The sequence below is a fragment of the Paramormyrops kingsleyae genome, chromosome 6 (assembly GCF_048594095.1).
Source record: "Paramormyrops kingsleyae isolate MSU_618 chromosome 6, PKINGS_0.4, whole genome shotgun sequence".
Lineage (NCBI taxonomy): Eukaryota > Metazoa > Chordata > Actinopteri > Osteoglossiformes > Mormyridae > Paramormyrops > Paramormyrops kingsleyae.
This window is the reverse complement of record NC_132802.1, coordinates 19284166-19391632: the sequence shown is the minus strand read 5'-3', so window position 1 is coordinate 19391632 and position 107467 is coordinate 19284166. Positions and strand designations below refer to the sequence as shown.

At 42.6% G+C, this 107467-nt stretch overlaps 3 protein-coding genes across 7 annotated transcripts; 2 read left to right on the top strand and 1 right to left on the bottom strand.

The window, feature by feature from the left end:
• The first annotated feature begins 41365 nt into the window (after positions 1 to 41365).
• LOC111840372 (solute carrier family 41 member 1-like) lies at positions 41366 to 66154 on the top strand. 4 transcript variants are annotated; one of them, XM_023805122.2, is made up of 11 exons: positions 41366 to 41480; positions 42939 to 43256; positions 55848 to 55955; positions 56292 to 56363; positions 56703 to 56850; positions 58233 to 58379; positions 60078 to 60222; positions 60895 to 60968; positions 62974 to 63108; positions 64002 to 64150; positions 64517 to 66154. In XM_023805122.2, the coding sequence occupies exons 2-11, from the start codon at positions 42957 to 42959 to the stop codon at positions 64688 to 64690; spliced, it is 1452 nt and encodes a 483-aa protein (XP_023660890.1). In that variant the 5' UTR covers positions 41366 to 41480; positions 42939 to 42956; the 3' UTR covers positions 64691 to 66154. The 4 variants fall into 4 exon arrangements, with proteins under 4 accessions (XP_023660890.1, XP_023660889.1, XP_023660892.1 ...); XM_023805121.2 differs by lacking the exon at positions 41366 to 41480 and adding an exon at positions 41812 to 42096; XM_023805124.2 differs by lacking the exons at positions 41366 to 41480; positions 42939 to 43256 and adding an exon at positions 52203 to 53073.
• A 188-nt stretch (positions 66155 to 66342) lies between these two features.
• On the bottom strand, positions 66343 to 84957 carry LOC111840382 (carbohydrate sulfotransferase 11-like). 2 transcript variants are annotated; one of them, XM_023805139.2, is made up of 4 exons: positions 84830 to 84950; positions 84402 to 84613; positions 69679 to 69755; positions 66343 to 68829 (listed from the first exon to the last, which is right to left on the bottom strand). In XM_023805139.2, the coding sequence occupies exons 2-4, from the start codon at positions 84499 to 84501 to the stop codon at positions 67984 to 67986; spliced, it is 1023 nt and encodes a 340-aa protein (XP_023660907.1). In that variant the 5' UTR covers positions 84502 to 84613; positions 84830 to 84950; the 3' UTR covers positions 66343 to 67983. The 2 variants fall into 2 exon arrangements, with proteins under 2 accessions (XP_023660907.1, XP_023660906.1); XM_023805138.2 differs by having other exon boundaries at positions 84402 to 84957.
• A 10148-nt stretch (positions 84958 to 95105) lies between these two features.
• On the top strand, positions 95106 to 107094 carry LOC111840346 (citrate synthase, mitochondrial). The gene is made up of 11 exons (XM_023805071.2): positions 95106 to 95319; positions 98400 to 98447; positions 98709 to 98816; positions 99965 to 100030; positions 101125 to 101256; positions 101860 to 102048; positions 102139 to 102338; positions 103013 to 103142; positions 103460 to 103561; positions 104502 to 104711; positions 104917 to 107094. Exons 1-11 carry the CDS (start codon positions 95269 to 95271, stop codon positions 105085 to 105087), a joined length of 1407 nt encoding a protein of 468 aa, XP_023660839.2. The 5' UTR covers positions 95106 to 95268; the 3' UTR covers positions 105088 to 107094.
• The last annotated feature ends 373 nt before the right edge of the window (positions 107095 to 107467 follow it).

Genomic DNA, 107467 nt, shown 5'->3' with positions numbered 1-107467 from the left:
TTGTGTAAGTAAAACTCCCACGAGCCGAGCGTGCAGACAAGTTTTCAAAATCAGAGGTGGAGATCCTCTCCTTTTACCATTGAGTCTCCTCATTGTGCTAAACCTCTTCTCTCATGGCTCTGGATGTACCTCTGCACTGAGGCCCTGCTGTACGGCTGTGCTACGGGTGCCTGAGGAGCTCCTGTTTCTGGTCAGGCTGTTAAGAGCAGTTTTGCTGAATCCTGTGATTGTTCCCTTTACACCTGACAAACTAAAAACAAAGTGTTCTGGCTGCATTTCCGCTGCCGTGTAAAGTCCCCCTCCTGGAAATCCTCTGTAAATAGCTGACAGCTTCCTTACATAGAAAGAAAAGCTAAGCTAATTCAATTAGCAGATGCAAAAAAAGTTCAAACTATTGAATACATTCTTAGCTGAAACGTAGATCTCTCAGTACACAGGGTAAAGTCTCTCAAGGAAGTGGTTATATTTTTGTCTATGGCTACTGTACTTTTTAAAAACTTTCAATCGTTTTGTTGTTGTCACTGCCAACCAAGGACATTCGATTGAACATCATTTGAGGTCAAAATTCTCTGATTTCTATAGATGCAGTGGGAGGAAGGAAAGGAGGCCAGCAAAAGTGAGGCTGTACAAAAAGTATCAACGTGGAGGAGAATATCTGGACGGGGCCTGCAGGGGAAAGAGACCTTCAGCTGTGGATGCAGTAACTGTATATTAGCATGGCTGCCTGGAAGCACTGCCTGCTTTCCATGAAGTGATGGACAATAATGTTCTCTGGTTACATAACAGGCAAATGCTTGGGACTGGGGAAACAAGAGGGGTCTATTCCAGCAGGGTTCCATGAATGCCAGCAAGATCCATGCCTTCAGTTACACACCATTTACCAGGAGATAACACACATAAACACACTTCTGTTCTGCTCTACTGAATGCTGAAAGAGGTCTTCCAGTTAATTGCTGTAATTGCTCATCAGGAGTGGTCAAACTCAGCATACAGTGGATGGTTTGGCTTTATAGATAATGTTTGTATAAAACACAGGTTTGGAAGGCAGACTTCCAGGGATGAAAAAGAGCAAGATCTCCCTCAGCTTTGTGCACTAAGCAATGAAGCACAGGTACAGTATATCTCTGCTTTTTGTCTAGCTTCATTAAAGCAGTTAAATTTACACACCTGGATAATCATATATATTTTATCAGAGTATAATATGAAAATTCCCCCAAACATATTTGCAGTTTTTGCAATTTGAGTTCCGGATGTGGACGAGTGCAGTGTTTCCACTGACAGACAACTTCCCCTCACTGTATCACTGCACTGTCCTGCCCCTTTCCACTGACGCTGTGACAATAGCACAGTTACGGGCCTCAGCGTATTCACACCCCAGAACCGGCTCCCAGTTTTCCTGCACTTGTGTTTGCGGCAGCGAGAAACAGTGGGCCCCATTGAGCTGGACTCTCCAGGAGGCAAGCGGAGGAGTGGGAGGGGTGGGGGGGGGTGGGGCATGGGTCTGGTTAATGCACACCATCTGGCCCCATTGCTCTTACATAATGCAAAAATAGCATAAACTTCACAAGAAAAAGTGCCCTGCGTTGCAATCTGTTGCATCCTGCAGTACACACGCTCACAGCACACACAGGCAGACGCCATCTGCGAGCTCAAACGAATCAGTTACATGGAAAATGAGCCATATACGCCAGACATCTAGCCGGTGGATGGCCGGACGGCAAATGTATCAAATGTAAATATAATGTGCAAATGTAATATGATCAGTTTGCAGAGTTACACATTTCAGTCAAGGGTACAAGAGAAGAATCCTAATCAGATATTTGGCTGGTCTCACTACCAATCCCTACCCTGCTTCCCTTAATATAATCTTGTCTCTGGGCACTATAACATATTGCTTCTTTTTTAAGGCGTCTGGGGGGGCAGGGGGTAATGGAGTTGGTGGGAGAGGGAGGGAAGTGAAGCCTGTACCCAACTTTGGCCTCTAAGAAAGGGGGTTTATTCTGAGGAGAGAGACAGCTTCAAGGACGTAGTCTGTGACCATGTGTAACAGGAGACATCTTATGGTAGATAGCAATTTGCACCATAGAAACCTGCTTTGGATACTTTTAGGGAAAATAATGGTAAAAAGATTAATATGCAATAAAACTGCACAATGACTGTGGTTTGAAGAGCAGTAATACTATCAGCATAAGTGCATAAATATCGAAATGCTGTTCAAGTTTGTATCATCCTGTGAGCTCATGCTCTAGACCAGTGTTTCCCAATCTGGTACATAGGGACCCACAAACGATCCACATTTCTGCTCCCTCCCAGCTCCCTGTCAGACAGTCCACATTTCTGTTCCCTCCCAGCTCCCTGTCAGACAGTCCACATTTCTGCTCCCTCCCAGCTCCCTGTTAGACAGTCCACGTTTCTGCTCCCTCCCAGCTCCCTGTTAGACAGTCCACGTTTCTGCTCCCTCCCAGCTCCCTGTCAGACAGTCCACATTTCTGCTCCCTCCCAGCTCCCTGTCAGACAGTCCACATTTCTGCTCCCTCCCAGCTCCCTGTCAGACAGTCCACATTTCTGCTCCCTCCCAGCTCCCTGTCAGACAGTCCACATTTCTGCTCCCTCCCAGCTCCCTGTTAGACAGTCCACATTTCTGCTCCCTCCCAGCTCCCTGTCAGACAGTGTGCACTGTCTGTGGGTCCCCGAGGACCGGATTGGGAAACACTGACCTAGACCTAATGCTAGCTGGGGATGATTTCCAAGTTGCTGATTTTGCTGACTGTGGCCCGTTAACCCCTGCGCCACTCAGTGTGTGGGTGGGTGGGGGGGGGGGGGGGGAGTCAAGGGAGGTCATGCCGGTCTGACAGAGCAGGTGACTGCATGCCAGACCTCAGCTGATGGTGCCAGATTGTGTCGATACACATGACTGGGTCAGTCCTGCACTGCGCCAACTCCACGGGTAGCTTTTAGGAATATCGTTTCAAGAATGAAAAATAAATTAATTACTGACCTATAGAATACCATCACTCTACAAAATGCAAATCATTATTCCAGTACAGAGAGGGTTTATGACCTAAAACATCTCCTGTTGCATAATTTTGTTTATTCTTTAAATATTTATTAATTGAACATTTCCAAGACTCACCCAGTATTTGCAGTTACCATCCTTTATACCCATGTATTTGTTGACTAGCAAAACTACTTCCTTGAGTTATGTAAGTAAATTAAATGAGCTGGCAGTGAAATTTAAGAAATATATGGAATGACTGGGGTACCCCTGAGGAGAGGATTTTTGGAACCAAGCCATCCAACACAATATTAGTGACTCTTCGGAGAATAAAAGTTCTATTTCTGTTCATTTGCATATATATTTTAAAGTATGCTCATTCATTGTATGTCTGTTAACTTAAACATGTTAATGATAAATTGTTACATTTTTGCTTTTTAACAGAAAGCAATATTGGCTCTATCAGTTATGTTGAATTAAGGGTGCAGTAGCTCAACGCTGCAGCACAGGGATGAACTTGCAAACTCTTGGTCACATGCGTAACCTGACTGGTGAACTTCCGTACCGCAGCTGCCTGAGGTCCTTGCAGCAGCCTTACATGGTAGCAATGCCAGGTTTCCCAGGGACAACGACAAGTAAAGAAGACGAGAAAGTGCTGAGGAGTCGTTTCAGTGCTGCTGTACGACACTTTGGCCCCGTTTACACTGTCTGTTAAATGCGACCTAATTCCGATTTTTTGCTCATATGTGACACAGATCGGATCTGTTCTGTGACAGTGTAAATGGGAAAAAAAACGCATGCATTCGGATATTTCGAGATCGGTTTCAGGCCTCATTCATATGTGGAAATAAATCAGATATAAATCAGATATGGGCCAATGCGACTGTAATGTAAACAGGCAGATCGGATTTTCTGAGGCATTGCGTTCTATACGTCATTAAACTGCGTACGTGAAGCGTACGTGAAAAGTACGTGGGAAGTACGTGTGGAAGCGTAACATTCAAGAAACACACGAAACATGGAGGAGGAAAGTGTAGGGCAGTGGTCGGCGCCTGAAATAGCCTACCTTCTCACCCTGTGGGGAGAAGAATCCGTTCAGGATAAAATTAAAGGTTCCTACAGAAACAAATCTGTTTTCGAGGATATTTCGGCTGCAATGATGGCCCTTTTCCTTCTCCTTCGCCTCAAAATCGTGATGTTGTTCGGCGAACTTCGCATACATCGCAAAGCTATCATAAAACAAATTTCGCGTTCGTCCGTCTTGGCTACGGTGTCGTGCAAAACCCCCCGCTGAGCATGCGTGAAATTATAGCAAGTGTAAACACACGAATCGGATATGGGTCACAATTAAAAAGACCGTGTAAACAGACGGTCCAAAAAATCGGATATAGGCAACAAATCGGAATTAGGCATCAAGACCTGCAGTGTAAACGGGGCCTTTGTTGCCATCACCCAGACCTCGTTGTGCTTCTAATCCTGCAACTTGTTTCGGGATATTTGGAGGGTAGCGCACAACAGTGCGGGGTTGTCTGAGGTTAACAGAAGGATCACTGACAGCAGACACTGACGCACGTGTTTGACGGGGCTAGGTAGGGTTTGACTCCTTCTTTGGTAGACTTTTTGGTTTAGCACTATACGTCTGTTCAAGTGTCACTCATAAAGTCATTGTTGTTTCAATAGTAATAACAATCACTTTGGTTCCCAAATCTCTCTTCAGCAGCATCCCAGTTGTATTTGTTAAATTTCACCACCAGATCACTTAATTAATAAGCTTGATTAGTCAAATAACTTGACATGGTATGGCAACTGCAAATGCTGTGGGGACGTTTGAAGAGGTTATGACACGGCAAAGCCAACGCAGGTATAAAATCATCGTGCACAGCAACATAACGGTGATTTAAACATCATTTTCTTTGGCAACCGAAGACCTTTGCACAGCACTGTGCTTGTTTTTATGACGTCATAACATACCTTAGGCATAACTTTCATAAACAAACCTTTACTGAAAAGCACTAAATCACTTATACAGCATGTTTGTACTTTGTTTAATCTTGCGTAGTTTTTTGTGTTTGGTATTTTGGAGGGTTGTAACAGTATATAGTTAAAATCTGGGGTGGACCAGCATAACTCTGATACGTAGCTGAGTCAAAGATAATGACACCAAAACACTGATATTGTCTGTATTGTCTACTGACGATACCAGTGTTTTGGTGTCATTGGTGTCATTGAACTGAATAATTAGAAGATCTATAATCTGGACTGGCCTTGTCAGTGCTCCAATTTAAACCCTATATCAAGACCTAAAATTAACAAATGTCTCTATGGCTACGTTCACACTGCCATGCTGAAGTGACTCAAATCGGATTTTTTGCCTTAATGTGACACAGATATGATCTTTTCAGGGCTGTGTGGACACGCAAATCTGATCTTTTCAAATCGGATTTGTGCCACTTTCATATGTGGTACTAAATCGGATACGTATCCGATTCATGGCCATGCGACCTGAATGTGACGCTCAGATCGGAATTCATGTGACTTTTTGCTTATACGCATGCGCTGACATCATCAGCCTGCACCGGCAGCGCGGGAAGGTAAAGATGGAGGAGAGTCAGTGGAAGGATGGAGATGGTGGAGATTTAATTGATATTTGGGGAAATGAATCTGTTCAAGCTAAACTGGAAGGAACCTATCGTAATAGAGTAGTATTTCAAATAATTTCCAAAGAAATGGCGCAGCGCGGACACGAACGTGGCTACAATGACAAAGAAAAATAAAGAGCCTGAAGTCAAAGTTTAAAGAGGCAAAAGACTCGAATCAGCGCAGAGGTCATTTACCCGTGTTAAAACGTATCAATGTGCACATGCGTGACGTTTCGGAGGACCGATGCGTTCACATTACAGTCAGATACAGGTACTTATGAATGTGAACCGTCAAGATAGACAAATCCGATCTGAGCAAGAAATCGGAATTGAACGATGTGGCTGGCAGTGTGAACGTAGCCTATGTTTAAATAAAGAGTGGGCCAGAATTAAGCCCGAGAGACCTACCAACAACCACAGCAACTGAGTGTTGCACTCACTGATACTAAAGATACTTTAAACACTTATTGAGTACAAGGGGCCAGATACTTTTTGCACAGAGGGATTGCATAACTTTTGTTTATTGCTAAATGCATTGCATAAGTATAGACATGATCTTTATCTAATATTATATTTTGAACTGAAGGCCTGTCAACACTGTGTACCAAAAATCTGCAAACATTTGGAAAATGAGATATGGAGCCAATTTGTTTATTTTGTACTGTGCATTTCTGCAAACATTTAACAATTAGTGCATAAAACGAAAACATAGCTGAGTGATTGTGGCGTCAGCACTGGATTGGTAATCCTCTGAGGTAGGTCAGGTGTCTGTCTGCCTGGAGGTATCTGCAGCTTGGCAGCGGGATCTTGGTGGTACAAAGACGGGGGACTGAAGCCCCTGAACACTCTGTGTGCTCTTTGGCCTCGAAGGGATAGCTGGAGTTTGCGAGGCACCAGCTGGGAGCAGGATGACCTTGACCAGGCCTTCAGGAAGTCACAGGTACCCTGTGTATCTCTGTTTGTCCTGTACACAGTGTTGGGGAAGTTACTCACAAAAGTAATTCATTACAGACAAGTTCAGGTCCAGAAAGCATAAATCCAGACCAAGATTTTGTTTCAACCAACCAGTTGAGTATAAAGAGTCACAGTCACAGAGTACTCAACTGGTTGGTTGAAACAAAACCTTGGTCCGGATTTGTACTGTCTGCACCTGAACTTGTCTGTAATTAATTACTTTTGTGAGTAACTTCCCCAACACTGCCTGTACATGCTACATCAATATAGCTTGGGACCTGATATACTATTATTCTATCATTATTTGGAATGTCATATTGTTGCTTGTATACAATTACTACCCGGATGAATAATACTTGCATATATTAATTAGACATCTGACATTTTTCTGGCCAATTTTTGAAAAATATCCAGAGAGGACATTTCACATGAAACCGTAGCAGACCATTTATGACGGGGCCCATAGCATTATATCATTCATCACCAGACAACTGTACAGGATACCTACTGTAGGAAACTGCTCATTCCCCCAACATGCACTGATGGCCATTGGCCAGTGGGAGCGGAGATTAGACGTCTCTTTGGTGTGAGCCCTGGATGGAAAGCCCACCAGTCCCCCCAGCAAGGAGAGAAGAGCCCACAATTTTGCAAAGAAAGAAAGAGTCAAAATCATTGGTGCTTATTCACGACCACATATTTCAAGCCTCCCAGAGCAAAGCTGCCTGCCAAAGAGTTTCTAATAATAACCCCGGTAAAATTTAATCTGCCCTTAAGGCCACGGTACAGTTTTGGCAAGTGTAAACAGTGATTCCACTATTATTATTGCTGTTATGATAATTCTATGATTACACATCTACATTGGAAAGTAAGCTTTCTGAACAGCTGTCAACAGGATAAAGACACATGAGGATCGTTATATCCGAGCTCTTGTGGTTTGTCCTCCCCCTCTTCGCTTCCACTGAAGAAGACTTAAGGTGCTATTTTCTATGTGCAAAAGCCCACTTGGATGATGCTGTAGTACAGACCACCTTGGAAGGAGTGATACATGAACTAAAACACCTAATATGTATCTTCACTGGCTGTCAAGACTACTGGAGTCGTACATTTAAAAAAGATGGGATAGGGGCTCACTAGGTTGTGCTCTCAAATATTCACAATTCCAATTTAGATGTCGGGCAGCCGGTTACGCTGAGTTGGGTCTGTCAAGCCTGTGAGCACATGACGTCACGCCGGGATACTGATTCATTTATGTGCATGGGGTGCCAGTCAGGGACAACAGGGACAACAGGGATTCTCTGTGGGAGTGGAGCACGGGGAGAGAAAGCCAGCGGCTGGAGTTAAGTTGAACTTCAGAATGCACTACGGATCCACGCCGACGCTGCCAGGGCAGTGCCGCCCTGGTGTGCCACGTGCCAAATGAAGAGTAGTCTCCATTCTTCAGTTGCGGATATTTTTCCAGAGGAGATGGTTTTGATACGTTCTCTGTATTCTTTTTCAAGCCGCAGATTATTTTAACTCTGACTGTTTCTCCCACTGAGACTGGAAGAGTAATAAAACAAAAACAAATTGCAATCAGTACTGCTTTGTTTTGCCAAGAAAAAAAAACACTGAAATACAAGATGCTGTTGCAAATTGTACTTATATCCAGTTTGAGGGGGATTTATTAAATCCATACTCTTTGACCAGGTATCTTGCATTTAAGGGCAGTGTTGACCTTTGAGTCTGTCAGTTTCCATTGTGTCCCATTACTCATATCATTAAGGTAATTTTCTGGATAAATAACATTACCTGGCTTTTACTGCTATCTGGCCACTAGACCAATTGTGTATTATCCACACGCATAGAGGCCAGCTTGTAATTTTCTATTCAAACAGTAACTATCTTTCATGAGCCAAGTGCTGGAACAACACAAAACTCCCCACGGCCCTCGTATGTCATGACCCCCCCTCCCCCCCCCCAAGAAAGATGAAGAAATAGTAAGTTTCACTCTTCTCCACCACTAAGTAAGAGCATCTGGATCAAGTGTCTAGATCAAGCAAATGTATTCACATCTCTCTCTCTCTCTCTCTCTTTCTCTCTCTCTCTTTCTCTGTTGGCCCATCCATCAACGCTGATTGCTGCACTGAAGCCACGTTGCATAAGTTATGTGACACTGTAGCTCCATCTCGAGTTAAATGCAAATAGACAATCAGCTATTTATCTCACTAATTTGGAATTAATGGTTTTGTGTGTTGCTGAAATAGCACTCTAGCACTATAGTGTGGGACTTCAATAAAAACATGACCTTGTCTCCTTTCAAAAAGGATAAAGACACCTTAAGTATTTTCTCTTTTTCTCTGCATGAGGCAGATGAAAGCGAGAGAGACTGGCAATGACATGTAAACATTTCTGTGTTGTGATCTGAATATTATTGGAAGCTCTTCATTTGAAGTTCACAGAACAAGTAAAGTTGTATCACAAGGAAAGAAAATAAAGCAAAATTAGTGTGCCATTTAAACCAAAGTGAGCTGCTGAAGAAAGTACTGCTCTGTATGAACTACACTGTGATTATGAGAAACCTTTAATAAGGTTCTACAAGCAGGAAGCTTTAATGTCTTGAAATCAGATGCTGTTGAGTTCATTCATATGGAAACATGTTGCATTGTGGGATGTCTGTGAGACTACAGCACTACTTTGGCAGCAAATTCTTATCACGCTCTCTCTTCTGTTGCTCTGCTACTTACCAGAAAAACCTCTGAGAAATCAGTCACTAGCCTCTAACTCCTGTTTCAGGGCCTCTTTGGTCCCGGCCCAACATAAAAGTGTCACGGAAACTGCTAATGAGAAACAAAGTCAGCTGGGGAATGAGAAAGGAGGCAGACCATTCAACCTGACTTCTGCATTGTGTGTGAGCTGAAGCACATATCTGGCTAATCACTGTGCCGGCCCTAGATTTTTTTTTTTTCAGAGGACCAAAATGTTTTGCTTTATACTGTGTGAATCTGATTTGCAAGGTCAAGCCTTACTTCAGACTGCTTTCGCCCCAAATGTAATGTCTTTCACATTCTCTGGCACAGAACACCTTTACTCAGATCAATGTCGGGTGTTTTCATTCATTTTATGTGGATATCTCTTTCTCTGTATCTGACCAGTTATCTGCAGAGATGTTCTTAAACACACCACTTACAGAGACTCAAGCAAACAATCTCCAAAGAAACTTTAGGTAACATTTAATTTTATTTATAAATATAATTTATAAACACATTCATAACAAATAATAATTTGCAAGGCATTATAAACATGGCTACACATACTTATCAAACGGCATAGCACATTATAGACATGTGTATTATGCATTATGAATGCTTTATGAAGCTCTCATCTATAATGCGCTATAGATACCTTTATAATACATTTGAATGGTCGGTGTATAAAGGGTATAAAGGATGCTTTGTACTGCATTATAAAGGTATCTACAGTGCATTATAGATAAACGTGGCTATAGTGTATTATGCCTTTTTATAAATATTTATAGCCATGTTTATAATGCTTTATGAATGCATTATAGTTCATTATGAATGAGTTTATAAATTACTAAAAACATGGCTTGAAGTAGTGTTACTAAACTTTAAAACTTAAGTATCATACTGAATCAATTGCTACAGTGAATATGATCATTACAGAGTAACAGTGCCTGTCATCCTGTACACAGAAAGCTGATAAAATATGCTGATAAAAAGAACAAATTAATGATTCCCATTACTCAGCCACTGTCGTACTGTTCGTATAACATACTCTCTTTGCAAGACAAGTGTGAGGAAGTGGAAGTGAAGTATATAGCAGTAATAATGGTGAATCTTTTCCAGTAAGCAGGTGATGATGCAGATAACTGAACATTGACAATATTACTCACATTTTTTGTGTATCACTTGGCTGGAGTCATCCTTAAACATCTTTAATACAAATTTACTGGTTTCATAGCAAAAATCCATTGACAAGCAATGTTTAACATATCTGCACATATCTTCCACACAGACATTTTCTTTTTATTAAGTGTGATAATTGTTTTGACCGACTGATTCATTTGTGTTCTTGCCATTTTGCCATTAATTGCAATTCTACTCCTTTGCTCCCAGAGGAATACTAAACATCAATGCAAAGGTGTTACTAATGAAAAAGCAGCCAATCAGACTGCTTGTCAATGACCTTTTTAACACAGGGCAGCTCTTTTTGAACTATAATTTGGGTTTCAATTAATCACTACTTGAAATTATCATTTTTTACTTAGAATTACTGGTTGTTTCTAATCTGATATACGTTTTTTGGAAACAAATGAATAAAGTAATGAATAATTGATAATATATTTACTGAATTAAGCAAGCAGCCCAAGGTTTATGTGAACACTGCAGATTAGACCTATTTGTATGAAATAGGGCAGAAAATATCTCAGCAAAGTATCAAGGGAGGAGCTTTCTTACTATTGATTTGTGCATCACTGGTCAAAATAGTGAGGAATCTTTTTCCCCCCCCCCAACTGCCATGGAAATTTATCGGGATGAGGCTGGTTTGTGACTTTGGGATGCATTACAACGAAATCTAAAGGTGCCAAGAACTGCAGGTAATGAGATGAGAAAAGGAGAAATGAAAAGGCAGAGAAGACTCTTTGGCACAAAGGCAACAGTAAAATGTCTCACTCTAACTGCAGAAGCCGGCGTGGTCTCCGGGGAAGAAGGCAAAACGAGACTCACACATACATGCACGTATTTAGAGGGTGGTTCACTCTCACTGTGTAATTTGTGGCGGAATCTCAGAATTGGGCCTCTTAACCGGCTTGGTTTCAGACAGACGGTAAACAGACTCTGCAGTACAGGCTGCGGTCAATGCGGAAAGCGAGAAATGAAGAGATGAGAGGGGAAGAGAAACATCTCAGGAACTCGTAGCAGGATTCTTTAGTTTCATCATGGGATCGTGGTCATTTTGCCACAGGGGAAATGCATTAGAACACGACTGTCAAAATAAGCCCATGAAAACTGCTAAGGAGAGAGAGAATTGCCTAAATAAACATTTCATCACATTGTGTTTTATGCAAGGACAACACTGCTAGATGTACTGCATAGTCATAAATAATATACTTATCAGGTATGTAACAGTCTTTTCTTTTATTTCGTTAATTTTGATATCACAATGGGAGAACAGTGTGATGTCACCTTTCCCCTCTCAGACGATGTGCACTCTGCAATGTTTGGCTATGTTTGTTACCTCCTCAGGAGTTGGCACCTGGTGCCATAGGTGGCTGCCAGTGTTGCCTACTGGGTAGACATATTGGTTCACTTTAACGTATTTGTTAACTTATATTTGCTAGCGTCATTAATATAGCCTTTAAATGCAAGGATTGTGGAATATATGCAAAAACTAACAAGTTTTGAAATAACATCTAATTTTGCAGTGTGAACTCAATTTGTTTTTTTTTTATGTTTGGGGCATAATACCATTGAAAGCACCATGTTTGGATGAAACCCAACCACATCATTGCAAAAGCACAAAATGACCATGTTGTATGAAAGGCTTGTTGGTAATGTTGCTTTGGCCCCCTGAGAACACAGCTAGAAGTTTCCACAAAACTACTGCCTTATACAACCACTTCTCATTTAGTGACTCCCTTGGTTAGAGGCTATTTGCAAATATGATGGTAATAAAAAAATCATTTTCAGACCAATATGAGCGTTTATGACCATACGCTTGACAACAATGCATGGTGGAGCGGAAGAGGTTTTTAAAGCAGAATGTACAAGATGTTGATGAAAATGTCTACTTCACGAATGATAAAAGAAATTGAGTATGGAAGGCAGAAGCGGAGTCGCAAGCACAGCCACTACTACGGAGATTTTTACTTAGCGACCATTTTGATTAACAATCAGGTTGTTGGAACGCAACAAGTTGTGGTTGAAGTGTTCAGGTAGAGATGTTCAGGCCATTTCTGCTATGTGAAACATGCCATGACCAATCTAGCATCAGTCTGCAATACTGCTGCATGATCTAAGGAAATAAATTGTTTATTAGGCTACCCTGGTATATCATTTAAATGTATTATTAAATACAATATCTTCTTCAAATGTGAACCTGTATTGTGGTGCAGGGTGAATAATTAGTGTTGAGTAAGACACAGGCTCAGCTGGTGGCTTGTGAGGTCCAATCTCTTCTATCAGCTGGTGGCTTGTGGGGTCCAGCTGCTGGAACCTGGGAGGACACCACCCACACTGCAACTGACCGTCAGCTGCTGAAACCTGGGAGGACACCATCCACACTGCAACTGACCATCAGCTGCTGCATCCTGGGAGGACACCATCCACACTGCAACTGACCGTCAGCTGCTGAAACCTGGGAGGACACCACCCACACTGCAACTGACCGTCAGCTGCTGAAACCTGGGAGGACACCATCCACACTGCAACTGACCGTCAGCTGCAGCAACCTGGGAGGACACCACCCACACTGCAACTGACCGTCAGCTGCTGAAACCTGGGAGGACACCACCCACACTGCAACTGACCGTCAGCTGCTGAAACCTGGGAGGACACCATCCACACTGCAACTGACCATCAGCTGCTGCATCCTGGGAGGACACCATCAACACTGCAACTGACCGTCAGCTGCTGAAACCTGGGAGGACACCATCCACACTGCAACTGACCGTCAGCTGCTGGAACCTGGGAGGACACCACCCACACTGCAACTGACCGTCAGCTGCTGGAACCTGGGAGGACACCATCCACACTGCAACTGACCGTCAGCTGCTGCATCCTGGGAGGACACCACCCACACTGCAACTGACCGTCAGCTGCTGGAACCTGGGAGGACACCACCCACACTGCAACTGACCGTCAGCTGCTGAAACCTGGTCGTTCCGCCCACATGGAACCAGAGGACACGTTACCGCTTTTCCTGAGACTCAGCCGCCACTGCATTGCTTTTGCTCTGGTGTCTCTGAAGAAACCCTTAAAAAGATCTTGGAAAGACACTGAGTTTTTCTCATCATCAATCAGTCGAATCCCTTCAGGACATTATTAGCACGGCAAATAATCACCCATACTGAGATCTTAATCTCTTGGCTGTTTAAGTTGGGACAGCATGTTTATAATAATGTCAGCCTCATCTCTCAAGAGTTCCCATTTCATTCCTTTGTTTAATAAACAGTGCAACACCTGCATTTATGGTCGAAAACAAGGAATGGAGGGTGGAAAATCAGGAAAACTGGCCGTACGGTGCATAACTAAGGAAAGACACATGGAAAGTTTTATCATTTAGCATTGTATTATTGGTTATATTATTTCATAAGCTCCAGTGAAACGCTAATCTATAATGTACTATCGATTCCTTCATAATGCATTATAATGGTTAACATAAGACAATGTACTGCATTATGAAGGTACCTAGACTGCATTATAGATGAAAGCTTCATAAAGCATCCATAATGCTTAATTAACATGGCTATAAAGTGTTATGCATTTTTATGTAATGCATGTTTATAATGCTTTATGAATACATTGTAATGTGTTATGAATGTGTTACCAGATTCATACAGTATCTACAATACATTCATAGTCTTACCATTTTAGCCTTGATTTGCATGTAGCATACAGTACACAGTTGATCCTGATGTTCAGACTTCTGCCTTGACTTACATTTGCCATACTGGAAGAAGAATTTTTCGTCCTGCAAATTATTTACTGGAAGATTCTCAAGATGGTTCCGAGCTGCTCTCCATGGCTTAACTCATGTTGTTTTTCTCTCTCTCTCATCCTCCTGTAGCTAATTACCTTATGAAAAGCATTAGCTGGGAATTTAGGATCTAATTTTCCTGTTTACCTTTTTTTGCCTTAAATTTCAGTGGTGACACACAGCCAGGAATTAGGGGGTCGAGGGAGGGGTGGAATTGTTTTCTGGGAATAGGCCAGACCAAAGTATACCCGAGTGGTTGTAAAGTATTGCCATACTGAGCTTGTGAAAACGTAGAATGCAAAGAGATGTATGCAGTAAAAGTAACGTCCTCCTTCTGGACTGTGGCAGTTTTCCTACTCTCTGCCTTAGCAACTGAATGGCTGATGATAACAAATCGCTTCTCAGTTTTTTATAACTACAGCTGTATACCCACAACCCTGTACTTAAAAAACAAATGGAATATCTTTTTGGTGTGAGTGCCTCAGACCTGCATTATTTCTTCTTTGTTTGTTTAATCTGTTCCGGGATTTTTGTTTTTTTCTTGTTATTTTTTGCAGATTCTTCCCAGTTATATAGTAAGCCTGACACTACTCGTCAGTCACATGTGGACAGTACTGTAGTACTGTATGGTGGATTCCGATGAAGTCGGAAAATGTTCCTCATTGATCCAACATATCACACAATGTGAATGACCACCCTCATTTAACCTGGTCTCAGCAAGTCAACATGAATCGTTTAGACTTTCCTTGGCCTAAGAATACATACCCAATCATCTGCTAAAGAATAGAGGGATGCACAAAAGGAGTGGTACTTCATGGTTGGAGGGGTTTCTCCTGGTTGAGAGCACCTACAGAGCTCTCTCTCTCAGAGAAACTCTGGAACGTTGTGTCTGTTTTGTGATTTTAGACTAGTCCCCTTTTTCTAATTTCTTATAGCTCTGAACTCAAACATTCAGAAGCACAGTGCACAAATGTGTTCAATAAAAGGGACAGTTCTTGTTGATATGCGTTTAAAGATGATTCTACAGCGAATGCAACATAACCAGCACATGTGAGAATGATGCAGACAGGCCAGTAGCTACTAAGGTGAAGACTTATCACAAACAAATGTCTTTTCAGAAGAAAAATTTGATTTTATTCTAATCCACTAACCCTGGTGTTGTGGTTGGCATGAGCAGAGTCATATTGCTGTACAGATAGGGCACCTCAAGGTAGGTTTCTATTCCAGGGGACATGTATCCATGTCCACCTTCAGTTCTATTAAGCTACCAAACGTGTGGTGGTATCTCCTAAAACTCCACTGACTGAAGCCTTGTGATTGACAGAGCCAATCAGACCCATTACTGGAAAAGTATGCAATGTCTGTGGTACTTTAAAAATAGCTCCCGCAGTGTTCCCTACAAAGGGCACTAGCAGGCTGCTTTGAGTGGCAAATGTTTGAATGAGTTCATGTCCTGGATTATGAAACGTAACCTTGGTTGTGACACTTAGGAAACAGAGGGCCATTAAGAGCCACACAACCGCACAATTGCAGCTACACTACACATTCAGATACATGAAGGGTCAGGCGTAGATAAAAACAAGAAAACATTTGATTAACTTTCCTCCTTTATGCACTTAAAAATGTTCTGCAGCTGAAAAAATTGCCATGATATTTCGATAAAGACTGTGGGGGAGTTAGTAAAAGTGAGTGAAAGTGAAGTTACCTGGTTGTTCTTATGCTTGAATGAGAGACAGCTGTTGGTTCCTGACCTCTTACCAGTGCACACCTGGATTCACACCTGGATTCACACCTGGATTCACCCGGCAGCCAGCCATTGCAGACTCGCAACTTTTAGCCATGTTCCTTAAGAGCACCACTCCATCTTTTGGGTTTTTATCTTCACCAGCATCTGGATTCCCAGTGTGTGTGTGACAGTTTGACGGCCTCAGTCTTTGCTTTAGACCATTGTGAGTTATGTAATCCAGTGGTGGCCCCTGTTGGCCCATCGAAACCGCGGGCAGTTTATTTACAGCTGCACGAGCCTCCAGCACGCTCTCCCTTGGCGACAGGAACATTCCTGAAACGGCCCAGAGGGCTTCCTGTTTTTTGGTGAGCACCACATCTGCCCAGGCTGCAGGTGACCGCCGTGCAGTGCGAGGGAGCATGCTGGGAGGGCATCAGCGGCAGCGGAGTGCCATGGCACCAAGGGGCTTTGTTAAGGGGAAGGGGTGGCAGGAAGTGAAAGTATACAGTGTTCCTGCCTTGCTTGGGGCGGAACTAGGCAGAGTGAGCTGGGGGCCCCCCAGGCAGAGCAGTAAGTGTTGATGGGACCCAGATGTGAATAAGAGCAAGCTGCCTTGGAGTGGAGTTGGAGCTCGCTGGAGCTCTGGATTTCATTGTTTGGTGCTGAGGGCTGTGAAGATTGCAGAACTGACTGAAACGAATTGAACTGCTTGGAATACAGGCCACAAGCTCGCCAGCATTAGAAAGGCATGATTTGTTTTCTTTTCTTTTTTTTCAGAACCCAAGACAGATGTTGCTCGCTGTCTTGAAACATATGGACACACGAGGACTGAGGCAAATACACACATACACATAGATGCATGCAGCTACTTGCAGGCACATGCATGCACACGTACACCACGTGCGATGCACATCTGGGACTTGCGGACACATACAGGCATGCATTCAAAAACTTGCATGCCTATTTAATATACAAACGTTGCTTGACCAGCTTATGTAACATGCCTAACAGTTAAATCTGTGTTGAATGGTACATCATTCTTTTGTCTAAATTCTCTCCTTTCATGCAGTTCAAGACAGCGGCCTGTATTTCCAAATTACAACCATATCACATTTTAGTGTAATGCTGAGGAGAGAAAATGAAAGGAGGGAACCTCATGCAGACATTACCTGAGGCCTGCCATGATGTCAGCAGATGATGTCAGAAGGCAGGCAAATCAGGGTTGCCAGGCGCTCTGGTTTATAGGCTCTGGTTTGAGACACAAGGTGTGATGCGCCTGGTGAAAGGAGCCATTTGTTTCTTTTATTTTTTTTCTTACTAATGTCTATGTTGTCTGCCGTCCACCATTTACAAAGAGGCAGTTGCGTGTGAATGATCTATCGTTACTGCTCCTCCCAGGATCATTGAAGTTTGTACTATGGAACCGTCAGTTTCTTTTATACATGTTTTTTATAGATCCACCAGAGGGCAGCACTGAGCCACCAGGAGCCGTAGCTGTCTGAGTACTAATAGTTCTAGACTCCTCCCTAGAAAGTCACCTGCTGACTGTTACCTGCTCATAAAGTATTTAAATTGGCTGGTTTTCTCAGACTGTACCCAGTCTTTAAAGCCATATACTGTATTATGGAGTGTTTGAGACTCCTGTCCACTATGGTGTGGCCATCGCTCGCTAGTTTGTCATCTATGTTGTGTCAAAAGGAGGTGGTCGGTCTGGTTATATCCATTTTCTGGAGTTAGTTTTTGTGTTTCAGCTAAAGAACTTAAATGTATTTGTTTGGTGTGCTTTCGGCACATGTGCTCAGAAGACCCTTGTGACAGTGTGACTGAGCCACGCAAGACCATCGTACTGACTTACAAAGGAGCCATGTTTCAGAAAGAGCAGAGCCAGCTCTGCCGATTAAGCAAGTCAATATCCCAACTGGTGGATGCACCAGGAACCTATGTGCTTGCACACTGGTAGTACCTCAGTCTCCATCTCCAGTACTATCTTTAACCACTCTAATGGTCACTGGTGAAGAGATTTTCTTGGCCACCTAACTGTTCAGAAAAGCACCTAATTTATTCATATAAGACAATTCCCAATCCAGTTTTCGGGAACCCACAGTCCACCGAGAGCTGGGAGGGAGCAAAAATGTGGACTGTCTGGCAGGGAGTTGGGAGGGAGCAAAAATGTGGATCGGCTGTGGGTCCCCAAGAACCAGATTGGGAACCACTGATCTAAGAGACATTTTTACCCATCCAACCAGGAGGTACCCAGAGTCTTGATGTCTCTGGAGCAGTACTTGACTTGTGACATCTGAAAATCCCTCATGAAGTCAATCATTGATATGGGCTGAGATTGCAGCTAATCACCTAGTCTGATTCAATATTGGCACGTTTTTTCCAAGGTTCCATTTTGCTGCTATATCCGAGGTGTGGACTTGCTATCGAAAAGTTTGCGAAATTTCCCAGTGGGTGGATCTTGTGAAGGCCAGTCTTTCTTCCCCATATATACATACCAGGGGTGTCCAACCCATCTTAGCGGGTTTCGCAGGAGAGCATTAATGAGTAATTCTTTATTTAAATGATCATGATTAACAAAGTGCATTGTAATAACTGACAGACCCAGGCATCGCGACCGCAGGAATGAAACAGACGAGACGGTTTTAAAGAGAACATGCTCTTTAATTATAGCCCTTAGAAAAACTAACACAAATAGCAACCACTTCTCCAACACACATAACGGAGAAACACAGGGAGGTATGACACTGGATGGAACAGGACACACAGGTAAATATGTACAGAGGGCATGGAAACACGCAAATAACTGGCACAGATCAGGGCACACACACTTACATAAAGCAAGGACACAGCACAATTATTTACAATAACAATTATACAAGGGGCTATTTACATGGTTTGCGAACATGCCAAGAAATGCTAATGGACTTCGCTATGTAGAGCCATCTCACTGACACTACAGTATCAAGGGGACCCACCCCCCAAAGCTGGCTGTAAAATATACCCAGCCCCCACAACCCGACCCAAAATCCCAAGTAGCTTTTTGTTGCCAGTCCACCCCTGTTACAGTTGTGGCCAAAAATTTTGAGAATGACAAGAGTATTGGTTTTCAAAGTTTGCTGCTTCTGTGTTTGTAGATCTTTTTGTCATATGTTTCTAGGGTATACTGAAGTATAATTCCAAGCATTTCTTAAGTGTCAACAGCTTTTATTGACAGTTACATTAATTTTATCAACCTCTGGGTCAAATCCTAATTAATGGTAGCCCATTGTTGCATAATCAATGCTTGGAGTTTGTCAGAATTTGTGGGTTTTTGTTTGTCCACCCACCTCTTAAGGATTGACCACAAGTTCTCAGTGGGATTAAGGTCTGGAGAGTTTCCTGGGTATGGACCCAAAATGTCAATGTTTTGTTCCCCGAGCCACTTAGTTATCACTTTTGCCTTATGTCACAGTGCTCCATCATGCTGGAAAAGGCATTGCTCGTCACCAAACTGTTCTTGGATGGTTGGGAAAAGTTGCTTGCGGAGGATATTTTGGTACCATTCTTTATTCATGGCTGTGTTCTTAGGCAAAATTGTGAGTGAGCTCACTCCCTTGGCTGAGAAGCAACCCCACACATGGATGGTCTCAGGATGCTCTAATGCTGGCATGACACAGGACTGATAGTAGTGCTCACCTTTTCTTCTCTGGACAATCTTTTTTCTGGATGCCCCAAACAATCGGACAGGGGATTCATCAGAGAAAATGACTTTACCCCAGTCCTCAGCAGTCCAATCTCTGTACCTTTTGCAGAACATCAGTCTGTCCCTCATGTTTTTCTTGGAGATAAGTGGCTTCTTTGCTGCCCTTCTTGACACCAGGCCATCCTTCAAAATCTTTGCCTCACTTTGCTTACAGATGCACTCACACCTGCCTGCTGCCATTCCTAAGCAAGCTCTGCACTGGTGGTGCCCCAATCAACTGAATCAACTTTAGGAGACGGTCCTGGCACTTGCTGGATTTTCTTGGCTGTCCTGAAATCTTCATAACAATTGAACCTCTCTCCTTGAAGTTCTTGATGATCTAATAAATGGTTGATTTAGGTGCCATCTTACTATCAGCAATATAGGGCTGGACAATAATTCGATATCAATATATATCGCGATATTTTTTTTTTCGATAACGGTGATACGATTTTTAAACACATTTCCGATATTTCGATATACATTTACATGTATCACAAGTGCTAAACAGCGCGTATTCAAATCGCATTTGCATGGTAATTTGCTGAACAACGCAGCTGTGAAACGTGATCCAGGTAAAACTTTTTTAGACAGCATAAATAATATTGAAGCATTTGTTTAAGCAGACTGTTAAAAGCAAAAGCAACAAAGCATTTTAGACTTTGTAAAGAAACCATAGTAACCACGTGTATGATACTTTTCAGAGCTGCGTCAGAGGGAAATGACTCGTGAATTTAATTTTGACACTGGTTAGCTTTTTGTGAAAACAAACTACAGTACACCCCGCAGGTTTTTTGTGATTTTGTGAGCGATCTTTGTGTTTTCAATGTTGGAGAATATAATTAAAGGTTTGTATCAAGAAACGACGGTGGTTTTTATTGTATACTGGTAAATCTCTGCTGTTAGTTGGTGGTATGCCTTTTGTTAGCCAACATGTATGTCGGGGCCGGCTCTACGCTGGGGCAACGCCCCCTTAAGCAAACGTCCTGCCCCCTTAAATCAAACTTTTAGAAGTTGAGGAAGAAAATAATAATTACCCACAAACTGAATATGGACAAGATTTACTACAGTAGCTGAAAAATCCACTGAAAAAGGCACAAACGAGATGATAAGTTTCACTTCTTGTTCGCTCTTTCCCTCCGCGTTCTGTTTGTGCGCGGGCTCACGCAGCACTCGGCAGATCCCCCACTCACCCTCCCCCCAGCTAAACATCCAATCACTGTTAGTATGCAAATGAGCCAGTTTCTCAGTAGGCAGGGCAAAGCGAAATGAGCTGCGTGATTGCGGAAGGTTTGGAGGAAACAGCAATCTCTCTCGTCAAAATCATAGTGATTAGTGAGATCATGGTTCGAATTATTTTTGTCTGTTTGGGGGGGGTCTTGATCGGGGGGTACTGTACCCCCCAGTACCCCCCGATCAAGACCCCCCCCAAATAGACAAAAATAGCAGTTTGGGGGGGGGGTATTAACATTTTTCTTGTTTTTTTTTTTTTTAAGAAAGAACCTCACCTTGTAGGAAAATTTTATGTAAAACGATTTTAGACACCCCTAGTGTGGATCGTACCATTTGAACCACCTTGGCGCTAGAAGCAGCTTAGCCAGTCGGTTACGTCATTCATTCTCATTGAGCGACTTGTTCGTTGTGATTTCAAGATTCTTTATTCGTCACATACATAGTTATAACAAGTACAACATGTAGTGAAATGAACCCTGACCGATCCTATTTTTCAGTTTTATATTTCAAGACTCGGTGAATTGATTTTTTCTTTTTCATAACTTAGCCTACCCTTTTTAGTTTTGGTAATATTGGCAATAGTGAAAAGTGTTTTGTTGGGTTCAAATATGTTTGATATAGGCCATCCAATTAAGGTAAATGTCTTGTTTTTAATCTGATGAGGAATATTTTATTTTATTTTTTGTTTTACTTTTCAGTTTTCCCCCTGAGGGATTGCCACCTTACTGTGGTCAGGGGCTTTGCGTGCCTCAGTGACCCTAAGAGCTACACCAGCAGAAGCTTAGCCTTCAGGTGGGACACCCAAGTTGGACAGGTCTTAGGGCAGAGGCCTGACAAAGTGCAAACCAATTACATGACAAAAACAGTTATCCAGAGCACCACCCCACCCCTTTCCCGCCTTTGTCGCCACCATGTGCCCCCTTCACATTTCTGTCTGCCCCCTCATATATGCATGTCTAGAACCGGCCCCGATGTATGTACATATTTATAGCATGCCGATCGCGTAAAACAAATCGCGGCAATGCCAAAAACCCATGTATGTACATTCTCAGTTATTAACGCACATAAATACATTTCAAGCACATGCTAATATATTGCTGCCATATTGGTTTTCGGTTATCTCGATCATCGGTTATCTCGACGCTTTTTGGCAACCCCCTAGGCCGGCGACATAACCGGGTTCGACTGTATATGAATAATCAGCCTGTTCTAGTTTAAATGGAAATATATTATTGTTAATAAGCTGAGTCTGAGAGTTTTATTTATTTGATAGTTTATTTCACATTTCTTGTTTGTAAAGGCTAAATACAAAAAAAAAGTGAACCTTTTTTTTTTTGTACTGTTTTTATTTAAAAAAAAAATTATATAATTTTAATAGGAGGAGCCTGGAGGTATTATAGACTTTGCAAATTCAGTTTGCAGACAACCATTGTGCGTGTCCTCGGCAGTTTTTTCCTGAGGCTTTTTAATATTACCCATATCGATATCGGAATTATATCGTATCGACCAAAATTAAGAAATATATCGTGATATAAATTTTTGCCATATCGTCCAGGCCTACAGCAATATCCTTGCCTGTGAAGCCCTTTTTCTGCAAAGCAATGATGACTTCACATGTTTCCTTGCAGGTAACCATGATTAACAGAGAATGAACAATGATTTCAAGCAAAAACAACATGCTAACCGGGGACCTGTATTGCGAAATTGGTTCAATGACATGACGCTTTGAAGATAAGTTCCAGCTTAACGAAACCAAACAAATGCAATCTGAGACTAACGATATCACAATGTCAAGCCAGGTTTTCTTACATAAACCAAGATTAGTTCCCAAGCGTGTGCCCATAAAAGCATGCTGTGTGCAGCAATCAGCCAATCACCTAAGCATTGAGCACAACAGGACTACGTATTTCAATGCAGCGGAACAGAGAATTATGGGAAATTCTAAAGTACAGTAACCAAAAGGTTAGCTGCAGCAGATGCATATATACAGTTTAATTATCGTTAAGATAACTGTCTAAACTTCCAAACATGTGCTCCGTGGTTTTCATAATTTTTATTCATGTTCATAATCTCATTTTTATTATTCAATATTAATTAAACTAATCACTCTTCAAAATCCATTCAATAGTCCTTCATCATTCATATACACATGCACAGCCCGCATATTCATATCTTAATGGGGATTCTCCATTCATTTCTATGGTCAAAACTCTAATCCCAAAAATGACAACCTTAACCCCTACCCAGCCCTAAACTTAACAATATTTAACTAAACAAAATGTAAGACATTTGGCATTTTCTGTTTTTTGATTACAGTCACAGATTTTTATTAAATTGTGGGTATCCTTGTGGGGATTGGAAAAATGTCTCCAGTAAGTGTAAAAAGTTATAGGTGTTTTTTTTTTCATCACATCGTGGGGAAATCTGGTCCCCACAATTTAATAATTACAGAAAAGTGCACGTGCATGCACACACACATACACACTGGTTTGTAGTCATATCTTTGTGGGGACTCTCCATTCATTTCTATGGGGAAAACTCTAATCATAACATGATGACCTTAACCCCCACCCAGCTAATCTTTCTGGGGACATGGAAAATGGTCCCCAAAATGTCACAAAGACAGGTTTTCATTACATTGTGGAGGACATTTGCCCCCCCTCCCACAATGTAATATAAACCTAATCCACAGAGAGAGAGAGCTTGCATATGTTGCCAGGGAAGAACATTTTAGGAGAGTGACATGCATGTTCATTTATAATTACACCATTCAAAGCTGAAAGGGCAGAATAAATGGGCTAATGACATGTCATAGTGAGCAGGTATGACCAGGATCTGAACATACTGTGCCTGCTCACAGTGACATGATCATTAGGATGATATTTAAACTGCCTTTTTTTTAGATTCTACTCAGTCATCAAGTAGACTCTTGAGTGACTCTACTGACTAACGCAGTATCATGTTGAATAATTTACCTGTTATCTTGGAAAGTGCTGCTGTGTAACACCTCTACACTTAATCTGAGATTTCATTAAGAGTGCCACATACCAATGTGCAGCTTCCTTGGGTTAGGATGCTATGACTGTGAGTAGATGCTCACCAGAGCAGTGTTACCATTGGCCCTTTGAACAAGGCCCTTAACCCACAATTGCAACTGCTGTTGTCTGGCCCTGCTTTTTCAAAAACTATACATCACTTTGGATAAAATCATCTGATAAATAATTGAAATGCAAAGCTATGTTGTGAGTGATTGAGACCACTTATGACTGAAATGCAAAGCCATGTTGTGAGTGACTGAGACCACTATGACTGAAATGCAAAGCTATGTTGTGAGTGACTGAGACCACTATGACTGAAATGCAAAGCTATGTTGTGAGTGATTGAGACCACTATGAACCTTCTGTGCAGATTAACTTGCCAGTTGTTCTTTCTGTTAGATCTTGGGCTCTCAAGGACTTCTTAAACTGAATGGTCTTTTATTGAAAGACTTGTTTCAGTTAAGGGACTGACCTGTTTATATCCACTTGGTGGAGTTTCTTTGAGCCCCTTATTAAAGGTTGCGAATTCGCTTAGCGGTTGGGTGGCCGTCTGCATGCGTGCGTCCCATATAACGGCATGCTAGCCCAGCTTCTGTCTTTCTTCATTGATGGTAATGGCTCCAACCACTTATTTGCGTCACAGCAGGGATATGATTCGATAGGATATCCAACCATTTCCTTAATCACCTAATAGAGTGACTCTGGATCCTTTTCCAGGAAACACAGAGTACAAGGAAGGGCGTGCTGATTTATTGCAGGGAACATGCTGACAGACACACAGCAGTTTAGGAACTCCACCGTGCAAACAAACTGACAAACAAAAAATCTGCACCCATCGGTGACTTACTCTTCTCATGAGTTATATTTAATTTAAACAGAGAGTGCACAGTTTAAGGCTCTACCTTGCAGAGACTTAACACAAATATTTTGCATCATTCTCACATACCCCATCCCCAACCAACCTTATATGTAACGGGGCATTTCTGAACAATTCTCATGTTGTATTCCCACATACTACCAGCAAACCCCTGTCCTTGACTTTCGTAATGGGTTCACCAATTTCCTTCCTTAAATACACAAATAACTACAGAAAACTATAAAGCTTCATCTGTCATTAAACAAAAAATCAATAATGTTTTCCATCAGATTGAGAGATAGTAAACATTTCCACAAGTCATACAGCTGTTCTAAACGGACAAATAAACATGCATAACCATACGAGTTACCTTCACTATTTGCAAGCATAACGAGAGAGAGATAGACAGAGAGAGACAGCGAGAGAGAGAAATAGGTATATATCACAATGCCTTGTACGTATCATATGGCAGCTTAAAATGCTAAAATATATTAGCTAAAAACCTAAAATGCTCTGGCCTGTAAAATAGCTCGAAACATGATTGTTGTCTTTTAATTTTCTTGAAGTTTCACCATGATCGCCAGGATGAGCAGGATATCTGCCGGAAAATAGAGGAAACACGAACTCCACCCACACAGATGGCGGCCCCTGTTTCATTCATTTTCCGGATCATTCAGCCACATTGATTACAATAGCTAAACCAGGCCTGTTGGTTTTAGCTCACTGTGCCCAGCTTTCTGGAAAAGTAACACTGCTCCCTCTCTCTGCTTTAAGGTTACCAGATGTGCTTGAGTCAGTAAATCCCACTGGAGTTCACTGTGTTGTCGCAATGTGCTGAAACACTCATAATATACACTGCGGCTTCCAGTGGCACCTTTTTCCAGTGAGCGATGTAAGGTTGAGGAACGTCATGCACTACGTGAACCGCAGTGTGACTCTAATGCATCCCAAGGTGAGGTATAATGCTTGTTGTATTTTACAGATCATTAGCCTTTTATGTGATAAACTGATTCTTCTGAGACTGGATGCACCATTGTATAACATCCATGTGTTAGCTTAAGTTTGATCATGATAGGCAAGTTTAAGTAAATAAACATATTTTTACTGAAATGAGCTCAAATTCACATTAAGACAAAAAGGCTGGAACTTAGATTAAAATAGATTTCATTTATAATCAAAGCCAAGCAAAGACATGATCAGCTCGTTGTTGAGAACAGAACTGTTGTTATTTGCAATTTGTATTTATTTATTGAGTGAGTGTGTATGTGAATATTGTTTTCGAGGCTGCATAAGCAAATTTCTTTATACAGACCTACTGTAGAATGACAATTAAAGTTTATCTATCTATCTATCTATCTATCTGATAGATCACTGAATACTGCCACCAGTTATTTTGTAGCACTAAGTTCCCCACATGACAATGCTTCCATACAATCAGCTAGGAACCATAAACCCCCGTTTTCTCCTGAACTACATGAACACAAAGGAAATACCATGACAGGAGGTACACTTTTGGATTGTGGCAGGGCTGCCAGCTCTCACGCATCTGACGTGACCCTCACGCTTTCAGACTCTCACGCTCACACAAGAAATGTTACAGCAAATCTATATTATTCCATTATAAACTAAAAATAGCTACATCAAAAGCATTGGGGTAATTTGCAAACCATATGGACAATTTACGAGGTAATAAAACTCTTACATACATGTGAATGCGTATGCAGACTTGTCTCAAATTGAAAATCTCACTACAGCCAGCTGACCAAAGTTGACAATCGTGTTATGGGTTCGATCATGGGCTGCAGGTAAGGAAGAAGACTCACACTGCAACGTCTTTGAAAAGGAATGTAAAAGTGAGACCTGAAAATCCCGCCAGGATGGTGTAGCAAAGAGAATGTGACAAGGAACAAGTAATATATGCTTTCAATTACTCCCATTACATGTATTACCCAACTACAGTAAGTTTGAGCAATTATCTAGCGCTACCCTGCAAAGGAGAAAACTGCTTAATTGTATTGCATGTGATGTACAGTGTGAGCAGGCATACAGTCGCGTGCACATGCGGCCTGCAGACACACAGACGCACCGGCAAACAGCATATACGCACTCACGTCCACTCACATGCTAGCTGCTCTCTCACAAAGCCAACTCTGTGGGACCCCCTGGGCCGTCTGCAGCACGGCAGCCAAAGTCCACAACCACCCTTAGGTTCAGTTTTCCACAGAAACATCATGTTCCCCTGCTGTTTGCCAACCAGTGAGAAGGGGGGAAAACACTTTGTCCTGGGCAGATACCACACCATGACAGAGCTACAGAGGGACTCTGTATGCCTGCACTCAGCCACGATCTTCAGACCGAAACAAGTACATATTCTTCTGCTCCAGTCCTGACTGCTGAAGCTGCACACGACACAGGCCTGCTGTGAAGCACATACACCATGCATAGTAAGGAGGACCAGAAGAATATGTAAATGTCAACAAGTAGGCCATCATCGATACGGGGCACAAAGGAGGCGGCTCTAATATTTGCAGTGAAGTCAGTATGGTAGCTCTGAACAGGGTTACCGTATGTCCGCGTTTCCCTGGACTTGTCCTCATTTTGGGTTCCCATCCCGGCGTTAGAAAATCGGCTGCAACCCGTATGACCCAACACTGCCAGTGAGTCTCAAGTGAAGGAAAAGGCACCAGTTTAATATATATGGCAGCTACTCAGTATCATCACAGCATTTGCAAGGCTCATGCACACAGTTACTTTAAAAATTAAACAATAAACACATCATTACGTGTCTCGCTGCTCACGGGTGACTTCAACTTGCGACATCGACGAGAGACGTGAGCGAGAGAGCGTCCTCTTTTTCATCTCAACAAATACGGTAACCCCAGCTGTAAACAGTCATAAAATCTAACTATGTTCCCTTCCTCCTTTTTCCATTTCCAGTCAATCTCTGGTAGGGTTTTGAGCTCATAAGCTACTGAAGTGGCTAACAAATGGGTGAGTTTAGCAGGCAGAGAGCAATCAGGTGAAGCAGTGCGGGCACTGGATGTAAAATACTGTCTAAATTCCATTTACAGATTGGCATTCCAAGGTACAGTTCTTTGTCTGGGCGAGCTGTCTTCTTCAGCAACATTTCTCATAATAAGGACAAATGTGACCTGACATGTGATTCAAACAGTTGCATATACAGCTCTGGAAAAAATTAAAAGACCACAGTTCTCAATTTATGGGTGTGTCTCTGTGAATTATATATACAGTATATATATTGCAAACTGTAGCCTGCTTATTTCCAGCTTCTCATTGATGAAGGGCTTCTTCTGTGTTGTATGGGTCTCTAGTAGACCTAGCAGCCCTAACTATCCTAACAGGGCACTTCACGCCACTTAACGTTCCCCATTCTTTTTGAAAGTCACTTGAGGTCATCCTCCAATTTGTGAGGCATCGCCAGATAAGTCATCTCTGACATCACATAAATCATCTCTGGCATTAGAAAGTCGCTTCCGCCCTTTACCTGGCTGGTTCTGGTCACTCCCAGTGTCTCCTGCTTTAAATTGTTCTTATGTACTGCTGTCTTAGAATCTTTGAGCCTGGAAGCAGCCTGCTGCTCAGCATAGCCTTCTGCCAGCAGAACCAGGATTAAACCAGGATTAAAAAATGCTGATTCATTAAAAAATATAGAGTGGTCTCTTAATTTTTTTTCAGAGCTATATCAGTGCAAATCCTCCGTCTTTTGTATGGCAGGGGTCACCATCTGAGGTACAATACGTGTCATTCTTTGTGGTGTACTTTTTTATACAGATACTAATTCCATTAATAAAGCAAACATCGTCTTACGCCAGCATGATGGAACATGATGCACTGCGGTATAAAAAAATCGTAATAAAATACTACAAGGCATCCGCAAAAATGATGACAGTAGGTCTTTTGAAATTTATCTGGAATGATATTCGACTTGGCGGCTTGTTCTGTGGTCACAGAACGAATGTCTAACATTACGGTAAGCTGGTTTAGCAATGGATTAGGGCTCCCTCCTCTGAGGCCCTTAAGTAAGCATTCTCTGCGGGAAACTTTTGTCTGCTTAATACACGGTCTTCTGTACTACATAGAGACCAACGCTGACATTCCTGAGCTCACGGAGCAGGAGTCGGCTGCCACGATACGTATACAGCACATGTATGTGGGCTTGTGTGCTTATTTGTGCCCTTGTGAAAGCAAGGCCACCACACCGCAGGGGGTAGGGGGGAACGACGGGGGTTCAAATGTAGGCTGAGAGATGACTGAATCTAAAAAGCCCTCAAAGAACTGGCAGCCATTGCTTATTCGGCTTGAAGTCTGCGCCTGAAAACATGGAGGGATCCAAAGAGGGGGAGACACCCGCAGCAAGGGGTCACTGGTAAATGACAGCGTGGAAGAGCTCTTGGGTTCATTTTCCAGCATCTCAATTCTAAGTGTTGCTGGAGTCTTGTGTGGCTCCGTGGGTTGGGCTTCAAAACCCGTAATGAGAAAGGCGTCGGTTCAAATTCTGTGTCCGGCAGAGGCCCTTGAGCGAGGCGCTTAATGCCGATTGCTTCACACGCTATCTGCGGCGGCTTTCGCAATTGTATGGTGCTAAATAAATGGTCGAAAGTATCTGCCGAAAGGAAGAAATGGGGTAAAAAGGGGCTTTTTACAGCAAACTAAGAACAGCAGCGTAATACTACATCCGGCATTTATAGTTATATAGGTGGGAAGCTGCCCAGAAAAGGAAAGAGGCACTGGTTAGCAGGCAAACTGGTTAGCAGGCAGACTGGTTAGCAGGCAAACTGGTTAGCAGGCAAACTGGTTAGCAGGCAGACTGGTTAGCAGGCAAACTGGTTAGCAGGCAGACTGGGTAGCAGACTGGTTAGCAGGCAGACTGGGTAGCAGGCAGACTGGGCACAGCAGCCATGTTTACTTTTACTGATCTGGGTCTATAACTCAAAATCTGAGTATCCCTTTATTTTTTGTGTCACAGACTTCTGAACCTATGAGAACGAACTGTGCAAGGAAATTATCGTAACCGTTACCACCACCCCCCAGCAGCTATGCACACACCCCACCCAAAGTGTTCCCCTTAGTCACTCATTGGCTAATAAAAAAGACCCTTTACTGCACTGCCAGACGTATAAGACTGTGACTGTGTAAGAAGATAAATGCAGGTAGGAGTGGAAGACCTGTTTAACACACACTACTTTGTTGGGTTCAGTAGTCCACACCCTTCTGGTGCCTACAGGTCCAAATTACATGGACAAACAAATTTGCACTGTGGTTAAACTTTAATTCAGCTATTATGCATTTAAGTCTGTAATCATCTGAACTTAAACCCTATTTCAGTGACTTTGCAGTTATATTACAGCAGGATTATGATAAATGGAAACGGAAACATAAATGTCAGATCTGTCCTAAAGTCAGGCACAGCTCCAGAAGGATCTAGGTGCATGTCAGGGATACACAAAGTTATCATTTAGTTCCTAAAGTCGACCAGCAGGAATCCAAACTGCCCCTGTAGTTAGTGCTATGGAGGCAGCCTACTCAGCGTTGAGCGTTAATGGGCGGGGAAGTTGGCCATGCTGGCAACTTCACCACGACGTATGAGGGATGACCTACAGCAGGTTCTTGAAATCTGCCTTGCCCCAGCTCACTATGAAAGCTGACTCCGGGAAAGGTGAGAAACGTGGGAGAGAAGAGCTGCAGCCACACATCTGTGCATTCCAAGGGTGACATGTGCAAATGTGTCACCTCCGTGACCCTGCGGGCATTAAGCTGTGGGTAACTTCACTATGCACCCTTTAGCAAAGGATTCTCCTTAAATCTTATTGCTACATTTTTCTAAAGATACCCAGAACAATGAATCAATGTTAATCAAATACATGGGTTGAGGTTAAAGGTGATTTCACACTCTGTTGAAGTGCCAATTTCTTTTTGAGTTAAATCTGAACAGAGATGGCCATTCTGAAGAAGGTTCCAGTTGGTTCCAGCATGTAGAAGGTTTCCAGCTCTCCCATCATAATAATAGTACGGAGATATGGGGGCATATATGAGCCAAATTAGCAAGTTTATCAAGGACTCAACTGCGGCTGCAACCAATAAACCTTAGCAGACCTTGACTGGACTTTTTGTCCTTTTGAGGATGAGCATTGATAACTGTTGATATGTGATTGCCTTAGTAGAAGTTTTAAATATATTAAAACATACACTAGTGGCCAAAATTGTGGAAACAATTTTTAGAAATTGCAGAACTTTATTTCAGTTACTCCAGTTACTTATTTAATTGTCCAGTACATTATGTTTGTAACAGTCTTTGTTTGTCTATAAACATTACCACCAATGTTCGTCTAATAAAGCGTGATGCCATAAATGCTAGGTGTTTCCGTAATTTTGGCCACTAGTGTACCTTTTAATTGATTTGACCCTTTTGTATTATTTTTAATATTACAACCTGATAGTCCTCCCTCCTGGAAGGACTCACTGGAGAAGAGCCTAATGCTGGGAAAGATTGAGGGCAAAAGAAGAAGGGGACGACAGAGAAGGAGGTGGCTGGATGGAGTCACTGAAGCAGTCGGTGCTTCAATGGACTCCGGGGGATGGTGGAGGACAGGAAGGCCTGGAGGAACGTGGTCCTTGGGGTCCCGATGGGTCGGACACGACTTCACAACTAACAACAACAGCTACAGCCCACCCTCCTGTTTTGTAGAAGAGCTCCATTGCACATATAAATAAAATATACATGAACACACCCACACACACTGGTGAGCCAAAACATAACTGTTTTAACATGACCAAAGTTGACATTTTCTACCTACACTCTTCAAGACAATGATTTTAAAAGTGCTCAAAACTCAGTGGAGATGGTCATTATTATTATTTTTTTCCACTCCCCATGTGCTGCCAGAACCAATGAATAACAGAACTGTATCGCTCCTGAGATGTGCACAACAACCCTGCTAACTGACAGGACACAAAGGTCAGAGGTCTCTTCAGTGTGGCTTCAGAAGCATGCAGCTGCCATCTGCTGTGCCACTTTGGGCAGTTTTGAATGATTTCTTCCACTTTGCAGCCTGTAAGTCGATAGTGCTTGTTATTTAACATGTGTTTCTGTAAACCGGAAGCTCCCACGGAAGAGCAGCTTACTGCACCCCTGCATTGGCCTGCCTTACCACTGGCCTGCCTTACCACTGGCCTGCCTTACCACTGGCATACGTTTTCAGATGCAGCTGTCTGCAATTATCTGGTTCGACAAGACGATCCTATTAGAATTAATGTGTTGGTCCCGGGCTCCATATTGTCTCAGTGTCTTCGATGGTCTTCTCTTCATGTCAAAAATTACAATATCTGTTCCATCTGCATAGAGACACACTCCCTCATCTTGGTGCATTGGGATCTCAAAAGCTCGTTCTCGAACACCTCTTTAAAATAAACCCAGAATCTCATAATGAACCTCTGTTCTGTTTGTTATTTGTGGCCAGAGATGGGTGGGCGGGGGGGAGGGAGGGGGGTTGACAAACAACGGCAATGTGTTTTTGAGAGGGAAAGAATGACATCAGCACAGGCAGGCAATTACCGACGTGAGACTTTAACGGGCCATTCAGTGCTGCCTTATGTAACATTGTTATTCTCCTAGAAGAGCATGGCAGGCCAGTGTGGCGGAGGGTTGGTTTTTGCACATCCTGTCATGAACAGGCAGCGAGGGAGACTGAGCTGTGCCCAGAGACAGAGGTGCATCCCCCAGAGGCCGTCAGCTGGGACAGCAAAGAGTACCCATTACGTGGAGCTTTGAGGTTCCTCAGCGTCTCAAAGTTACATAAGGTAGCAGGTCAGGTACAGTACACAGTCTTACATCCTTGTCCAGGAGGCTGGTGGTCCAGGTTCAGGGAGGAGCACTTTGCTGGCCTGTTAACCTGAATTGTTCTAGTAGGATTTTCAGCTGTCCAAATAGCTAAAACCTTTAGATGCTTGGGATACAAAAATCTGATAAGCATCTATGTTGTGTTGCTAGTGGGCAGTTGTGGCCTACTGTAATAGTTAGGGAAACGTGCTTGTCATTGAAAGGTTGTTGGTTCAAATCCCCCATCAGCAAGGTGTCTCACATGAGATACTGCTCCCTGGGTGCTAAATAAGACTCATTTTGCTGTTGTACACTGTGTGCTGTGGCGTGTCAACCATGACAATTAATCACTTTCACAATGGTATGGTGAGGAGGAACAGGCAGCCTGTAGGACTGGACACTCTCTTTCGCTTTACCTGAGTGCACAGAAACACAGAGGAGTTTGATTCCTTGACTTTGTCGTTTTTATGTCATTAGGTCTGAAAGTCCTCTCGGGGAAGTCACCGCTATCTAAGTCCACATGGGTGCATTTCTAAGTCCGCATGGGTGCATTTCTAAGTCCGCATGGGTGCATTTCTAAGTCCGCATGGGTGCATTTCTAAGTCCGCATGGGTGCATTTCTAAGTCCACATGGGTGCATTTCTAAGTCCACATGGGTGCATTTCTAAGTCCACATGGGTGCATTTCTAAGTCCGCATGGGTGCATTTCTAAGTCCACATGGGTGAATTTCTGCTCATAGCCAGCACAGTTACTCTTGGCCCTGGGAAGCCCGTAAAAACCGCATAGCCAAAGCAGATGTGCTTCTTAGAGTGCAACTGGAACAACAGCAGGAGTGAGTTCAGCGGCAATTACACAAGACGGCATCTCCGAACTCATTTAAGGTCCCCCAGCTTGCCTGCAGGAGGATCTGGTAATCTGTGTGCTACCCGGATCAGCCCAGATTCTCCCTCCGGCCTTCCCTTAGTTGGTGTTCCAGCTCAACACGATTCAGCCGGTGGATGGCGCAGAGCTGCCTTCACGGAAGCCACCAGAGGCTGCCTAATCAGGCCTCATAATGTTGTTGCAAGCGGAGGGAGAGACGGTGCAGGCCTTAGTTGTTAGGTGATTAGGTGGTAATCTGAATTGCAAGCATGAATGCAAGAATATGAACAAATCTCTGATATGCTCAGTGAACTGCTCAGTGCTTTGCCAAAATAAGGTTGGGTTATAATTGAACCCAACCCAAAGCAGGCTCAGTTACCTGACTAATTAATCAGAGGCAAGTGTAACAAACAATCATGCATGATATTGGACTGAACAAAAGTGAGCAAGTGAGTGAGAATCAAGGGGGTGTTCAAGCAAACAGGGGTCAAGGAGGTGAGCGATCAAAACCCCCAGGAGGCCTCGTCTGGATGGTAGAGTGTGCGTAAGTCTTCCTTTACGTGATGCTGTGTGCAGAGAATTGACATCTCCACAGCCCTGCACCTCACCCCCTCTCTGCTGCTAATGTTCTCATGCATCCAATGGCCCCAACATGACTTTACTGGGCAAGAATCACTTTATTTTGCCAGGGCAGCCGGGGCATAGAAGAGGGAAACCATAGATGGTGACTGTGAGTCAGTGTGTTTGCTGATCAGGGGAAGCAGGGACATCACTCAGCTTCTAGGAATCAATCTGAAAGAAGTTACATCCAGTCCTGGTCTAAAGGGGAGTAGGGACACACTGCTAGATAATGTTTAATTATACCCAAGGGCAACAAACTGGATACTTAGAGTGATTTCAGAAGGGTATTGACTAATCTTGGACATGCAATCCTGGACAATTTCTCACTGTTTCATTTTAAGATACTTAAAGATTAGTTGAGAACATAAAGAGTGAATTTGACTGCAGCCTGTGCATCAGAATCACTCACTTATGTCGCTTTTAATGTATTTAACGTCATCTGGCCACACAACTTAGACACATAAATATAACTGACAGGATGTAAATTCCGCCGCATAAATAGGGACACTGTTCCTTTTATATGTATCCACACACTGGTCAGCAGACAGACCTGAACCACGGGACAATCTTATCATCTTACATCCCTGGTTTAACATTCCTGTCAACTGCTCTCCTTCATCCTGCACTGTTCTTTCTTCTCTGTCTCACAGTCTTTCACTCTCCTCCTTCACTCTGTCTTCTATCTTCTCTTACAGACACTGTCACAGGGAGCTGTGAAGAACAGGTGTTCCCTCCCTTTATACCTCACTGGTGTCTGTCGTAAAGATGACCATAATATTTTGACAACACCTCCATGTTGCCAACAGTTTCTAGATGAGTCCTTGCCAAGATAAAGTTGTGGGTGGGATATAGAATGAGGTGCTAAAATGCGTAAATACACATGTTACCGAGTCCATTCTACCAGTGACGGCTTTATTTGTGTACTCAGCAAATGTATGTAGAAGAGGCATTAGGTTACATATCAAAGCCTTTCCGTCAACAATTGCTGTTTTGTTTTTAATTATCGAAGCAAAGCCTTCTTTGACTTGTTAGGAAGGCACTGCTAGCTTTTTTACAATAAAATAAATCATTTTTAAGTTGCCAGAGAAGATGTTTGTGTAGTCTGATCAGGACATTAATCTATTTGTGCTCTTTTAAGTGTTTGAACTACACTCTAAAGTGTTGGGTTGTTGTGCCAGGATTCCACAGGCCAACTTCAATGTCACATGGCGCGGTCGGCGAAAGAGGTGAGCTAAGTGGAAGTACCACGTGGATGAAGGCTGTCAATGTGCAGGGGACAGGTGTCCCCTAGACATCCAAGGACGGGGACACGTATTTATAGCCGCTGAGTTTTTACCATGTTGACCATAAAGTCAGTTCCGAAAATACTCTCAGTGCTCCACAGTGACCCAAACAGAGGTGGGCTGGTTTTGCTGTGACTCTTATGGGTTTAGCTGAGTGCCTGACTATATAAAACACATGAAAAACACGGGAAAATGATGTCATATGGAAAGAGCAGAAGACGTGTGCATGTGCCGGATCCTGTTCCGTTACTCTCCTTCCTGTTTGTGCAGACTGAGTGTGTATCTCTTTCAGATGGTCAGCGTGTGCGGCGCTTATTCTCATGTACGCACAGTGGCCTCTGTGTCTCACCCGGTGGGGAGCAGGGCTGTTTTCCACCATCTCAGGTTCACATGCAAGCCTGAAAATGGCACGCGGGCTGTCAGCACATTCTATTGAAAAGGTACTCATCAGAATTCTCCAGTATCCATTCATTCTGTTTTAAGTACTTATTGTCAAACATCCACAGAGAAGAATTTGAACAAGATCTCAGTACACAACCAATGTGGACGTTTTAAAAGTCTCTGAACAGAGATTTGCCCAGTGAACAAATAATAATAATAATACCAGTGAAACATAATATTCCAATCCTCAAGGGATATGCAAAATGAATGTTTGTCGCAAGAATGGTATAGCAATCATAAATCGGACTGTGTAAGCACATATGATAATATCTCAGGACAATAGCATACCATAATAGAATCATTAATTATTTAAAAACATATAAACCAGTAAATGTGCACCTGCCTATTTTCTGTCTAATCTTGGAATCACATAATCAAGAGACATTAAGCACAGTAAACAGTCTGACCTCCATCTGTTATAAGCAGCACTATGTATTTAAATATTTGGCTCGTGGCTGCCCCCATGTGGTAAAATGACAGAATTACAGTTGCAAGGCTGTGTGAATATTAAATATCTATTTGTTTCTGTAACATTGTTCCAGTATTTGTCCTTCCATTTGCCATCCTAATACTGAAGTGCTCATCAGTTAAACTCTCAAGGTCATGCATTATATGCCCTAGGCGGAAGTTTCAGTAGAATTTTCTGCCACGATCACTGTTGGTTTTGTAATTGGTCTCAAATGTTGTTTTGCACTTTTCAAACGATCTGCCTTACTCAGCAAAAAATATAGTGTTTTGAGATAAAGTAGCCTTATAATGTTATACCATATGAAGTTTTTAGTGTTTTCCATAAGCCATCCCTTTTCTTATAAAATTGTTTCATTTTCGTTATTTAGCAGATGGCTTTATCTAAAGCAATATACAGTTGGGAAAGCTGGGTCAGCCATTGTGGGGTTAGGGCCTTGCCCAGGAGCCCAATTGTGAACTCACTCTGCAAACTATGGGCTTGGATTGGCGACCTTCCAATCTCGTGCATAGTGGCCTGACCTCCCGAAGCTCCCAGCATCCCGTGGACGATTCACACGTTACGCAGTCACTGTGTCTCCTTGCCAGCTGGTGCCCTCTTACCAGGTCCAGAAAACTTTGACATGTTACCTCAGCTTACAGTAAAAACTGTAAAGGCGCACACAACTAAAATCCCAAGTAAATGAAATGCTTACTTATTATCAACCTTGAAATATTGGTTCTTCAATAATAATCCTGTGGAAAACTGAAGGACTACTAATCTCTTTCGGATTATAAAGCTGGCCAGATTTAATTAGAATCATGGACATGTTTGCAGGTCCTATAAGTTAAATATAAATAAAAGGTTGTGCAAACAAAAAGGCTTATGATGTTTTGGCGTGGCTGTGTAGGTTCGTATGACATTGTGTGATGTTTAACCTACAAAAGTTTTGTCTCTCCCATGCTTATTTAGCATAAAGGTCCCAGTTCCTGTTGCGTGGCGTGAAAGTGACACACAAAAGCAGCCACAGGCTACAAAAGTTCCAGGTCGAGATGGCCCAGGAACTTGCAAACTGGGACCAGGTTCCTGAACTTTGATGCCAAAGGGCGTCAAGATGCAGGAGGCTGTGGGGCATCATGCTGCATTGTCCTGAGCTTGTTCTGCAATTGGACTGGCTAGATGGTGCTAAAGACCCAGGAGAAGTCAAAGAACATGGACCTAACTGTGGTTTCGGCTTGGTCTAGATCAATGGTGCCTCTAGCGTAAAACTCCTGGTGGGGCACAATAAACTCTGTATGGGCAGCATCTGACTCGCCAATGAAACTACACACAATGCACAATAATATTAGTTATGAAGAAAAAATACACATATTACTTGTTACACTGAATTATTGAAGATGTTGTGTGCTGCTCCACACGATATCTAGGGGGGCCAGGCCCCACCGGCCCCTAATGTAGAGACACCCCTGGTCGACGTGGGAGTAGGCTCTGAGAAGCGTGCGGATCAGGGGATTGGCCACCTATGTGTGCCTGGTAGGCAAACTGCAGGGGATCAAGGTACCTCCCTCTCAAAGAGCATCATGTTATGTGAAGAGCAGCTGATCTGAAGAGCAGAAGTACCCTTTCCTTTGATGTCTTCCAGAGCTGGGGCACCTTCTACAGACTCAGGAGGAGGGAGAACAGGTCCTGTAGGAGCCCACAGAGCTGGCTGGTACCTGTTATCAGCAAGGGGCCTTGCTGACCCTGGGGCCTTGCCTGTGCGTCCTTCAATAGGCTCCTTCAGGCTAGTTCATGTTATGGTCCATATGCAGAAATCTGCATGCGTTCTTGTGTACATACTACATTTGTCCATGTACACAGATGGTCATGGTCACAGCATGCATACAGCAATGATGTCCCACCAGACCAGGAGAGTACTGGCTAATGTACTGCAGCAAACAGATATAAGCGGTGCTGTGAAATGAGTAAACCTTTTTGAACAGTTTTACTGTTGTTACAGGTATACAAGTATAATGCAATAAAATGAACTACAACAAATGAACAAGAATGTTGCATACAGATGCACCAAACATTAAAATACATTTTGTACGCAGTGTTCTTCTAGTGCATAACATATGCACTATCTCCGCTCCTCCTCACACAGCTGCTTATTAAAAACATCCATGCTGCCCCCTACCAGAAACACACAGTCCATTTCCTTACACATGCGAAGCAAAAAGTCAACTAAACCCAAAATCCAAGTCACAAAGGTCCGCTAGACCCATAATCCGGGCTGGATGCACACAGTCCGTGAAGACAATCCTGATGACGGAATTTACGTCGTCGTCCTGTGCACAGTCCGTAATGGCTTCCAGAGAAGTATGAACTGACCTTTCCTCACCTGATAAGTGGAGTGGGGTGGGGGGGACAATCGTGCTTAGGCATGGTACAAGGTAACCGGGGCACGTGTGAGTACGCGCTGAGGGGGGAAGTGGAATAGGGAGTGTAAACCTTGGGTCTGGTGTCTTTGATGGGGAAGTGACAGAAATGTGTAAAGGTTGTGGAGGGGGATGGGATCAGTAAGGGGCCTGACACCCCCTCTGCTGGCTGGTGGTATCAGGGGTAAGCTGGACTGACACAAGAGAATGAAGAACAGATTCATCCCATTGGCTCTGTCCATACTGCCTTCCACTGCATTGTTTCCCGCCGGCTTGTAGCCACTGCCGGTCCTGATCTCACTGCATGTATCCTTCCAGCTGTTCCGTTTGTGCACCAGCTTGACCCTAACATAACAAATATATGGTTGGGGGTTAGGGTTATATTATTATCTACTGAATAAAGGGAATTGGTGGAGCCAGTTAATTCACTTATTTGCTTGAGGATATTCTTTCTTGATGGCTCCTTTAGCAGAAAGGTCACATGTGGACTGTTATTCAACAGAACTCTGAGCGGTTTCTGGGGTGAATAAAAGGAATTTGGACGCAGAAGCAGATTGATTATCCCGCTCTTTTTCAGTTAACTCTGTGTGACACAGCAGAAAATCTACACCGGTTGCAGTAAACCTTCTCATTAAGCCTTTAATCAGTGTTTAGTCTCTGCATATTGTCACTAGCAGGGTTTGCCTTACACACGAGAAGGAAGGGAATTATTACGTTTCCCAAGCTTGTGCCAGTTTGGATCTGGTTTATCTCATCAACCTAAGCCAAGATTTCCCAGTTCTGCTGGTGAGGAAACTCTGTATGATCATTTCTGTTCCACACCTTAATCTTAATCAGCCAGACTTCATTGTGCTTTGTTAAAACTCACTGATGCATGGGTATACCTCGACATTTAGAACATTTCTGTCAGACTATTTGGATAAGTACCTAAAATAGTAAAAAAAAATTATGTTTTGCGTTTATGCACAGTAAAATTAACAGTATCGATACATTTAATATTTACTTTATAAAGATTATTTAGCAGTCTCAGCAAAACCTGATTTTAAAAGGCAAGCTACAATCCTGAACATCTGCATGACACTCGACGGTATGTTCTCCCACCATTACCACCCTCTACTCATTTTATGAATAATTACGAATGTGTAAGCTGACAGTGTTGCATTTTGACTTGTGCCATCATTAGAAAACTCTTATTAGGCAATAATTCTAATAGACATTTTTCAAAAACTTTAGTCACAATTAACACAGTTAATGCTTTTCCATAAAATTACCAAAATAAATTTGCATGGAAAAATGGGTCCAACATTAGTTAGGCAGAACTTGTAGACCTATTATATTAAGTTTTATATATTCAGAATGGCATTCTCAGCCTATTGTAATTCCATTTGGTCGTATTGATATGCACCCCTTCTTATTGTGTTCTTTTGGATATTGTCAGTTTGTTACTCTGGGTGACACATTTAAAATGCATACAGTCTGTAAACCTGGGCATCCTTTTTAAAGCAGGTTGCCTAGTTACCTCAATGAGGTAATTCCCAGACACACAAACAGCCTCTGCCACTTGTCTGCATTAACTCTGCCTTTCAGATTTAGTGTGTTGTCATGGCAGCAGGGTTTCCTTTGCGCCTTCACTGTTTCCCTCATGGTCAAGTTCCTGCAAAAGCTACCTGGTACCTGGTTCCTGGAACCTGAATGCCATTGACTTCATATTACTGACAGTATTGATACACTATATGGAAAAAAGTATTGGGGCACCTGGCCATTACACCTACAGGAACTTTTATGGCATCTCATTCTAAATACATGGGCGTCAATATGGAATTGATCTCTCCTTTGCCGCTATACCAGCTGCCACTCATCTGGGAAAGATTTTCACAAGATTTTAGACTGTGTCTGTGGGAATTTTTGCCCATTCATCCAGAAAAGCATTTCTGAGGTCAGGCACTGATGTTGGATGTGAAGATCTGACTTGCAATCTCCGCTCTAGTTCATCCCAAAGGTGTTTGATGGGGTTGAGGTCAGGGCTCTGTGAGGGCCACTCATGTTCTTCCACACCAGACTCTCCCAACCATGTCTTTATGGATCTTCCTTTGTGCACTGGGACACAGTCATGCTGTAACAGAAAAGGGCCTTCCCCAAACTGTTCCCAGAAAGTTGGAAGCATAGTATTGTCCAAAGTGTCATGTGTGAGGATTGGGTTTATATTATATTCTCGGGACCATTTTTCAGGTCCCCACAAAGATTTGTGAATGCAATCAAAAGAGTGAAAATGCCAAAACTCTTATATTTTGTTTGGTTACTTATGCTTAAGTTATGCTGAGTAGGGGTTAAAGTCGTGAGGTCGTCATTTTCGGATTTTGGTTTTTCTCCTAGAAATGAATGGATGGTCTCCACAAAGATATGAGTACAGCTGTCTGTGTGTGTGTGTGTGTGTGTGTGTGTGTGTGTGAAGGGTGGTGTGGTGAACATGGAATGGCAAAGTTGGACACCAGATACTTAAACTATTGCAGAACAGATGAGGCAAGCCAAGAGGCTGTTTGAAATTGCCAACTAGGCTGAAATTTAAGATCGGTCCCCTGTCCCATGTTAGTGAATGCGGGAGGCCTCATGCACCCAGATTAGCTGTTGCCAGTGCCTGCTACATATAGCCACTGACTCTTCACAATATTGGGCATTAGAGCGACTTTCAAGGACATTTTCATTTTTATCAGGTTTGTGTAATGATAATTATTATTATTGTTGTTGTTCTTCTTCTTCTTGTTCTTTTTTTATTATTATATAACGAAAAGCAGATTGCATAATGAAAAAGACTTGAGTGCTTAACATCGTATATCTATTGAAATTTACGATATATGTATTATTATATCATATAATTCACGTTTTGTAGATTACGTGTATCCGCGTAATATTTTTTCATTATTTCAGCGTAAATGTATATTAGTGCCAAGGTAGCAGGGGCCTTTGTGCCCCAGAAATCGCTGCCGGCTCTAGCCAATGAGCGGCGGGGATGCGGTCTCCGTCACCGTCACGCCCCCGCGAGCTCCGCGAGCTGCAGAAATGGCCGCACCTTATCCCGCGCTAGCGCTGATGTATTCCCACTTAGGTGTTTCACTTTCAGTTTTTCTAAGTAAAACGCGTCTCACGGTGTAAAGTATGTTTATAAAAAATCCCGTGAGTTCAGAATAAAAAATAAGCCTGAACATTTAGGCATTTTGTTTTGTCGGTACGCAAAATAGATGGCTTTCAGAAAGTCAGCCGGCTGCGCTCATTCAAACGGGCTGGGGACCGTCGGATAGAAGCTACGTTGAATAACTGGTGGTAGCTGAGGTACGCTGTGGCGCTGGTCATCAAATAACCACTCTCCATGGACCAGAGGCACTTTCCTCATTTCATGGCTCATTCTCATCCCTGCACGCCTTCCATCTTTTGCATGCGTAACTAAATCATTTGTGTTTGGAATACGAAGAGTGCTGCTCAAATGGCCAAACGCATGTGTCTGTTTAAATAAATTCGGCTGTTCAGCGCGCCGTGCCGTCCTGATCAGCAGATATATAAAATCTGACCTGGAATTGGATGATTCTCCGGGGTGCAAGTCCACGAATAAGTGGCGCGTTTTGTTATGTTTCAATCAAACATTGTGCCGTAATGTCTTCTATTACAGTCCATTACATTATGTCTTGTGCTTTTTGCTAACAATATTTTAAACTCACATGCTCCCAATACCGACTATTCAACTCGAACGTCGTATTCATGTCATGTAAAATAGTAACGTTTTTTGGAAAGAATGGTGAATTTTCAGTTTTGAAGGAGGCAGAGTTTCATTTTACTTTCCATGTTTGCCCTGGTTACTCCAGCTACGCCTCAAAACGTTATCAGCCTTGGTGAATTGACTAAATTGGAAATAGTGCTTGACTCACGGTTGAATGTATTTGCTCTGTGATTGTTTTGTGATATAAATGAATCCCGCTTAGCTTCAGATAGCTTATAAATGCCATTTGTGCAAGCAGTACTTAAAGGTAAATGGACTAGTTCAAGTTGTGCACAGCTGCTTGCAGGCATTAGAGCTGGTGTTGAAACCGTCAAATTACTGGTCCACATTTTTGGCGTAAAATATATAGAATTTTACAGCTGCACAGGCTGAAAAATTGTCTGTCTGTTTTTGATTACAGGAAAACTACACAGCAGCCATGCCTGGGGAAGAGGTGCATCAGAGGAAGGGAGGTGGCCGGTCCAAGAAGTCCAGGTCTAAGGCCAAGGGCCGGCCGAGTGGAAGTGCTTGTATGGATGGACAGGATGTGTCCCAGTGTCCCTCGCCACAAGCGCCCCTTGGACTGCTCCAGAGAAAAACCATTGAGGAGAAGGCCAGGACGGCTGTGGCGAAAGTGGACGAGGAATCCTCCATAGCCATCTGCCTCCAGGTGCTGTTCCCTTACCTGCTTGCTGGGATGGGCATGGTGATGGCTGGCATGGTCCTGGACAGTGTTCAGGTAAGGAAGACTCAAGTCTCCCCTGCAGCGTAGTTGTTGTCCATGATGTTGTCCCATTGATATGATGTCATGATGACTTGTAGTCTTGGGTTGTTTAATGCAATAACCATATTGTTTTTTCTGAAGTTGAGGTTGCTATAGGAGTATTTGGAAGATGAAGTACACGAGTGGACAATTTGCTCAAATAATAATGTCCCAAATAGGCTTTATTGCTTTGTGTTGATGGTGCAATGTACACATCAGTAATCAGTCACGAAAACCACTCACGCATGGTTACTGCAGCCCTTAATATTAAAAATGGGTTTTGATCGGACAAACGGGGTTTATTTAGGGATCCGGGCAGACATCAAACATCCAACATGACACTACAATGACGGATCTGGGGAATACTGACTGAGACACGGACTAAATACGAAAGACAGGCTGAACTGAACAAGCAACAGGTGATCACAATCAGGAAGTAACACGAGGTAACGAGGTGGGCGTGGCACACACGAGGATCGGACGAGCCGGGCGTGACAGATCTGTCAAACATTTTTCAGTTCGTCTTGTTCGGTCTTTTAAATGTATCTACCCAGTACAGACATGTGGTAAGGCCAGTGACATGTCATTGACAAAAGGAAATTAATAAATTTGCTGCTCTAGTATAAATAACACAGCAACTGGCTAAGACTGTCCCTTATATTTATTAGAAACTGATTAATGACAGTGGCCCACTTAAGTAGGAAATGGTAGGCAAAGTGGGCCATGGATTCAGATAAAGGAGGACACCTTAGCAAGTTTAATGAGGGCTGTGAAACTATAATTAACTAACTATTATTTACACAATTATCACCACCAGAAGCCTTAACTGTTTAACTGTTATGAAAGAGGGATGGACATATTTAAATATTACTAATGAAAAGCATGTTAAACATTGTTACATCAGTGACATTTATGCCATAGCCCTCCATGGCCATACGGCAAACTCATGTAAATCACTGTATACTAGTGATGCGCGGGTCGGTATTTTTCCAACCCGAGGGTCCCGCTTTTATGAAATTATTTGGCCCGTCCCAGCCCGCCCCGCAAATAAAGTGACAATTTCTTTACCCGCCCCAACCCGACCCGCGGGATACCCGCGGGGTCCGCGGGTTACGAGACGACCCGCGCATCACTACTGTATACACTGTCAAATGCAGCACGGTCTTTAATATAGTATATGTGCAGAAAAACGCTCTTCCTTTTGGAACACTTAACAGGAAGACGCAATTGATTAGTCCAATTGCTGGGCCTGTTGGACTGATGACATTGATAATTTATAGAAATGGTTTGACTGAATATAATCAGCAGGAAATTTAATTACTTGAAATGCTTATGGCTGTGTATCCATATGTTGTTGCTGATAAAATAGTCTTGAATTTGGTTCAAATTTTATTTAGCTAATTGATTTGAGGCAGGGACAAAAACAAATTTAATGAATTGCATTCTTTTGTGGTTTAATTATGTTACATTCAAGGAACTGGGGGAGTTTCCCATGGGAGAAAATGTAACATTATCACCTTCTTCCTTTGAGTTTGGCAAAGATAGGATCATGTAGATAATTGTTTTATGAATAATTTATGAATGAGTCTTGTTTTATAGGATGTCATGATGTCCAACTAAAATGAAATTTGGCTGATATTCAGTGATGTCCTGAGCCTATATAAAAGCTCAGAATTGGGGCTGATCCAGACATTTTTTAATTAATCGATATTGGCTACCACAGCCTGATCCAATCTATTTCATTTACTGCGTACACCTAATTTATTTAAGTTCCGTCAAATACTGCAGTGAGCCTGAAGCACATGGCTTGAAACTACAAACTATCGTGACATCAGCCACGGGGAAAATCTTTAAACTGGAAACTTAAATGTCAGATTAATCTGTAGATTACTCAGTTTGCTGAAACAATCGATGATGAAAGCTCTAGAAGAGATGTATTTAATTGTGATTTAACCGTTCTCCCTTAAGTTGAGGTTTATCATTCTGAAGCGGATAGTGTTGCTAAAATGAAGAAAGCTGCCCAGTAAACAATACTGTATGTTACTGTACTTCACCAGTAAACAATACTGTATGTTACTGCACTTCACCAGTAAACAATACTGTATGCTACTGCAATCAGCTGCTGCTTCAGCTGCCGCTTCAGTCATATTCTGTCATAGGAAACAAAACTGAGCACGGATCGCAGTTTTAATGAATACTCCTTTTAAAGTTTATCTAGCATTGTTCAAAAATCAAAGGGGCGGCATGGTGGTGCAGTGGTTAGCACTGTTGCCTCACACCTCTGGGACCTGGGTTCCAGTCTCCACTTGGGTCACATGTGTGTGGAGTTTGCATGTTCTCCCCATGTTATCGTGGGGTTTCCTCCGGGGACTCCAGTTTCCCCCCACAGTCCAAAGACATGCTGAGGCTAATTGGAGTTGCTAAATTGCCCTTAGGTGTGCATGTGTGAGTGAATGGTGTGTGAGTGTGCCCTGCGATGGGCTGGCCCCCCATCCAGGGTTGTTCCCTGCCTCGTGCCCATTGCTTCTGGGATAGGCTCCAGACCCCCTGCAACCCAGTAGGATAAGCAGGTTGGACAATGGATGGATGGATGTTCAAAAATCAGTTGAAGGTTTATCACCACCACATTTGCATGAGCCCTGAACATCCTCACCAAGCCAATCATAAACAATTTCATTCTTGTTTTTTGTTTTTTGCAGTAACATACAGTATTGTTTACTGGGCAGCTTTCTTCATTTTAGCTCATTTTAGCTTCATTTTAGCTCATAGAAGCTGTGGTGTGTTTGTGAGAAATTTAACAGAGTGAGGAGAAAAAAAAAATCAGAACTATCCATCAAAATACATCAGTGTTCCGTTGTATGGAAATATTTCGGATTCCATAGAGAAGGTGTTAAGAAGAAGTGAGTGATTTGTCAGCACTGCTAGGCAACACCAACATGTAGGTCAACCTTTATTGGTTGATGATAATTTATTTTTGGCTATAGTTTTAGGTTTTTAATTTCATCAGTCAGTGGAGGTGAGCAAATGGAGGAAGTAATAGCTAAACAGTTGAGAAAGCAGGGTATGCATGTTTTTTTCAGATGTTAAGTTTCAGGCATCTGGTACTAATGTACATTGTACACTATTCTTTATACAATTACTATACAGCTAGCTATACCGCCTGAGAAAATTAAAGCAGCATTATGGAGTTTTTGTCTTTAGCAAGCTACAGTACCAAAAAAGCATGCAAAAACCTTGACACCAACAGCATGGTTGGCACTGATAAAAGCTTGCTAACTGGTGTCTTTTGGCCATATATTTAATGATGTCGTGCTTGAAGGCTTTTCTTAAATTTTCGTGGGGCGTTCCGTCCCGGACCACAGAACTACATAGTGCATAGCCTGGAGGGTTAGTTGGAATGGTAGGTCCTGTTGTTTGCCCGTTGTTAAGAAAGTAACATTAGCCTACTGATAAATTACTGTGACGCATATTGGTTAACTTTAGACACACATGTCATGATGGCTTATTTACATGCCTCCATATAATTAGAGCTCTGTTAACTGGAAACTATGACCTGAATGTGCAAATTGTTATATATAGAGATCATACAATTGTGGGAAATGCACTTTAAAATGCACCCCCCCCCCAATGTCTATTACTAAGCTTATAGCCTTTTATAAATTGAAAAAAAATGTGAAATAATTGTGTACCATTTGGTCAAGAATGCGTCTGTTTTTAATTGTAACTTTGTGGTCGTTTTCCACGTATTAAACATCCTTAACTCACTCCTTCCATTGTATGTCTGAGAGATGCTGCTTGCCATCAGAGACATTGCCTTTGGTTATAATTGCTCCAAATTGTTTTTACGTTTGTGGTTTCCGTAATGAGTAATTTCAAAACAAATTTGGTTTTCCCTTGTTGTGCCAAAATTGCACTGATCCATAAACCCAAAACCAAGGTCGGTACCGAATTGAGAATTTTGTGTACAATTACTTGTCTATTCCCGGGCCGTTTTTTAATGATAAAAATCATTTTGCGGGTCATACTGTAAAGAATTGTGTTGTAGACCGGATGCCTTGAGTTTAACATATTTGCTCTGAAGAGTGAAGGGTAATTTTCCAGGCCATGTTTCAGCAGAACACATTCTTTTCACAGCTTTTTTGTTTTGTTCCTCTGCCAACCAAATATTGACAAAACATTTTATTTGGTGAATTATTTGAACAAAAAGCAAGGATATCGGTATATTCATCCATTAATGTATATAAATGCCTGTAAAGACCATTGTAATTAAGCTCTTCTTTATTAAAGAATATGCATAGTCAGGGCTCAGGGTTTTACTGTAACATTGTTTTTTATGTTTTTTTTTTTTAATGAAAAGTAGATTTTAATGAAGCTAGTGGTTAAGTCCTTTTGTCTGAGGATGCTTGTTTTGGAAATTAGCCTAAAAATTAGCCACATCATTTTAGGAAATTAGCCTAAAATATAATTTTCAAAAGCCCTGAGTAATAAAAATGGATGAACTTGATATTGATATGTGTGGTGGGCCTACATGTGTGGTGGGCCTACATGTGTGGTGGGCCTACGTGGGTGGTGGGCCTACGTGGGTAGTGGGCCTACGTGGGTGGTGGGCCTACATGGGTGGTGGGCCTACGTGGGTAGTGGGCCTACATGGGTAGTGGGCCTACATGGGTAGTGGGCCTACATGGGTATACGCTCTGTGATAGGTTAGTGACAGCCTCTGTGCTTTTAGTTCTATTGCAAGTTTTTTGACAGAATGTCCTTAAAAAGTCATGAATTGTTTTCAAATTAGTTCTTGATTAAATGTATCCTTCTCAGTACTTATATTCGTAAATATTTTCAGTACTGTGGTGAAGAGCAAGTTTATAAACTTTTTTCTAACAAAGATCACTGTTCTCAAAGTCATGAAAAAACAGAATTTTGTGTTGATATTTGTTTATACAGGTTGTCTTCATATATCAGTGTTTCCCCTACCATTATATTAGGGGGGCGCCCCACCCCCCTCCCCCGAAGGTCAAGTTAATTTTATTTTCTATATAGCACCAGATCACAACAGAAGTCATTTAAGGTTACCTTTTCTATAGAACAGGTCTATACATTATATTAGCAATCCCCAATTCCAGTGCTGGAAGGACCGAATTGCAGATTTCCCCTTTCAAACACACCTAATAACCTGATAATTAGCTGATTAAGATGTGTTTTTAGCAGGGAAATCAGCAGACTCTGCAGGTTTGGTTGGATGCACCAAACTATGGAAATCCTGTATTATATGCAGTGAAACAAAGATTATGTAGATCCCATTTTGTGCCAGAGGGTAATTCCATTTTAATTTTAATTCAACATCACTTTTGATGAAATTTGAATTGCCCATACCTTCCAGAGCTCAGAAATGTAGCCCAGCCATCCATCCATCACCGTAACCACTTAATCCCAGCTAGGCTCACCGAAGCCTATCCTGGGAACCAGCCCTGGGCAGTCGCCAACACACCACAGGGAACACAGGGCTAATTTAGACTCGCCAATTAACCTTCCCTGCACGCTTTTGGATCATGGGAGGAAACCGGAGCCCCCGGCAGAAACCCACATGAACACGGGGAGAGCGTGCGAACTCCACACGGAAAGGACCCGGGACCGAACACGGGGAGAGCGTGCGAACTCCACACGGAAAGGACCCGGGACCGAACATTGGGAGAGCGTGCGAACTCCACACGGAAAGGACCCGGAACCGTACACGGGGAGAGCGTGTGAACTCCACACAGAAAGGACCCGGGACCGAACCCAGGACCTTCTTGCTGGGAGACAGCAGCACTAACCACTGTGCCACCCCAGAAATGTAGTCATGTAGGTATAATAATAAAAACATTCATAAGAAAGCTCTCAATTATTATTTTTTCCTTGCCATCGTGTACAAAAGGTGCTATACAGTGGTACCTCGGTTCTCGAACTTAATCCGTTCCGGACTCCGGATCGAATCCTAAAAAGTTCGAATTCTGATCGAATTCTTCCCATAAGAAATAATGAAAAACCAATTAACCTACCCCGATCGTCCGCTCCTTCCGTGTGCCACGCCCCCTCGTTAACCTCGCGTAGGATCCCCATGTGATCAGCTGTTTCTGGTTGTTGTCATTAGTCCTCTGTATTAAGTCCGCGTTTCAGTTTGTTTCCCCAGTCCGGTCATTGGGTGCGTTCAACTTGCTTCCAGCGCTGGCTTAAAGCAACGCATTCTGATCCTGACGCAATGCATTACGGTTAGATGCATTGCGACCTCTCACCCAGCTGCACAAACTGGAACCGCCTCCGTGACGACACACCTTTGCCCTTATTGGCTGAAGAGTTACACGCATGACGTTTGTATCCCAGGCAGTTCCGATGCGTAATCTGCTATTTCTCCCGAATTTCACGTAAAGCAGTGAGAACTGGTTTTCAGTTAATTTACCTGGTAAAATAAAGTTTAAATAAATGACATAAATGCTCTAATAGTACACGTAAGTTAGTGGTTTATTTATTGTTAGTTACTATAATGTTGCGCTGCTTTATTTGGTTAATCGTCCAGTCTGTGAAGAAGGCATTCAAGTAAGAATTGCTTTGTAGTATGACTCATTTCCTGGCGTGTACAATTTATATTAGGTCAGCGGTTCACGGTTCGACTTCTGATATTCAGATCGAGTTCTAGGTCAAATTGGTTTGTTAGACTTTTAAGAAATTCGAGTTCAGGTGAGTTCGAGAACCGAGGTACCACTGTATTTCAAAGCTTTAATAAAACATTTCTGAGCTCTGCATGCATCCATCCATCCAGTTTCTGTACCCGCTTGTCCTATTTAGGCTCGCAGGGGGCCTGGAGCCTATCCCAGAGGCTATGGGACCAACCCATCGCAGGACCCATTCATTCACACATTCACACCTTGAAGTCTGGATAGTATGAGTAATTCCCAAGCCAAATTATCAAATGGTGATAGAAAACCTTTTTGGAAATTTGTTAAATTAAAATTGAATGACCAAAATGTGATGTTTCCACAGGCTGCTTGTCCGACCACTGTCATCCTTGTCACCCTTTACAGATCTGACCACTGTCATCCTTGTATATATACCCTTTACAGATCTGACCATTGTCATCCTTGTATATGTACCCTTTACAGATCTGACCACTGTCATCCTTGTATATATACCCTTTACAGATCTGACCATTGTCATCCTTGTATATATACCCTTTACAGATCTGACCACTGTCATCCTTGTATATATACCCTTTACAGATCTGACCACTGTCATCCTTGTATATATACCCTTTACAGATCTGGCCACTGTCATCCTTGTATATATACCCTTTACAGATCTGGCCACTGTCATCCTTGTATATATACCCTTTACAGATCTGACCATTGTCATCCTTGTATATATACCCTTTACAGATCTGACCACTGTCATCCTTGTATATATACCCTTTACAGATCTGACCACTGTCATCCTTGTATATATACCCTTTACAGATCTGACCACTGTCATCCTTGTATATATACCCTTTACAGATCTGACCATTGTCATCCTTGCATATATACCCTTTACAGATCTGACCACTGTCATCCTTGTATATATACCCTTTACAGATCGGGCCTTGCGCTGGCTGGTTGGACCCCATTGTTTACCCCCATCACAACCACAAGGGGAAGCTACAGTGGATGCCTCATTTGTAGTTACACTAATTCCTGCTGACAGTACTTTACTGTCTGGCACATTAAGTACTATTGTATTGTTTGGTTTTTCTTTTTTTTAATTATTATTTTGGCTCGTTGTTTTATTATGATGGGAAAATGCATGTATGAAACATGTGGAATACATGCATTGTGCAGAATTCTAAGGCTGTTCATAATTAATGCTGTCCCAGCACTGTAGCACTCCATAAGGGTTTGGTACACATCATACTGTACATGCTGACAGCTGGTAATGTCATGTGCTTGGAGGTCCCCCAGGAATGCAGGGGGGGGGCATGCTTTATCTCTCTGAAAGGATCGTGTTTCATGCTGGATTCTGTGAGTAAGAATAGAATCGGGACCTGTTTCTGCTTTCAGATTCACTTGGATTTTTCGCCGTCCTGTTTAAGGATGAAATAAGTAATGATGACGCTGATGATTTCTGAACTATGTTGTTATTATTATGCTGTTATATTTTTAATGTCGGGTTAAAAATACTCAGGCGTGTGAAGGAAAGGGAGCCTTGGTAGGATTTGTTGTTTTATATTATTTGTTAAAAGGCAGCTTGTCAATATGTTGTCACTGACGTGATTTAAAAAGAAAATCAGAACCTGCTGTTTTTACTTTGGCATTTGACATTTTATGTACTTTGTGTCAAGGCTGTGTGCTTTCCTGTGTATGTGAGTGTGTACACATCCATATGCATCCGTGTTTGTGTGTGACCCAGGGTGTGTGAGTGAGTCTCGTGGCTTTTAGCCTGCTTTCCGGGCAAAGGAGAAGAGGAGCACATGGCAGTAAGCCAAAGCCCCGGGGTGACCTGGGTCTCTCTCACCATGAATCACAGCTGAATCACAGACTTTCCTGTTTGCTGGCTACTGGCCTGGTGAGTAATGGCCAGCGAGGGCCACTTTGAAACTCACCAGGCATCCAGCTCTCTCTCTCTCTCTCTCTCCCCCTCTCGGGGCCTTCTGGGCACCAGGCATCCAGCTCTCACTGGCTATCTCTTGCTGGCTTGCCCTCTCTCTCTCTCTCTCTCTCTCTCTCTCTCTCTCTGGGCAGCCTCAAGGATCTGTGCCAAGCACTAGCACCCTCTGTCTGCAGCCCTCTGACAGAAAGCAGACTGATAAGGCCTAGAAAGAGAGAGAGATGGAAAGCAGATGCTGGAAGAGAGGGTCAGGATGACGCGTCCTTACATGTGTCTGCAGCACTCAGAGGAGAGGGGTTGGAGAATCGGCCGACCAGCAGAAACCAACAAAACAGGGGGGGGACACTGCCCCCACGGCCCGCATTTGTCTCTGGCACAGTGTGTACCTGCTTCATCCAGCACTCACCAGGGAAACCTCAACAGGCAGCCAGTGAGGCACCATCAGGGGACCACAAGCCTCACTTCTGCGTGGCAGTTTTCTCCTCCATCCCATCCAGTGGTGAACCACCAGAGCCCCCCTCCCCCCCGCGTAGTGACAGCCGTCCACTTCCTGGGCCGGATGCCACACCACGTCACCCAGTCGCCGAGAGCTGGAAAGTACGCCTGACGTCACAGGCAATGTCAGGAAGTCCCAGCGGTGGCAACCCGCACGCAGCGAGAAGATAGCTGGTTTTTTTTATTCCCTGGAAGGTGGTAGGTGGTGCAGCAGAAGAGTTCTGTGAAGTGACACGTTGGGCACAGAACAGCAAAGACCGTGGAGGACCAGCACTCACAGGACAGCTTCCCCTAGGCTGTGGATGTAAAATATTCATCCTACTCACCTTGAGCACAGGTTTGGGGTGTTTTAACCCAACTTCCAGGAAGGAACCAGAAACAGGTTGATATTTTAAAGCCACACCTTGGAGTGGAGAAGATACCCAGTGGCATCACTGAACTGACGTGGCCCCCTACCTCTGGCGAGCTTGGGAGGGGGATGGGCTGAGCAGCCATGGTGGTGACGCAGCTGGAGCTGGAGTTACGCTATCGGGGCCGTAAGCTGCGGGGCTTCACCTGCAAGCTGACGCGCTCTGCCCATGGCGAGCTGCCTGAGGGAGCCTGGCACATCGCCGCCCAGGTGCTGCTGCCCTACCTGCTTGGGGGGCTGGGAGTGGTAGCGGCCGGTCTCCTCATGGACATCGTGCAAGTACGGCCTGCGTGTGTGTCTCTCTGTGCTCTCTGCCCACATGTCCCCACAATGTGATGTACATTTTTTCAGAAAGAAAATCTTTGACTGCAATCAAAAACTAAAAATGCCAAAAATCTTTCATATTGTTTGGTTACTTATGGTTAAAGTTATCGTAGTTATGAATGGAGAGTCCCCACAAAGATATAGATACCTAATATGGGCTAAAAGCTCCCATTCGCTACTTACATAGTTGGAACCATTCAGTTGCAACTCTGTAGGTTGCTTCCATAATTAGCATCTATGCACCCGTGTGTGCGTGCGTGCGTGCGTGCGTGCGTGCGTGTGTGTGTGTGTGTGTGATTTCACCAACCACAATGTGATGAGACATATACACACACACACACAATATATATATATATATATATATATATATATATATATATATATGTGTGTGTGTATATATATATGTGTGTATATGTATATATATATGTGTGTATATGTATATATATATGTGTGTATATGTATATATATATATATGTATATATGTGTGTATGTATATATGTGTGTATATATATATGTGTGTATGTATATATGTGTGTATATATATATATATGTATATATATATATGTATATATATGTATATATATATATGTATATATATATATATGTATATATATATATGTATATATATATGTATATGTATGTATATGTATATATATGTATATATATATATATATATATGTCTATATATATATATGTATATATATATATATATGCATGGGCGACATTAGGGGGGGGCAAGGGGGGGCATGTGCCCCCCCTATATCCCGATCATGGAATTTTAGAATTCACTGTTAAAATACTGTTTCAGAATATGTATTTTATGTGTTGTAGGTCTCCGTGTTGATAGGGGGCGACACAGCAAATTAAGCAATAGGTTGCGTCTTTATTTTTTAAGTTAGTTTGTTGTTGGTATGAAAATTAGAGAAAACTAGACAATCAATCGGGCAAAATGGCTAAGCGTCCCAATACGCTGGATAAGTACTTTTCCAAAAAAACAAAAACAGATAATGCTGATGACAGACAGGTAACGTTAATTGAGCAGAATGAGCACTTAAGTGTCAATCTTTAAGCTCTTCTTAACTGTGTCGATGAACAGCGCATCGCGCGAAAGAAATTTTTCTTGCTTGCGCCGACTGAAAACTTATATGAGAAACACAATGTGCCAGGAAAGACTCTCGGACATTGCAGTACTTAACATTGAACGGACCATTCACGTAGATTTGGATAAGACCGTTAATCGCTTTGATGCCGAGCCTGGTGGACGACGTTTAGCCCTTCACTAAGGTAGGATGTTGTTTTGATACCTACTCGTTAAAATGTTTTTCTTGCCCCCCCTGACTCAAGAGTCAAATGTCGCCCATGTATATATGTATATATATATATATGTATATATGTATATGTGTGTATATATGTATATATATATATGTCAGCATAGACTTTAGTAGGTAGTTATTTTTTTTAAATAAAGGCTTAAAGTTGCCATCTTGTTTCTATTGTGAGTCATCTTCGCATTGCATTTTGTACAATGTCTATATACAAATTGCATTGTCTTGTGGGTGTTTTATAACGCACTTTATAGTAAATCATATTTGCTCTGCAAACCGCTATCTGCACTAAGTGCACTGTTTAGGGAATAGGAAGCAATTTCAAATTGCCCTAGATATTCATTTGTGGTGCAAACTTACCTGTGATCGATTGCTGGTACTTATATGGTATGAATTAAGTAAAACATTCATTCCGATTCCCTGTTCCATTTTGACAATAGTAAAGAAAAACTAATCACAAGGCCATTTCTAGAGGTCTTGAAGAATGCCTTTTTTTTACTGTCTAGGTCCCTCATGAAAATGGGAAATCTTTTTTTTTTTGGTTTTTATTCCAAAATATTATGACGATCAAAACTTTGCAATTTTCTATTTTTTTCTGAAGATATCAGAGTTGGGGTCATTCCAGAATGCATTAATCAATTCTAATCCAAATCAGGAAATGGAACTGGAACTAGAATTGATGAATGCATTCCGGAATGACCCCAACCCTGGAAGATATAATACATGATATAGGCCTACCTAAAATGCAAGATTGACAATCACATTTCCACTAGCTCCTGGGTTCTGTAGCTTCTGAGGAGGTACTGGACACGGGCAGACCCCATGAGTAAAGTGAGAGGAAGTAGGGGACAGGCTTTTTAATGGAGATGTGAGGCCCAAAGAGGGGCAGCTCTGACTGGGCGTCATTGGTGTGCCTTACCCTTCTGGGCTGAGGGAGAGACAGTCCGCCTCTCAGGATGGGGTTAATGGGGGAGATGGCTCAGCGTGGACAAGCCCAGCACTTGGGAGTAGTTAAAAATATCCCCCTTATCTGCGTACATGTGGCTCCCTCATGTCTATTCTCAGACAGGACAGTGTCCACAGAAACATTTCAGACACCTCACTTAAAAAGGTGACATTTTCTCTCAGTGGAAACCGTGGAAGTTTCCATGTATGATGCGCACTGCTGTAGTCAGAATTCCTGCAGTCCACATTTTTGCTGCCTCCCAGGTCTCTGCCTGACGGTCCACATTTTTGCTCCCAAGTACGTGGACTGTCTGGGGTCCCAGAGTACCGGGTTGCGAAGCATTGGCCAGAATGTCTGAAAATGCATGTCTGACCTTGTCCCTAACGTGAGTGAAGAACTCTCCATGGGGTCATCTTCTCCAGTAAGCCTTCCATGTTATGCCGTTGTTTGCTTTCCAGAACTGGGAGGTGTTTAAGAAGATCACGGGGGTGTTCATCTTGGTACCAGCCCTGGTAGGCTTGAAGGGGAATTTGGAGATGACACTGGCCTCCCGACTCTCCACAGCAGTGAGTTATTTTTAAACGCTTGTCATTATGATCTCAAACTCTAATACCCAAGAAAGTGATTGTGATCGCAAAAGTTTCCAAAATCAAACCACCAAGCCCATGAAGGCTTGGTATATGGTGCCCCTCAGTTGTTATGTTACAGTGGGGATTGCCAAGACGCGTCCATCTGAGTGGCACATAGTGAGATCTCCGTCTGTCCTCCTGTTGCCTGTTTAACATGGTCCCTTATATTATGACAGCAAAAATAATGGTCATCACAAACAATAATTGCGTCTCCATGTTGCTGCCAGTGCTTAATGGTGCCCCTCTCATCCCACCATGTTTTGTCACCTTCAGGCAAACACTGGCCAGCTGGACGACCCCAGACAGCAGTGGGTGATGGTGTGCAGTAACCTGGCCCTCATCCAGGTAACCACCTGAGACCCCCTGCAGCTCTGCTGTTTCCATGGCAGCTTGGCGAAAACAAACGCTGCATGCTCAGTGCTTTCGTGGAAGGCAGTGAACGACAAGTAATCCCAGCAGGAAGTGGCTGTGTTTGATTTCTCCGTAGCCCTAAGTAATGCATCATTTCCCCCGGGGTTTGACTCCATCTGCTGTTTGTAGCATGAATGACGCAGGGATAAACACGCTATAGGCTTTAGTATATAAAACAAAAACGGCATACAAACTGTGTGTGAAGACTGCAGCCTCGTAGAAGTCTGCTGTAAATGAATGGCCAATAATTGGAGCCCTTTTGTCCTCCTGCAGGTCCAGGCCACCGTGGTCGGTTTCCTTGCTGCCCTGGCTGCACTGGCTCTGGGGGCTATAGTGTCCCGGGGAGGGGTGGACCTGGACCAGGCGGCCGTGCTGTGTGCTAGCAGCGTGACCACTGCCTTTGTGGCAGCGCTGTTTCTGGGTAAACTGTGCCTTAGCGTGTCTGGTGTGCTGTGCTGTTCGCATCTGGGCAGCGATTGCTGTGTAGTGAGGATGCTGCACTGAGAAGCAGAATTTGCACTCTGGCTGACTTTCTGTGCAGGAATTTATTGAAGATGAAGTAACCTAATAACTACAAATGACTCAATATAATTTTGCTCATTTTGATAGTAAGTGGTTAGAAGGTCGATGGGTTCAAGAAATAATCCTTGTGTAATGACAGAGAAAAATCTTTTTAGAATACTTTTGTGGTTGCTGAGGTCCCCAGACATGCTTACTGTAAAAGTAAAAAAAATGTATCTATCCATCCACTAACCTTATCCTGGTCAGAGACAGGGGTGAGTATGGGACACCTGGGAGTGTGTCTGTGAGATTTTTTGCCCATTGATCCTGAAGAGTATTTGTGAAGTCAGGCACTGATGTTAGATGCATAGAATTGTCCAAATGTCTTGGTATGCTGCGGCATTAAGAGTTCCCTTCACTGGACCTAAGGGAACTAGACCAGCCCCTGAAAAACAACCTCATACCATTATCCCTCCTCCAAACTTTACGGTTGACACAATGCAGTCAGGCAGGTAACGTTCTCCTGGCAACCGCCAAACCCAGACTCATCCATCAGATTGCCAGACAGAGAAGCATGATTAATCACTCCACAGAACACGTTTCCACTGCTCCAGAGTCCAGTGGCAGTGTGTTTTACACCACTGCATCCGACTCCATGCATCCATTCAGCTGCTTGGCCATGGAAGCCCATTGCATGAACTTCCCAGTGCACAGTTTGTATGCTGTGGTTAATGCTGGAGGATGTTTACGTGGCCTGTTTCTGTCGTTCCTAACCACTTTCATTTCGCAATAAAACTTTATCTAGCAGTGAATAAATTTCACAAACTGACTTATTGCAAAGGCAGCATCCTATGACAGCACCACGCTTGAATTCACTGAGCTCTTCAGAACGACCCATTCTTTCACAAATGTTTGTAAGCCTGACTGCATGACTAGGTGCTTGATTTTATACACCTGTGGCTATGGGTCTGAATAAAACACTTGAATTCAATGATTAAAGGTATCTCAATACTTTTATCTATACAATGTAGATCAAAAACATGATTTTTTAATCTAGTATAATAATAAATGTTGATTTGGATTTAACTCTTGGAGCTGTTTAAATTCTGTTGATTTTCAGTCGGTGTTTTCTCTCTTGGACACTACATTTCAAATTTTTAAAGGATGACTTATTTTGGCCAACTTTAGCTTAATTTCCTTCAGCCTCTGTGTGTGTACGAAAGGCAAGTAGCTGGTCATCTGGGTTCTGTGTTTGGCTTGTTCCTTCTAGATACCAACCAGAACCATTTCCCTCCTCTGCAGGTATTGTAATGGTGGGGGTGATTATTGGCTCCAGGAAAGTGGGCATCAACCCGGACAATGTGGCCACTCCTATTGCTGCCAGCCTGGGTGACCTCATCACACTGTCCCTGCTGGCTGGGGTCAGCAGTACTCTCTTCGAATACAGAGGTACGTGCTTTTTCCAATAGTTAATTATAATAATAGTAGTGAAGGCAAGGCAAGTTCATTTATATAGCACAATTCAGACACAAGGCAATTCAAAGTGCTTTACAGAAACAATTTTAATAGTAATTAACTGCTATTTAGAAAATGCTGGTTAGTGTGAGTGTTTGTTTCGGGTTTGGGGTCTCTGGGTAGGAATGTCATGTTTTGGCGTCATTTACAACAACATTGACTAGCTGCTTTTAGATTTTGTAGCTGGGTGATTTGACCAGCAGATGGCAGCAATACTTCAGTAACACATTAGCAGCTGAAACTTGTCAACTTGACAAAATAAATGAGCTCAAAGTGTGCTCAGTGTGCATTGTTATTATGAGATATGTTACTCTGTATCAGGTATCGTATATTGGCAGCTTCAAAAAAGTTCAAGGTGTCGGTTTTCCACTGACATAAAAACTGGTAAAAGTAGGGCTGGAGATACTAATACCAACATCACATATTACGACATGCAGTTTCCACATCGCGTGGATAGCAAAGTCACTTGGTTTGAGAACAGGCTTTTTCATATCTGCATGCTGTACTTACATAATTGCATGGGGGGATTTCACTAAAACATATTTACTTTGCTGTAGGAAATAAAATTTAGCAAGCATTGCATTTTTAATAACTGTTTTAAACATCATCAAGTATATGTTTAAAAATCAAGTTTACTGACACTGCTTTTGCATGAGCTGGGCATCTGCTTTCCAGTCATTTTCATTCTTGTAGTTTAAATCACTCATAGACGTGTTTGTGAGAAATGTATTTTGAACTAATTTTTTGCTTTATAAATATCCCAATATTTATTGCAACAAAGTCACATCAGGATATTTTAATTTTTCCCCCAATATCATGCAGCCTAGTATATTATAGCAAACACTTGTTTAATTCTTGTCATGCCGTCCAGATCTTCTTCTGTTTCTTCCAACCAGATTGCAGTTAAAGCTTGGGTTTCTTCATTCACACATACATTATTGTTACTTTTTTTGTATTGCTTCTGAGGCAGGCTATTTGCATAACCAATCGACAATGGACACGTTTGCAAGTCCCACCTCAAAGTACCAAAAAGTGTCCCAGCTGGTTTGGTACTTGTGGTACTGGAACTTTTGGTACTGGTACTCGACCGGAAGTCAATGGAAAAGGGAAAGTACAGAAAGTACTGTACCAGAAGTACCGTACTTGGTATGGTGAAAAAAACACTCTTTCATATGTCTGTTCTGGTGCCTGTTTTTTTTTTGTTTCTCTAAGGTATTTTGCTTCTTAATAAGCTCATATGTAGGAGAGCCTATTTCTTTGGTTTTTCTTGTTAATTTTAAGAACAAAATCCTTTTTCATTTATAAACCCCTGGTACATTGCATTCTACAATCAGGGTCCAGCAAAATTTAGTAAGGATGCGGCTGAGAATTGATTTATATCAGACAGTTTGCAGAAACTTTATATGCATAAGTTAATAAATGACAACCTACAGCAGTCCGCAGATAGATAGCTGTGATAGCTCAGTAGGCAGAGGAGAAAAACGCATAAGTCAGTTTGCACTAGCTGTAGTGACTGGAAAATGTGACTCCATGTTTTCAATTATTTTCTGAATGGAAACTTGCCCTGTTTGGTTGTAAGTGCGTGTTTTGACTGATTACTCACACACACACTCACACATTTCCCGGCTACAGAGGTGTGGTACCTGTCCCCTCTGGTGTGTGGGCTGTTCCTGCTCCTCATCCCAGTCTGGGTGGTGATTGCCCGCCGCAGCCCACCAATCCGGGAGGTGCTGAAGTCAGGATGGCAGCCGGTCATCGTAGCGATGTCTATCAGCAGGTACCGGAGCGCCTTCCCCATGCAGTTTACTGTATCTAAGTAACAGGCATTCAGTATGAGGCTAAGACACGCTACAAGATGGAGGGTCTCAGTATAAGATGTTCTGTTTCCTAGTATGTGATGCTATGCTACATTATACTGTATATTAGTATGCAGTGTTACACTATGTGCCTCAGTATACAATACTAATCAGGTACTACGACACAATGGGCCTCAGTATACAACGCTAAGCTGCACTACGACACAGTGTGTCTCAGTATACAACGCTAAGCTGCACTACGACACAAAGAGCCTCAGTATACAGTGCTAAGCTGCACTACGACACAATGTGCCTTAGTATACAGCGCTAAGCAGCACTACAAGTGTATGCCTCAGTATATAATACTAAGCTACACTACAAGATAGTGTGCTTCAGTATGCAATACTATGATCCATTATGTCATAGGTCGGTCCTCAATGCTACACCACATTACAATGCACTTTCTCAATGTACATTGTTTCATACAGAAAAGCATCTCAATACGAGACCATATGAATCTTGCCTGGCCCTTTATCAGCATGGATATTTGTGTGAGATACTCTGAGGGTACCTCAGATACCTCTGGCTAATAAAGATGGATTGGATAGTGCTGATGCTGTGTCTGATGCTGATGTTCCACACTCTGTCCATAGCATCGGAGGCCTAATCCTGGACAATACAGTGAGTGACTTTGGATGCATGGCTGTCTTCACACCTATCATCAATGGTGAGTATGGCATAGCTCCCGTTTCCGGCGGGTTTGTGCAGGAGGACCTGTTTGTATAGGGCGGTGTTTCCCAACCCGGTTCTTGGGGACCCGTGGACAGTCCACACATTTGCTCCCTCCCAGTTCCCTACCAGACAATCTTACAGGGAGCTGGGAGGGAACAAAAAGGTGGACCATCTATGGGTCCCCGAGAACTGGGTTGGGAAACACTGGTATGGTGAACTGTGATGTCACTCGCCCTACATGCACAGTGAGGTTGTCAGACACTGATTCCTGTCTTGTCCAACACCAAGCTACTTACATAATCCCAGTGTGCTACTTTGGTTACATTATTAGGTAAAATCCCCCTGCATATTCACTTGTTGTGTTGGGACAAATTCTCTCTAAATATCAGTGTGTGCTGTTGTGCCTTGTATTTCCACTGAATGTTGCACCCTGTATATGGTGAACAGTTGCTCTGATCGCTGACTGTTGGGGCACACAGTCTGTCCCGCTGTGCCACAGGAAACCACACAGTGGTGCAACAGAGACAAATTTTCGCATCTGTTTTAAGATGTGCCTGTGGAATGAGAAATTAATGCATGCATTATAAACAATGAGTGTTTGGTATCTGCACCAGTTCAGACTGAAATATTACCCTCCCTTCCCCTCAACTTCCATGCAGAGAGACCCTTATCAGCTGCTTGCACTAGCCCAGGAATCATTGTGTAATTTTAATAACTGTCAGATGGAATCAGAGTTAGGTTTTATGTTTCATTTATTTTGGTCCAGTGTATTGGTGGAATCTACAATTCAAAACAGTCTCCCAGTCATTTCTCTGGAACTTGTAGAAAACTATGCCGTGCAGTGGGGTTCATGACACTGCAGGGAAACCTACAAAAGAATGAGACCAAGAGTGGTGAAGTTGCTTACAGCAAGGTGATTTTTTTTTTCTTTCCTCCACCTTGTAAAGAGAGGCAGCTCATCCGTACAGGCACAGGAGCTTTCACGCACTGCAGACAAACATCAGCAGACAAACATCAGCAGACAAACATATAAACACGTTGAAAGGGTACCGTGATGGCATTTGCCTTGTTGAATACGTGCAGTCTGTTTTAAATTTCCTTTCTGACCCCTTCACTTCCTCCCCTGCTTGTCTGCCTGAGTTTTAGTAAAACAGCCTGCTCTCAAAGATCCCCAATATCCATAGCTCTGTTGTGCCTTTACAGTTATCTTTTGGGTAAATTTTTATCATGGCTTCTTCACTGCTGGTTGCTTTCTGGCTCCTAGATCTATGTTGTGCGAATGCTACAATATACCCCTGTTTCCATCTAGACATATGCTATAGCCCGATAGAGGCTCGTGGTGAGGCTGTAGCCTATTCCAGGAAGCATGAGGCACAAGGCAGGGGACAACATGGATGGATGCCAGTTGCCTGAGTAATGGGAGGGGATGTGCAATTTACAAAGTAAAAGTCCAGTGCTATCTGTTTTAAAAAAGAAATGTTCAAGTGTACCCTCATCTGCTTATTCCACTGCACCGGTTGTACTGCACCACCACTGCAGCTCCTTGTCATGTCAGAGGTCCACTACCAACTGCCTCGTCTTGCTGATGTTGAGCTGCTGGTTCATCTCGCTGCACCAGAAGACAAAGTCCTGTACTAGTCCTCTGTACTCTGGCTCATCTCCATTGTTGATGTATCCTACAATGGAGGAGTCGTCAGAGGATGTCTGTAGATGGCAAGAGCTATTGGTGAAAGTCCAGCATGTAGAGGGTAAACAGGACAGTTCCCAGAGGTGCCCCAGTGTTGCTCGCCACCATCTCCAACACACAATCTGAAGTCCTTAAGCCAGTGTTTCCAAATCCGGTCCTTGGGGTCCCACAGACAGTCCACATTTTTGCAAAAACATGGACTGGTTATGGGTCCCTAAGGACCGGATTGGGAAACACTGCCTTAAGGGAACTGGAAGACCCATTCTTTGGCATAAAGGCTAAGCTAACATGGATTTTTCATGCTCCCTTCCAGGTGTAGGGGGCAACCTAGTGGCAATCCAGGCCAGTCGCATCTCAACATACTTACACTTCTGGAGTGTCCCGGGGGTCCTGCCCTACAAGATGCGGCAGCACTGGCCCAACCCTTGTGTCACCTTCTTCACCGAAGGTAGCCTTTTTTATTTTTACTTTTTTATTATTTAACAACAGGACGCACTAGAAAAGCCCACAGCCCTGGAGAAACTACTAAATCAGGAGTCACAGCTCTAAGTCTCCCACACTGTTATTTTTATCCGCTTTTGTTTGAATATAATGTAGATTTGATGTTCAACCTGAATTGTTACCAATCTATTTTACATACTTCTCATCCAGTAGGGGAGAGTGTGGTTAGTTGGAATATTTGATAACACTTTACTTAAGGCCATATTTTTAGTAATTTATCAATACATTCATAACAAATAATGTATACATAAAGCATTATGAACATGGCTATAAGTATTTATAAAAAGGCATAACACATTATAGTCACATGAATTATGCGTTATGAATGCTTTATGAAGCTCGTCTATAATGCGCTATAGATACCTTCATTATTCATCATTCTGATGCCAAATGGTTTGACTTTGAATTGTAAGTGGACAAATCAAGAGGAAACACCAGCTGTGGAGTACATTCATTGTTCCCTCCTGTACCAGCTGGTGTTGGTAGCCTGAATACCTCATCTTCTTTCCCTTGAACGGAGATTTCATCACATTTTCCTCCCAAGTGTCAGAAAATATACAAACCTTTCTCCTGTGGCCACATCCCAGAAACAGATGGATGGATATTGTTGTTGCCTACCGCTAGTTGAAAGCATCTCATGAAATGGATCATTACTTTATCTGAAAATTTTAATGTCCCGACAAACCCTGTGTTTCGACTGAATCCGCTCTCCGCTACAGTCACTGTGACGCAGGAAGCACAGAGCAGTGCCCTAAATGGAACGCTGATTGTTGTCTTATTTAAAGGAACCAAGCAGCTTGAACCCAATTCCCCTCGTGTGCTTCTTCCTGGTCCCTCCAGGTGTCAATTCCAAATCAGCCAGGGTGCTGTTCCTGCTGGTAGTGCCCGGCCACCTGGTGTTCCTCTACGCCATCTACCTTCTGCAGGGTTGCCGCACTGTCATCACGCCCACCTTTGGCTGCTTCTACTTGTGTGCTGCTCTGCTTCAGGTACAGTAATGCCATATCCCATGTGCCTTCAGGCTATGGTCACAGGTTAGGCTTCAGGCCACGTCCAGTCAACCGTCAAGACAGGCACTAAGACCACGGAGTGCTGACTTTGCTACAGTTAATGACAGTCACCAAATGTCCTTGTATTGTTATTATTGCAATTATCTAAGTCAGGATATTTCCCTGCCTTTCTGGCTGTTTGGCAACAGATGTAGGACTGCTCTCTATGCATTAATTACATATACTTTACTAAAACGAGTGTTTGGGACTGGAATGTTTTGGGCATGTCCAGGATTCAGAGAACCTGCTTTCATAATGGCTATTTTATGAGGCATGATGAAGTGACAGGTGGTGTCGTGTGTCCAGGTGGGGATCCTCCTCTATGTGGCAGACCTAATCGTGCGTTTCATGTGGCGGCGTGGTCTGGACCCAGACAACTTCTCCATCCCGTACCTGACGGCACTGGGGGACCTTCTGGGCACGGGCCTCCTGGCGCTGTGTTTCCACTCCGTCACACTGCTCAAGGAGGTGGGGCTGTGAGGGGGCACACCACAAGGTTAGCTTGTCCCCAGCTCTGAGGCTCTCAGTGACAACCACCGGATCTGTCCGTGGTAGGGGTTCCGAAGAGATGGGAGAGACACCTTTACCGGCCAAGGTGGTAGATGCCCATCATCTCAAACCAGCTTATGCTGCCTTTACCACCAAGTAAAAAAAATCACCTGTGCAGCTAGAGTCATGTGTTTAAAATTTGTGCTGCCACTTTCTGTGAGGGGGTGGCTTCAGTGTGGGGCCTTTTGTTATTCATTTACGAGTGTTTTTATCTTTAATTTTGTAACCGTCTAACAAGAGAAAGTTGCTTCTTCAATGCCCTTTGTGGAGTTTTTGGACAGTCAGCTCCAGGACCCACTGTAAAGTTCCCTGAATGTTATGTCCTAGTTCCACAAGAAGGACCTTCCTGAAGGCCGTGTGTCTGGTGTATGTTTTATGCTGTGTTATGTTTCACTGAGTTCCTGTAGCATCTACTCACCTGTCTAATGTCAGCCCTGTCTCCAGGATGAGCCACGAGAAAAACACACGACCCAGAAGGACACGATTGATAGAAGGGGGTTTGGACACAACCATGCTGCACTTATCACTGAATATTAGTGTAACATTTGGTACTTAATGCACTAATATACACGAAGGCTTCTCCCAGCAGAAGCTTGTCAGTCATTTAACGATGCTTTTCCGTTTTCATTTATTTATTTTACAGCTGTGTGTTGTATTTATTTTTTAATATCCTTTTAATGGAAATTGCTTAGTCATCAGTACTTCAGCTTAATAGTTATAAGGGCTTTGCCCGTCAAAGCCTTCCTCACACAGAGCTTGCCTGCTCATCTGAAAAGCACAGAAGTACGTCCAGTGGTCATCCAGTGCTGAAATTACCGAGCGTAACTCTGGTCATCCTGCTACTGGATTTGTGATCAGAAAGTTGCTGGGTCAGATCCCAGGGGGGCAGCATTTCATTTAGGAAAAACCCAGCTGTGCAGCTGCCTAACTGCAGATTTGCTTTGGACTGAAGCAGCAGTCCGTGGTTCCCTGGCAGCTGTGTGTGTGTGTGCGGACCTTCCAGCTCTCATTAAATTGCTGACAAACCTCAGTAGAGAGACAGAAATTAAATTATTAATTAGTTCAAATTTAGTGCTTTAGGTCTACAACATAACTGCACATAGAACCATTCTGCCAGGACTTGGTTTAGGGTCACATGAATTGAAATATCTGCTGCAAAGTAATTTAAGTAGATAAGGTGTTTTTTCTACCTCACCTGTCACACTATCATTGTATTTACTAAACATCTCTCTGTGTGCATTGGATTTCTATGAAGAGAGAGTGTGCAGGAGAATTAGCAGTGGACTGTTATTACCTTTTCTAATTTGTCTGAGTAACCTTTAATTTGCATCTGTTGTGATTTGTTTCTGTATTTGTTCATTGGAATAAAGCTTCAGGAGGATACAAGGAAAATACTCTGCAGAGCTGTGTAGTTGCCACTGTCTTGCTGAATGGGGTGGGTGGGGGGTGGCCTGCATCCCATCGGTACATTTTTGCCAAGCGGGGGGGTGGAAGACATCATGATCGACTTGTCGATCAGCCTGTCATTCGCAGTCAACCAGCTGACATTAACAAAGGTTAGTGACATTGAGAAGAACAACAGCTCAGTTCTTCCATTTTATTTCAGAAAAAAAACACAGTGGTGCATTGCACACAGCACACAGTACACAGATACTGCTGCATTCCCTTTGGCAAGTCGGTCACTATGCAAGCTGACCTCTATTCCGGCGTCTCTACAGTCCAGTACCTATTTTGCTTTTCTGCCCAACAAAAGCGAACGTGACATATAAATTATTTTTTTCCTTTTGTTCTCTCTAGTTATTCTCCTGGTCTGGAAATATTTTTGTTCTGTTGGCTAGAGCACATTTCAATTTTAATTCACAGTTTCGTAACATCTCCTATATTGAGCTATCTGAACCATGTGAGATCAGACTGTGGTTAGTTTGACCGAAAGTTCTAAGAGCTACAGAGAAGATGCTGCCCCTGACCACAGTTCTTGCATTTCTGTCCATTATGCTCTTCAAACACCTTTTCACAGACATTGCTGAAACAGTTATAGCTCCAAGAACTCTCTGCTAAAAGTACAAAACACTTTGTGGATGTAGCATGCTATTGTCTGTCTTATGGCAGACAATAAGCTTTGGCTTTTTAGGGCTTCACAAGACATTTTTGCACCCCACAGCCCCAGTAAAATATCAATGAAATAACTGTATTGACGTGCCAAGTGTGTCTCATGACACCCCAAATATCTCTCCTATGAACGGCACTCACCATTGTGGATAAAAAGGGGGTTGCATCTGCCTCTGACAATACTTAGCCTTGAATGTATTAGCATTCTCTCATAAAGGGAAGTGCCATGTAACCCATTAGAAAACTCATACTGACACCTATAAGGATTAGTAGTCTTGTGGAGGAGTATCTGTTTCCCCCCCCCATACTGTAGAATGTAGGTAAAAGAATTTAAGCTCATCTTCATGAAGTTCTTCATTATCTTCTGATAAGTGTGTTAAACATCGTGTTTTGCTTTCTCACACAGAACACAAAGCCTGTATGGGTATGTCCAGATGAGTGAGAACCGCACTCAGTCGTGTGGAGATCCTAAACTTCCCAACACTGGACTCTGATCACACTAAGCTTGAGTGGATAAGTCATTACTGGCAAACTGGGAACCAATGAAAGTAACAACGTATTCACTGAAGATTAGAGTTAATTGTTATGCTGGTCAACTGAAGGCTTTGGAATAATGTTTCAGTATTATAACATTATATTTCACATAATATACACTATATGGCCAAAAGTATGTGGATACCAGCTTCTCCAGCATCTCATTCTGAAACCAAGGGAATTAATATGAGGTTAGTCAGCCCATTGTTGCTATAATAGCCTCTACTCTGAGGGAAAGCTTTCATTAGGTGTTAGGACACTGCTGGTGGGGTATTGATGCTGGGTGATCTGGTCCCTTTCTGTGCCTTTGTGTGACCGACCACTAATGAACTTGCTCCCAAATGTTTTACCTTCACTTCATTTGCAGTTGACCAAGGTAGCTCTACTTGGTGGAAAGTCACTAACCTCTTCTATACAAGCACCCACTCTGCTGCTGATGTTTGTTGTGAGAGATTGTGTGACTGTGTGCTTAATTATACACCTATGGATTAATTAAGCAAATAATTTGAGTATCCACATACTTTTGGCCATACAGTGTATCTCACAGTATAATTATTAAATACAAATTTGCAAGACCATATTCAGATAAACGTCAAGTATGATGGAGTGGTATAGTTGAACAGCAAGAAGTCCATTCTATAGAGGTTGTAAAGCTTTTTCTGATAGAAGGGGCTGATGTTTCGAAAGAACTGGGCTGTCATGTCCTCTGTAGTTCTTGTCTTCTTGCCTTGAGTGGGGAAACGCACCTTGTCTCCTGTGCCAGCCTGCCTCAGCACATAATTTGAGTCCTGCTCCAGTGTCTCATACTTTCCCACCACATCGTAGTGAATGAGGCAGGGATGGCAGAGCGAGTGGATCTGCTCCCAGTGCTCATTGAAGGGTTCCTCTCGCTGGGTACGCGGGTCCACCAGGTAGTACACAAACTCCTCAAAGGAGACATCATCACCACGTTCCAGGGCTTCTGGCTGTGGGTTGGGTCGGTGCCGGCGAATGATTCTGGTACCGTAGCGTTTATGGAAGGCCTTGTTGTAACTGCGGGTGAACTTATTTCGATAGGCAGACACCAGGCGCTCAAAAGGCTCCCGCACAAAGATGAACTTAAGGTAGCTGCGTAGGCGTTTGTTGATCTCATGTATGGGGTATTCAGAAAGCGTCCGCAGATTGCTAGGGATGTGGGCCTCATTGGCAGGAATCTTCAGGGGATCAGTGTAGCGCCCCTCCCCGGTCAGCACCATCAGGACACGCTTCCAGTTGGTGCAGGCGACCTTGGGCACATAGCAATAGAGCAGCTTATGCTGGTCATCCACGATGAGGTGTTTGAGGTCCTCCGGGGTCAGCACACGCCGCTTCTTCGCGTGGGAGCGGCACACCTTTTGCAGCAGCTCTCGGCGCTCACGGTGAGTCTCCTGTTTCGCCAAAGACTTGGGCTACGGGGCACAAATGTGATCAGGGGTTTAGGAGGATCAGTTTTGAAGAACAGCAGCAAGACCAAGAGTGAAGCAGGTGGCAAAGCAAGTTGTAAACAGGAAGAAAGGCATGAGACAGGAGAAAAGAGTGAACAAAATTATCAAGACAAATGTAAAAGAGAAGGTCAGTAAAAAAAGGTACAGGAGGTTAGGGTGTCTGATAAACTCCTTTGAGATAATTTGCCAAGTTTCCTTTTGTAACCATTTCCTGCTTCAAGTGGATCATTTTAGCTTCTTACTCTGATATCAGATATTGAGTGTTTACTCTTTGTTGAATGACTCAGACGAAGCAGCTGATATACTGATCTCACATCTGATAGCAGAAGCTGCTACTGCCCTCTCTGTCACCAGCATAGACAGTTTGCACCACATTATTAAAGCAGTGAGCAAAATGGAGAAGTAACATTTTTAACAAGCAATAAGGAGTATTCAAAGAAACATAGGAGGTACTACAAAAATACTGGAAACCACTTTAATGGGATGAACATGTAAGAAAAGTGGAATGTGTTTTGTACCCTGTCATTTCTCTGAGCTCCACTGGGAAGAGCACAGAGCTGGACGGACGGACGGACAGACGGACTGACACTGACTGACTGTGTGCGTGTGTGCGTGCGTGCGTGCGTGTGTCTGTCTGTCGCGTGCAAGTGTATGCAAGCACCCTTTCATCTCTGGGACACAGGCTTTCGTGGTTTGAGTCCTGAGCCCTGCATCCACCCCCCTGGCTGACCTGCAGGTACTGCAGTTAAGACCAACCAGGATGATGGGCAGTGTGATAAATGTTATTAAGCACGAGTAAAGGACATGACTCACCTGCTCAGTTGTTTTTTTCACGCTCTGCAGCGGGCCTCTTCCAGACACCCCTTGCCTATTTATACTATACTCTGCAGCTGGAAACACACACGACAACAGATTAATGAAACACACTCTCCCAGTTTTTCCCATGAAAAATCTGTCACGTGTTTGCCTGAAGTTTTTTTTAGTTTTTGTTGTGCATTTATGCAGCAATTCACGGGAGCAGTTCAGATTGAGCACCTGTCCCCTTACTATGACGTAAGAGCTCTCAGATACTCGTATGCATCTGACCAGATGAGCCCTGACCGTCAACTAACGCACTCTTTTTTTCCCTTTTTCAATACCTCAGATCTTGTGTCACTAAAAAATAATATCCACTGATTTGTCGCCATTCAGACCTCTGTTCAGACAGGCCTTGAGCCACAGCTGTGTTAATACAATCTGCCCTGCCTTTGTCGTTCAGCAGCTTCTCACTGGGGTGAAATTCACAAGACACCCTTCCAGCATGGCCAAGACAACAGGAAACCCACAATGGTCAGCACTGCATGCATTGCATTAAGCTTTAACTAAACTGCATCACAGAATACTGTCACACTACATTACAACACTGCTGTCAGAAAAAAATAACAACCTTAGTTAAACATATAATTGTTAGTATGTCAATAGATAAAAGCACCTTAATTGAATATTTAACAAGTCAACAAAGCAACATAAATCTATTTAAGAAAGCAGGGTCACCCAGTTCCAGAAGCAATTGGGGGGTCAATGGCTTTACCAAAGGCCCCAACAACGAAATGACTCTGCTGACCCTGGGATTTGAGCCAACGACCCTCTGATCACAGGTACAGCCACACATACACCCACTCAGTATATCATCAGCTGCAATTTCAGTTTTTTTCCCATCCATCTCTAATCCGGTGTTGAGAGAACACAAGATGTTTTTTATCATGCAAAAGACAAGGTGTTGAATGAAAGCCTTAAAAAGATCACTGGAGTACATCGATATTACAGGGCATGCAGTATTGCATGCTAGCGTCACAATACCAAACTTTTTGTTTCGATAACGATACCAAATCATGAATTTCGATTTCAATTATTTTCAGTATTTTTCCTAATAAGGAGGAAAACTCACGAATGTTTTGAATGATATTCAGGTCATTTGCAGGCGGGTCAGTTAAACTTAAATTTGAGCATATTATTCAAAAAAAGCAGGTTGGGTATCACTTTGTCTTTATTAATATTAGTGGTTCAGGTCGTTCATAAAATGGACCCACGTAGCACTGTAAACTATGTACGAATATGTATATTATTGCTCTGGAGAGGGTTTTCAGTCGCTCTGATTTCTTTCATGGACATAAGGGATTGAACTAGTCAGCTATCACCTGTTAGTTTTTGAATTCCTGGCCGGTTTTCAGTGCCGCCTCCCTTTGTGAGACACTAAGACAGTGCTCGCACAGCGGTGCTGATGTGTTTAGGGGCTTCGCCTTTTTCGTACATTTTATAGGTAAAATATCTCGATATTTCATTTCGGACCCCTTTTTGTCAATGAGTTCAAGTGTTACTGAAGTCGCTGCCATCTCTTCTCTGAACCAAATGAAAAGTGCACTGCCCTCTTTGCCATCACTCTTGGATGTTTCCTGTAACGCCACACTCAGCACTAAAGTAATGCCACTGCCGTCAGCACATAGTACAGCGTTTACTACGGAGTCCCTAAAGGGACATAGGTGATTTATATATATATATATTTTTTAGCGTATCTGATGCGCACCAGATACTGTAAAAAAAAAATTAAAAATTATCACCTATGTCCCTTTAGGGGTTCCGTACCGTACAACCATACTGTATGCCATCTCTACCTGTCAGCTACGGTCGGTCACTCCAACCCCAGGTTACTCAGTCTCATAGTTATCATGCACATACAGTTAATCAGCCCATTGTCGCACATGGAAAGCTGACGTATGTATCCTGTTTTCTACACCGTTTTGCTCCATATGGTGAGCCTTTTTTATGCCATGGCTTCAATGCTACAGCTCTCAGCTCTTCCTGGGCAACTCCTGACTGGAGCTGATCAAGCGGACTTTGAGTTTGTTTCCCCTTACAGGCTAAACAGAACAGGGTTGGAGTACTTTAAGGAGTACCAGGCATTATGAGAATTATAATGTCACAGGAACTGTCACAGATTCCACTTTCCCATTTATACACAAATTCATTACTGGTTTTAATATTAGGGAAACATAAAAGTACTCAGTAAGTGACAAATTCATCCAATTTTGTGATAACAGGATTACTGTGTATTACAGAAATACATCATAGGTATTTGTACTATTACCATGCTGATGTTAAGTATTTCGGTAACACTTTACTTGAGGGGGCACAACTAACTTAGTTACTCAATTACTACTCAATAACAAATCATGAACAAATATAGTTTCTGCATGAAATTTATGAACCGTTATAATTGATTAATGATGAATGAATATGGGATCAGTACATAACTAACATTTAGTTTCTGGTTAATTAATAAATTACTACTAGATTATTTGTGCACCATGAAGTAAAGTGTTGCCGGTATTTCAAATGTAAAGAAAGTTTTATGAAAGGTAAATAAAATAATAATAAACTGAATTTTCAGTTATATTACTACACAGTCCTGCTTTGCTACATAACATATATATCAGAGGAAGTTACCCAAGCCGAAAAGAAATTGAGGAAGGGGTTTGTCAGTTTATCATGTAACTTGCCCAGGCCACAGTGACTTGAAATCCAACTGTTATATATCTCCTTTCCTTCCGAATTCAGCAGAGTGAGCTGGGATTGTGAGATAATCTGCTCTCTTTCAGTTACAGGTCAGTTTCTGCAAAAGACCCAAGCAAAGCCAGCCATTGCGTAATATCGGCTCACCCACAAGGGCAGATGTGACCTCAGTGGGTGGAGAGACAAAAATGAGCATTTCAAATAGACTTTTGCAAAGCAATTAAAAACTACAGAAAATATTCCCAATGACCCCAGTGGCAGACCAATGTCCTGAATGGTGATATATCACAAACTCAGAAAAAACGAACTGCAACATCAAACAGCTCATCAACGGAGGAATGAAAATAAGAACCAAAAGTGTTAAACAGCTACATTAGTAAGAATAATGTTTAGGGAACCATATTCCTATATTATTTTGACTTGGATTTCATGATATCTTTACGTTTTTGGGGAACACCCATGACAGGATGCTGGTCTATCTCCGGGCACACACACACAGATTAGTTATCTATATCTTTGTGGGGACTCCCCATTCATTTCTATGGGCACAGAGCTAATCTCCACCAAGACTGATGTATTGTTCAATTTAGTTTTTCTTAAACATAAGGATCCCAAATTTACAGTAGCACCTTTGAAGCTGTGTGTAACTCAGTGTGTTAAGTCTTTGTGCCCAGATCCAGGTTGTGGGTTCGATTCCTGAGGCTGGTACTGTAATCATAGTACTATTGAACCCTTGCACAGGGCCTTTAACCCCAATAACCCCAAAAATGCAGGCTGATCCTGATATATATGCATGTAGGAGTAATATGTCATATGCGAAAATGACCCAATATCTCCACATTGATGAATACAGCACCTTTATTTTTTCTGTTGGATGATATGTCTAAACTTCCAGTTCCCTTAGGGGGTTCATTTAAATACCTGTGAATGAGATGGCATGTTTGCTTTTGTTAATAATAATAATAATAATAATAATAATTATAATTATTATTATTATTATTATTATTATTATTATTATTATTATTATTATTACTACTACTACTACTACTACTACTACTACTACTACAGAGCAAACCCCCAATAAAAATTAGTTTAAAAATTCAAGTTATTACTAGGACAATATTTTTTAAGTTAAAGTTAGAGAGAAAATAAAACTTCAACTGTCCCAGCTAATCGATATCTACCATATATATACCAGAGGTGTTCAAGCTGTGTGCCCCACCCCAACCCACCCCCATGGGGCATAAAGGAATTATGTGGGGGGGAGAGGAAAAAAAGAGACAGAACCGTGTGGGAGGTTTGAGCTGGGGGCAAATCTATTTTGAAACTGTAAACTTCAGAAATATTAAAAATAACGTGCATGCATTATATGCCTGTTTATGACTCCACCAAATTAAAATAATTAAAATTTAGAACATATGACATGCAACACGTATTGATTTCATTTAAATGGTTGTAATTAGTAATGTAATGAAATTTACAGCACGAAAAGTTGCCCAGTTAATACTTACATATTTGGAGGAACCAGAGAAATTTCTAGCTATTAGTGTTAAATATAATGGCAAAGTAACACATAAAACATAAAATGACAATGGATATCTGGAAAATCATTTGATTGTTTGTTTTTTTGTGTGTGTGTGTGTGTGTGTGTGTGTGTGTGTCAGATATACATTACACTGAGAACCACTACGATGCAACGCTACTTCAGTTTTGGGGCAAATCGGTCTCAAAATTTAATCACTTCCAGTTCGTCATTCGTATAATGTGCGATGTTTTGAGTCACTGTTTTCACAAGACGAAGTGTCTTCTACAGCTGCCGTTTCCTGCCTTTGGAAAATGAGTTTGAAGTTTTTTGAAGTGCTTGCAATATGGGTTCATGTGAAATCAGCACTGCATAACAGTTCTAATTAGGCCTAATCACTTGTTTTCTAATCTGCATTCTTCCTTTTGCTCAAGACCAGCATTCTTGATTGAATGTCCAGGTCAGGTCAGGTTGAGGAGCATGCATTGGTACAGCACATTACTGCGCCCACCTCATGATGAACCCCCCCAAAATGCTAATATGTAGATCTCACAATAATCAATAAATAAGACAACTCTGGGAATCGATCTCCAGCTGAGTAACAAAGGTACAGTTCCTTCTCCACACCTTAACTCAAACTTCCTCAGTATGTCTGACATGGTAAAGGACTGAGAATCATTGAGTCATGCTTGAACAAGAGCAGCTCAAAGCAGAAAGGACTTCAAATTGTGTGTACGGTAACTTGACGACCTTTGCTTCCAAGTGGGTTATATATTTTCTCTTTTTTCCCCCTTTCTCACTAGGTCTCTGTCAGAGGCAGGCCTTCTCAAAGCCTCATTCTCCCAAAGGCCATTTTTAGTACCTTTCTTTAATGAGTTCCAGAGGCCGAGGAAAATGCCTCAGATTCGCGTGATCACCAGAATCTGTTCATAAGATCTGCAGGATCTGCATAGACTGAATAGGCAACAGTGGCATTTTCTACAATTTTTAAGAATTTGACCAAGCCAGGAAAGGCAAGATTCAAATGCTATCTAGGACACAAGGATAACAAGCGCTAATAACAAACAAGCGCTAATAACATAATACTCCTCTTGAAATACAGCCTTCTGTGTTTTCAATTGGCATTTACGTTCTAAACATGAGTGAATTTCTTTTAGGTTTGCTTGCCTGCCACACTATCTCCTTCTGTCCCACTTCCATGCTTTTTAAGGACTCCTCTTTTTCACCCCCCCCCCCCAATGCTTGCTTCCCCCACCTCCTGGTACAGCCCAGTGCATTCCTATTGGGAGGAGTACACTGGCTCACTGCGCCTCTTGAATAGAAGAGGGCTGCATCTAAAGAGACCAGGAAAGCAGTGGAGAGGAAGGGAGGGACCCTAGCAGGCAGAAGGAGTAAAGCTGGCCGGCTTCCTGTGTTACCCTTTGTGACTTATTCTGAGCTGCTGAAATGCTGCATGGCTGTGCTACTGAACACAGACCTTCTACCACCCCCCTTCAGAGTGAATGAATTATAACCCAAAAAGTATTTGTTGTATTAAATTCACGTCTGTTGTACTTGATCTGTATCTATGATGGCTGTTCTTACAGGTATGGTTTGTGTTAATAGATGACGCAAGCATAGCAAAGATGCACATCGTCTAGGATGAAACGATTACTTGAATAATTCGGTTCATAAAAAATTCTCTGCCTCAATTATTCCCTTTATGATCCTCTGAACTATTATTGCAGGAGTGCACGGACAATATAACTGGGGAACCAAGAAAGAAGCGTGTTGTGTAGAGGAATGAAGGAAAATTAAAATGGGAAGAGTGAAAGGAAGACAGGAGTCATAGAAACAGCAGAAACTGGGGCCACATAACATATCACTTCTGTATTTTCATCATGATGTGCCCAGGCACAATGATCAAATCGCATTGGTCAACACTGCTTTGTGTCCATTTATGCAACTCAAGACAACATTAACAATTTATTTGATACACTATTGGTAGATAACAACAAGTTCTATTTGACTATAATTTGTTTTGGGGAAATTTCATCTTGATTTTTGTTCTATCACAATATTGCTCACAGAAATTTCACATATCGCAGCTCTAGCAGAAACTATCAAAAGTTTGGGAGCATTTCAAATTTGAGAAAAGAAAATATTGTATAATGCAAACATTGTAAAACCGCATTATGCTAGTTCTCAAGCTGAAATGCTCCCAAACTTTTGAATGTATCTGCCATATTCTACCACTCATCTCTTCCTTTCACTCCATTCAAGTGTTTTATCAAGTTATTAACCTCGATTTTAAAGGCGGCTGGGAGAAGCTGGTACCATTAATTATATCCACCACAGAAAACTGTGTTGTTACAATGCTGTTGTAAACTGCCTAGTTTAATGAAATTAAAATTAACTCATAACATTGAAAGGTGACAAACTGCTCATTCGGCAAAATTTCTTTTTATTCATTAACATAGGTTTGGCAGTAATATAAATATCTTAAAATATTGCCAACACATCAAGACTGTATGACCATATTTTTAAATATATTTTGACAATGTCATTTTTGTACATTCTGGACTGTCGTGTGGACAACAGCGATGCACATAAAATATTACAAATTTTTATTACACGTTTTAATACTACTTTCTAAAAAAAGTTATAGGCTTTAACTGCCTGATTTTAACCCGACCACAGCCAATTTTCTCTATTGGAAGTAAATGTAATAAAATGTAATCTGTTTTTCAGTAAACTGCAGTCTCTTACAGGCAACTTTATGAAGATATTGCTCAACCATGGTCAGCCCTGGCAGCACTTTCAAGATGCTTGTCATCTGCCATCTATGTTGACTTTTTATATTTTGAACTTGTAAGTAGATGTTTACCTTAACAGTAAGTACAGATGCAACAGTGCGGTTAATGCACCGAACAAAAATTTCTTTGTTGATACAATTTCAAGAAGAATTAAAGGTTAAGTTTGTGTCTTTGTGACAAGAAAACATCTATTTCTTTATTCAAAGAGATGCTTGGAATAAACTTTCATTTTTTCCCCTCACAATACAAAATACAAACTAACTTATTTTATGCATTTACTCGATCATAAATATAACCAATAGAATGCTTGATTATAAAAGATAAACCTAGAGTTCAGCCATAATGGCATCATTTTAAAGAATGAGTTATACTTGCAGTTTTCTACATATATTTCCACAGAGATGCTCCGAACACAGGCACATATGCGATTCTTCAAAAATAAAAATGGGGTAGATCTTGGTTTTATTTTGTTTCAGGAACTACTGTCATCTCCTGTCCTTATACATATACCATGAAGTGTAATCCTTTTCTTATTTGCTTAAATCATTTGTTAATTTGGGCTATGACAGCATTGGTAATTTAAAGTTCTCACCTAGTTTTCGTCATTCAGACCTTTCTCACACCTACCTCTGAGCAGGCAGCAGCCGTCAAATTCAAAACGCATGTGTACACTAATATGTTACCCATCCACAGGGTTCATCTCCTTTCATTCACATTTGCTAGCAGTTCCCAGCTGCCGCTGTCAGGGTTTGATGATTTAATGGTCTCCACCCTGGGCCAGGTTCAGCACTAATTTTGACTTGCTTTTTACATAAAAGTCATGAATCTCTGTGGTGGGATGTCCCAGTGCGGGAATGTGCAGAGTCTGATCCTCCGGCTTGCACCCGAGTTTCAGTGTCTGGAGCTCTGTGCCCGCGACTGTCAGCATTAGCGCATGTTGCTCAGTTTGTCTCTCCACTTGTGCTGGTGCGCCCTGGCATTCAGCCTGCATGCTAATGGATGCAGACCCTTCAGCTTTCCCAACCAGAACCTTCGTTTGGTTCCTAATGCTAAGTGCAATTCCAACTGAATGCAGTGCACTGAGGTGCACATGACTGCACAACCTCCAGTCTGGCTGTCTGCTGGGGAGGCTCAGCCAGGGAACGGTCTACTGTGGTGCTTGCAGAGCTATAACCATCCGGCCTGAATGAGTCAGAGCGCGTAGGCACAAGCTCAATGAATTCCAACAAGTAAAAGCTGCTTTCCAGATGAGGTCCAAGCCAGCTGCACCCAGGTAGAATGAACTACACCCTGGTATCCCCCATGTTAGCCAGGCTTGATTCCAAGGAAATGTAAATTAAAAGTAAAAATAAGGAAAGGATCAAGATGCAGAAGTTTATTCTGTTAATTACATATTAAATTACTTATTTTCCTTTCCCTCTTCCATTCAGCAAGGGTGAATTTTATTAATGGATGGTATGCACAGGATTTGTTGCTGAAAAGTCATTCCTCTATCTTGAAGGGACATATTAAGTAGAGTTAAACTGAACTGAATTAACCTTGCTTATTAATGTGGTTTTGATAGCCATGCACTGAACACTGCTAATGGTCATGGAATCATTCTCTGTTTCACAAGCACACAGACACATGAGTCCACAAGCACACACACGTTACAAAGGCACCCCTACCAGTGAAAAGTGTGCACAAGTATGGACACGTACATCCTCGTACACTTAATCGTTATGGGGCACATTTGACAGACAAGAGCCTGAATTCCCAGCAGTCATGGAGCTCCGTCTCAGTCTGGCTACAGAAGAACAACTGTAGAAGAATCCCATAAATATGTATAACATCTAGAACGAATCTCCAGACATAACTTTAGTAAAGCATGACATTTAATTGGATGACCTGCACATACAATGGGCACAACAGTTGCCAAGCTATGGTAGCCTTGAGGGATGTCACTCTGAGAAAGCAGGAGCCAAATGGCCTCATGGTGCAGTGGCTGGCCACTGCACTAACATTCCAGATGAACGCAGAGTGCTTCTAGTGGTGTTCATAATGCACAATATGACTACAAACAAGTACAATCTTATTTGAGTTTGCCTCCCTCTAAATATCAGTTTAATGCCAAAGTCAGTCAATCGACTTTCGTATGACAACATGGTCATTATTAGGGACATATTATCAACAGTAAGTATAAAAGACTATATAACCTAAAGTATCAAAAACTAAGGCACACTCTAAAGGAAGGATGGATTCAATCGATCCCCAACTATGAGTGACTCATGTATTATTAAGAAATCCCCAAGAAAACCCCCTAATTGTCAGCTGTGTGAGTTTTTGTTGTTACATCTACAAAGCTTCCGATCACTTAGGAACATGTGAATGTAAACGAAAGAGACAGCATACGTAGAATGAAGAGATCTCATCTAATTCAAGCCAAGCACAGCACTACAGCATGAGGCTGGGACAGGAAGCTGAAAGGTGACGCAGACAAAGGAAAAAAGCCCACAAATGCATCACCAAAATAGCACTCAACAGCATTTTTGGAGGTGCCTTCTGGGAAAGCTCACAAAGCAAAGGAAACAAATGCCCAAGGGGTGCAGTAAAGAGGTTTCATGAAAACATGCAGTTCTTGGGAACCCAGGGGTTATAGCTCTGAGGGATCGCTGAAAATGCAAGTGAATTTGGGTATCATCGTGATTTAGATGACAGAAACTTGCAGACTTTACTTAATTGTGTATCATCATTCAGGAAACAAATTACACCTGACATTTAAATATCTTCTAATGGAAGATTACCTTCTATCTGGTACAGCAGATGAAATATTTTCTAGACTTTTGCCTGCAAATGCTTGGAGGCCAGACAGTGTGTAATTTGTCCGCAGAGCCAAGGAGCAGATGGTAGCGAAAACTGTGGGGACTGACCCCCCCATGCCACCACACCACACCCCAGCCTGCCCACCCCCTTCTTCAACATGGGCCTTGGAACGGCAGAGTACAAAGGTTTATTTACACACACAGGTGCCAGTCCAACACAGAGGAGAGAGAAGGGAACACATTGGCTGTAAGACTGCCGGGGGCCGTGGAGCAAGAGAGAGGGAGGGCATGAGTAACAGGAAGATTTTAAGTGGAAGGACAAAACAAATTTCATGCCTGGCACTGTTGCTTAATTTCTCAGACAAATCCTTTTGTTTTGCTAATAAAAGTTATTAGCATTAAAAAATTAAACAATCTGGATGGGAGATATATGTCCAGCCGTCACCAATGACAGTTGTTCTGGAACAACTGCCAAATCATGCCATTATAAATGGCCTGACCTGTATCTAATCACTTCCTTATGTCCACCTGGGTGGATATTTCAGCTGCCAAGTGTGCAACAAGGGATCCTTAGAGTAAAGTAAAAGGAAAATTTATTCATTTTCCCCCGTTAGGGCATAAGAAAGCAACAATTTGCACCAGGAATAATTGGGGTAAGACTGACACCACCCAAGCACAAAATCTACAGCGCAAAGTCATCATACATGCGACACTGCAGGGCACCACATGTCTCTGGCATTGCTGTGGTTGTCATTGTTTGAGGATTTCATCCATTTCCAGATGTCTGAGTCTGAAATCCACCAAAGGAAAGTTTCCAGGCAACTGAACCAGTCTAAATGAAAAAATAAATAAATAACAGCTAAATAAGCTAATTTTACAAAGGAGCAGACAGCTAGAGAAACTGAAGAGTTTTGAAGCAGAGGTGGTGGACTGAACTGAGCACTATGTGCTCTCGGAGAAGTGATGTTACCATTGTGAGGAACCATAATTCAATAACCAATAATCATGTGTGACTGTACAGTCATAGTCAAAAGGTCAGTTTCTCTTGCTCCATCCCCCACACCCCCGTCCCCAGACTGAAGTATTGCACAACACTTTCACTACTAATACCTCATTCCTGGTCTTGCTCAGGACATTTTGACCAGGGCAGGCGTTATCTGTGTATAGTGTGGAGAGCACGTGTGTGAGTGTAATTTTATGAGGATGTTACTAGATACACCAAATACAATCCATCTGCCTTTTTCTTTGTATTTTCTTACCACTTCTTTGTTTGGTACATACTGTATACGGGCAGGAGGAATAAACAGCTGAAAAGCACAAGACTGGCTATTAAAAACACCATTGTGTCGGAATTGATCACCCCCCATTCATCATATCTTTGGGGGAGGATCTAGATTATGAGCCAGGTGAGGAGAAATTTGAAAGGTTCTCTCCCTTATTTATACATATGGGATAAATCTTACACAGACAATCAATCCACAGTTGTTTCTAATGTCAACATAGACAGTTTAACACTTGTGAAGCCTGGCTAACAGGGGTGTAAAGAAGTTTCTACTTCCGGGTCACGCACTCATGTACACATGCTGCAGGGAAATGCAGCGCTGGCAGGCAATTTTCCAAAAGGTAATATGGCGGGGGATGGCTCCTTAATTTGCAGTGCTACCTGATGATCTTTGGACTACAACACTTTGGGAAACTCGCCCTTGTCTTATAGTGCAGAACTCTCTCTCTCTAATGGTTAAAATAATACTTGTGCTATGATGCTTTTGGGAAATGCCTCTGTTTAGGCATTGCTACCGTAGCAATGCTCAAGACCCTGAGGTAGCTAACTAGCTAGCTAAGCAAAAAGCAATGTTGATCTTAGAGTTGCATGGCACTTTGATCAAAATGCCGGCACTGGCCTATGTTTTTCTGAACAGTTCGGTGGTTGACAACAGAACAATAAATATTAATACTTTTTTGACTGAAATTTAAAAAAAAAGATTGGAATGTGGGTTATCAAAATAATCAGATAAATCTATTAATGAAATCGAATCAAGATAGAAATGCATTGAATATGATGCATCAAATGGTTCCCTCGATAATCGTAATCAAATCAAATCACCATTAGCCAACAATTTACCTACGTACTGGGTTATATGTTAATACAGGCCTTTTAAGTTGAATAATGAACATGTAACAGTATCAAATAACTGATAAAATACAAGGAGTGCTATCAAGTATGAAAACTAACAAAACCAAAAAAAAATTCACAAATCGGCAGTCTTGGTCAGTGGTGTCTTAATGGTTAGGGAAGCGCACTTGTAATTGAGAGATTGCTGGTTCAAATCCCCGACCAGCAAGGCACCACTGAGGTACCCTGAGCAAGGTACCACCCCCGAGTGCCGAGTTAGCTGCCCTCTGCTTCCTTTTACAGAACAAAGCCAACCAACAAGACAGTAAATTGTTCATTCTACATTTTAAGTTCATGGAACAGAGATCTTGGGTGTTTCTCAATATACATGCTTGACCATACTCGCAGAGCGGCTACACGGGAACACATCATCCTCCATTGCCGAAGCCCAATAATGGAAGCAGAGAGGACAGTAAAAATCCCGGCATGTTGTTCTTGCCCCACCCCTTGACACATCAAGGACACATTGGTTGCATCCTTGCCAAACAAGACCAGTCCTATGATTCATTGCATCAGCAGTTCATTCTTGGGAGGCAAACTAGTAAGACCGGTTCTGCCAAGACTACAAGTACGATCTTTGCATTTTTGATTAAGCAAAACAAAGTAAGAGAATAATGTGCGACAAGACACACTCAAGTCTACAGATTTTCAGAATTTGATATAAATGCACTAAATGTGCCAGTAGATCACATTTCATCAAGGTAGGAACAAACAGATCATGCAAGTCTTGAGAGTCATTTTGACTCATCCAACAGGAGTCAATACCAAATGAAGCAAGTGCTGTTGAAGCGATAGATAGTGTTTTCCCAAAATATACAGATTTAAAAAGAAAATGCAACCTGTAGTACTTCATCAAAGACAAAGAAAAGGCAATCCCTGTTCATATCTGCGATCACCCTTCACAGAGATGATCACTAAGGATTAATCAAGCATTTCCCCATCCACTTCACACATCCATCCATCTTCTGTAACTGCTTGTCGTATTCAAGGTTGCTGGAGTCTGGAGCCAACCCCAGAGGCTACGGGGGCAAGGCAGGGAGTAACTCAGAATGGGCCACCAACCCATCATAGGGCACACTCATGCACTATTCACACGTATGGGCAATTTGGTAACTATAATTCACCTTAGCATGTTCTTGGACTGGGAAGGACATGAAAACTGCACACAAATGGAGCCATGACAGAGACTAGAATCTTGATCTCAGAGGTGTGACACAACACTGAAAACCAGTGCACCACCATGCCACCCCGCTAACATGCTATACACATAATGACAGGCTGTGGATCACAGAGATCGATCATAATGGGGCAAGCATTTAATAAAATCTGATTGCTCGATGGAAAGGGTGTGCGCATCGACAAGGATAAAATGAGTACAAATCTTCAATTTGGCCTCATTTTCATGTATTCTACAGGGTAGAAATAGACTAGGGGTATGGAAGTCTGAAATTCAAGACATTAATACATCACGTCATTAATGGACGGGATTATCAATTTAATATCTATTTATTATTTAAAAATCGCTTACATTTGGCTTGATAGTATAACCGACATGTTTTATTAGGTTATTAATGTATATTAAGCTCCATAGCGATATGTTTCGTTGATTATAACTGTACTTAACTGGATATTTTTTTCACATACTCGTTTTATTTTAAACTTTTAAACAAATATTTACCGAAATAGTAACATGTTTTATTGATTGTAACAGTAAATTTAGTTCCATAGAGATATTTTATGAGGTATTACCTTATGCTTAGCTTGTTCACAACAGTACGTTTGCTTAACAGACATGATATTAATAATTATTACCGTGATGAATCGATATTATTAGGGATTTCGCTGTATACCTGTATGCATTTAATTGCAAACATAATTATATAACAAATTTTCAGGCACAAACTGAAACAGTAACTATACATACTATAATGCTGAACAGTTATATGCGGGAAATTGTTGTGTTATAAAGTTATAACTGTTAGTAAGAAGAGTAGGCACCATTAATGCGAACGATACTATATAATATGCTGCCTATTGAAGAGCGATTTTAATTTTACATGCAACGATATCAAAGCATGGATACTGCGGCTAGATCAATCAAGCTAAAATACATTTAACTACATTAGGGTATATATTCTAACTGTATACAACTGGTGAAAAAGCATCAATGATATATAGGCCAATATAAATAAAAATATTATGCGATGCACACACACATACACACACATTATATTTTATACAATATACAATATATAGGCTATTACTTTTTTCCAGGGTTCTCAACTTTTAAAAGCGGGCTTGTATGAGATTCACGCCAGGTGGGTGAGGGTTGGCAACCCTGTATATTACGATTTAACATCTCATTAGTACTAGACTGCTTCATGGTCATTTGGTAGTATGCGTTAATTAATGACTTTACCATTCATCTAAATTACCGTTGAGCAACTTCCACTCGGAACTGACAGTCAGCTAGACCAACATTTGAAACACAGCCGTTTTATTCTTTCACCACTTTGTTACAATATTTAATTACTAGGCCTATATATAATGGCATAAATAAGCTTAGAAGTTCGTAGAGCAAAGCACACTGCAGCGAAATACGCTGGTTAGAATAACATGAACAACACAGAATGACACTTTATTATATGTCATCCAGCAGCAGAACTTAGTCCACAGTCGAAAGAGTGTACATTTACCTGGTGCCAAGCCTTGAAAGTAGAATATAACGATGAAGATGGATCCGATGGAGGTGGCCAGAAACATCCGCACGCGACCTCTTTTCGTTTTTCTCATCATGACTGTCCGGGGAAGCTCGCGCTGGACTCGCGGCGAACTGTCAGCAAGTCATAAATCCGCCAAAGCTTATGCACTTGCGACTCCGTTTAGTTTCATTTTCTACATCTGTAAACTAGAAAAAACAATAAGTACAACAAATATCTGTACGATGTATTGTTCGTTAACTTCTTCTAGTGACTACTTGTTCAGCTGTTCAGCTCTTGTTTCTCAAAAAACTTTGTCTTCCGCTCCCAGCATCCACATGAGCGGCGTATTTCGGAAAACATCTCGCCACCATTCTTTTCTTCTTTGGTCTATACTGCTTTTATGTCACAGGAGGTTTGCTGACCTTTGCTGAACTCCAAAAACAGAGGGCGATGTGCTCCTTCCTGCCTTATCGTTGCGTAAACCATGACGTCTATCAATCACTCAGAAAGGAGCGTGTTATGATTTCGGCTCATCGGAACAGTGCTGTTCATTGGCAGCTGGCGAAGATTAAATCGGATTTTACTTTATTCTCTTTTACAATTGGAAGTTGCATTCTTAAGGAAGACGTCACTGGGACGGGGTAGATGGAGTTTTTAAGGGCAAACTATGTATTTAATGAGAGGACAACTTTTTCAACGATTTAAATTTCTTTCGCCCATTTAGACTGCTGAACATTTTATATTTTGCTGGGATAATTTGAGCTAAGTGGCAATAGCACGGAACATTACGATATAATATTTGAACAGCAATTTCACGTCTGCATCTCGTTTCTCAGTTTATTAAATACACTGCGCTTGTACAACATTTAGGTGTATTGGACAATCATTTAAGGTCTGAACAATCTAAACAAAATGACAGACAAAATATGCTTTTAAAAATGTTTACAAATAATCAGAGAAAAGCACGCGCCATTATTCACTAAAGGCAAGGATTCGATTCAAACCAGTCAGCTCACTAAAATGAAAACGAAAACAGTTCAAAATTCTACACGCACCAATAGACCCCTCTAGTGGGTGAATAAATAGTACCTAATTTGCCTTCAGAAGGGTAGATCAACCGTACCTACAATGTCTTTCTGCACAATGGTGTAGTACAGTCATGTTGGAACATAAAGCCTTCCCCAAACTGACCCCACAAAGTTGGAAGCATAGAATTGTCCAAAAAGTCTTGGTATGTATGATACAGCGAAAAGCCTGCATCATGTTTGTTTAGTGTGTGGGAAGGGTGAGTCCTCCTGTCGCACATGTGCTGCAGTGAAGGGAGATCTGTCCCTGTGATTTTCTGGGTTAATCCGACCACATGCTGAAGTGACTCTCTGTCCTCACCAGTGCAGTTGCCGAACAACCCTGCTCTGCAGCAGGTTAATATGCTCTCCACAGTGCACTTGTAGAAGCTGTTGAGGATTACTGGTGATATGCCAAACCTGCAGGCAGACTGTGCAGATGAAGTGCACCAATTTTCCTCACTGGATCCCACAGATAGTTGACCAGGCTTTGCTGCCTGGCATGTATTTATTCTTGTGGGCAGGGCCTCTCATGTAAAACCTCAGCCTTCAAAGCCTTGGAGGCCAGCTGGGACAGTGCGTGGCATGTCACCAGTGCCACCCTGGTTAGATAGAGGCCCGGGATTTGGGTCCAGTCTAGGAATGGCCACCGTTGTCTTTTAGCCATCTGCTGAAACACTGTGAGACTGGCTTCAAGGACATCCTCAGCAGTGGGCTTGGTCAGGAGCTGGTAGGCTGCAGGCTGCCTCTTCACTCCATGGGCTGAGATGGATTGGTTGAGTCAGGAGGTCACTCTTAGTCTGGAAGTCATGATTACCGTTGGCATGATTCTGACTGACACCTAGTGGTGTGTGGCGAGTTTGCAACTGGCCATTGCGTCACAACTGCTTGAAGAAGCTATGGTGGAAGCTCTTCAGCAAGGTCCTTGCCTAGTCCAGGTCCAGCATAGAGCACCACTCATCTTACCCGTTGATCAAGGCATCTCTAAGGGAGAGGATAGAGTCAGAGTGACGTGTGTGGACTGTTTTACCAGTGCAGGACTGATCCCAGGCAGCATAGGACACAGGGCTATCCCCACAGCAATGGGCAATGTTAAGATGCCAGCCAGGGCAGCAGGAAGAAACTTGCACCACACTAAGAGAACGTCTGTCAAACTCCATGCACTCAGAACTCAGACAACCAGCCCTGGAGATGTGAGGTAGCAATTCTATTCATTGTATCACTGTATGCCTTCATCAACATGTAATATTGCATTTAAAGTCTGGTAGACAAGAATGTGACCAATCCTCATACCTCATGGTCTTACTGATGCTGTTGTTTTGTTGCTGTAGGTATGGTGGCCCAGAAGGACAAATGTGCTACAAAAGCAGGCCATGCTGAAAACGCATAACACTGTGCACAAAAGCAAAGCACGCTGCAAAAACCTGCCCTACTGCAAGTCAAGGCAAGTTTATTTATGTAGCACATTTTAGATGCAAGGCAGTTCAAAGTGGTTTACAAATAAACAAAGGAATGGGAAACATTAAGTGCAGGTGCGAGGTTCACTGCTAGGACAGTTCATATCAGGCTCCTAGAAGCAGGACTTAAGTCCCATAAAATAAGGAAGAAGCCCGTCATTAATGAGAAACAGGGAAGAGCCAGGGTAGAGTTAGCAAAAAAAATGTATATTTTACACAGGCATGTACCTATAAACTGAGAAATAAGTGAAACTGAAACTTTTCTGTGGTCTCTGTTTTTTCCAGAGCTGTATGAAGAAGGTATTATTCTGCGGATCTTCATGAATATGTCAAAAACCACTGACATCCTTTGCTTTTTCTGTTTTTTAAGATCTATGCAATGTTAATGCATGCTAGTTGAAACAAAAAAAATATCCCTTTGGTGAACAATGAAACTACCGAGAACAATACTGCCATGTGCTTTTGGACAACAAAGCAAAAAAACCAAAGAAAGAAACATTTTATTGTTGGCCCTGTTGTTTCCATTTCTTTCACACCAGACAGGCCTTCTGTTCTGTGGAAGACATGCTTTCATTGGGGAATGTAGATCCAGATTTTCCTTGCATTGAGTGAAAGGACCACAATACCACAGGCCTGGAGACAGGCAAAGCTAACCAGGCTTTTCACAGGGGAGATGGCCACCTGCACATGAAGCGATTCAATTCAATTCAGTTCAATTCAATTCAATTTTATTTGTATAGCACGTTCTCACAACAGTGCATTTGTCTCAAAGCACTTTACAGCATCCCCGCCCAAAGCCCCCAGTGAGCAAGCCAGAGGTGAAAGTGGCAAGGATAAACTCCCTAGAAGGAAGAAACCTTAGGAGGAGCTAGACCGAGACGGGGAGCCCATGATCCTGGGGCTGGCAGGGAAAATCAAAGTCCCAATTCACATTTTCCCAGTCTTAACATTTGAGACACAAAGTGAGGGGCAGGGAGGTGATGACAGGCAAGTGCTGGAGCTGCTTCAGATGACAGGGAGAACAGTAGTACAGCAGCAGGGCATACAAGGAAGACATCACAGACATAAGGGCGAGCAGGCCAGAAGGGCGTCACAGGCAGAAGGGCGTCACAGGCAGAAGGGCGAGCAGGCCGGAAGGGCGTCACAGGAAGAAGGGCGAGCAGGCCGGAAGGGCTTCACAGGAAGAAGGGCAAGCAGGCCAGAAGGGCGACACAGGAAGAAGGGCGAGCAGGCTAGAAGGGCGACACAGGCAGAAGGACGAACAGGCCGGAAGGGTATCACAGGCCGGAAGGGCATCACAGGTAGTGGAGACGTCGCAGGCAGCAGGGTAGGCAGGATTTCTTGATAATTTCTCCAGGCAGCACATCCTAGGGGGAGTAGGGGACATAAAATGTGCAATTAGCAAAAGTAGGGGATACTAGAGGCAGTACAAATGGTTAGGTGAGTGCAGTATGTAAGCTCTGGCAGATAAGGCTGTGGCAGCGTAAGTAGGAGGGACAAGCAGGTGGGAACGCAGGCATGGGGAATCCCTGAAATGTCAGCACTCCAATTCCACAAGGGGGTGTGAAGCTACAATGACAGACTGACAGGTCAGCTCATCCAAAGCCAATGGCACCGATCCTCACTCAGCTCTACACCTCACACTATAGGTCTAACTGGGAGTGAGCAGTTAGCTAGAGCTAAAACTAGTGTCCCTATAAGCTAAACAAAACATGTGTGTTTTTAGTCTAGACTTGTGTGAACCTGAGAGTGAACCTGAATCCCGCACATCCGGTGGAAGACTATTCTGCAGCTGAGGAGCTCTATAAGAGAGAAAGCTCTGCAGCCTGCCATAGCTCTTTCTACCCTGGGTACTAACAGATATCCTGCTCCTTGAAATCCAAGAAAGCGAGGAGGGTTGTATAAGGCCAGCAGTTTACTAAGGTATTCCGGTGCAAGGTCATAGTAATGTGCAAGGCCTGACAATGATTGAGCATTTCATTCTGGTACGGGAACTGCAAGGCTTCGTACCGGAACTATCTGTAGCGGACAGTGAAAGCAGCTGAGAAGGTTATCTGTGTGTCCCTACCTTGCTTGAAAGACATTTCAAGACCCGCTACTGCAAAAGAGCCAGAAACATAGTGAAGGATCACTACCATCCATTACATGGACTCTTAACATCTGGCAAACAGTATCGTAGCTTCCGTTCTGCCTCCACGAGACTGTGTAACAGCTTCGTTTCACAAGCCATCAGGGCTCTGAACATACTTTAAATTTAGATCATAGCTTTTCTGAAATACCTCATACCTGCACTTTCATGGTTACTCTGTACAATATAGTAACCAGTGCAGTAGTACCGTGCAGTATAATATAATTACCATGTGTAATTTCAGTCACTAAGGCTCCCCACTCAAAAATACTGGAGTGTTGTGTAGTGTTGTGTACTGTTCTGTCCTTTTATTGTTTCGTATATTCATTGTAAATTGTTGTGTACTGTAATGTGATAGCACCCTTTGCACTTTATTGTGTTGCCTGTTTGCACCTTTTTGCCCTGTTGTATGTGATGTTCAGTGTTACTAGATGTTGCACCGCAGCCATGGGGAAACGTTGTCTCGTCACACTTTGTACTTGTATAAAGCCGTTGATGACAATAAAGTAACTTTAACCTTAATCTTAACCTTAATCTTAACCTTAATTCATGCTTATGGCCAGTGACCCTTTCTTTCAAACTATTTTTCAAATGGACACCCTGAAGTCTGCAGCTATGCTTTTAACAATGTAACTGCAAGAAGGAAATGAGGTCAAACAGTAAATTGCTAGAAGTACATTGAAAGAAATGAGCAATTCAGGCTGGTAGTTTTGTTATACATTTGATAATTAAGTGAGATGGTGGTGAAATTTAATAAATACATGGAATGGCTGAGGTGCCCCTAGCAAAGGTCTGGAAACCAGAGCAATGTTCTTCTAGCAATCCAAGATATTCATAACTTATTGGAGAACATAATAAATTCTCGTTATTTTTTATTTTGTTCATTTGCATACAGTATATCATGATGTCGAATTCTGTTATATATTAGTGATATACACTTAGTATCAGGATAAATAGCTTTAATCATTTTCTTTCACCACCAAGACATTTTGCACAGTGTTGTATACATACGCATATATAGAAATACAGTTCCTTTGGATCTGGTGCAAAAGTCCCTTACTGCAGGCTGGTCACTGTAACTCACATCGTGGGCTGTGTAACTCCACTATTGGGGTGGAGGACTTCAGTCACCAATAACATTTCAACCAGTATATATAAAAAAAAAAACATTTTTTGATCTGCAAATGCCTGTGAGTTGGTGCTTGCAGAGCAAAGGAGTAAATCCTCCTTCTCCAAGTCAGCATTTACTTCCCCTGTAGAAAAATATGACACAAGAACACACTACGAAATGTCTACAATAGTGTTTTTGACTTTTCAGAAACTGTTGGGCCGAAGAGAGGCGAGAGCAGCTTATGTCATCCAGCTGCTCTGAATGTTAAGCTTAAAAGGAAGCCACCGTCACCAGCCTGGCTTCTTTTCACTGGGTTTTATTCTTCCAGCTACCTCAGTGAAATACATCTTAAGAGAAAATTGTGTAGTGTGCAACCGAACAAAGAGTCAGCAAGGAAGGAGTAGAAGAAGAATAGTTTTGATGAAGGAGGTACAGAGGTACCCGAATATCTAATTTTTCATTTAAAATTTTTTTTAATCAAGGTGATAAAATTCCCTGACCAGTGGGCAGTAATACCATCCAAGCCTAGTAACAGCTTTAATTTATCCATCTCACTACACTACTTGTACTTCTGTTTATTGCAATACATCTGCCCTCTGTTGGTCAAGTGGAGCATCATTTCTTCTTTCAGGTTGAAATTACAGCCTTCATTAAATTTTCAAGGCACACCATCTCTTTCAGTGAAAATACTGACGTGTGCATCTTCGTAAATGCAGAATGTTTTCTTATCGTGCCAGAAAAGGGGATCTTTAGAACACAACTTCAGCTGCTGGTCAAAGGCCTTGGGAGATGGTCGGTATCGTTGGCGCCACGACCAGGTTCTGCAGGCAGATACCATCTGCTCTGGCATCAACAACAGCAAGCGGCAACAACCCTGCAAGTGTACCATCACCTTCGTTCGAGCAGGCGAGAAGCCCCAGTCCCCAAAGAAGACCCAGGGGGGCCTGCTTGCTTCTGCAAGGGACTTGCAACTACTGGTTGACCTGGGGAGACAGTTGAGATCCTCGGATATCATTGCAGTGACAACACTCCAGCCAGACATGGTCTTGATGTCCGGGGCAAGCAAACAGGTGGTGCTACTGGAGCTAACTGTTCCCTGGGAAGAGCGGATGGAGGAAGCTCAAGAACGGAAGAAGGCCAAGTACGCTGACCTGGTGGCTGAGTGGCGGAGGAATGGGTGGAAGGCCCGCTGTGAGCCCATAGAAGTGGGCTGCAGGGGCTTCGCTGGCCAGTCTCCACACCGGGTCCTGGGACTCCTAGGGATCTGCGGACTGCACAGGCGAAGAGCCATGAAGAACGTCATGGAAGCTGCGGGAAAGGCTTCTGGTTGAGGAAGGATGCGTGCTGTAGTGCGCTACCTGGACACAAGTCGGGGATGATCACCCCCGGCTGGGTCACCTGGGTGAGGGTGTAAGACCCGAAACACCCCGTGACCCCGGTTACATCACTAAAGATGTGTCCAGGTTGCACCACAAGGTGTCTTTCAGTACTGAGTGCATCTGAAAATGACCCACAAACTGCCACAAAATACTGTACTCAAATGTATATAGAGGCTATATTTAATCTCAAGTAGAAGTCAATATTAAAATGGTTCAAAATCACTAATTAAGTGTTGTTACAAAAAAGAATAGGTTAGTTACAATAGCAAGGCTAATATAAGTCTATAACACTAGTTTAACCTACCCAAATCAGTTAATTTTCTATTTGCATGTTATTATTTGTAATTACAGTAATAAAGTAACCTAAATTCATGAAAGTCAAAAAAAACTTTGCTTATCAAAATTTTTAACATGGGACATGGGTCACTAGACCACAGATGGTTAACCTCACAATCACTTAAAACAAAATGAGGTGGAATAGTACGTTATGTATGTTACCAGTTCTTTTTGTCATACATGTTTTAATTTGTATTTACTAGATTTTAAAATATTAATAATATATAAAGTATAAATATGCTTATATTATATATACACATTTCTTATATTAAAATATTAAAGTAAAAAGAGACCTTGTATTGGAATTGGTATTGGCAGTTGTGTATCAGAATCGGATCAGAACTGAAAAAATGGATCGGCCCATCCCTAACATTTTATCCTTTGAGCTGTCTGGCAATTCTTTAAAAACAAAATGAACCAAGTACATGAACCAAATTAAATTGTTTCCTCTCCTTTCTCCACCATCTGAGACACAAACTGAGTGGTTTGATTTTAGCTGTGAATTCTGGGATTTTTTGCAACATCACAATGGAAGATCTTGTGTTGTTTACAAACACAATTCTATAGGTATCTTTGCTCATACTATTTTCCTATTTGAGTGTCAAAATACCACATGCAATAACACAGTCAACGATTCAGTAACACATTATGACTTAAAAATTAGCGGCAGCACATTAACTTTGCATCCATCAATCCATCTCTTATATCTGCTTGTCCTCTGCAGGGTTGTGGGGGACTGGAACCTTTCGTGTGCTTTATTTCATGAAATAGTTGAATAAGGCATTCCATGTTAGGACAAAATTACACATGAAACCAGGCCTGCTCCCACAGCACACCGTTAGAAACCCTCTGATTTAGATATATCCTTTCAAAGTACATATAAAACTTGGACATATTTATGTTACTAATGACAAATGGATTAATACAAGTTTTAAGTGCTCCATTTTTCGTTCAACTTTTATGAACAGTTCAGTATAATGTAGATATTTTAACTTGTTACACTACACAAGGAAAAAGTCACTGTAGCTATCGAGCTATTTCCCAAAAGCTTTATAACTTACATAGCTGGAACTGTTCAGTTGCATGGTTCCAAATATGTAAGTTGCTAACATTGTTAACATAACCCTGGTTAGTAGCTAATATTATGCAGTGATCATAAACTACTTAAATGTCACTTTATGCAGTGTTAATGTGGTATTTGCAATGACAAATGATCTAACTAAGATTGGTTATACAATTAGTAGTCTTTGTAGATCTGTTTCTCAGGCATTCATAGTAATCAGACAGCTGTACTGGTGACAAATAAACTATAAATTGGATAGATATATAAGTATATTCCCATTCCCCCTATCCCCTCCTCCATCTAATCCCTATTCCTTCCACACCCCAAAACCTGTACAATATCCCTCCATGATAAATGACATTGACCTGCTCGTGGATTGTCATCATCCATAATAATTTTCAGCATATATTACTGATACATTTCGCTGAGCAGGAATAGGGTCCCCCATAAAAGTTTAGCTGACATGTCATAGATTGCTACCAATATAATTCCAATATAATTTTCATGATTGGCTTATGGATTATTACCAATACTTTTCACAAGCAGCGGTAAGGCTCCCCACGATGAGTTTTGCCAACCTGTTCATGGATAGTTATTAATACATTTCATGGTGGGGTGAGGGGGCAGGACACAATAAGTTCTGCCAAACAGCTTGTGGAGGGGGAAGTCTCCCACAATACATCTTGCTGACTGACTTTGGTGATATGTCTCAGAATGTAACATTACCAGAACATCACCCATACAATGCGTCTACAGTCTGGAAAAGATGGGACAAAAACTTTTTTCACTTTTTCAAAACCTGTGCAATGTTTCTGCAAAGTTTTAAAAAGATCCATAAAATAATTTTTAAGTTATTCTGCTAACAAGAAAGTGTGTACAGCTGCGGCAGACAAGTCTCAAAACCATATGCATTCCTTGTCTGTTTAATGCATTAACTACATAAGGTTGCATAGTGGCTTAGTGGAAAACTGAATTCTACTTCTGTGCCTTTGGAGTTTGCATATCATAAATATATTTAATAGAAAAAAGACTCACTGTGGCCCTGTACTACAGAAGCAGTAGGAAAGATGGATGGACAGAACATCAAATTTTGCAATCCAGTCATTATACATAGGAGCTAATGTTAATTTGTGAAAGCCTGCAAGAGTGAAGACAATTATAAGTTATCAACATCTTACAATTAAATGTTTTTTTAAAAAAAACAATAGCAGCATTACACAATACATACATCAGGTGGTCTGTGGCTTAGCAAATTAAGGTTCTGTGTTTATGAGCAGAAAGTTGTTGGTTTGACTCCCAGCCTTAGTAGAACACTGTAGTTACATCTGTAGGAGGTAGAAAGTAAAAATCCAAATCAAGATATTGTTTCAACCAACTAGTTGAGTACTCTGTGATTCTTTATACTCAATGCATTCATTGAGACAAAATCTTGGTCTGGTGTTTTGTTTTCTGGACCTAAACTATCCATTTCTGCATTTCCGAAATTCCGTTAGATCCTTAACCTCTCGAAATTCTCCTGGGATGCCAGATAAACGGCCTTACCCTTTGCTTTGCTTTCAACTGTATACATGTGTGTATGTGTGAAAGGAGGGCAAAACGGGATACGTATAATATTATGTAAGAAGACCCCCCCGTCTCCCGCAAATTGACAGCAGCTCTCCGACACCGCCGAAGGATGTTCAATGTCCCGAAAAACTGTTCACAGAGAAAAACGATCTAACGTCATTACGTTATTCAGCAGAAGAATAAACAACTTCGACGCCCCCAGCAGACTCAGCAACAACCCCCCCCTCCTCACGTTCTCCTTCATCCACCAATGATTGCGCCTAAGATGGGATGTGGAATCTGAAGATGGATGAGATGGAAATTATTATTAATCACTTCAAAAACTCATGATTACCTTCCATATTTTTTGTGATGTTAACGTTACAAGTAAAATGTCTTCTTTTTCAAAAATGCGTACATTTGTTTAATTTCATATAGTTTACTTTAAGTCAGGCAGCCAGAGGGCCTCCAATAAAGAAGCACATTGGAACGTTAGGACCCTTGAGTAACCAATACTTTTCTAGGTCACTGGTGATTATATCCAATCAAAATTGTTAGCAGAGGTTGGTCGCGAATAACACGTAATGTTGTCGTCATCTCCTTATTAGGACCCGTCCAATCCAGATAGCTTCTACTTGCGGCCCCTAAGTCTCTCTTTCAACCTTCACTACCGCTACCGAAACAGGAGGGGCACCTTCAGCGAGCTCTGCTGTGTGCTGACAGTGGCTTAAGATCAGTATAAAATACATATAAATTTCCATATCCTAACCCAGTCATCATGTCTCTTCTCACTGTCAGTAGGTTAGCGTCTAGACTCCTGAATTCAAAGGTAAGGCAAAGGAAATAAGTCTGTCGCTTTGTTGTGTTAATCTGCAGTCGTGTGCAATTGAATTCGCTCAAATTAACCGAACCGGCTTCGCGTCTTAGGCAGAATTGTTGTACTGTTTTGCCAAAGATGTTTTAGCCGCTTGAATAATTTTTTTTGGTCGATTTTTTTATTCGCAGCAAATCGCGGCAATAGTATCTGGCATCCAGTAATCATGTTCTCCTTAACGTGTAATATTGCCTGATATCATACTTGACAGTACACCAAGCTATTTTATTTGTAGATTCGTATTGGTCACTTTCTGTTACGTCTATATGAATATTAATGACGATGGCGCTTTTGCTTAGGTCTTTACTACTGTTCAGTGTTATGGGCATCAATTTTTGTTCCGAGGTTGTTTAAAATGGTCCAATTAACAGTGCAGATGGTCCGTTTTGTGGCCTTTTCGCCATGAGATTCTTTGCCAGGTTATTATTTTTGTTTGCCGGGTGGGTAGCTATTATTCTGAGTGCTTGAAAGCAAGCCACCTATTTGTTTGACTGTTTGCCACCAGATGGATGTTTAAATAAGGCTCGCTGTTATGTTAGTTGAACTATTCCGTTTCTTACCTTTTTGACCATGCTAGCGTTAAGTTTCACCTCAGTGGCCAAATATCCTGTCTAGCAAATTATTATCCTTTGTCAGAAATAGAATGATATGTCTACTTGGTGACGAACTAATATCTCTAGTTTCCTTTTAAATTGAATTACAGAGGTCTTCATCATGTACTCTCATACTCTATAACATTACTGTCCAAGTGAGATTATCGCTATGATCCACTGACCTGTCTGTGACGTGAATGCATGGTGCTTGTCTTTAGAGGTTGGAGTAATAGGGGGTTGTTGCTGCTGTGAAGATGTCTTTGGGCTTAAACGTTATGTTAATGAGGCTACGTTTAGTTTTATTTTGAAGAATATTGGTTCACCCTTTCCATCAAAGTTTCTACTTCAAGGTCAGAGTCACCGGGCCATTTAAGGAACTGAGCCCTCAGCACCCTGTCAATACTGAGTGGTTTATTTTGCTAGTTGAATATAAACTTTTGATTTTATAGCCATGTTTTCACTCCTCCCTTTAGAACGAGTAATTTTCTGCAGTTTATTCTGGATTCAACAGCCATGTTGGGCTGCAGTGCCTTTTTTGCCATATGTGTGTATGTACAGGAATCCTTTAGTTTTTGCATATCCCATCTTATTTTCCTATGAGGCACACTTACGCACATACCATGCACATTTAAACTCGGGGCTAGGGCCCAGGGTCAGGCATTCATCCAGCACCCCAGAGCAATTCCAGGGATGTTATAATGACACAAGACTGGTGACATTCCGATCATGGACATCGAGTCATAAGCCATAGGCAGACGCATCCTTTCTTAATCGCATTGCTGTATTTTAAACGGTCTAATCTGTGAAAGAGAATGGAGAGCAGCCAGGTCTAAATTCACCACTATTTATCTGTCAATATCTTGCTAAATGATGACAGGAACTCCTGCTGTATTTTTTCCCACCTTGCCTTTTTATTCTTTTGTTTCTGCTAGCAGCCATTTTAGAGCTTTGTAAAGTTGACAGCCCTAAGCTTGATCCCCTTCAGAGTTAGATAGGTGCAGCATGCCGATCAGGTGAAAGGCGCCGATCTCCCTCACCTGACCGGCTGAATGCCTTGGCCATCGCCTCGATTGTCTGTGTATCTGCTCTCCTGTGACCTGGCTGATTGTGCTTTTGGTAATTCTGCATAGTCCAGGCTCATTATTTTCATTGATGATCTCAGCCGTTCCCCAAATCAGTTTGTTCTTTTTGCTGTATTTAAAGTAGTGTTATATCTTTGTTCAAGCTGCTCTAGACCATTACATTCTTTAGTTCTGGCTGTTGGCTTGTTGTTCAAGTTGCATAATATTTATTGTTGTATCTTTAGTGGAAATTTAATGCTGTGGTAATTTTTAGGGGTCCCTGATCCACTTGCTTGGTACCCCAATCTGATCAGATCCATTCAATATTTATATCTAGCGGTTCCGAGTCCCGAGCTGATATTTTAGTAAGTATGTTAGTATACAAACCCATATGGTAGGCGTCGGTCCATTCTTCGTCTGAGTGAGCCTTGCGTTCTCGCAGTACTCTTCTTTATGATGTTTCTGCAAGTGCCTAATTACATAGGTTGTATTAAGTGAGACTCGGTTGCTACCCCTCTCATGAGGGGATACCATTGCAAATGTTGCAGGTGGCTGTTGGGCCACTATGAGTTTACAATTTCAAAAATATCTCCACAGTTGATGTCACAATAGTTTGTAGTTTCAAGCCTCAGTCTTAATGCCGCATTTGATGGAACCTTTACAATCTGCTCAACTGACAGGAGGATGAAAGGAATTAAATATATCAGGCTGTGGTGGCTGATGCCAGTCAATTAAAAATGCTTGAATCGGCCTCAATTCCGATCTTTGACATCAGCTCGGGTCGTCACTTAAGTCTTCCTGATATTTTTTCATTGATATGCTTTTTAAGTGCAGAATAGAGGACAAGTTGATGAGGTTTTCACTCATCTGCCAAGTGTTGTCATAATCCAGTGAGGGTCGCCTTTGTATAGTATGTGTCCTGCCTCCTAATCTATTCATTCTTCTATTTCTAGCCTAGTGAGGGCATGGCCTGTAAGTTTTTGGGGTTCTGTGACTTACTTGGTGTCCTGTGGCTCATTGATGCTTTCTGAAGGAATCTTACTCAGTAGTTTTATTTCTCGCTCGCTTGTTTTCTCCCATCACAAAACACTCTACGTTACGTTTGAAGCCTCTTGCAATTTCTGAAGGCATAAGAGCTTTTTGAAGTTCTATCCAGGCAGCGTTTCCCTGGAGTTCAGAGAACAAGACATGGTCTTTATCTGCACAGCTTGCCGTGATGATTAGTGTACAGGGTCAGGTGCAGGATGCAGTGGTGCAGGTGACGGGTCCCCCATCAAACACTGTCACCCTGGATCACTGCAGGCTGATTGCTTGTCCAGAAAACCTGCTCACGCTCCTGCCAGCATTTGCTCACAGCTTCATCTGGCACTTTCTCTTTCAGAACGCAGCTTGTATCGTCGTGGCCTCCAGGCATGCAAGCTCATCGGTTGTGAGTATCTGCTGTACAACGTGGCCTTCGTCTCTTATATGTCTGGCCACTCAGGACTGTGTCATTTATCCTTTTGGGCTTCCTGTCATTCTCTATCATCTTATTGCTTTTACACTTGTCTGTATTGTCATATACTTATCGAGCATGATCTTTAAAGTGAGCAGTTCTTATTTTACATTGACCTGAATGGGTCCTGTCTTTCGAAAGTGTCATTTTCTTCCCCTCTCCTTACGGTTCAGTGTGGATTATGTGTCATTGTAGAGCCTGAAGGATGTGCTGGCTGACCTGATACCCAAGGAGCAGAGTCGAATCAAGAACTTCAAACAGAATTATGGAAAAACCACTATTGGCCAGATCACTGTGGACATGGTGAGACTACAACATGCCCAGCTTTGTAGCAGGTGCCAAATTATGGCAGTGAAATCAATTTGAGTTCCGAAGGGTTGACTTGTGGAGCGATGCTGCTCTGGACTTGGCAGACGGTGAAGGTCGCAGTTCTCTCGGGTGGCAACATCCCTCCCTTTTAGCTGTGTCACTGTGCCCATTGCACCTAATTGTGACGGACTTATATGGCCTTGTGTCGGTGCCAAATAAGTTGTCATGTTGAGGTATGTTACCATCAGTATTGGGGGTAAGAGGTAAGTTTTAAAAGTAAGAAAGATGTTTGTTTTACTTTGTCTGACAGCATGGCGACATTTTGTAGAAGCATTGCTGTGTGGTAACACCTCTGCTAAGAGTTAAGTTTGTCCTTGGCCATGTTTCTATAGAAATTGATGCTGCAAAACCTGCTTTGGCAGAATATTGTGCAGTATGGATGCAGGTTCTGGGGCTGGTCTTGGCAACACCTCCCACTTCAAAGGACCATGCTCCCTTTCAGACCTACTCTGATGGGCAGTCTTCCCCATGGTGTGTATAGGATGTGGTGTTTGAGTGTCATTTTGCCGGTTGGCTTCTTGATGGAAACGCACCACCATACTCACACAGATTAGCTGGCCATTTGGCATCAGTAGAGCTCCATGCATTCGATGTGCTCCCTCTTTTTTTTTGTCTATGCAAAGAAATGGTGGAGTTTAACATGCCGGGCATGCACAGCCAGCCTTTGTCATTCTGCCATTTTGCGATCAGGCTGCCCTACTTTTGATAGTGTTATCAGGTGCTTCATGTTACTGGTATCTGCCTGGAGATTAATCTGTTTTGGACCTGCCAGATATATCCACCTGGTTTTCTGCACATTGTTAAAATGTTGTTTTAAACTAGGGGTGGTGGCGGTAATTAGTCCCTTACGTCCTGTTAATGTTTAGTGATCTTTTAGCACTAAATACAGGTGAATCTCAATGAATCCCTTTATCTGGACAATCTGTATTCTTAAACCTTTTTAAGAGCTCTTACGCGCTCATCTCCACATGGATCCCTGGTTCAAAGTAACGTCATACTAGCTGAATAAAGAGTGTTTTTCCTGCTCAGACAGGCAGCCATTGATGAGTCTGGTGGGAAACGTGTTGTGCGTGTGTTTGCAGGTGTACGGTGGAATGCGAGGCATGAAGGGCCTGGTGTACGAGACCTCTGTCTTGGATCCTGATGAGGTGAGCATTTAACTAGCGCCCACGTTTCTAGTCATCTTTTGGAGCTAGTAGGTGAAGTTCTAAAACAGAGCATAGACATTTCTCAGGTGAAACTGAAGATGAAGACATTTTCTGTTCATTTATATCCAGACCTCTGTGTAGTGGAAATGGTTTTGTCTTCTCTTTTGAAGATTGTAGTGTAGTACGTATATCTTTAAAAAATTGATTCCCTTTATTTCCTCATTTTGGTTTTGCTCTGCTGGTTTGCACTCGCCTTTAAGAAAACTGTGACATGATTCATGTCCTGTTAGGCCCTTTGACGGAAACCAGAAACTTGCTTTTGTCATGTTTACAATTAGGCATAGCAGATTGAAAGTGAAGCCAAAGCTCAGCTGTAAGCATTGTACACAGACACATTTTAACTAGGCTTTTTTTTGTTTTTCTATAGGAAGAGAAGATATTGTATGCTATAGACCTTGATAATACAAAGGCCAGTTGACTTATGAAAATGAACTAATAATGAGTCTAGATTTTTCACTTTAAGGTCTGAATTACCCCATTTGTCGTCCCAAGTCCAGCAGTCTTGCCATCAAGGCTTATGCTTAACTCATTTGCAAGATGTCTTGGATACGAAAAATAACAGAATTTGCAAGTCCTGTAATGAAACCATACTCAACAAGCTGGGTGTATTGATTTTCAAGCTCAGAATTATTGGTGCATCTTCACAATGTGATGAAGTATTTTATGTTGTTGCAGCAATAATAACTCAGAAGTTGAGTAGTTGCTGCTGAATGTTGATTAGACAAGTCCCATATTCATGTCTGCACAGTCACTGGCAGACCAGTATGCGTTCATTGTGCGACATTAAAAAGGAAGGAGAATAATGCAGGCTGCATTCCCACCACCTTCTGCCATCTTACAAGCATAGAGATCATGTGACACACAATATGTGTGTCAGAGGTCAGGTGCCATAAACTCTCAGTATCTAAAATGGGACAGGATTTTAATGAACTGAAGGGAGGGATGTTTTTGGTGGCATTAGGCAACCCATCTGGGTGAGTTGTCAGCTGAGTCACAGGCTTCAACTGTCGGTCAAACTACATTGTGTCTCCTAGGGAATCCGTTTCCGTGGATACAGCATTCCAGAATGCCAGAAGCTGTTGCCCAAGGCTCCTGGGGGCCAGGAGCCCCTACCTGAGGGCCTGTTTTGGCTCTTGGTTACTGGTCAGGTGCCCACACAGGAGCAGGTGAGAGTGCTGTCCAGCTTACAGGTTCCCCTGGTTGAAGCCGCTCTTTTCTTAGGACTTGTTAGTCTTAATGAGTTTTTTTTTTTTTCCCCCCCACCAGTCATATTGCTTTCTAATTTCACAGTGCAATGCAGCAATCTAATGAGGGTGTAGATTTCAGGTCTGGCTGTAAAGCTGAAGTTCCCAATAAAAGTTTATATTTACAAGTATAAAACATTGCTTAAGGCAACGTCAGTCATTGAGAAACGTCCAGATCAGGTCCAAAGCTCAGCCAGGTGATGTTGTCGACCTCCTGCCTGCTTTAGCGTGGAGTCTGACATTACCTGCGTCAGAGAGAATGGCTGCTTTAAAAGCCGGCATAGGACTACTTTTCTGGTAATCTGCAGCACGTGTCTTCGGAGGCTGGGCTGCTGTGGAGGGCTGACTTACTGTCTAAGGTTTCGCCCACTGACACTGACTGTTGGACTGGATGTCTGGGCAAAACCTGTACATTAACGGGGGTGTATTTGCAGATCACTGTATTAGAGTGGAGACAGAGACTTAAACACTTTAAATGAATGCCTAAAGTCCAACCCCCCCCCCCCACTTCCCACTTCACCTCAGGTTAACTGGGTGTCGAAGGAGTGGGCCAAGCGGGCAGCCCTCCCCTCACATGTGGTCACCATGCTGGACAACTTCCCCACGAACCTGCACCCCATGTCCCAGTTCAGTGCAGCCATCACGGCTCTCAACAGCGAGAGCAGTTTTGCCCGCGCCTACTCCGAGGGCGTTAACAAGGCCAAGTACTGGGAGGTGAGCGCACCGTTGAGTTCTGCGGGGGTCTGTGCAGATCGGGCCGAAATGTGTCCTTAAGCGCTAAACTGTCTCGCATGTCATTCCCAGTTCATCTACGAGGACTCCATGGACTTGATTGCCAAGCTGCCATGTGTGGCAGCGAAGATCTACCGCAACCTCTACCGTGAAGCGAGCAGCATCGGCGCCATCGACTCCCAGCTGGACTGGTCCCACAACTTCACTAACATGCTGGGCTACAGCGACCCGCAGTTCACTGAGCTCATGCGACTTTATCTCACCATTCACAGGTAAGGGGGGGGGGGTCTGGCCCTCTCGCAGGGTACAGATCCGTCTGAGTTTCTGTGCGTTTCAGCTGTAATCATCCCACAAGGACCATGTCACTATAGCTTGCCTGATTTTTCTCACTGATGCAAAAGGGAGTATATTTTTAGTATATTTTTAGTATCACTTTACAATTAAGGCTCCCTTTCGCCACTTATAACTGGCAGTGACTCATTAATAGAGAAAAGTGTTACAACCTAAGTTAATAACCTGCTCATAAGCCATTCATGAACCCTTTATAAGGGTAGTCTTATTGTAAAGTGGTTCCATATTTTTTATGCCATTATGAAGCAGATGGAGGTCTCAGACTGCTCGCTTTCACAGGCTTTGGAGCTCCGCAGTTGTTCTTGGAACACTTTTTAAAATGTGTCTGTGTACAATGCTTACAGCTGAGCTTTGGTTCCACTTTTATTTACCAAAAACTTGTTTGATAGAGATGCAGGATCCTCTCCCTGATGAAAGTCTTCATGTACTTTAAGGTATTTAGATTGGCTGGGTCTGTTCTCATGTGATGACATTATGGAAAATCATTGTCTAGCTATATTCACTGCTTTTTTGTAGTAATAAAAATGCTACGCGATCTAAAACTTGTTACCATTACACTATCATGACTTTTATTCTGAATCCTCTTCTTTTACAGTGACCATGAAGGTGGCAATGTCAGCGCTCACACCAGTCACCTCGTGGGCAGTGCCCTGTCCGACCCCTACCTCTCTTTCAGTGCTGCCATGAATGGCTTGGCTGGACCATTGCACGGACTGGCCAATCAGGTGTGTGTCTCTGTCTGTGTCTCTGTCTGTGTCTCTGTCTGTGTCTCTGTCTGTGTCTCTGTCTGTGTCTCTGTCTGTGTCTCTGTCTGTGTCTCTGTCTGTGTCTCTGTCTGTGTCTCTGTCTGTGTCTCTGTCTGTGTCTCTGTCTGTGTCTCTGTCTGTGTCTCTGTCTGTGTCTCTGTCTGTGTCTCTGTCTGTGTCTTCATTGCTGGTAGACTCACTATATTCTTGTGAGCCTGCTCTTGCTGCGTCTGTTGTAACGCTTGCTTCCCAGTGTTCGTCGTCCAGGCCATTGTAAACGCCAGTGTTCGTTGCAGGAGGTGCTGGTGTGGCTGACAGCCCTGCAGAAGGAGCTGGGTGGGGAGGTTTCTGACGAGCAGCTGAGGGACTACATCTGGAACACCCTCAAGTCTGGCAGGGTAAGATGGCCGGGCTGCGTAGCTGCTGTCCGATGTTTTCAGATAGTGTTGAGTTTTTACATTGTGATATTGATGCAGGTGTTCGTAATTAGACTGTTTACTGAGAATTGCCTTAGGGTGGTGTTTCCCAGTCTGGTCTTTGGGGACCCCCATACAGCCTGTCTTTGCTTCCTCCCATTTTTGTTTTCAGGGAGCTGGGAGGGAGCAAAACCAGGGACCGACTGTGTCTCTGAGGACCAGATTTGGAAATACTGCCTTAGGGTGTTTTCACTCCTGTACCTTTTAGTCCGGTTAAATCGAATTCTGGTTCGTTTTCCCCCTTGATGCGATTCTCTTGGGCTCGTGTGAACATGGTAATTGGACTCAGGTTCGGACCAAAACAACTGCACCAAGACCCTTGAGAGGAGGTGTTCTCAGTAAAGTGCCAGATGAACTCTGGAGTAGTTTGTTTTGAGGTGGAAGCTAGCATGCTGTAGACTTTCAATAGAGACATACCCTTGAAGTGAATTCTCATTCTGCTGGTATAGTGCAGACTTGCCAGATAATTACCACGGCTACTAACACATGCCATCTGTGACGTTGCTCCATGTTAAGCTGCATAGAAATATGCAATAGTTCAGAACACAGGACCTTCTTCCTGTATTTGTCTTGCTTCTGCCACAGACACATCTGACCAATAAGCGGAGTAAACGTTCTGGTGTAGTTTGTAATGGTGCATTATGGTTTGCTTGGATTTTTCCAAAGGTGGAAAATGCTACAACTCATCAACTTTCAAACCAGAGCAAATGAACTATGTGTGAAAAGGCCTTTAAATGCCTGAACAACATTTGACCCCCAGCACCCTATGTAATTAATGTCCATCTTCAGACCAGAAGTATTCCAGAGGCTGGAAACGTGAAGGTGATGTGATAGACAGGAGCTTCCCCCTCTCTTCTCTCAGGTGGTCCCAGGATACGGGCACGCTGTCCTGAGGAAGACCGACCCCCGGTACACCTGCCAACGCGAGTTTGCGCTGAAGCACCTGCCAAACGACCCCATGTTCAAGCTGGTGTCCCAGCTGTACAAGATCGTGCCCAACGTGCTGCTGGAGCAGGGCAAGGCCAAGAACCCCTGGCCCAACGTAGACGCTCACAGTGGGGTTCTGCTGCAGGTAGGAGCTGACAGAGGAGCATAGGACCACATGTAGATTTAGCTGCTGTTATTCTTGCGCTGCAGTTTGGTGCCCAGTTTCTTAGCATCTGCAGATTGAGGTTAAACTTTTGAGTGATCGGTTTGGTTCTGTTGGCTCTGCATTTGCTCATGTGAGGGTGACTCATCTGCAGCCTGATCACACTCCTCCCTTATTCCCCCCGCAGTACTACGGCATGACGGAGATGAACTACTACACCGTGCTGTTCGGCGTGTCCCGGGCCCTGGGCGTCCTGGCCCAGATGGTGTGGAGCAGGGCCCTGGGCTTCCCGCTGGAGCGCCCCAAGTCCATGAGCACCGATGGGCTGATGACCCTGGTGGGGGCCAAGTTGGGGTAGAGGGGGGGCTCAAAGGGGCCGACCTTCAGAACTACGCCTTTGGGAGGGAGATTCAAAGAGACAGTAAGCTTTTAAAGTTAAGTACAGACCTTTACAGTAAACTGTTGGTTTACCCAAAGGCACTTCAGATAAAATTTCAGTTTAAGGGGGGGGGGAGGACACACACCTTATTTATGTCCCTTTTATCCCTTGTAGGCCTGACATTGCATAACTGACACCCCCTCCCCCACAATCACCTGAATTAGCCACCTATGATGTGAAGTTTCATGCTATGCTAGTGGTTTTTCTTATTGCATAATGGGTTTGTGAAATTGGTGAGACTGTGCATCGTGGGTGTGGATGGCTCACTGCAGTGCTGACCCAGCAACCACCAACTGGAAACAGTGGAATGCTGTTCTTTCCTGGGGCAGGTTTTGGACCTCACCCCCCCCCCCACCCCACCCCACAGACATGCTGCTGGGCAGCTTTTCAAGAAGATAAGAGGCTTGCAGAAACTGCCTGAAGGCTTCACTAAACCAATGACAGAAACCCAACTCTACCCCTGCTGCATGCGTTAGAGTAATCCTTGCATTTCTCCATAGCTTTGCTCGTTAGGGTCTGCCTTTATAAAATAACACTCCATGGTACATTGGATGCTTATCAGTACGTGAAAAATTCACATCGGGGTACTAATCCAACAGTTTACTGTTAGGTCAGCTAAAAAGCTACTGTCCCTTTAAATCAGTTACTCTTCCACTGTTGACTTCAGTTATCCCCTCCTTTCTCAGTTCACATCAAATTTTTGACCCCTCATCAGTCAGAGTAACCTTTTAGATCAGTTTTTCTCAATCCGGTCCACGGGGACCCACAGACAGTCCATGTTTCTGGGAGGGAGCAAAAACATGCGCACTCTCTGGTAGGGAGTTTGGAGGGAGCAAAAACGTGGACCGACTGTCGATCCCCGAGGACCAGATTGGGAAACACTGCATTACATTTTTAGTGGGGGGAGGTGGTTATGCAGAAAGTGGTTAGGATGGATGGGATTTGTATTTGTTTTAATAGGTTCTGTTGCATGTTGGGTGGCCCATAGTCTTGTGTTTTTTGTTTTTTTTTCTCCTTTTCCCAAGAGCAGCTTTCATATTTGAAACTCGCAGCCAGGTGAATGTCTGTTGGACACCTACCTTGTTTAAACAGTGTTTGCCTGTGTTGCCCACACCATGATAGACCACTCAAGTTTTGTTACTCCACAATGAGCACTTGTAGTATCACTAGAAAACCCTTTGTTTCCCTTCAAACCTGACATGACCCGATGTAAGATCATCTTTTATAAGTTATGTTTAAATTTAAAGCTGTAGGTGTGTTGACACTTTTATTTGTATCTCCCGCCATCTTAAATGACAACAGTAGTAACACAGCCAAGCCTGACTTGGTTTATAAGTTAAAGGTGATCTTAGACTTTCAAGCTTAATGGTTGTGTAAAACTCAGACAGACCCACACAGGAGGGCTGAGCAGGTTGGTGACGACCATCTGGCTCTGTGGAGCTTCCTGCTTTCCCTTTAACATCGGTCTGTAAAATCAGTGTTAGCTGACAAGCGGTGGTCTTCAGTCAGAGTGGCCTCGGGAAGAAGCCTGTACTTCTCTGGGGCGATGTCATCCTCCACTCAATTTTCATGTTAACTCTGACTGGTTGATGGTCAAGCCAGTCTTTAGACACTCCATTCTGTGAAGCACTGATGGGACCATTTCCTCAGCATGTGCTACAGCCTTCTTCCTACGTCCAGTCATTATCCCAGTCTGTGGTTTTTGTCTTTTTAAGTTAAAGTGGCACCTCTCATGTCATGGTCCCATTAGTGCAAACCTCAGGTTATTCTGTACTGAAGAGAGACACGAAGGGGACAGACACTGAAGTCGGCATTGCAGGACGGAGAGGATGGGTGGGGAGGGAAGGTGTGGGGACAGTATTGTGAAAATAATACAGAAAAAATGGAAAATAAAAAAAGGAAAACCAATAAATGTTTTTATTAACAGTCTTGTTTACGTCTGAGATCAGCTGAAACTGACTGCTGTATGCAGGGGTGTAGTTCGAGATGAATGGATAGGGGGGCCTGAGTCTTTACGGGGTCCTGGCAAACGTATAAAAAAGCTATTAATGACTTAAGCTAATAAATACACATTTATTTGGGGTTAACGCCCCCCCCTTCCAAAATATTCCTAAAGATGCCCTTGCTTACATGACTGTAGCCAAATACCAAAATTATTGATTTGTAATTTTTCCATAAGTAAGATGTTGTGGAAAGGGAAGAAATTTGATACTGAATGATATTTGATGCTGAATTTTTCTTTCCTTTCGGTTATATTTTCCAGTTGTAGTGTGTGTTCCAGCTGTCTTTCACAGACATA

Bases quoted from the DNA above. Each gene is read 5' to 3' on its own strand.
- LOC111840382 (XM_023805138.2), bottom strand. From the start codon at position 84,501: ATGATGAGAAAAACGAAAAGAGGTCGCGTGCGGATGTTTCTGGCCACC. The intron at 69,756-84,401 runs GTAAATGTACAC...GTGTGTTTCCAG, and splicing joins CTTTCAAGGCTTGGCACCAG to CTGCAGAGTATAGTATAAAT. The intron at 68,830-69,678 runs GTGAGTCATGTC...TGTGCCCCGTAG, and splicing joins TGAAAAAAACAACTGAGCAG to CCCAAGTCTTTGGCGAAACA.
- LOC111840346 (XM_023805071.2), top strand. From the start codon at position 95,269: ATGTCTCTTCTCACTGTCAGTAGGTTAGCGTCTAGACTCCTGAATTCA. The intron at 102,339-103,012 runs GTAAGGGGGGGG...CTTCTTTTACAG, and splicing joins CTTTATCTCACCATTCACAG to TGACCATGAAGGTGGCAATG. The intron at 103,143-103,459 runs GTGTGTGTCTCT...TGTTCGTTGCAG, and splicing joins TGCACGGACTGGCCAATCAG to GAGGTGCTGGTGTGGCTGAC.
- LOC111840372 (XM_023805122.2), top strand. From the start codon at position 42,957: ATGCCTGGGGAAGAGGTGCATCAGAGGAAGGGAGGTGGCCGGTCCAAG. The intron at 55,956-56,291 runs GTGAGTTATTTT...TGTCACCTTCAG, and splicing joins CCTCCCGACTCTCCACAGCA to GCAAACACTGGCCAGCTGGA. The intron at 56,851-58,232 runs GTAAACTGTGCC...CCTCCTCTGCAG, and splicing joins TGTGGCAGCGCTGTTTCTGG to GTATTGTAATGGTGGGGGTG.